Below are 144,179 nucleotides of genomic sequence, written 5' to 3' on the forward strand. Positions count from 1 at the left end.
ATCAATTCTCCACTCCTTATCACATGCCTCAGGTTGTTTTTGTTTTCCTATGTATTTTTGTTTATAGCAAGAACTCTTTATATAACAATATCTTGTACCAGGTTAATGATGCATACATATGAGCCAGACCTTCAAAAAAAGGTGGAATTTTTAGACCCTTCTATCTCCCACTTTCTCAGGACAGAGACAAATATTAGAGAGCTCACAAAGTGGTTGATTCATGTGGACTTGGAAATCTGTGAAATTTTCTTGATTCCTTATCATGAGAGGTAAGTTTCCTACCTACACCTTGTGAAGAGAATTTACTAATTCATGTTAGAAGGCTAACTGAGGCTTGTTTTTATAGCTCACATTGGAGTTTAATTGCAATTGATATTGTAAAAAGAAAATGCTACTTTGTCAATTCTCTTGCTGGAGTACATGGTCAAGCAAAATTGTAAGTATAGTAGCAGACACATTTTGTAAACCACAAGCAGAACCTCAAGCACATACTTTTAATAAAGAATTTTGGACAGTGTTGCTACAAGATTTATAGAGACACTGGAGAATTGTCCACCCATGCCAAAGATGCTGACTGAAATCCAATTTTCAGTTGTGAAGGTTGGAATTCTTTATGCTTTGTTCACTTCAATGGATTATCCTCAAATATTTTTTCCCATAAATACATGTAATGAGTTGCAGGTTCCAATCCAGCCTGAAAGCCATTCATGTGGATGGAGGGTAGTGACAAATGCCAAGCTCCTCTTGGACTTCATATACTGCAATGACAATCAGAATATAGAAGTATAGCATATTTCATATTTGCTAGCTGTATTTTTTCTCATTTTATTGTTCCTAAAACTTTCTTTCTATTGCCTTGTATAGATCAACAGAGAGTGCTATAGTGAGAACCATGTATGGTTGACAAGAGCAAAGATTATCAAGTATATGATTGAAGCAAATGGACGACTGCAAGAGGTATTTAAAGATGATGATGCTGAAGAGCTAGAAAAGGCAAAGGGGAAAGCAAAACTAGAAGAGGCAAAGGGGAAAGCAAAGCTAGAAGAGGCAAAGGGGAAAGCAAAGCTAGAAAAGGCAAAGGGGAAAGCAAAGCTAGAAAAGGCAAAGGGAAGTGAAGAGGAAGAAGAGAGTGGTGAGCAGAAAAAGGCAAGTGAAGAGATGGATGATAAGAGAAAGAGGAAGCAGCCCTCAAGCCCTCCTGCCAAAGAGCCCACAAGAAAATCTCCCAAGACAAAAGAGCCCACCGCAAAAGCACCAACCCCTAGGGACAGGAAAACTCCTGGCAGAAAACTATTCTAGCTTTTTGTAGCCCACTTGTATCAAGCTTCCCACTTGTATCCAATTGTCTATTCTATAGCCCTTTGTATCAAGCTTGTATCAAGCTTTTTGTATCAAGCTTGTATCAAGCTTTTTGCAGCCCACTTGTATCAAGCTTCCCACTTGTATCTAATTGTAGCCCACTTGTATCAAGCTTCCCACTTGTATCCAATTGTCTATTCTATAGCCCACTTGTATCCAATTGTCTATGTAATTGCAAATATTTGAAATTGAATACATTTTGATCACCTTGTTTCAAGACTCTGTTACAAAATCAAATCATTGAAGTAAAATCATTGATGTTTGGAAAAGTTGCATTTCAATAACAAAATAAAGATCCTTTTAGATCTTTATTTCAATAAGATCCTTGCAGGTCATGTGATACAAAACAAGATCCTTGCAGGTCATGTGATACAAAATAAGATCCTTGCAGGTCATGTGTTACAAAATTGCCTTAAAGGATGTTCAAGGCACCAAATGTACAATGCCATCCAAAATGTCCTTGCACTGTAGCCTCTTTTCATTCCTTTTTGATACCTACAAAAACAGCCCAAGTTAAATAAAGAACCAATAAGAGAACAAGAGACTTTTAGGGATAACAGTTATCTTTCCACCATTTATTTGAAAGCAGAATGTTGTGGGCAGTTCAATTTCATCATTTTGCAGGTCCAATCTCAATTGATGTAAGCTACACATGCCTCTTATCTTTACAATTGACAGATGCTCATTGTTTACCCATATATCAATGTCTTCTATTGGGCTGTCAATGAAGTCCTCCATGTCTTGATCAAGTGGAGTTAGCTGACCACCAACATAGTGCCATCTTCTGTAATAAAATGACATAATGAAGTTTTGTGTCCCTATCATGTATTTGCAAGCAATTGAGCCAGCTTGCACATTACAAGTGATTCCATTCACTGTTTTGGTGTTCCAACCCTCATCCACAAATTCAAGTACATTTGCTGAGTCTAAAGTCTTCACTGAAAACATTGTTCTAGATTTTCTGACTTCAGCATTAGAGAAGAAGTCTACAAAAACTGTAATGGGCATGAATATAGAAATTCTACTCTGTTTGCTTGCTATGTTTGCTTTCAAACACTTTTGAATCTCACAAAACAGTTTGCACCTGTAGCCTTCACTTGTATTTGAGCTAGGGAGTGACCATTCTCCACTTTTGAAATCAGGCAAGTCTAGCTTAGTTGTGGCTCCAAGTTCTCCAGTCCTTCTAGGTGGAACATAATAATGGTCAAAGAAGAATATTCCATTCTCTGCCAATGAACCCTTAGTCCTTCCCTTGTATATTTCTTCACCAATTGATCCATGACACACATCCAGAATATTTATAACACATTCTACTGGCTTCCATTCCATAATGTTTGAAGGATACAAATCTGTACAACAAATAACCTTATACAACATGCATTACAAATAAGAATTTAAGTTAAGAGACTTACAGTTTGGTCTATGTAATGGCAAAGCAGAACTCTCTGAGTTAATATGCAGATCTTTATGCATGTACACATGCTGCACCAGCACCTCTTTGATTGATTTTTTGTTGTCGCCAAAGCTGAAATCTTTAACAATGCCCTTCCATCCCGCCAAGAAAGAGTTTTTGGTGGAAGACTTTATTCTCTTGTTATGTTGCATCAGTATCCACGTTCCTTTGTGTATAGTTATTGGAATCCATTCTCCATTTTGATCAGTCGTGTTGTAAGTGACAATGGCTTCAATGGAAGTTCTTGGTCGTTTTGATCGTGATGAAGATTCCATGGTGAAAAAAGAAATGAGTAGAGAAGTCTAGTCTGAGTTCAAGAGAAGAATAAGCAGAATGTGCAAAAAACGGTTCAAATCTGGAAAAGATCATGAGATAGAATCCAAACGTTGTTTTATGATGATGACGTGCAAAATGAAAACAATATAATATGAGAAGTACGTCTTTCTAAAAGCGACAGCTATTGAATGCCTTTGCACTTTTACTTGTTTACATTGCTATTTACCAGCTCAAAGTTGCGGTAAAGATAGAATATTTGCTTTTTTGTGAGTTTTCAAAAATAGAGGTTCCGTAACGGAAGCTCTTCAACCATTGGTTGAGACCACTCTCTCTCTACACGCTAAAAGGCACAAAAATGACCTCAAAATTCCCCTAATGCCACGAGGACAGACATAGTAGTCCTCTACCTTTCCTTCGTCTACCTGGGCTGATATTATCTTAACAAGCCTGACTTTATGTTTATCATAATACTCTCCAGCACATCACACACATGAAATCTATCTGTAATAATTTTTTCACTTGGAGTTTTCTCACCGGCATTGCCCTTCCCTCCAACCTTCTGAAACATAAGCGATTCAGATTAGAGGATAGGATCCTTCTTACATACCTGACAATTTCTGACCGCATCTTTAATGAATGAAGTAGGTATGCCATGCCTTTTGATATCTGTGCACCATGCAGTTTTCATCTGATTCATAGTTTCTAACATGCTCAAATGAGCCCCTTGCTGGTCGACATGATATTGTTCTGTAATGGTTGTCCACTCCTCCTTTGGTGCAATGGCTCTGGGAGGGAGACCCTTCAAGAAGATCCTAACTAATCCATGCCGAGGGGATCCTCGGATCACAAGATTATCCTTCATCTTGTTCCACCGTTTTACATCATGCATGCCGACATTGTGCAGCATACCCAATGTTGGCTTACAAATCCCTTGAAGATCTAATAGCATAAGGTCATAGCTCTCCCGAGAAAAGCTAAAGAAATGGTGAGACGCATGCAACTCTGGGTCAAAAGATTGGGTCATGGGTTTCCTCCTATGGATTGAATCTGCAAGGAAGGTTGAAGGGAATTCGGTAAACTCCTTTACTTGGTCACCACCACTAAAATGGGATCCTGATTCCATGGAAGCACTACTTGAGCTTGTTGATGACGAGTTGCCTTCCTCCAACTCCTCATTCAAATCAAATATACGATATTGCTTTTGTTTCTCCCCATCCTTGAAAGCATCCAATCGTGCCTCCATCCTGCCCGGCATCCCTCGATCTCCCTCTGCCTTCCAGGTTACGTTTAAGTCAATGGACTGCATAACTTGTTTTGCCTCCCAAGGTACATTGAGATCCAGCATTTGTCTGCTCTCCATACCTGTTGTGGCTTCTTCCCTCTACCCTCCTGCCTCTCAGAGATAACGCGTGGCCTCTCTACCCAAACCCCAACAGCGTGGCCTCCCCGCCTGTCGACCCCCCTGAAAAGCGTCCCAAATTCAAATTTTCACCCTGATGACATGGCACTTCCCTCAGCCTTATCCCGCTTGAATTTGGCCAGCTTGCCCAACCCCCTCCGCTGTCCAAGTTTAGTTTTTACAGGTATGCACGGTCCAGATCCCCTCGATAAGCCCCATTCCAGTTCCCTGCCATTGATCCCTTTACCCCCCCTCTTTAAACGCTATGTGTTATATAGTCCTGAGGGTTTTCTAACGAGGATTCTGCGGCCGGCATGCACAAAATGAGGGTATGAACTTAATTATACCTAGGCTAAATGGAGGAATATATTATTTTCATGATGAGGAGACGACTAGGAATTCAGAGGACGTCATTTCAACATTCGCTGTCAACTCGTCGCGGCTGGGTATGGAACGCGCTAATGAGCGTGCGTGCCGCTTTAGGGGCCAGCTCAATCGTTTATAGCCAGCTGCCACAACACCCCACACTCTCTCTCTCTCTCTCTCTCTCTCTCTCTCTCTCACATCAGTCGTGCCTTCTCAGCCTCAAAGCTGTGCGCTTGAGGATCCATTATAAGGCCATTAGGGGTCGACCGGCTCTCTTGGGCCGGAGCAGGCCTAGCTAGAGAGAGAGAGAGAGAGAGAGAGAGAGAGTGTCACTAGGATATAGCCCGCACTCACACATTCGATATTGCCTCAACTTGAAGCGGTCCTTCTCATCTAATAACTTCATCTCCCTGCCAGCTTAATTCCCCATCAATCCTGCTTTCCTTCTGGGCGCCCATGATTAAGGTGTCATTCAATTAAGCGTCCACATTGTTACTCAATTATGGCCAGCCTCATATTGGGCTCACAAGTTTCCTCGATCACAACTATGGAGCGCCCCAAATGTGGGTAGTTGCAGTGCTCCTTTGCTAATTAGGCTGCTAATTACTATCCACATTGGCAAATTAGGATGCTTGGGCTCCTTTGATTAACACTCATTGAGCTCAATTGCACTAATCACCTTTAATCCCTTTCTCTGCAAAAGCTAGCAATATGGCTGATGCACCACTTCATCACAATGTTCCCCATAATGATGAGAAAGCAATACCATCAGATCAACCTCCACCTTCATCCCATCACATGGACATGCATCAGCCATCTTTGCCAGCCGCTAATCCAAGCGACACATCTTCAATGGGCTCGGCAGCAACAGCAACAGCAATGGCTACGAACAAAAGCAACCAAAAAGCAGAATCAGTTAAATCTTTCTCTTCTTCAACTTCCTCTTCCTCCTCCTATAGAACAATTCAAGTAGATGGTAAAAACCCTCCCGCTCCAGGAGCAAAAGCAAGCCAACAGGCACATGCTCTTCCTGTCAAAGACTTCATCTACAAGGTACCTGCCCCGCTCCCTGACAATCATCCAAGTAATATAGCCGCAAAACGGCAGCAGCGGCGCTGTAATCCATGCATGCGCCGATTCGCTTGCATCGCCTCTCTCATCTTCACGGTCGTCCTCCTCCTTGCCATTGCCATCCTCCTCTTCTATCTCATTGCGCGACCACAATTGCCAAAAATTGACATTGAAGCCCTGACAGTAGCCGAATTCAACATCACAGATAGCTCTGCGAGAAACGCAAATTATGCAGGCTATATCAAGGCAGATATGGTTATGAAGATTAGGATGCGGAATATGAACAAGAAGATGCGGGTAACGTATGCCGATGTGAAAGGGGAGGTGAGCTATGCGGGGCTGATGATAAGCCAAGCTTCCATTGAAGCTTCAGGTGTGCATCAGAATGCAAGAAACACAACAAGTGTGCAATTAGAAATGCATGCAGAGAGGGTGGATTTGAGCAAGAACATGGCAGAGAGCATGAAGAGGAGCTTGGCAGCCAATGCTAGCCAGCTCCCCGTCCAAGTCAGCACTTCTGCCAACGTGGCTCTCCAGCTTGGAGCTTGGAAATCCAGACACATCCCCTTGCACGCCACATGCTCGGCGCACATTGCAGTAGGCGTCGCCACCCCTGCCAAGTCAGCCCTAATCCCCAACAGCTGTGTTGCCTCCCATCCCAAGCTGCCATTTTTGCTTCTTCTTCCCTCCACATAGGTTTTCTATATGCAAATTCTTTGACTATTTATATTCATTTAAAGTCCTCTCTCATACAATAAACTTTGCCAATCTTGTTCCCAGGTTTTGTTGGCACTACCCAAAGGGCAGTCCCTTGTCTTGGCCCATTGCCATTGCAAAAAGTGCAAAATGTGGCAGATTATGAAGAGCTACCTTCATTATCTTCCTTGTTGTTGTTGCCATAGCCAAGGGGCAGTGCCACCGTCTTTGCATGCTTTGGAGGGTATGTGCGGTAAGAGTGGCCTTGTTCATCGCATTTTAAATATCTCTATCTTTATGAAATGCTCTATATTTTAAGAACATAATCAATTCTTACTTTGGTATCCAGATTTGTCTTTAGGCTTCCCACTTTTGGTAGAAACATTTTTTATTCTTGATTTTCCTGTTTCTCCCTCGGATAATTTTTTCTAGTTTTATCCTATTACATTTATGGTGGTGAAGGCCAATAAGGTCCACCCCTTCTGAAGGAGTACGAGCGGAAGTGCGACGCGAGAGAGAGTGCGAGAAGAAGAGCACGACGATATGGTGAACTCGCTCTACTGTAATGTGTAGAGCATAGTGAGTTCTTATTAGGTTTTTACAGAAGAATATGTGTACATACCTGGCGGCCCGCCCACTTACCTGGGCGACCACATTGGGCTTTATACCCCAACAACCTCCCACTTAAAGTCCAATGTGGTACTTTAAGTGTGAGAGAAGCTACTATACAAGCTAATATACAAGAGATGTAGAGAAGTGATGTACTACCCTACACCTAACTGCTTGCGAAAATGCGCAAAGCTCTCTGAGGGAAGTCCTTTCGTAAGTAGATCAGCAGGATTTTCTATGGTGTGAACTTTGACAAGCTGAAGTTGCTTATCCTCGAGCATTTCCCTGATGAAATGATACTTCACATCCACATGCTTTGTCTTTGAGTGATAAACTGGATTGCGAGCCAATTGTATAGCACTTTGACTATCACAATATAACACATGCATCTCTTCTTTGATTCCCAAATCTGTTACTAGTCGATTAAGCCAAATTGATTCTTTGCATACCTCTGATGCTGCAACATATTCAGCCTCTGTAGTAGACTGAGTAACACAATCTTGTAATCTAGAACGCCATGATACTGCTCCACCAGCCAATGTAAAGACATACCCTGACGTAGACCTTCGGTTGTCTAAGTCACCTGCATAATCTGAGTCTGTAAAACCCTTTACACTTAGCTCCTAACTCCCATAGCAGGGCCTAGACTTTAGTTTACTCTGGTCACCTTTTGTAAATAGTAGTCTCTTTTGGATTATCCGACATATGTAAATGGAGCTTTTTGTATATTCATGGACCATTGAGCTAAATTGTACCATTTTATAATGATGTGGTCATGGGGCAAAGCGATCAATACACAATGTGATGTATCGTGATATTTTTTGCTGAATTTGTGAATCTATATTCAAAAGTAAAGTCTTTTTGTAATAATGGAGCAAAGCGATCAATGCAGAATGTGGTGTGTTGTTATAGTTTTAGTTGAAATCTGGACATTATATTTGCAAATAAAGTCACGGTGCAGAATGATTAATACAAAGTGTGGTGTGCTGTGATAACTTAAACCAAGGTGTACAGTGGATTTGCAAACGTATCTATGATGCAAACTTAAGTTCTATCACACATTGAAATATTGTAAATGTGTTTAGGACAGGTATGGACAAGCGTGAAAAATCTAAAAAAGCATACGATCGCTTGCGTGCACTTGTAGATGCAACTGGCCCAAATGACCAAGCGAGAGTTGCTGCAAGGACCAGTGAGTGGGCACTAGAAAATAGCAAACAATGGAAAGACACCAATAGAGATGTCACCACAGAGATGGTCAAGGAAGCATGGCCAAATGTGTCTGACTTCTCTATCCGCAAGGGAAGATGGAAGCTGGATAAGTATGTTGTGCGAGTCATACGCACGCATGCCAAAGCTATATATACCTTGCATGCACAAGGAGTACACTAAGCCACACAGATTTTCCCTTGTGGTTTCCAAAGATGCTATACGTCAAATTTGTTCAGAATGAGCCAGTGGACTTCAGCAGCAGAGCCCCCATTAAGAGCATAGTGGATATCCTAAGTGAGACAGTCACAATATCATGAGAGGAGCTTAGATATGCATTGGCTGGCTCCGCTATGCAAACACATGACACTGTGGAGGAATTGAAAACACAGCTTCGTACCTCCACATAGACAACGGGGGAAGGGGACTCGAGCAATAACAAAGAGTTACAGAGAGATATCAAGTTGCTCAAGAATGAACTCTGTGAAATGGAGGAACAAGTTCAACAGCAATTGATCATGACAAGGTTTTGCACAAACTCCGAATTGAGAAGGCCGTCCTTTAACCTATACTTTGTCAGGTTGGTGAGTGCTTAGGCTTGATCATCTAGATTGATGTAGAAACTGCTTACCACATCATAGAATTCTTCAATCACCTCCTCATCTAAATCATCACAATCCATGTTCCAATACTATAGATCAAGCAAAAAAGCAACACTATGTAGTGGGCTATGTGCACTAATCCATCGAGCATGTACATACTTATTTAAGATATATCTTTTAGCCTTATTAAAAGGTGCTCTCCAGGGCTTGATCAAGTAATTTTTTGGCTCTGAAGGAGAGTTCAAGCTCTCCTGTACATTATGCTAGCCCATGTACACCTTCCCTATCTTGGATAACTTAAGATCAAACCGATGCGAAGATATCATCAGAGGCCTCATCACCAAGTATGTGTCCCAAACATTAGACCAAAAGTGTCTATCACATCAATAAGAACTTTCACAGATCGAACCTTTGTTTTTACTCGTACTGGTTGCTTTGCTTCCCACTCATAGAAGCCTGCACAAACAAATGTCTCCAATAGCCTTTTTATTTTGCAAAAGAGTCTCCACAATGTAGAAGTTAGTGCAAAATATGGAGAGTCAACTCTTCGGACCCCAACTCTCCAAACAATGTAGAAGTTAGTGCAAAATATGGTTGTCTCTTCAAAATAAACTTCACCACCTTCCTTGCATTATCTATAATGATTTTGAGCCAATCATTGTCCTCTTTCTTATACCAATCCTGCAACACAAGATTCAAGCTATGTGCATTGCAACCAAGCATGTACAAGCTAGGAAAGTGCTCCTCCAAGAGACGACCCAGAGCTCTACAATTTTTGACATTGTCCATTATCACATGTACTACATTTTGAACACCAACTTTATGAATTGTTTATGTGATTATATTGGCTATATATCTCCCTGACTTTATCTCACCTGAGTTGTCAACCGATTTAATAAAGCACTTCCCTTGAGGACTGAATATCATAACATTAATTTGCGGTCTATATTTTACATTTGACCATTCATCACTGAATATAATGCATCCTGTTTGATCAATTGATTTCAATATCAATCTATCAAGTTCTTTTTGGGTGTCACTGAAGCACTTATTCAAGAAGGTTGTCCGCATTTGATGATATGATGGAGGGGAAAAGCCAGCCCCATACTCACCAATCTTCTTCCATGCATGCTTCCATGACTCTCGTGTGACCATCAACATAGAACCGCCAATAAAATAGATAGCTTGTGCAAGAGCATATTGTGTCTATTCAAGATCAATTGATCAAAAGCTTTGCTCTAGACTTACTTCCTTGTTCAAAATGGTACTCGAGCGATCCATCTTGAGTGCTAGCTCTTTGTGTGTGTGTGTTGGTCGGCATGGAGGGTGCACCACTATTTTGTCCGCCTTGTGTTGAGGCACCACTGCCTTGGTGCTCTGAAGTATAACGTCTTGGTGTCGGTATTCTAGGTTACCTTGCATTGGCTACACCTCCTAACAACTCTCTCAAGCGTTTTGTAGTAGCACTCTCATGACCTACACCATTACATCTTCCTCCATCAGACTTGTTAGTTGTTTCATTCCCTAATCCAAGGAAGTGTTCCCTAATATGAGGTGCACCTCCTGATTTTTCTTTGCCACATAATTTGCAGCACCAATCTATAAATGATCTTACATTCTCAGCAAATTGCCACTCAGGCCCTGGCACCTTACCACTGACGGCCTTGTACTTCCCTTTATTGGAAGCTCTATTGTTTGATACTTCACCATCAGTTGATGGGCAACTAGAAGTAGCTGCATTGATGTTCTGAGAGCAAGCATTTGCGTCCATGACAAGTTCACAAGCCACATATACATTCATACAATGGTAAAAATAGTAAGTTTTTGAAAAACAAAATTTAATTGAACAATTGTACAATAAAGTAAAATAATATACATATAAACATAAAGCAAAAAATGAGCTCCAAGAACTTGCAACCACCTATACCCTTCGCAAGGATGCTCCCTACCCAAACCTGTTTCCAGGCGAATAGACACCCAAGGGAGGTAACTATACGTAACAAAAAATACATAGGTGTAGTGCTAAGGAGCACTCCATTCCAACCATAGAAATGAGCCCCAAGCACTAGCACCACCTACATCCTCCACAAGGATGCTCCCTACCCAACCCCGTTTCTAGACGGATAGACACCCAAGGGAAAGTCAATTGTAATAATTCGTGTTGTTAAAAAACATAGGGATCAAAGCTACCTGAATGAAAACCAAGACCTCAAATAAGCCAACAAGTGTGTCAAAATAGACAGAGGCAAGTATGAGACATTGTTTATATAACCACCCCCAGAAATGGGGGGCAAGAGGAGGATATAACCGAGCCCGTCCGGCATGACTGTTGGCCCGCTGGGCCCCGTCTTGAGGAAACTTAAAAGACCACCGAGCTAACAAGAAAAGGCTGGTTCTAGCAGGTGCTTGTGATTTGATGTTATTAACACTCTCATGGAGTGTTAATAACATCAAAATAGCAAGCACCTGCTAGAACCGGCCTTTTCTTGTTAGCTGGAGTGTTAATAACATGAGTTATTACCACTTCGCACTTCACGTGAATATGTGAATGAAATCCTTGGTCACAAAGTAAAGGTAACTACCCAAGGACGGAGTTTGCATGGGCCCACAAACATCACTATGCACAAGCTGCAACCTGGATGTGGCCCTAGCTGAACCATCCTTTGGAAAATTAGAACACTGCATCTTACCCAAAATATAGCCTTCACAGACATGTTTGACAGGTGCTTCAAGAGGCGGCAAAGAAGCAACCATATCAAATTTCTGCAAACGCAGCAAACTAGTAAAATTTAGATGACCAAAACGTGCATGCCAAAGTTTTGCATCTGAAATAGCCTTTGAATCCACAAGTGTATTTGCAAAATTCTACCGACACTTTTCATACAAAGTGAGCTTATACAGCCCACGATATAAAATACCATATGCAAAAATTTCATCACCAAAACTGAGATCATGTAATGTACATCTGTCATCCAAAAATTTGACTACAAGACCAAGTATAGCAACTGCAGATACAGACAAAAGATTCTTCTTGATCCCAGGTACATAAAGTGCATCAACAAGTGTGAAAGAACTTCCATTTGCAACAGTAAGCACAATCTTTCCAACTCCCTGAACTGGATAAGAGCCATTGTTGGCACAAGTAGCTGAATTCCCATAAGGGACAGATTCAAGAGAGGTAAACAAATCATTATGTGAGGTAATGTGCTTTACATAGCACCACTGTCAAAATACCACACATGTGAATCTGCAGCAACTGACATGCATGCATCATGGACATCAGGATTACACTCTACACTAAAAGCCTATTCAACATCACAATCTTCTTTCACAGAAGACTTAACCATAGCTGCATTTGTAGTGGAACCAGCATTACTAGTGAAACCAGTCTCTTTCTTCTTAGGCTCTTTGGCCTTCAACTTAGGACATTGCTTGATCAAGTGATCATTAGCTTTACAATAATGGCAATGCATCTTCTTTTTTCCCTTATCACCATCATTCCCAGACGAATTTTTGCCATCAGAAGAATTAGGAACAGGTTATTTCCCACTCGTAGAAGAACCATGAGAAGTGGCTGCATTACTGTTACTACCTTTTCTTTGAGCAGCAATAAAGGCATGTTCAACTGCACATTGTCTAGTCTTAATTTTTTTGGAAAGCGACTCTTGCAACAGCAATGTGCATAATGTATCAAACTTGAAAACTTCAGGATTTCCTTGGGTCATAAGTCTCCAAATACTAGCAAAAGTCTGGTAAGAATCTGGAAAGGCAATAAAGAACAGTCTGCACAAGGGATCAGTCTTAAATGACTTATTTTGCAAAAATAGGTTGCTCATTGATATCCTTGACACCAGCAAGAAACATGTCCATGTCATCTTCCTCATGCATAATCTTTGACTCCAGCTCTTTACGCAGCAATGCAATTTTTGTCTCATTGTGACTTGCATAAAGACCAATCAATATATCCCAAGCCTATATTTTGTTGAACAAATGTGAGGAGTAATAGTGCACTTCAAAAACAATGCAATCAATGCATTAGTCTGCGCATCTTTTACATCCCAACGAGCTCTTTCTATCGTAGGCAAAACAACTCTAACAGCAGCAAGACCTGCAACATCCTCAGCATCGCCTACATCCTCAGAACCAGGATGTAAATCAGTGCCCTGCAAAATATTCTAGACACCCTTTGACACAAGAACATATTGCATCATGGACGCCCACATAGGGTAATTGTCCCCATCCAATCTGCCCTCAGCAGCAGCAAACATCTTGAACACATCTGTGTATTTGTCGGCTATGGCAAATGCCTGCACCTTATGTGAAACCTGCCCGAAAAGAGGAGAAACAAAGCGAGAAGAGCACGTGCTATAAACCACAAACGACACTGACAATTTTTGCACAAAATGACGAAATAGCCTATGTAGTACTGCTTGCAGTGGAAACGAATTCCAAAATGAGCCCAAATAAAAATACTGAGCAAAAAGTGAGCAGGTGTGTGCTCGAGTTGCTGACGACTAAGCACGGGAGGATGCAACCTACTTTGATACCAATTGTTGGAATTAGGGTTGGAGGAAGACACACACAGCTTGGAGAAAATGAAGGAAGCTCAAGGCACACAACAAAGAGTGTATTACTTAGTGTGTAATGGAAAGATAAGTTAGCCCTAGAGTGATGGGCGTATATACAATTCACAGGGGAAAAAAACCTCCTAGTGAGGGAAAAATTCCCCAATGGTCCTAAGTGTGTTCACACACATCACTACCACATGTATATGGTAACAAGTGGAGATGACAGACAGTGAGGGTGACGAGGTAGATGGAACTTGATGTATTGTGACACATTCAAATTGTTGTGATGCCTAGGAGTTGCAACTACAATCGCTATTTTTAAATTTTTGAAAATTAAAATAATACGGAAGTTAAGTTCTGTAGATGCTCAGATTGTAGGTTTTCAAAATTTGTCAAATTTCAGATTATTAGATTTAGAAAATGCAAAAAATACAAGATTTCAGATTTTTAGAGTTTGTCAGATTTTTGAATTTTAGATTTTCAAATTTTTAGAAAATGCTAGTTTTCAGATTTTTAAGTTATCACATTTTCAAAAAAGCCAAAAAACACTGAATTTCAAATTTCTAGCGTTTCAAACTATGAAGCTTTCGCAATCGCAATTTTAAGATTTTCTATGTGTGAAGAGTGGTAGGGATGGTTCTTTTGCAATTTGAATTTGCACTTCTTCGCTCATTGATGGTTGTATTTTTTATAAGGACTATGAAACTCAAGCTTTTGCTACTCTTTTTCAAAGCAATGATTGGTGTCAAGAGATGGGGATGTTTTACATCATGCAAAGATTGAGTGGTGCATATTCAATATGTTTATGGCATAGTAGCTTGTTTGTGCTAAAGTACAATCCATTTTAAAAGCATTCCTTGTTCAGTGATCTTGTGATGGAGCTTGCTATTAAATTCCTTTTGCAAGAAGGCATTTGCTGGTTTTTATGGCATCAGATAGCTTCAGTTATGTCATCTGTGATGTGTAGAAAAAAATCATGGAGAAATCATTAAGACTCGTGAAGCTACCACTCTCGAAGCTCCCAATGATGTGGATTCAATATTCTCAGCCAAGGGAACTATGATCCATTTGTTGGGTGAAGGAAAGTTCTAGATGGATTCAATGCAACACTAAGATGTGGGCAATCTTAATTTTGAGTTGAGTTTTAACATACATCTGATTGAACTTGCAAGAAGGTAGTTGGGTTTTTCTGAACATTGTAAGTTTGGAGTAGGAACATAAATTAGGAGCTAGAGAACATTTTTAAAAATTTGGTGATAAAAAGCTCCAAATCAAAAAAATGACATAACACATTTCAAGACCAATGTCAGGATGACATTATAACAGCAATAAGCTTGTAAGTAATGGCAGCAGGAACATAATGTCAGTAGGATATCTTAAGTTCTGTATAATACTGGCAGCAAGAGCGTAGAATTGGGAGCTCAAGCACGTTTTCAGTATTGGTTGCGATCATAGAGTCTCTAACTTTTGAAAAGTGGAGCTTTAAAAGGATGTGGCCAGACTAGTGTGAGAGGAAGGTTGGCCACCTAAAAGTGAGCACCCTGTCCATGATGAGGCCATGCATTACCATGTTAGCTTGGGTGAGTGTCCTAGCCTGACAGGGGCCTAAGCTATTTATTCAAGTCCTATCAACGTTGGGCATATGGTGACGTGAAGATTTAGTCAAACACACTCGATGCACCACACAACTTGCTAGCTATGACTCAGAAGATCGATCTCTTCTCTATGCTTAGCACCAAACTCACATGACCCTTGAATCTACATAGTGAGTAGCATACTTTTGCTCATATATACAATTCTATTTTTATTGATCATGATGTACACATCTTTCTACTTTCAACATATAAGAAACATCACTTTACACACAATGAAGAGCTCTCTCTTTTAAAGGATCACCTCTTGGACAGAAGAAACACCGGTTTATCTCAGTTTAGCATCAGTTGGCCCCTCATCACCATGAAAAGGACCTCACCCTAGATAGACACAAAATATAGGTCATCCTTTCTCTAAATTAAAACTCGGTATTTTTATGTATAGTCGATATCTTGGTGGTGTTTCTTCTATATTGAGTAGGAGCTCCTATGATTTCTGTCAGGAATGAGGCCTCTTTATTAGAATCTCTTGTTAGGAAATATGACGTAGCTAAATAGATATTTGAGTAGATTACTTAATGGAGAGAGATAGATTTCACACACACGAGATTATAGAGTAGAGAGAGAGAGAGTACACACGATATACGTGGTTCACCCAATGTGGGCTACGTCCACGGGAAAGCAGCCACTCAATGGCTTTTGTACTTCAAAAGAAGAAGTAGTTTACAAAGGGATTATACCCTTAATAGAGCTCCCGCCTTGCTTCACTCTCACCACCTCACACTCACCTTGTTGCATCAACTTCACACTATGAAATGTGTGTAGAAATGGCCTCCTTTTATAGGCCAAAAGGGCTGCCCTCTCTCATGAGAGGCAGCCATGTGTAGCCGCCCTTGTGTAGATAAGTCCAAATCGGACCCTCCAATCCGCCCATGTGTGGCCGCCCTTGAGAAGACAAGTCCGCTTTTGAATTCGGCCACTGGCCACCACCGGCTGTTGACTTCCGACCACCGGCCACTGGCCATTGACTACCGGCCACCGGTCAATCGACCGATCATTTTTCGACCACTTTCTGGCCGCCGTCCGGCTATAATATTCCGGCGAAGGGAAAAAAAAGTCCCGGGGGCTTCTGCCCCCGAGGCCCCTAAAGTTGCCCCAAAGTTTTGGCCGTGAAATTTCCAGCGAGTGATTTTCATTCACGCACAATGGCTTCTCCTCATAATGGGGGCCTTACAAATGTGCGCTTTTACCACAAAAAATTACAAGGGGTAAATCAGACTCCATACTTAACATCTCTCACCTCGAAGTCCCACCTTTAGCTATTTTGAGAACCTCCCCTTCAACTAGCTCCCACTCAGTGCTCTCCCTTTGCATCGGTAGCTCGGGGGGTTCACTATGTGTAAAGCTACCATATCACGTGTGTTTAAGACATGTTTGTAAAACCCCTTATCTGTTAAGTTGCATTGTATGTTATACAGTGTATGTATAATACTCTTTAAACGAGCGTAATGTCATAATAATCAATATCTAATTCTCCTAAAAAAATTTCTCATGTTAAACTGATCATTTAATATGGGGAAGTGCCAGGGGAGAAAAAGCTAGAATATTGGTTATGCTAGCAGACTAGCCACACTAGGGATCCAAAGGAGGGAAAATAGGGATCCAAAGGGGGGCCATCTTCGAAAGAGCAATGTGAAACAATGGGCTTAAAAGACCCTAAGGTTCAACCCATTAAGACTTCCAAAATTCAAAGGTTGTGTCCAAAGGTCAAAAGCCTAGGAAAATTGGATGCTTTGTGTGTGTCCCAAAAGTCTTTCTCAAGCTCTACAAAGGAGGGGGCAAGCCCAAGAACTAGGAGATGAGAGAGAAACTCACACACACTGCTACAGCCGGAAGCTTGGCTGCCCTGCAAAATACTCGAAATAGCACATAACAAGACATAAAAAAATAAATATACGTACCTGCCGAATCGCACAAGTCCATAATCGAGCACAATACAAACAGATAGAGATATAGTGCGAGAGAGAGCCATAGGGCGCGTGCAGATGCACCTCCTAGAATGGAGTGCTACGCCGGCACGCGAGAGAGAAGAGAGGAGAGGTGAGAAGAAGAACGCAGACACTGGGTGCAATCTCCCCCCGTGCAAGAGTGACCATTTCCCTCTTGCACGTATTTGTTATATAGATTTCTTGAATGGTCAAATTGGTTACAAACTGGCCAGCCGATCATAAATGGCCAAAGCTCATAAAAGAGCACTTGAATAATAAAATGTACAATGTATATACTTTCATTCGCATAGGCCTAGCTCGGTCCCAGTCCTTTCCACCTGTCAGCTACAACAAATAATAAAATATCAATTCCATAACATACCTCTCCGTTGGAAAGCAACTGTCCTCAGTTGCGAAGATAGAAATCTGCAAACAATACTTGTGAAAAACAATGATTAGAAATCTGTATCAAATAGTAACAAAATTCATAAAATTAGACAATATTGCTTATGCCTGCCGTCATCCACATACTACCTATTCTAGTGTCCCATACCACTAGAATAAGCAATATATGTCATACCCTGATGAATCAGGATATCATTGGTCACACTCATCATCAATCTCATAATGTCAAGTCTCATCACATACACACTGTCATGATAAAATAACCATCAGATACCAAATCCCAATCCAATATCAATTCCACAAGTCCAAATCCAAATCACTTTCATTATGTACCCGGGTAACAAAATCATACTAGTTACAGTGGTGGCAGCCACTGTAGCATGATTTTGTGATTGGTGTTGCCTCATCCGGCAAGTCTACACCAATAAAGTGTGCTACCTAAATCGGCGAATCTGCACTAATGCTGTCTAAATCAACAAATCTGTATTGACCATTGCGAATCTGTAATTTTTCAATGTGCTGCCTAAATCGACGGATCTGCACAAATAACTGGTGTTGCCTAAATCGGCGAATCGACACCAAGATGAGCATTTACACACTGCCTAAATCGGCGAATCTGTGTGTTCGTGACCAATGGACTAGACAAGACATAAAGGAGAAAAAAATATATTGACTACGTTGTCGATATCAGAGTGCAGTAGATCATCAAAGGATTTACAGATGGTTGTGCACTATCCCTGAGCTCCTTAGCTCGCATGAGTAGCTTCATAGCTTACTGACAAATCATCAGCACGATCCGGAGTGGCTACCTAAGTATGCATGTCAAGGAAGTTGTGTTGTTTCTTTTGGGAATGGTATTAGTAAACACAGCAAGGATTTTGGCACTAGCTGGCATGACAAAGTTAGTATAGTCAAGCAAGAAATAATAAGGTTTGATAACAAGGTGGGGGGGGGGTTATCATAAAATCGGGTAAAATATGGTTAGGGTATGATTACTAGAGCTGGAAAGAAAAAAAATGAGTTTGCAAAGTAAAGAGATCACTTATCTGATGTCCTCGCATTATGGTCTGGATAGGTTTTTGTGAATCCTTAGATGAGTTGGAGAAATGTAACAAAAACAAATGAAGATCATGATAAAAATCCTTTGATTACGATCAAGCAAGACAGGTATGTTTATTTCCTTAAAATTGTGGTAAACGAACTAAACATAATGGTGTGGAGCAGTGCTAATGTACAACAACTAGTGGAATGTAACAATGAGCTATTCGAAAAGGAGAAAACCCAGAAAATCTTCACAGTTTGAGAAGTCTAACAAATTTTAAGTCCCTAATTAATAATGTAGGATATTTGCCAATGTGGATTGATACAAGGAATCTCAGAAAGAGCATGCAATAGAGCCGGGTTGTAATTAGATGAAGTTGCAAAAAGTGGTTACCGAGCAAGCTGGCAGTAGGAATATGAGCATAGAATATTTTGTACTAACTTGTGATAGCATTAACCAACTGAATATAAAATGCTAATAGCATTGCTAGGAATTGCAAAGGTGTTTAAAAATATTGTGCTACATACCGACAGAATACCATAAAAATCTTCAGTAGAATAAAGTCTCTACAAATAGTGTGATATAAGCCATTGTGTTCGAAAATAATTGTTGCGTAAATTTGTGTTGTTACCCATCGCAAAGTTGTATCATTCGTTAATGTTCCTCACAGTGCTTTAGTTAGATTTGTGGATGTAGTATTATCTGGCCAGATTGTAGTTGTATTGGCAATGTAATTAAGGGTGGGGGGGGGGGGGGGGGGGGGGGGGGGGGGGTAAAGGGACAGGGATACGAGTAGAGACCAAGATATAGGTACCAAGATAAAGCTATATCTAAGTATGGCATCGTCCAGTATACTATGAGATATGAAGCCACTTGGATTGTCTTTTTAGTGAGTGAGACCACTCATTAGAGTTATGAGAGTCCTCAGGTTGTTTATGCTAGCGTGGGCCAACACAAGGAGAGACATTCACAGGGGGAGATGTTTGATTGTGTGAGAGTAGAGACTAGACATTTAGAATAATGAGAGCAATTAGACAGAATCCAGGTGGATCTAATCCAATATATGGGTGAAAAATTAAAATGAAGTATAGCAAAAGATGTAAAAATGAAGAGCTTAAAAACATCAGACTAAAAGGGTCATCATCATGCTCAATGACTGATAATGCTCGACAATGGGAGTTGTCGCAAAAAGTATTGCATTAGTCATGGAAGAGCTTCATCAATGTCTATCGCTATAAGTAGTCATATTGGGAGGGGAAAGAGAGAGAGCGACATAAAATGCTATATTACTCGTCTTCCAAAGGTCTATGGACCAAGGTGATACAATCCTTATGGTTCTAATACAATGTCTGGGTACAAAAGGAAAAATTTTAAAAAATGAAGTAAAGTGACAGATTAAATTGCAAGCCTAAAAACGCATCATTATTGTCATCGTCAATGCCCGAGGATGTCTGACTACCAGACTACGCGGAGGAAATATTACAGCCGTCATTGATGAGCTTCGTCACTGTTTGCCTCTGTAATTAGCCTTACTCAAAGGGGGAAAAGGGGGCAAAAGATTAAATGGATTGAAATGTTATATTAAACATTCTCAAAAGGTCAATATATGAGGTTGAACTGATACACTCCGTGTGAATTTAATCCAATGCCTTGCCCGGGTACAATTTGAAATGAAAAAACCCGTCATCCACAACATTCTTGTTGGGGAGCATATTGCAGTGGGCAGTGCCTAGCTTCGTCAATTTAAAATGAAGAAACCCGTCATCCGCAGCATCGTCAATGCCTTGACTTGTCGAGGAACATATTGCAGCGGGTAGTGCCAAGCTTCGTCAATGTCCACCTCTGGAAGCAGTCGTCCAGTCTTATGTGCTCATGCAGACTCTACTCCAACAGCGTCCTTGTACCTTCATGCTACCGAGATCTCTGCTGCAACAAGTGTGTATCGTAGGCTTACAGGAATTCAAGGCTTAAGTCGTGGAAAGTGTAAAAGATTACATTGAAAGAGGTAATGCATCACGGAATACAAGATCTACTGGGGAAAATGAAGAATCATCAAGGTCGCATGCAGTCCTTCAATTGGTTGTGAAGAAATTATTGAAGAGAACGGAGGTAAGCTGGTGGGAAAGTTTGCATTTATGAGCGTGGGGCCGATACTATATAGACAATGATTGACAGACAAGATTTGAAGGTGCTGAGATAAATGAAAGAGAAAACTGGCATGCTACAAGTTAAGTCCCCCTACTCGAATCAAGAGGAAACACCACTAAAGGTTGGGTAACTGGCATGCAGTGGTGGCTGACTGTTGCCTAGAGCGAGCGAGAGAGAGAGAGATTTGCAGCTTGCGACATAGTGCATGTGGCGGCTGCATGGTTGTGGGTGTGTACCGAATGTTTGGTTCTGTTGAGGTGTGTACTAAGAGCACAAGCAACTGTGTGTGGTTGGCAGCCACCCCATGCAACCAAAAAGGGTGTGCGTGTAGTTGTTAGGCGAGGAAAGGGAGAGAGAGGCGGGCGCGGACTGCGGCTCGCTAAGTGACCACAGCCGCAAACGCCACAAGTGCGTTGCATGGAAGCTCTTCAGAGAGAGTTGGTTGGTGGTGGTCCTTCGTTATCTGGCAGAGCCACCCTCTGCATGGTGTGGCCGGCAAGAAACAAAAGAGAATTGCGAAAAGAGGCTGCATGGGATTGGGCTGGCGGTTGTAGCAAGAGTGTGTGTGTGTGGGGTGTGGGCACTCTGTGTTGCACTCATAGACCTGCGAAAATCAGATACCGCTCCAACTTTGGAGTTGCATGGCTGACGAGGGGACAAGAGTAGGTAGTGGTTGGTTGAGAAAGTGAGTGGTAGTACTATTGCATGGCAGTCTAAGAAATAGCCAGATGGTTGGTATGTGAGCGGTGCAACTGATGAAGCGCCATGGAGGTTGGGTGGTTGGGAAAGAATTCTGCGGAGCTAAGGTTGAAGATGAAAGTGTTCATGACCATACTACTGATCTTCCTCCCAAATTCTTCATTACTGCCTCCACTCAACTACCGTTATGCATTGACAGGTTCTCCTGGTGCCGCATCTTGAACTGCCGTCATCTCAAGGCACCCGTGCCGTGTGTGTGTGCGTGTGTGTGTGTGTGTGTGTGCAGTTGGTTGGTCGACGGGCTGCCACCGCTGTGTTTGGTCAGAGCCGCGTGTCGGTCATACAGCGCTCGAGCTTGTATTGTTCCCACAAGCCTGCATTGCTCACGACGATGAGCAGCTTTGCGTACACGGTGATGAGTGCCAGCGTTGGATGGCTCCCCATACCGTCGGCAGACAGTGACCCGCTATTGTATTGTAATTTTATTGTTTTTAATTAATTTGAATTTTTTGATAAAAGAAAACCTCTTGGAGGTGGTTATCACCGTCGTGCTAATGTGATCCCTTCCCTTCTTTTTCTTCTTCATGCTTTCGTCGAATTATGGTAAACAACTTTCGAGTGACATATCTATTCCTACCTTCTCCTTCTGCCTCTTCTTCTCCTATACTATCTTCTCATTCGTACCAAACTCTCCCTTTGTTCAGTCCGAGCATGACCATTCATGTATACGTTACTCGCAATGCAATCGATTGCACACAAATGGATCCTAATAATTAAGATATCATTCACTCTTTATAAGACGTTTAATCTCTCTATTAATTAGTTACATCTATCTTTGAATGGGTATTCAAACATATACAAATCAAGCATGAGCATTGAATTTCAAAGTTAAGACATAACATTAGAAAAGGAAAAAAATAAACGCTGCAACACTTAGCTTTAATGAATGATGTTCTCCACAGTGTGCAAAAGACCATCTCCTTGCGCTCTGATACCAATGCTACAGCCGGAAGCTTGGCTGCCCTGCAAAATACTCGAAATAGCACATAACAAGACATAAAAAAATAAATATACGTACCTGCCGAATCGCACAAGTCCATAATCGAGCACAATACAAACAGATAGAGATATAGTGCGAGAGAGCCATAGGGCGCGTGCAGACGCACCTCCTAGAATGGAGTGCTACGCCGGCACGCGAGAGAGAAGAGAGGAGAGGTGAGAAGAAGAACACAGACACTGGGTGAAATCTCCCCCCATGCAAGAGTGACCATTTCCCTCTTGCACGTATTTGTTATATAGATTTCTTGAATGGTCAAATTGGTTACAAACTGGCCAGCCGGTCATAAATGGCCAAAGCTCATAAAAGAGCACTTGAATAATAAAATGTACAATGTATATACTTTCATTCACATAGGCCTAGCTCGGTCCCAGTCCTTTCCACCTGTCAGCTACAACACATAATAAAATATCAATTCCATAACACACACACACACACACACACAAGCTTCCTTTCTATACAAGGGGAAAGAGGGACACATGTCAGCTCCCTAGCCCAGATGCCCAGAAGGTGTACTCAAATCCTATTGGATGGCCTTGGAGGTGGACCAATGAAAACTAGGCTAGAGTAAGTCTAGTTTAATTAATTCAAAAACACTTAATAAAAGAACCAATAAGAATTAAGCTCTCTAGAAGACTATTGGACAGTCTCCCTAGGGGTCCAATGAGCATTCAGCAGCCCAATGCCTTGCATGATTCCTATTGGCCAGGAGACAGAGGGATACAATGAGAGTTTAAATGCATTAATTAATTAGTAAAATCTCTCACAAAAGGGGAAAGGGGGACACGTGTTAGAAGGCTATCACTTACGCTGCTTAATTTCCATTGGTTGAGCCTGGGGAGGTCCAATAGGGTTGCAGCATGAGCAAATAGCAAGAGGGGTCGACCAAGAGAGAGAGGGGCCTGATTTTTCATAGGCATTATTCACTTACACACTCACACAATCTATGTGTGGACCAAGAAGACTCTCTCTCTCCTTCTCAATCTTTAATGGAAATCTTACCACCTACTCCAAGCTTGTGAGAAGGGAGGCCTACACCAACAACTCTTAGCTTTGTGATGCAAATCCAACCAAGATCCAAGCTTCAATGCAAGCTAAGCTATGCTAATCTCAGTGATTATGTGAGGAGATGTACATCTTTCTCGTAAGAATACACCTTCTTCTCTCAATCTACTCTCATACCCCACTAGCTCTCACCATCTTCGAAGGTGTGTGAGGTCTTGGGTCTACAACCATGAGGGAATTTATGTTGTGTTTGATAAGTGTTTTGCTAAGTGCATGAAGTTTCCATCTTCCTTGCACTAGCTAGTATTGAAGGAACACAAAGAATTGCATTGTAAAGTGTCTCTCTTGATGGGAGAAACCATAATACAAAGCCTTTTGGAGGGGGCCCCGGCTCCATGTAAATCCGGTCCTCAACTGTTGTCAATAGCTTAATTTCTCTCTCTTTTGAAGCATTGTGCATGCTATCTAGCTAGGTGTTATACTTTTAGTTGCTCTCTCCACCCAAGCACTCTTATTATTCTCATTAGGAATCTATTCTAATGAAATGCTCACTATGCTCATGCTAGTTTCCGCTACACACAAGTTACTAGGCCATTAAATGTTACATTGGTATCAGAGCACAAGGTTTCTCTTTTCTTGTTGAAGAAGGGAGGTCCTAAAGATAGCTATAAATGGTTGGTATTATTAATTGCATGTGAGTAAGTAAAATAGGGATTTTTCAGCCTTGCAGTGCGCTTGTCTTTGTGCAGATAATGGGGCATCACCATCGGGATCTATGGTCTCAATAGTGGAGTCCTAAGGGGCTTGCCTACGGCTTAACCACTATTGAGCTATTAGAAGCTTGACAGGAACCGTACTATTTTAGTGTTGAACGACCCTCTCTTCTATTCCTTGCAATAAATGGTATTCGAGCCACGGGTACCGTAGCTTGAGTGCTTTTCCTAAAGGGGTAAAGAGGAGTAGCAACTAGGGCTTGAAGTGCCAAAGTACACCTAAAAAGTTTACACCTAGAAGTTTTTAGAATGGCTGACAATAGTAAAGAGAGTGAAATTAATGTTGATAACTTTGATTTTGCTAATGAGTAGGCTACTAATGATGCCCCTATGCTTGTTAACTACCTTGTTTCTAGGCTTCAAGAAGCCATGGGCAATCCATCCCTCCAAAGTGAAGTGCAACGGCAGCTTCGTACTCATGGGATTCTCCAAGATCCCCACCAGGACGAGAGAGAACCTAGGAAGCCTCCTAGCGAGACTTCCAAAAGAGGCCTCTCTCCGATTCGGGAAGAAGAAGAGGATCCATACGAAGGGCTCAAAAATTTTCTTCTTGATGATGCATCTCCTTCCCAAAGGAGAATTCAAGAGCCTCCACTGAAGGAATGAGAAAGAAGTGAGTCTCCTACCACCTCGGTGGAGATGGCTCCACGAAGACGGCAGTCTAAACCATCACCCCCAAAACGGAGAAGACCATCGCATACTTCTCCACACCATAGTTCAAAGACGGATGATAAAAATCAAGAGAAGAAAAAGTCGAGAAAGAGGACACCCTCTTCTCCATCTTCTTCATCCTCTTCCTCTTATGAAAGTGATGGTGAAGACAAAGAAGATCAAGGCAAGAAAAAGGAGAGAAAGAGGTCACCCTCTTCTCCATCTTCCTCAAATTGTTCATCTTTTGAAGAAAGTGATGGTGCAACTTTTGAATCATCAAAAAGAAGAGGCCATCAAAAATCCTATGCCGCATGGAAGAGGTCGTCCAGGCTCAAGAAGTTCAAAGAGGGAGGGAAGAACATCTCTTTCCTTACCTACGATGGGACCTTTGGTGCTACAGACAAAGTCTTGGCCTTTATCCAACAATTCGATCCAGCGTTTGGAGATGAGGGCTTCACGGAGTCCTCTAAGCTACGCCATGTAGCTATGCACTTTCAAAAGTCTGCCAGGCAATGGTGGTCTAGTCTACGAGCCAACGGTGAAGCTCCACGGACATGGAAAGCTTTAAGAGCTTCCATTATGAAGCAATTTTTGGCCACCGATGCCAAAGACAAAGTACTCACCGAATGGCGAAGCTTAAAGCTCTCTCCTTACGAATCCATTCACAAATATGTAGACAAGTTTTGGGACTTACAACTCAAATTCATTGTCTTCAAAAAGTTAGATTTTGGAGAGCAAAAGAAACAATTTTGTGCTGGCTTAACCAAAGAAATGGCGGAGTATGTCAACTCCCAAAGGCCACGCACCATATCGGCGGTTATACACCATACTATGGTCGCTTCTTGAATCAATTTCCAAACATGGGCCAAAAGAAATTCTAAGCCCACGGAAAACAAGGTTCCCAATGAGCCTAAGGGGAAGGACAATGTCCAAAAGTCTCCTAAGGGGAATTCCAACAAAGCTAAAGAGAAGGGAGTTTACAAAGGCAAAAATAATCTCTCTGCTGAAGAGCTTGAGCATTATCGCAAGGATAACCGTTGTTTCAAGTGCAGCGAGCAAGGGCATGTGTACCGCGCTTGTCCCCAAAAGAACAACCGCCATGAGCCTCCTAGAGCTACCTTGGTCGAAATCCAAGAAGAGGAAACTCACCACAAAGGATCTCCTCTATGGCATGCTTGGGGAAAGGTAAGAGAACATGATGCTTTTATCCTCTTTGACCCTGGTTCTACTCATAATTTCATATCCACAGAGTTGGCCACCAAGCTAGGCATACAAGCCTATGAGATGGGAGATTTCCTACCCATAGACGATGCTTTCAAGGGGCAAGAATCTTCAGCCACTCCCTTAATCGGGAAATTGAGGCTCCATGTCCAAAGCTATGTGGACAAAGAGGACTTCTTTATCTCTCCTTTCAAGCATGAGGAGTAATCCTAGGGGCACCATGGTTTGATTGCATGGCTGCTAATGTTAAATTCCTTGAAAGGAGAATCTCCTTTAAGTTCAGGAAAAAAGATATGTACATAGATGCTAAGGAAATGGGTAACACCATACCCATTGTACATACGCAAGCTTTCAATAAGTCAATAAAGAGCTCTATTTTTGTGTACATGATTTTTGTTAAAGACTCTTTAAATGAACCTAATGTTTTAGCAAAAGAAAATATACACAATAAAAAGGAATTAGAGTTATCCAATTTTCTCAAGGGGTTTCAAGATGTCTTTATTGACGACATCCCTTGTGAACTACCTCCTAAACGAGGCAATGATGACCATGCAATTGAACTTCTTCCAGGCAGTTCACCACCTAATAACCTCCTTATAGAGTTTCTCAAGCTCAACAAGAGGAGATTATGCGGCAAGTGCATGAGTTAGTTGAGAAGGGCATGGTTAGGCCTAGATCATCTCCATTTTGCTCAATTGTGCTATTAGTGCAAAAGAACGATGACACATATCGAATGTGTGTTGACTATAGAGCACTAAATAGGATCACTATCAAGAATAGGTTTCCCGTTCCACGGGTAGAATACCTACTTGATAAGCTACAAGGATCGACCTACTTCAGTAGGATTGACCTAAAAAGTGGATATCACCGAATAAGGATAGTTGATCAAGACATTGTAAAGACCGTGTTTTGCATTATGTTTGGTCTTTACAAATATATTGTCATGCCTTTTGGCTTGACCAATGCACCAGCCACATTCAACCGCTTGATGGAGAATCTATTCAGGCCTCACCGAACCTTTATTGGAGTGTTCTTTGATGATATCATCATCTACTCTAATTCATTAGACGAACACAAGAAACACTTGCAGGTAATATTTCAAGTTCTAAGAGAGAATAAACTTTATGTTAATCAAAAGAAAAGTGAATTTTTCTTGCAAGAGATTTAGTATTTAGGTCACACTATCTCTCAAGATGGCATCCAAATGGATCCATCAAAGTTAAAGGTAATAAAAGGATAGCCTAAACCAAGGAATCTTCGTGAACTAAGAAGCTTTATAGGTATGTGTGCATACTATAGACGCTTCATAGAAAAGTTCTCACTAATAGCAGGACCATTACATGACCTAACAAAGAAAAACATTAGGTATACATGGTCTGCCAAGGAGAACAATGCATTTGAAAAGCTTAAAGAAAAGCTTATCTCTCAACCTGTGCTTACACTACCGGATCTCTCAAAGCCATTTAAGGTCCAATGTGATGCTTGTGGTGATTGCCTTGGAGTTGTTTTTCTTCAAGAAGGGCACGCCATATGCTATGAAAGTCGAAGGCTCAACCCTGTTGAGAAAGCTCTAGGCATACATGAAAAGGAACTCCTTGTAGTTCTACATGCCTTAGACTCATGGAAGCACTATTTATTGGGGACTCCTTTCATTTTGAGTACGGATCACCAAAGTCTTAAGTACTTCATGCCGTAGACCAAGCTCTCCGACAAACAAATGAGGTGCGCAAATTTTCTTTCGCCATTTCATTTTCATATTCCTCACATTGCTGGCAAGCATAATCAAGTAGCCGATGAACTCTCAAGACGGCCGAGAGTGAATGTGGTTTCCATAGCAACTCACGATGATCTATTTTCTATGATAGATGAGTATGCTATTGATCCCGATTTTAGAGATGTGATTTCAGCCCTTGCATTAGGGAATAAAGAGGAACCATTTACTTTACAAGATGGTTATCTTCTCTATGGCAATAGACTATGAGTTACTAACTCACTACGTGAGAAATTAATGTATGAATCTCATGCTCCTCCTTATGTGGGGCATAGAGGGATTCAGTCTACCTTAAAGGGGATTGAAACATATTTCTATTGGCCTACCATGAAATCAAACATACAAGAATATGTTTCTAAATGTGTGGTATGCCAAAAGACGAAGTTTGATAGAGGGAAGCAACCTGGATTGCTTCAACCTTTGCCAATCCTTAATTCACCATGGGAGAGCATATTCATGGATTTTATCTTTGGATTACCTAAGTCTATCCATGGGAATACGGGAATATGGACGATAGTAGACAGGTTCAGTAAACAAGCTCATTTTATACCTGTCAAAAAGACTATCAAAGCCATCAAATGCCAACCCTCTTCATTTCACAAATCTTCAAGTACCATGGCTTGCCAATGTCCATAGTGTCGGATAGAGATCCTAGAATGACCAGTAATTTCCGGAAGGGTCTCTTTGAGGATTTAGGGACAAGGCTAAATTTCTCTTCAGCCTATCACCCACAAACGGATGGCCAAAGTGAAATAGCTAACCTAACAATTCTTGATCTACTAAAAGACTATGTAATGGAAGTAGATCAAAGATCCCAATGGGAGAAATACTTACCCTAATGGAGTATGCCTACAATAACATTGTACATACTTCCATGGGAAAAGCACCTTTTGAGGTAATAGAGGGAAGATCAAAAAGTCCCTTGCTACTTAAGGTACAGAGGAAGATCTTCGCTATTGCAGATGAGTATAGCTGAGACCTACAAGAATCTTTTCAAAAGATTATTAAGGATGCTATCTCTATCTCACGGCAAAGGCAAAAGGCTACCGCTGATAAGAATAGAAGAGGCCAAGCCTTTAAAGAAAATTATTGGGTCTTACTCAAATTTCCCAAGGCTCGATTAAGGCACACGATGGGCAAGAATCCTACGGGACACCAAAAGTACTATGCTAAGTTAGCAAAAAGGTACTATCGTCCCTTCCAAACTCTTAGGCCAATCAATGACATGGCCTATCAATTCAAGTTGCCCAACCACTGGCTCATACACAATGCTTTCCATGTGAGCCTAAAGCCTTACAAAGGAGAGCCACCACAAAAACCAAAAATTGAAGACCCACCAGAGATGGAGGATCAAGAAGAGATGTTGCAGCCCGAGTCCATTCTCCGACATGAAGACAAGGTACTAAGAGGTGGTAAGACTATCTCAGGATATCTTATTAAGTTTAAGAATTATCCTTTTGAAGATGCTAGATGGATGCAAGGCATACAATTAAAGGATTACCTAAACCTTGTCAATGCTTACAATGCTTCCCTAGAGTAAGCAATTGTACAAATGTTAAAAATGAAAAAAAAAATTGTCTTATAAGACTCTCTTTTTCCTTATTGTGCACAAAAATGAAGTAGTATGCATGCTTAGATCAAGTTTGTGGAGACGACATCTCCAGAACACCAAGTACACCTTGTCACTCTACTATGGAAGATTGATAGGACTAATGTGCAGACATGCTTGCTGCAGCTTAGGCTCTCAAGCACCAAATGGACTAGTCGTCCATTCTGGAATGATGTCGCAGGGTAACATATAGGGATCCTCTACTTGCTAGGAAAAGGACTAATGAATATGCTTTATCTTCACTATCCAATAGTCGAGGACGACTATGAATTCAAGAGAGAGGTAATGTCATAATAATCAATATCTAATTCTCCTAAATGATTTTCTCATGTTAAACTGATCATTTAATATGGGGAAGTGCCAGGGGAGAAAAAGCTAGAATATTGGTTAAGCTAGCAGACCGGCCATAGTAGGGATCCAAAGGAGGGAAAATAGAGATCCAAAGGGTGGGCCATATGCAAAAGAGCAATGTGCAACAATGGGCGTAAAAGACCTTAAGGTTCAGCCCATTAAGACTTCCAAAATCCTAAGTTGCAAAATTCAAAGAAATTGTATCCAAAGGTCAAAAGCCTAGGAAAATTGGATGATTTGTGTGTGTCCCAAAAGTCTTTCTCAAGCCCTACAAAGGAGGGGGCGAGCCCAAGAAGTAGGGGATGAGAGAGAAACTCACTCACACACACACACATACACAAGCTTTCTTTGTACACAAGGGGAAAAAGGGACACATGTCAACTCCCTAGCCCAGATGCCCACAAGGTGTACTCAAATCCTATTGGATGGCCTTGGAGGTGGACTAATGAGAATTAGGCTAGAGTAAGTCTAATTTAATTAAAATTAAAAACACTTAATAAAAGAATCAATAAGAATTAAGCTCTCTAGAAGACTATTGGACAGTCTCCCTAGGGGTCCAATGAGCATTCAGCAGCCCAATGGCTTGCCTGATTCCTATTGGCCAGGAGACAAAGGGGTCCAATGAGATTTTAGTTGCATTAATTAATTAGCAAAATCTCTCACAAAAGGGAAAAGGGGGACACATGTCAGAAGGCTATCACTTGTGCTGCTTAATTTCCATTGGTTGAGCCTGGGGAGGTCCAATAGGGTTGCAGCATGAGCAAATAGCAAGAGGGATCGACCAAGAGAGAGAGAGAGAGAGGGGGCTCATCTTTCAAAGGCATTGTTCACTTACACACTCACACAATCTATGTGTGGAGCAAGAAGACTCTCTCTCTCTCCTTCTCAAGCTTTAATGGAAAGCTTACCACCTACTCCAAGCTTGTGAGAAGGGAGGCCTACACCAACAACTCTTGGCTTTGTGATGCAAATCCAACCAAGATCCAAGTGTCAATGTATGCTCATCTCCTCTACCATGCTAATTACTAAGCTAATCTATGCTAATATGAGTGATTATGTGAAAAGATGTACATCATCCTCGTAAGAATACTTCTTCTTCCTCTCAATCTACTCTCCTACCCCGCTAGCTCTCACCATCTTCGAAGGTGTGTGAGGTCTTGGGTCTGATACCGTGAGGGAATTGATGTTGTGTTTGATAAGTGTTTTTCTAAGTGCATGAAGTTTCCATCTTGATTGCACTAGCTAGTATTGAAGGAACACAAAGAATTGTATTGTAAAATGTCTCTATTGATGGGAGAAACCATAATACAAAGCCTTTTGGAGGGGGGACCGGCTCCATGTAAATCCGTTCCTCAACTGTTGTCAATAGCTTAATTTCTCTCTCTTTTGAAGCATTGTTCATGCTATCTAACTAGGTGGTATACTTTTAGTTGCTCTCTTCACCCAAGCACTCTTGTTATTCTCATTAGGAATCTATTCTAATGAAATGCTCACTATGTTCATGCTATTTTCCGCTACACACAAGTTACTAGGCCATTAAATGTTACACGTAATATATGACATCTATAATCATTTGATCGTATTATATGGTGCCACATCAGCAAAAACACTGTTTTGTATAATTTCTTAGAAATTTGATCAAAATATAGTCCTTTGTATGTATGTGAAACCCAATTTTTTTCCTCATTCTATTTGAGTTCTCTTCCCCCTTGTCTCATCTTTAGGTGAGCATTAAAACATCAAAAAAAATATCCAAAAAAATTATTTATAAATTTTGTAATCAATTATTTATTTAAGCAAGAAGTTAGAGCTTGGGATAAAAATTTAAACTAGTTGAATATAGTTTTTTTAGGTTATGGAGTTTTGAGTTTAAAATTTACCTGCTTTGTGTGAAGTACATCTCACACTCGTAGGTAAATTAAGTAGAGTAGTTAGTGATTGTTTGCATTGTGTTAGAGGAAACTCACACTTGCAACAAGTAGAAGTTACTTGCTTTGTGTTGAACTATGTTCACACTTAGAAGTAACTTAAGTTAGATTGTTAAAATTAGTAGTTACTTGCTTGTGTTCAATTATGTTCACACCTAGAAATAACTTAGGTTAGATTTATCTAATGGTTGTCTGTCATCTGTAGAGTAATACTCACTTTATAGGCAATTTAGGTAGATCAAATAATAATCCCTTGCTTTGTGTAGAGGTATTCTCACTAGAAGAGATTTAGATAAGTAGTGAATTATGATTGCCTTCCATGTGTAGAGTTACACTCACACTTGGAGGTAATTTAGATAGGATATTTAAAGATATCTTGCTTTGTGTAGAGTTGGCTCACACTTGGAAGTTATTGAGATAGATTAAGTGATTTTTTTATCATGATTCATGTATAGAGTGAAAACTCACACTTGAAAAAAAAAATAGTATTTAAAATTTAAAGAGGTTGAAAATCTATGTTTTTTTAAAAACAATAGAAAATATAGTAATGTAAATGGTATGAGAGTTTGATTTTAGATGTGTATCTAGTAAATAGTGTTGTTTGCGTTTGCAAATTTTAAGAAGATGGTGAAAGGATATGAGTGGAGCTACGTAGGTGAATTGGTCAGTGGAAAGACTACATCAAAATTGAGGTGTAAGACTTGTGGCCATCATTTTAGCAAAAATGCACACAAGATAAAAGAACACGTATTCAAAATTCCTGGAAACGTGGAAGCTTGCAACCCCCCCCCCCCCAGAGGGATTGAAGAAAAATTTCTTAAGTGTGCAAGAGAGTACATCTTCAGGGAAAAAAAAAAGGGGGTGGTCCCAAAATAATGGCTCCATCTATGGATAGGGACATGGAGATGACACTCGAGAATGATCAAAACCCTCCCTCAACCCCTGCTTTTATAATCAAGAACCGTTTCATTCATCATTTGTTAGGGCTTGTAGCTATAATTACACTACAAGCTCTGCTAACATAAGCCGAAGTGAAGCATGTATTGAAGGAGAACCTACCAAGTGGTTCTACTTTGCATCAGGCATTTGATAAACAATGGCTGCTTGAACTCCATCTTAAGTGAAGGCAAGCATTTTTGCATGTTGAATTTCTTTAAACGTCATTCAAAATCCTATCTTAAAGGATGCTTTAATGAGCACAACAAAGAAGGGTTTTTGTGATACTTGATTATAATAAGATGCATACAGAATATTTAGATAAGTGAAAGCTACATCAGAGAATATTTTAAAGCGCACAACACCTGATTATGTGCCACATTATGGATGCACAATCTCTCTAGATGGTTGGACAAATTATCAGAATAAACCATGATTGATTAATGTCATGTTGATTTGTCAAAGAGGATCCATCTTTCTTGAAGCAATCGACACATCCCATAAAGAGAAAACAAGTGGATATCTTGCTGGTGTATATGAGCATTCGATCGAAAGAGCATGGGGGCCTAAAAATGTGACAATCATTGTTAAAGATAATGCATCTAACTACAAAGCATCTGGAAAATCAATTGAAGAAAAGTATCCAGAGATTACATGGGTTCCATGTGCTTCCCACACTTTGAATCTACTCTTGAAGCACTTTGGAAAATTTCCTTCTATTAAGCAAACTCTTCTAGATGCAAACCACTTGGTGAAGTTTATAAGAGAGCATTCATTTTCTTAAGCTCTGCTAAGAACAAAGTCCCAAAACAAAAATTTACAGATTTTACATTACAGATTTTACATTCTCTCTGCAGCACTACATCAAGTTAAAGCAGCCCTTGTTGAAACAGTGGCAAATAGAAGATGGGACATTTGGCTTGATAAATAACTCAAGTATGAATCTCCTACTTCCAAATGCTACCAGCTTGTAAACTCTCATGTTTTTTAGAGAAATATAGACAAAATTGTTACTGTCACAAATCCCTTCACAGACTTGATACAATTAATGGACAAATAAGCCTCTCTATTTGGACGGGTGTACTAGTACATATATGAAGCCTCTCGCAAGTCAAAAGACTATACATATTATGTAGGAAAGGAGAAATCCATGATGATATCGAAAGCTTCAAAATTCTTTCAAACACACGAAGCAATTGGGAATGATCTCAACTCCGATGATGAAATGGAATGGAATCCAGAAGACATTGATTTGAAATGTTCAGATGTCAATGAAATTGATGACATGGTGCGTATGATTGAGGGGAAGGATGACCTATAAATTTTGTACTATATTCACAATTAATTTTTTAATGAAAAAGTTGTGTGGAGTTTAGCTTCACAATCTCTCTCTCTCTCTCTCTCTCTCTCTCTCTCTCTCTCTCATTGTCTCTCTTTCTTTCCATCTTCTTTCTATTGTTGTCAAAGAGAGAGCAGGAGAGAGAATAAGACTTACACAATTGCAACAACATCTGACATGTTCATTTGTTCCAACAAATAGAGGTTTACACAAGAGGTTTTAGTTACAAATATTGAGATTTAAGATACAAAAGAGCTCATTATTGTTTGGGAGATTTAATTTAGATCATGGGCTGGCTCCCCTAGAAGATTAGATACACAAAGTTTGGAATTTCCAAGGATCGCTTGGACTAGAATTTCGTACCTCTTCTTTGATTACATGCCCATATCTTGCCTCGTACCCACGGGGGATTCACTCTATATACAAAATGAGACGCCACCTGCGAGCGGAAAACTTTGGTAAAACCCCTATATACAACTCATATTAGGAAATATGACCCCCCTTTCTACGCTTATACGACAATCAATGCAAAAAACTATCATACCCCTATCTTACATATAAAATTCAAGTCTTACATGATCTAACTGAGTAAAACTTGTCAAAGAGCCAGTAGCATAGTGATTGGCAACGTACTAAGGAACCACTTCTTGATAACTAGTTGTACCCTCAGTGTGTCTTAGTTTGACTTTCAAACTATGTGCCAATTCAGCCTGCACTCTAGCTATTTGTCCAATTCTAACTCATCTAAATTACTCAAAAAACATGGTTATAAAATTTTGTTAAATTCTCCGTGTAAATTTGCATCTATAGGTACAATGCATGATTAAGCAAAGGATCATCAGGTTGCCGTGCATTCTGGTCGGGATCAGTATCTTCCATATCTGAATTGCAAAACAATAAACATTAATGAGTGAAATTTATATGTACGTAAAAAAGAGAGATAGTTTGAAGGATTTTATAGATCCAACTTCGAATACTTTAGAATCCTAACTTGAAGAACTTTAAAAACTTAATTGAAAATAAGTTTAAAGATCCACAAGATCCAATCTGAAATAACATCACATATTTAATAACATACCATCAACGATAAAAAATATTGTTACTTTTTTAATCATCAATAGGCCTCAAGCCAAAATCGATCACAACATGGTAGCCAACATTGTGGGCTCCATTCAAACAAAGGCTTACATCCCATATTTTAGGCCTATCTAAGGGTTTGGAGAATTTTCCACTAGCAAGATGTTTGTTTACATTTTGCAAAAAATTGTGCTTGGGGACCTCGGGGGGCTCTGGAATACACGCAACCAAGCGCTTAAGAATACATGATAGACTATATATATCGGATGCTTTGGTGAAAGGAGGAGGATTGGTGTTGTTACTTTCAGGGCCAGTCCATGGATAATCTCGCTCGAATTGAGCTCTAGTTTGAGGGTTGAGATTCAGGAGCTTGGGAAATTTTGCCAAAGTATTTGATAGTGTACTTTGTCCCCATTCCATGATCCCAGCATACACTCCTCACTCGCCAAAATGTGGTAGAATATTTCTAGTGTGTAGGTTGTTTTGAATGAAATCGTGACTATGAATGAATTTCATGGTCTGCAAAAGAGCGTTGCAAATCGGCAAAATGTTGTCTCTAAACTGTTGTACCGTTTTAGATGTGCATTGGAACTCTCTGATTGGAGGCTTACTTCCATCATGATGGTAGGCCTAGATCCACTGCTCAAGGTGACCTCCATTCCAAATCTTGAAGATCAACATGGACCTTTTGCTATAATGAACAAAAGCACGGGGCAATATCATGCCACGGTGCTAGACAGTAGTAGATGTTGCTTCCTCAAGCATTGTTTGTAAATTCAGCTTGCTTCCTATCTGTTCTATATAGACAGGGATAGATAGGTGGATTAAAATATTCCACCTAATCTACACCTATTCGACATCTCTTTGAACATCCTCTCTATCTACCTTGATTAGCAAGATAAGTAGAGGTGTGTAGATAAGGTGTAAAATAGGTGTAGAAAGAGAGGTAGATAGATGGATAAAAGCCTCTCTACCTCTCTCTCCACACCTAATCTTCACTATTATATCTCTTTTTCTACATCCTCTCTATCTACTTTGATTTGGTAGAGACGTAGAGGTGTGTGGATTAGGGCTTGTTAAGGTGTAGATAGCAATGTATAGATTATTGAAGAGGGGATGGGCCATTGAAACTTGTTTAACATTTGCAAAACGTCCTTCACCTAGCTGCGGTGCTTGTAAGTGAAAGATAGAATGGTCCCTGACTACGTGTAGGATAGAAGGATTGTAGTACCATCCAAGTGTACAGTTGAGCGCTCGAAACCTGAAGGAGGAGGCACATCCTCTTCGGTCCTAGGACATTGCTTTTTAATTATGAATGTAGTTGTGACACAAGCTACATTCGCTCTCTGATTCCATGTTTGGCTTTGATTTTTGGATGAACCATATTCTCAAAGCTTTTAGTGACTTGGCCCAATAATTTCTTTACTATGTTGTGCATAATTCCATTAGTGAACAGAGCTTGGTCAAATGAAACAGAGAATGCACTGCATAGTGTCAGTCAGCACTGGTTCACAAGTTCAATCATAAAATCATCGAACTTTGACTGAAGTGGATCAAATGCCTTGCGCAAATGATCGTCTAAAGCTCCATAGATAGATAAAATAAGAGCATCACAAACGATTTTGCGATGTTGACGTGATAAATTTGTCTCTACCATCACTAAAGCTTGAAAATGCACGAAGCAAATAAAATTAAGGTAGATCTAGAATAGATATAACTTTGACTTATGTGATTGCAAATAGAAAAATATAAAAGAATTTCATGACTTTAAATGCTTTTTTATAATCCTAAAATTATAATAGTCCTCTTTGCAGAGAAACACAATGACAGGTAACATTTGAAAATGAGCAACTATATGATATGATACATCTTTTTGCTTGTGATGCGATGGTCAACAACCACCGGTAACGAAAGATCTAAAAATACATAACCCCCCCACAGTGCGACGCGATGATCAACAATATCCATAGATGAAGAATCTATTAAAACCAATCTCTCTGCAAACACGATGTGGTAGTTAGCAGCAGCTAGGGATGAAGGATTTGAAATACCTAACCCCTCCTTACAGTGGGACATTGTGCTCAACAACAGCCAGAGATGGAGAATCTATTAAACCCAATCAACCTGCAGTGCGATGTAGTGATCAGCAGCAACCATGCACGAAGGACTTAAAATACCTAACCCCTTTCTGCAGTGACACACGGTGGTTAGCAACAGCCAAAGTCGAAGAATTTATTAAATCCAATCAAACTGCAGTGCGACGTAGTGGTTAGCAACAACCAAAAACGAAGGATTTAAAATACCCAACCTCTCCCTGCAGTGCGACGCGTGGGTCAACAACATCGAGAGACGGGAAATCTATTAAATCCAATCTTCTTGCAGTGCGATAAGATGGTTAGCAATAGCCAAGAACAAAGGATTTAAAATGCCAAACCCCTCCATGCAATGCGACACAGTGGTCAACAACAGTTAGAGACGAGGAATGTATTAAATCAAATCTTCCAGCAGTGCGACGCAATGGTCAGCAACAACCAGAGACGGGGGATCTAATTGTACATCCTAAGCTACTCCTTGTAGTGTGACATGGAGGTTAGCAGCAGCAGTTAAGGACAAAAGTGTGTCACAAGCATCAACACAGTCAAGGATGGGTGTCTAAACTCTCTCTCTCTTTGCACTGTGACACGGGGGTCAACATATCCAAAGAGAGGTCCCTAACCTGCAAACTAGCACTGAGATTGCTTGACGCATTTAATTATGTGTTTCCCGTTGATATGTCATCCACAAACTAGGACCACCCACAAACTACGCAACGTTTTGATATGCCAATGCAAGGTCGTCTGACTGTGATACCAATTGAAAGGATGACAACAGCTACGGAGGATGCCAACTTGGGAGCTTTGCCATATGAGATGCAGCATGCAGAGGAAATGAGAGGAAGAGTGAGAGAGAAGACCTCGACATCAAAAGCAAAGCACAAAATATACTGCTTTTGTATTAGTTGAGTAAAATCCTTTTACATATATGTAGAGTAAATGTTGCCATGCAAAACTCCATGCACAGTGAAGGTGCACTGCATGCTATAGGGGAATGTTCCCACGGGTCTATACTTTGATTGAACTAAGGCTTGGAAACCCAACAGTGGAGAGAACAAAAAATCTTGGAGGCTTTGTGATAGCGCAATGAGAGCTTGTGAGCTCAGTTGAGAGTGATGTATGCTCTTGTGGAAGCTCAAAAGAGAATGTGGAAGATAGTAACTGAAGTTGTATGCAGCAGCACTGTTTTTAAATTCATTTTTTTTCCTTGTAGAGAAAAGATCTAAAAATCTTGTTGGGCAAACCCCCTCCATTTGGATGTGGTCTACAACTTTGCAAAAGAAACTTTTTGCAAATTCCTCACGGTTTTGCTAATATTCAGCTCAGACTGATTGTATACATAGATTTCAGGTTTTTTGTTTTTTTGCAGTTTGCAAATTTCATGCATCTTTGGAAGCACGACAGGTGCTCAAAGTTGAGTGCATGAATTCTCAGCTAGACATGCAATTTCAGCTTGTGCAGATTTTGTGGTTTGAGGATGTTTTGGTAGATCTGGACAAAGAATCACGGGGGTGTTTACACACCATTGAAGTGATCTCTTGAGAGACACGGTTTTTGAAGCAAATGAACAAAGCTTCTTGAGGGTTTTTTGGTAGATTTGGGCAAAGAATCATAGAGGTGTTTACACACCATTGAAGCGATCCCTTGAGAGACATTATTTTTTAAGCAAACAGACAGAGCTTCTTTCATAGGTTTTCATAGGACACTTTTCACAGAGACTGGATGCATATTGAGTGCGGATATGATGTGCATTTATTGCTCGTATTTAAGCTTGACAACTTGCTGGTTATTTAAGTTTGATAGCCATTTTACTGTCAAAATGTTGGTAATTGTTTTCCAACAATCTTATGTGCATGATTTGATGCGATCCAAGTTGTGATTGCAGGTTGTACTCAGGGCTTTCGTGCGGTATTCTTTGTAGGTGGGAGATTAGTACATGTATGTCTTGATATTGCATTGGATGAGCTTGGCGATTAGCTCACAAGCTTGTAGTGTCTTGTGCAACAGGTACATCTCATGTATTGCCATTATGAGAGATTTACTCTCATTGATTTCGATCAAGGGATTTTCAGATCGTCTACCATTGTATTTGGCATTGTGCCATAGTGCTAGAGAGCTATTTTAGTCAAGTTTTGACTTGTGCCTATGCATATGGTCATTTCTCTTGCGCTCTCATTGCGTATGGTCACAATTTATGCATGGTTGGTTCTTGGTTTTCGCAGAGGTTTATGCGCTTTATGCGATATTTACCATAATTTTAGTGGCAGGTGTTTGATCAGTTGGTTTTCTTTTACATTGTGTTGTGTGGTTATGCTCTTGTGGACAGTGTATTTACACTTTGTGTGGGTCGATCTATAGACTCGTTTTGCACTCAGTTATGGCATATTGTAGTGACAATTTGTCATTGGATACACATGTGGTGTATCGGACAGATCTCAGAGGCGCAGACATGTGGTTTGTTGGTATTGTTGCAGACTAGGGCACATGAGGAGACGTTGTTTCAAGCATTGCAGAGAGTGGAGGATTCCATTAGTTGTTGCTAAGAGTACGAGTGTGGTAGACACTTCTACTTCCGCAAGTTCAACCAAACATGTGTGGACCTCAGGAGAGGTCACTTAAAAATCATGTGACTCTCACATAAGTGTAGCATAAAGGGTTATTAAATTTCTTTTTTTCTCACATTTTTACATACAAAAGGGTACCATAAAATGGATTTAGTAAATAAAATTACGGATTGAATAGGAAAAGGGTGTGGGTGTATTTAATAGAAAAATAGTAAATTACAAATTGAGTAGGAAAAGGGTGTGGGTGTATTTAATTTGTCAAAATTTCACAAATAAAGGGTTTTAAAAATAGTCTTTCAATGCACGCGATATATACAATTTATGCATAATGACCCCTCGAGGCGTGGACTTTGTCTCACAATTGGCAATTGGACGGCAATGCTTTAGGCCATGTTACTCCTCGCACGTTTTTTTCTCTAAGACAAGATGGTGTTCATGGTAGGGATGACATCTATTTGAGATTTTCCAGTGGGAGTATGCTTGTGCTCCATAATGTTCAGTATGTTCTTGATGCTCGTAGGAGTTTGATCTCCATCTCGTAGCTTGGAGATCATGGGTGTCATTTTCAGTTGATTGATGGGTCTTACTTGATGAAGAAAGGTTCCCTTGGGATAGTACAAGACCATCATGGTGCTCGTTTCATTCTTGTCTATGTTCTTGGTGTCATAGATACCATAGTCTTTGTAAGTCCGTCTTACTTAATGAGGAGATGTTTTCTTATGATAGCGTGAGGCCATTGTGGTGCTCATTCGACTCTTCTCTACGTTCTTGGTGTCAGAGATGCCATAGTCTCTGTGAGTTCATCGCCATGTAGATGAGCAGCATGACACTTCGCTCGTTGTGCATGCAGGGTCTAAGGACAGACATGTAGAGTAGGACAACACTTTGACTACACAACTAGAGCAATCATTGATGATATTGACGGATTTCGATGCTTTGCTAGTCAGGGAGCAAAGCACTAAGTCACATGTGTGAGACGACATAGTCTCAATTACGTTACAGTCATGGTCCGCGAGAAGATTCGACACATATCTTTTGCAAATGAGCTCTAGAGTGTTGGGCACAACATGTCTATAGATACAAAGTTAGAGTGGCCATGCTCTAGCGAGACAGAACGGATTGACCATCTTAGGATAGAGATATCTCCTACCATGGAGATGAGCGATATGAAATTCTTTGATATGCTCATGATAGAGGTTGATATGGTGATGCCATGACATGTGGATACAGACCCTATGGACAATGAGGGAGTGATGACTACCCTGGAGTCACGATTGATACGTCCATATGTGACTAGTTCTGGTGGTGATAGGGAGCATTGAGATACCACTTGCAGATAGATTGGCAAAGGTTACGCGTTTTTCATCAACCTTCGAAACTCATGTATGATCTCTTAAGTGTCGAGACGATCAGATATGGCAGCTACAGTGGGAGCATTTGCAGTTGGGGTTGTCAATCGTGCAATGAGACACTAGTATGATGTATCATGGAGCAGTAGGTCATTATAGGATACCTACAAAATATGCATGCTAATTCTAGCAACGATATACGCTTTTGCACATCGCTAGAACCTATACGATAGCATGTATCGACTTCAAGAAGGCCAATGGACATAGGTTGAGACGGGATTCCTCCCTATACCTCTTGTACATACTACTAGGTCTTATAGTAGTACCACTTATCAGCACATTAGCCACTAAGTGGGAGATTTTTGAAATAAAGACGATGTGTCTCTTACCTTGGTCGAACACGCCAGAGACGTCGGACTGCCCATCACTTGTACACATTTTATACTTTACTAGATAGCAGAATAAGGGGCTCTCTCACACATTGTGGTGAGCTGCTCCACCCACATCCTGTGCTCTCTCTCTCTCTCTCTCTCTCTCTCTCTCTCTCTCTCTCTCTCTCTCTCTCTCTCTCTCTCTCTCTCACACACACACACCACATTCGCACACTCACATTTAATGCTTTTTTATATTTAATTTTTGTTGTGACATACCCTATTTCCAACTTCTTCTAAGAGCCTCTCTATTTTGGTGAGGACCAATCTTGTATCATCTTGAATTCTTGATTGAGTGATTATTCTATAGATCCTATCTTCTTCTAATTGCTTACCTTGTCTTTTTTTATTTGATTCTGGCGTTGTTATTCATCTATCGCCAAAGCAATGATTCGAAGCTTTGCTTGTCATCAGTCCATTGTTGAACATGCATCTTGATCTTTAAGGATAACTAGTATAACATGTTTAATATTTAATTATTGAGGATGATTTAATTCATGATATCTAAGTCTTCATCGGTATTTGCATTGTTGGTATTATTGTAAAACCTTCTCTACTCGATACATTGTGATGCTCTTTGTATTGCAATAACAAGTGTCAATCCTTTGAACTTTATCAACATCAGAATGAACTCTCGAATGGTATTTCAAATTTGTCATTGTTTCATATTTTTTGTAGGAATACCATTGACACCGATAGATGGAGGTTTCTTGTCTCTCTACCTCATTTCTCTCTCTTAATTTTATCGAGACACGATCATTTGATTGAGACTCTTTACCTTTACTCTCTAAAGGAGTTGGATGTGATTCTCTTAATGGAGGAGATTTGCCAATTACTTCAACATCTACTGTTGGTAGTAGAATGTCAGTTTTGAACTCATTAGCCATGTATAACTCTATATATTCTTCACAGGGTGGTTGAAAACTTTGCGGCTTGAACAGAGTTATTAATTCCTTGAGGCGTTGAACCTATTATTGTCGTAGGAGTTATTAGTTCCTTGAGGCTTTGAACCTATTATTGTCGTAGGAGCTAGTTACCTATTGTAGGTGCAGTTATTGATGGAAGTATTTCTACGCCCGTAGAGAGTAAAGCGTTTCCTCTCTAATTTTTACATTTTCTTCCCATTGAAGTAGCGCTTCTTGTTCTATAAGAGGTTCTTCTCATTGCTTAAGCTCTTTCTCATTTTGAAAGAATTGGTCGTAGAAGGAAATAGATGGTTTTTGCAAAGTAGAGGGAAGATCTGCAAGATCTTCTCGTTCTTCATTATCCGAACTGAAGAAGAGGAAGAATGCTCTCTTTGTGGCGATAGTTCATACATTGATCTGGCCTTTGTTTTTTACTTACCAAGTTACGGATGAAATGGATATCAATGAGAGGTTTACTATCTTTGATTTTTTCACCTTCATTTTGTTGGGCACAACCGAAATGACCATTCTTTCCAAAGTAGGTGCTTTAGCGTTTCTTGCTTCTTTTGGAGCAGCTTATCAATAGATACTTCAGCTTATACCTTTTACCTAAATTTTCAGACCTCGAAGTAGAATAAGAATCACTTGCTTCAGACTCTTCATTCAGGTATTTTCATGGGGGATGCTCACCTTTGTAAGACGTTTCCACGTTTAAGGATTGAAAGGAGTTGGCAAAGAGTCTTCTAAGCTCATGACATTAGGGGCTATATGCAGTCTGTATCTTCTTCTAATAAAGACACTTCACCTTTGAATTAAGTGATGCTAAACTCAAAGTCAAAGATTACATCGAAAGATAGCTCATGATAGCTATCTCCAGCTTCAAGGATAATGTTTTTGCAAGCAACCTTTTTTTTCTTCTTGAAACATTTAGAGGCCATTGTCCTATTTCTCCACATGAAAAACATTTGTTATCATTTTTTAAGGAATAGACTTTGATTTTCAAAAGAACAGGTGTTTGGATTTTCTTTTGAATCTTTTCCTTAGAGCTCTTCCTTTTATATTTGCAAGAACATTCCTCTTTAGGATCAACACAACCAAAATCTTCGGTGTAGTAATTCTACTTACAAAACTTTTCTGAAAGTTTACTTTTTCAACTCTTTATATATCTAATTTTTAATGCAACGTTTTTGTAATACCACCTGTAAAGCTTGAATAATATCTCCCAATGTTGTGGATTGAAGATCCAATTTTTGTAAAGGCAGTTTGTTGATGGCTTTTCAAAGCTTATTAACAAACCTTGCTTTAATTTCCCCAAAAGTGATATTTACATGCTTTATAGATTAAGTTTCTACAATAAATACATAAATCCCAAATAGAAGAGAAGTTGCAAATTTCTACTTCGTAAAATGCTTGTAGTGCTAGTGTATGCGCATGCACAAGTGGTGTGTCTTCTTGACACATTTATGTATGTGTGTGATGCATATCTAAGTTTAGCACACACACACACACACAAAGGGAGGTGTGTGATTCACACATCTATGCATGTCTATGTTTGCATTCATGTATGATACACATGACTAGACTCCATATAGCTAGAGATTTTTTATTTTCTATGGGGTTGGGTTTCATAGGTTCGATGAAAAATTGTGCAAGTTTCAAGGTTTCGCGGTTTCATACCACGAAACAAGTTTTTATGTCACGCTTTCTCAATGTGTAATTGCCCTTAAGCCTTGTCATAATAACAATCTAACAGCATGTTTGTTCAAGATATAAATATTATAGATCAAGCATTCTATATGATTATTTTGATACAATGGAGGTTGTATACATACAAAAGTGTCTGTGAACCAGTGCCAAAATCTGAAATCAGTTCACGCTGTCTCATAAATGAATTTTATATTTTCCATGACAGGAGAATCAAAGCATGAAAATGACTCAAATGCTGGTAAACTCTCATGAACCCTTTTGCAGCTTTAGAAGCTCTGATAATGTAACGACAGAAAATCCACGCTCCCTCAGTTTGGGCAACAAAATCCTCAAGGCCTGAGCCAAATCCAAAAAAAAAAGACTATTGAGCTCCAATGCCATCATAGTTAATAAACTTGTAGCACATTATCCAAGAATTTCACATCCAAAGTGCAAATACCACTTGCCATAACAGATGCAGGTAAAAGTCAGGAGTATTTGGCCTTCTGTACTCTTTCCCTGTTGTTTTATTGTAATGTATGTATCCTTGGCAATACCAGTTGGAAGCATGTAAGGAATAAAAATAGAGACTATTTATAGCCCAATGGCTATTTTCAAGGGTCTTCAAGATCCTTTCACTATTTTACAAAAATCAATTGTCAAAAAATTAGCCCAAATTATGAAATTTTCCAAATTTTGGCAAGATGAATTTGCCAAGAATACACTGAAAGTATCATTTTTGTCGAAAAATTTCAAAAGATTTTCCCCAAATCCTATACTTGTAGCTTCGTGATTTGCCAACCCATCTACACTTTCGTAGGGGTCTTATTTTTAAACCTGGTAGCATCTTCATTAAGGACTCTGCTGTACAAGGAGCTGATGAAGGCAAACAACTTCACATAGACTGCTCCCTGAGTCTCCCTCTTTTTCTCAGTCGTACTCTTCCATCCCCGACACTACAAGCTCATACCTTCCATTCACAATGATGCAATTCTATTATGATCACATTTCCTCCTCCTCTCACAAGACGGCAAGCAGAATGACAGGACATATTCTAATTACCATAGAGGCTGTGTCAACAATGAGTTCAAATGACCTAGGTTTAGGGTTTAGGGATTAGAATTTAGAATTTCCTCGTTTACTTTTTTATTAGGAGAGTACATCCAGTGTACATCAGTGCCTTGATTGAGGGAGTTCATTCATTGAGGCGCTTCTGCACCCACATTGGCAATTGCTCACCTTGTGGATCTGTAAAAAATAAGCTTGAACTTGGTATATGTGTCATCATTGGCTAAAACCAGCTCCTCTTTAACAGCTTTCTCAAGCCTTGGGTGGGCACATGGTAGGTTAAATCTCCAGAGAATCATGAGGTAGACCCTCCACCGAGTCTGGCTTAAGCCCATTTCTCCAGAGACTTCCTTATTAGCTTCTAAAGCAAAAAGGCTTTAGCCTTTGGCATATTACCAGCCACAAAATCGATGAATCTTTACAGGTTGTAAGCAACCATACCTATTACTAATTAAGCGGTACAAAGGAGCCACTCGCCAACGAGAAAAAATCAACAAGTGAGCCTTGCTAAATTGCATCCACCTTGGACGGTGATCACAATTCCATGCCCCTATGCTGTTTTAAAGTTTAGGGTCTTCCATGCCCCTGTGCTGTTTTAAAGTTTAGGGTCCCTCCCTCGCCTCTCCATCCTGGGAAACAGTGGGCAAGACATCAGGCTGGGGCCAGTGCCATCCATCGGTTGCGCGGTGGGTTGTGGGGGAGGGACTCTTCCACCTCAATGCCACCCATCATTGCTTCCATCGCCATGGCATGGCACTCTAACAGCATCACTCTTGCCAAGGGCATTTTAACTTTTCCCTCTCGCAGCCTCCCCGCCGTTGATGGAAACTTTAGAAACTCAAGATTGGTGCTACATAGAACTTCCTTGGAACTGTGTAGGATGGTATAGGGGTGCTATAAAACTGGATTAAAAAAAATTTAAGGTATCGTAATTTTTCTTGAGGCTGCCAGTTCCAAATAAACCTAGAGCTACTACTGAAATTGGACAAGAAAAATTTGAAATGTAGTAAGGCTGCTCGGAATAGATGCAATCGAGGTAAACTTCACAATGATACCAGTTTTAGGCTTAGTTCACCATACAAATCAAGCATGTGATTGTTGGGACAGGACAGAATGATTGAGTTTAGGGGTCAGCATGCTGATGGGGCCAATGGGGCGGCCGAGGCATACATGCTGACAAACTTCCATCAAGTTTTCTGGAGACAATTTAGAATCATCTAGGCCTCCATGTGAAGACCATGCAAGTCACCTACAAAAATATATGTATCCAAATGCCAATTGGTTGTGGCTAAGTCTACCTAAGCCCTTTCCTAACTGTCCATGGTTACTAAACCTAGGCTTGGGTTTCATGATTGACTCTTCTCATTCAGGAGCCTTTCAAAAGGGTCCAGATGTTCAGATGTGGGCAGGGAGGGCATTCTCAAACTTGGTTGTGTGTAAAAAAGTGAATGAATAACTGAGATTCATATCCAGGAGATCTTTTGTTCGTTGAACCCAAATGGGATAATTACCTTTGGAATCTAAGATACCAAGGCCCGTTCCTTCGATCTCGGCCCTCGGTTTTCCATAATTGCAAGATTACACTGGTATCTGATGTCAGTTTACGCCATTTCACTCCTAAGTTTTTCAGCAAGCATCTCTAGAAAAAGGCATGCCGCATATTCACCTTTTAGAATGATAACCTTAGCTACCAATATACTACTGAGCACAAGAATTATCTTTTGTAGAAAGATGCGGCATTTTCTAGTTTTACAAAAGATTCACTGAACCTATTCATAGTCCTAATCACCGCATTTTTTGGTGAATATATAACTGCCTATCACTGTGAGTTTGGGTATGCAAACATGCAGCTTGCTTCATTGATAAATTATTATTCTTAACGTCATTACACAGGAGACTTGCAGATCAAGAACCTTAGCAGTTTGTAATCTTTGTGGCGCTCGATCATGCAATATTATGATGTCTCCATAGTGAACCTGAGAAAGGTTTCCAGTGCAAGTACAGGTTGGTCAGAGATGTGCATTAAAAAAAGGCGGGAAGCTTTTGTACATCTCATATTACATATTCATACTTACCCTCCACAAAAGATACTTGGCAATATTTTCCCCTTGACTGGTAAATAAAGTGTCCAGGGGGAACAAGGAACCAAGTGCCGTCCTGTATCCATGACGTTCTGCAACATGCAGCATTTTCTCCGTAAAAAATCCATGGCCCTGCAAATAACAAGGTGAAGGTCAGTTGCCATTTTTAAGCAAAACAAGAGAAAAGTACTCATATGAGGCTCTTAAATGAAATGACCCATTTACAAACTAAAATACTAAAGAAACTTTCAATCATTCAATGCTTCACATGCAAAAGTCAAATGTATGCCTAACTCCCTTCTTCACTAAGGCTTATTTTAGAAAGCTGAAAAAAACCTTTCTGTGAAATGGAGGGTAATTAATGACCTGGACTGCCACAAGAAGCTCAACAAATATTTGCCAACAAGAAAAACAAACTTTGATTGGATTGGTAAATTAAACATAGGCAATATTTAAGTCAAAACTTTGAAGACTTTACTGCTACAAGTAAGATCGAGCAGAAACAAAGAAAGAAACATCTCTTAAAGGCCAAATAGCCCATGAGACCAGAAGAAGGTACCGCCGATGATATCTCTCAGCATAAAATGGAACAAAATAAGAAGCATCACCCCACTTCAAGTCCTCACACTTTGTAAAAGAGATAGATCCATAGTCTGTTAATTATACAAAACTTGTAGAAAACACCTCCTTTGCATATACATCATGCGACTGCAATCCCGCTCTACAATGGTACACGGCCAAAGCCCCTCATATCCTTGTATTCCTCGAATTCTTTGGTGTCTTTGACAAGGGTTGCTCTCTAAGAGTCATGGTTCCTTTCATGGTCCACACAATCAGTAAGGAATCGAACCGCATGCTTTCCATCCCTGCACCTTATCCTAGTATAAGTTGATCCATCATCCATCACCTTTGTTTCCATATGAGTAGCAGTGATGTATGGCTTCCCAAGGATAAGAGGATATGTAGACATCTCATCCATCACCTTTGTTTCCATACGAGTAGCAGTAATGTATGGCCGCTCAGGATATGTAGACATCTCTAATACAAAGAAGTTTTGGTCATCTTTTACGTCCACTATAGTCACCTTCACATTTGGACAAGCTCCATATAGCTCCCTTGATGAGTTATTCGATGCACAAACATGATTTATATCTATTGGCCATTTTCTTTTTTGATATAGTCTTTGACATGAGGTTAATCTCTAGCCCATGATCTATTAGTACAATGTATAGCTCTTCTAAGTCTCCCACTTTTACCAGGGTCTCAATAGTTGCCCTTGCCCCCATGACTCTTAAGAGTAATAACTCGTTGTGAGTGGTCTCAACTTCATCTTCATCATCCAAGAAGTGAACTTCTTTTACTCCTCCTGTAAACTTGTAACATCTAACAATATTTTTATTACTTTGTTTACCATAAATCTGTACAACTTGTGCATTTAAAGTTTCTCCTTCACCCTGTATAATGTACATGGATAGCCTCAATAAGAGACTGCCTCTTTCTTTTCATAATGTCAATGGTTTCTTCATGAAATTCCCGCTTTGCTATGCGAAGGACCTCATCCAAGGTAAATTTAACCTTACTGTTCAAAATCCTCTCTTCCAAAACCTTTTTGGATCTTTTGCTACCTCTATATCAGATTCAAGATTGTAAGTTGGACCTTTGCTTTAGCTTTTGTCGTTTCCTTCTTCTTTTCTTTAGAATCTTCTTACATAGGTACCTCACGTGTAGGCATCTCTTGTGGAGAAGCTAATCTAGGAGGCATTGTGTCATTTCTTCCTCCACTAATTGTAGCCCTGTTTGAAGATCCTTCATCCCCATTCTCACGCCTAATTTCTCTTCAACAATGGCCTCATTGGTTTGACATTTGGCAATGTATGCATGCACTGACAAAGAATCCGTAGGATCATAACAACTTGTTTCTAGCCGAATGCAATCTCTAGCTTCATGCAAAACCTCTTTAGTAATTTTACCCTTCATAGCAGATTCTATTACACATGGCCATAATTCTCCAATATCATTAGATACTTCTTCTCCAACGGTCCAACCTTGACTCCTTTCTGCTCAATACGTTCTACCTTCAGCCCATAGGCGGATGCCTCAACCATTGAGATGGCATGGCTAGTAGCCATGTCCTCTACTAGCTTCTTCATCCCCCCCCCCCCCCCCCCCCCCCCCCAGCTTGAGCAACGAAGGCATTGTTGTTGATGTGGGATTTTGAGCCATTCTTAGCTATTGTTGGGTCATTTTTGACAATTTTATGGCCATTTTTAACCCAAAAAATGACCTTTCTTTTTTGCAAAAAGCCCAAATGAGCTAGGAAAAATCCCTAAATTTGTGGAAACATTCCCTTGGGCTCAAATTGCACGTTGAACCTCCACTTTCTACTTGTCAAGCACTTTGGATACATCTTTTACAGCTACACATCAAACCTGCTATTTTTGGACGAGATCGCCTGCATTGGACTTTCTAGGTAAGACGAGCGTCCCACTTCCGAACATTTAACATTTGTACATTGCTAAACCATGTTAATCATGTTTTAAGAAGAGAAAACATGCCATGATGCCACGCCCAGGGTTATGACACCCTAGTAAGGTATGTACACGACAACAACTATAGCATCCCTTTTTGCATATATCACACTATGCATTATAGCACTTGCTTCCACATATCACAAAGCATTAAGAGTGAGATAGATATTTTATTTTTACATTATGCATGTGCCACGGCACGACAGCGCTCTCTCATGATAGAAGAGGACATTGAATGCGCTACGGAGAGGAAAATCAATGAATCAGTGAAGCATTTGAGACACTCACAAAAGGGACAAAAGTCCCGAATCTTTTCCCGGCTATCTAGGACGACAATCTACTTTTGAAGAACTTGGAGAGAAGGGGTCTAGAAAGAAACACTTCAAAGACAACACTAGCCTTTGTTGTTCTTCTCCTCCTCCCTCCTCCAATAAGGACGACCAACAGGAGTTGAGGAAGTAGAAACATAAAAAGAGAAAATTCAAATACAACTAAAAGAATTATCGTCGTTCTATATCGACACTACCTGCCTTTGACAAAAAGAGGAATCACCTGATTCGGCAGGTACCAAAGTACAACTTTGTACACAAAGGGTAAGTAGAATTCAAGGGTGGGGGCAAAGTATAAAGTTCGACATTGTTTCCAGCCACAAGCATACCCACCAAGCATTGTCATTCATACAGCAGTTTCACACTGCTTTCTCTAGAGGCAACTTCACTAAAGCCTCCCAGGTGTTGCATCCCACCTAAAAGGGAAGCGACTTGGTGGTCTACACTTTTACTTCATGGAAAGCGTCTCGAAACCAGGTAAAATTCAAGAAGAAGTATTTGTCTATTTGGCTGACTTCCCAGTTTGAAGCCGATGTTTTACGGCTTGGAATCATTTGCGTATGAAGGAAGAAGACACTATCTCCACTTACAATCAGAGATATTGGGATACACTTTTACAAGTGACTTCTTTCAGAAAAGTCTCTTTGAAAGATAAAATGAAATGGTATTGTTGCAGTCTACGTAAAGAGATTTGAAGATACTATCTGAAGCAGAGGTCTTCAAGTATACACGCCTCATAGAACATGCTATATGGACAGTTTCTCATTGAGAATAGGAGCACTAACGTATACTACAAGTGAGCCAGTGACCAAAATTGTGGAGAAAGAAGCAAAAGGGACAAAATGAAATCCAAAAGGTTGATGCAAAAGAAGAAATCTACCACTCCTCAAATGTTTGCCGAGTAGATGGCGGAAGACTACAAGCAAGGAAAGTTCTTCAGATGTGGAGAAACAAGACATATCTTAGCCAAGTATTCTTAGCTAAGAAGCGGGAGAAGAATGAAGACAAATCATCGGAAACATCGAAAGTGGAAGAGGAGCGAGCCAAGAAAGAGAAAATCAAGGCCAGACTTGTTCCAAAATTCATGGGGACACCTAAGGATCACATTGAGCCCATTGCGAAGACAGGCCTTCACAAGATGGCCAGTGTGTTTGCATATGAAGCACTGGTTCGGGAGTCCCGAATACTCCACGCTCTAGTAGAGTGAGATGCCACTCACCCTAAGGAGGACTACCTTCGAGAGAATGAGGGTATCCCGAACCAAAACACGCATTGTAGGTATGTCTGTAGCCTTGGCAGCGACTGAAGCTACCGTGCGTGGGGTCTCCAAGACTGTCCCAACCTCGGAACCAATCCTAGATAAAAGCAAGAGGTACTCTCTCCTTAGGCCAGGGAAGCAGACCGAAAGCAAACTTTTTCATCGACAAGAACATTAGAAGTTGGGTCAAACCATGGCACCACTGTCGAAAATGAGCCTCGAGTACTCGTATGGCCAACGGGCTCATCAAAATGAACTTGGAAGCCATCTCGAGAGTCTCAAACTCGATCTAGTAGTAACCACGCCCAAGGAGCTATATGTCAATGATCTTCCCCACCTCTGCAAGAAGACAAGCTTGGAGGAGGTCATGCACCTCGCCTCTGTTGGGCCCGGTGCCGATAACCTTGCAGATGATAGAGGTGGCTTGAAGGTGCTCCACCTTTGTTGCAAGGCTTGCTTGCTCCGTCGGTTTGGTGGGGGTTGGGTTTTTTTTTTTTGGGGGGGGGGGGGGATATATAGCGTGAAGGGGGCACAGCAGCAGCAAGCGACCTCTCATTGTGTGTCTTTCTTGCTAGAACAGTGGGGTTACTGCACAGGACATTAAAAAGGCAACATGCAGGTTGCCAGGAATAGGATTACAATATAATCCATACCAATGTTTCCTTGTTGCTATCCTCAATGGCCACCGTACTTGTGGATTCGTAACACCATTGTGGTGCATCAATGCTTGTTTTCTTTGGTGTTTTGCATAAAGCTGCAGTTCTTTCAAAATAAACAAAACTCAACCTAACCTCCATGTTTGTGTCGCCTTCCATCCCATTTCCTCCCTCAAATAAAATACATCATGGCCAACAAAATCTGGGTTCCCCGTCTCAAAGACGTGCCAAGCCTAAACAAATAAACATTCCCCTTGTCTGGCAAGAGCTATGTTTTTCTAGTGTTGACAAAGTACAAAACCATAAAATACTTGCATACCAGCTTCCTAATTCACCCATGAGTTGATTAGGACAATTTCTGCAAAACCATTTATAACTTACAGGTCGAAACCATTTAATCTTGCGATCATGATTGTCCTCAAAATAAAGATCGTTTAACCTCCTGTCCACTGACAACAATTGCTCTTCAAACTCTTCCTGTAACAAGGTAATCAAGGGAACATACAACGGAAGGTAAGCATTATGAAAATTTCAAAGATGTAGTTAAAGAAACGTGTCGAGTAAAACCAGGCGAATAACAAAAGTTTATGGATTTGTGATTACAAGAGGAAGCCGCCAACTCGCAACATCATGCATAGTATGATTGCCAACCTCATGCCCTACAAAAGAAATGAACACAATCTTTTCATCAATTGATTCTTTCCTACTGTAACAAACCATTAAAACAACTCACCTCCTCCACATTCACTTCTTTTTTATCACACCTGCTACTAACAAGGCCTGACACTCATCAAAAACAAAAAAGCCCATGATAAATCATATAACCAAGCAAGGCCACTAACATGAAAGGATCTTGCCCAGCTAACTTGAATAATACCCTGTATGCCCTGTTTTGAATGCTCATTTGAGCACAATATAACCAGCCTTCAGCACCTTCAGGAGCAGTATGAGAGACTCTAGCCCTATAGCAGCCTTAAACTCAGCACAACCAGCAAATAACACCTGAACATCAGAAATTCAATTGGAGATTTGAGACGAAACTTGGACCCTGCTCCCCCTTCAAAGAGGAGGTCATCATGAGATGAGACAAGAGGTCAATGGTGCCCCTGAGCTGATTCTTACTGAAACAGCAATGAGCTGAAAAACTATTAAATAATACCTGCTATTCACTCCCACACACAACACCCAAGGCTTCAACATGAGAGGGAACAAAAGAAAGAAAGAAAGGAAGGAAAAAAGAAAAAAAGGTAAAATTGAGGTCTCATAGAGGCCCAAAAAATCTGGCTTGGAGACAAACCACATACAACTGTCTATTGAATCCACACTCAATGCAATAATGCATTCCTATATAATACACGGCCAATGTCTCCATCTAGTGGTAATGGATGCGTGTTGTATATCATACATCTGAGATCCCTCTGTAAAGACTTGTAGGATGGCTTCAAGATCAATGGGCTGCTGTTACAAGTATTTCAGTTCCTGAACTATGGGCCTCTCACCATTTCAGCAGAGATTAAAATAAATTACAGGCCTCAATGGCATTTCCCTTTTGGTGCACTATACAATTACAGGTGTTCTATTCCTTGGCAGAATTGTAAATATGCATAATAAGCGCTCATGCAGACTACCATCTTCAACGCAGAAGGCTATCAAGGGTCGTCCCATGGTGACCAGAAAAGCGTTCCATGAATCTTTTGCCTGATAAAATGACAGTAGGAATCATTTGTTGGAGTCTCCTGCCAAAATGAGGCGGTCTTGGTGATCTTTCCAGTAGAACAATCTTGATCTAATTTCTCGTCATATGCCCCTTTCCACCTTGTTTCCTACAGTAGCTTCTTTGAGCATCTGCAGGATTCTATGTAGATATGCCGGGTAACGCTTCCTAAGTACATTGTCATGGGAAATGGGACTCTCTTATACACCAGAAGTCATGCTAGCAATTAAACCTCAAAAGATCAAGTGCTAGTGGTCCAAGGTACATTGAAAATGCTTTTGGATCAAAAATTGTAAATAAATTGCTCCAAACAACTGATTTTGGCCTATTACCCTTTCATAATGTTTCTGTGCTTCAAAGCAAAACAAAGATTCATGGGTTGTGTCATCATCGTTAATGATCATTAGTTCTAGCTTAATAAAGCTCTCTTTCAGATTTTATAAACTTGAAGTATCTCTTCAAATCCGCACCTTCACTATATATCTGTCGCACAATCTCTGGACATCTATCCATGTTACTCCCAATGATGAACCATGTTGCTTTGCAGTCATTTTCCTTCAAAATTTCTAGAATCTGATTCAAACGACCGATCACAATGAGCCTAAGGTAACAGCCTGCATACATGGAAAAAATTCAGCTTTCATAAAACTAATACAGTTTGGACCTTGGTAAATTACAAACAAATGCCCTATTCACAATTGCACACAAATTCAAGATGTTTTACAGACAGCACTGGGCTCTGAACAATAAATGTCCTATTCACACGGGCAATTGACCATCGTGCAAACAAAAGACAACTTCTTAGATCTTGTAAAAAATGGTAATAAATTGTACTAGAATGTAAGAAGACAATATGTAATATCAATAACTGAGCCTCCAAATTTTGCATTTACACCCACAAGTGAGAAAAAGGTCATTGCAGCCCACTGTTTGATGATGGATGCATAAGCATGATCAAAATACATTAAGCCCCAAGTTAACATGCAACAGAAAACAACTGTGGTAAAAGAGTTCTTGACAGTCTCCTTGAGATGCGTTCATTGCAACCTGGTTATCAGCTGTTACCACAGCAACAATAGCACAACACCTTACCACTGACTGGACCTTCAATCTGCCCAAAATGATAAGTCTTTTCTTTGTGCAATATCTTGATCTTTGAGGTCAGCTTCTCCCTGCAAGACGGCAATCATGCCCTTGACAGTCTCCTCTACTTTTTGCTCCAAATCATCCTTGAGCAAAACCATGTAATGGCATATCCAACATTTATGTGCCACTTTAATGATTTGCAAAGCTTTTGATTATATGCCGGCCAATCACATGTACAAACAGTTGTAAACCGTTCATTTTTTAGTGGACCTTGGGCACTGTTCCAAGGGTGGGTTTGCATTCAAAACATTTAAAGCTACCAGGAAGTCTTGATTTCACAAATTTCCTTGCGCTTACATGGCCCTGTGCGGATTGAGGTCCCTCAAAGAGACACATAAAGTCATCAATCCACAAGAGATTGTAGTGGGAGAATCAACTACCCCCATACATGAGGAAAAGAGGGGTATACCATGCAAGTCAATCAAGCTTCTGAAGAAGTGGCTTAGTTTTCGGCAAACCAAACAAAGTGTTGCGTTTGATTTTTACCTCATAACTATTGCCATTAGTAAAGGCAAGAGTTTTACCAATGCACCACACTGAGAATGAAAAAACATCTTAGCATCAATGTCATTGATTTCATGGCAATGAAGAAGCTACTCTTCGGAGGGTTAATGCCCCTTTTATTTGTACCCCATATATCATATTTGTAGCTTTTCTATTTTCATTGACACTTTGCTATGAGTTAGTACTAGCTTGAAGTTACCTCAGGTGTAATATCGTCATGGGGTCCATCATCAATAGTCAGAGCAACAACCGGATCTGTGAATAGGAATCAAAAAAATTACAACAAATAATCATCTCCTGATGCAATTGAAGTAAAAAAGGGTAAAGAACACATCACCTCTTGTTGGTTGGAAAAACAACACATTTGGCCACCGCTTTTGGGCACATCTCACTGCCCATTTGGGTTGCATAGCTAAGCTGTGACACATTACACAACCGATTAGTTGCCACATATCCATTCCCAGCAACTAGCATACGAGAGAAAACAATGATCTATTTGTTTGCACGAAATTGAGTTTAGATGAAATTTGTATTCCTCTTAACAATCTCATATGCTCCTAGGTTGCCTTGGAACGAACCATCCCTGGGACAATGATTAGTGAAGTAGTCAAAGCTTTAATACCAATGTCAAATGCATGATTGTGAGCAGCTCTAGTTTTTTCACAACCAAAAATCCCTTCTTTACTTGGAAGTTGGTCCTCATTAGTTCTCCTTCGCTTTACAAAGTAGAAATGAAATGAAATGAAATGAAATGTTATATTAAACATCTTCAAAAGGCCAAAATGACCTATGAGACCAAACTGATACAATCTTGGTGGATCTAATACAATGTCTAGGTACACACTAAAAAGTGAAGTAATATAAAAAATAAAATCATCAGGATGCCCGGCATCGGGCGTTGTCCGAGAATGTATTGCATCGGTCGCTGAAGAGCATTGTCAATGTCCGCCTCTATAAATAGTAGTTTTGGACATCTCCCATGTCGTGCTAGAATAGCCATGCTCCTCTCGTGGAGCCTCCGTCGATGTCGTGGTCGGCCTCGTAGACGTGGGCACCAAGCTCTCCCGAGCTCAATGGCTCTTTCAACTAATATAACTCTGGTATAGGTGGGCTTTAAAGTCTGCTGTGAAGCTTGCTCATTTGACTACCGAGTCTCTGCTCTAAAGAAGGCAGTGATCTCCCTCTGTGAATGGAAGATGTCAGAAACCATATAACTTCGAGCAAAAATTTTCTTGAAAGCTTGCCAAGTCCTTGGAGTGTGCGACTTGGTAGCTGTAGACATCAACATCTGCATGGCACTACTTTTGAGAAAAACAATGACTTGAAACAAATCTTGGATCCTTCTCTTGCAAGTGATCTTAGCGGCTTATGCCTTATAAGACATGAGCGGTGAAGACGGGAGCGCACCCGATGTGTGATGAAGTAAGGGTGGGAGTGGCTAGTAAGTCCGGGGTTGGAGCGCGAAGCTAAAATTTCCAATAAGCTTTGGAAGTGCAATCTTGCTCTGTCTGCTCTTTGGTAGGACCGGTATGCTTTCAAAAAAGCACACCCCTGATGCTCTGATACCACTGTCACAAGATGGTCACCACATGCCAATAGAAAACAACAGACTGAACAGACTTTTAGCACTTCAATAACAACTAAACTGAAAGAGAGAAACGACACACGACACGGAGTGGCGGAATTCCACCCCAGAGAGTATTGGCCCCAAACCTTGGCGCCCCTTTCGGTATTTCTTTATATTGTATCAACTCAGTACAAGCCCATACTCCAGACTCTACACCTTCTCCAAAGAATGAGCCCTAGCCTCATTTTAAAGGCCCTAGGCCCAAAAGCAGTTTTACATGAAAAGCCTTCAAACTCAAAATCTTCTGGTCCAAAAGCAATGCCAAAAAGCTGCCAGAGTAAATGACGAAATTCCGTACAGCTGCCACGTTAGAAGTCAGCGTAAAACGCGGAAATCCGTACAGTCTGCCACGTTATCATGTGAGTGCAATTTCCCGAAACCCGTACAATCTGCCACGTCAGCAGGCCATCAAGAATTGCGGGTTCATCTTCTACTACTTCTACCTCTTCACTTAGGGTTTAGGCCCCTCGGCCATGATCAGCAAGTTGGCTCCATTCTTCAGGGCTTGACACGTCATCAGTTTGTGACACTCGCGGCTGCACAAGCGTTTGAACGCTTGTAGGGACCACGGCCAAGAGTCTCCTGTCACCAGCGTGTGACTACTATCTATCCTTTTTGTTGATTTCTTTCTTATTATTTATTCATTTTCACTTTTTGGAAACACCCCTCGGGAAATCTAACTGCCCTGCATTGCATAGCTAGTGTGGAACTGTTCAGAGGGAGTCCAGGCCTGAGGGCAAGAGAGCACTAAGGTTGGACAAGGACTATGGTTAGCCAAAGTGGGGTCATTGACTAGCCAAAGTGGAATCCTTTGCTATAGAGGCTACATTTCAGTTCTGGGTGTAGCTGCAGTGTACAAAGGGGGTCAGATGACCTAGAAAGATACAATGGCAGCATCTCCTAAAATTTAGGGAACTGCTATTTTGGGACCTAAAAATGTGTTCGCATCATTACCTCCGGTATGACTAGGGGAACATTTTACAACTCTCCCACGAAGTCAACTGGGCAACCGGTCAGGATGTTTTTAAGCGGCAAACCCGAAACGGGAAAATGCTTGTAAATGTGCCAAGTGGCACATTTCTGTGCACTTTCCTCATGCATGAAGAGGGGGCGCTGATTTTAGAGAGGAGAGGGCTCAGTTTCAGCCTGTCAAGCAGATTGAGAGCTTCAATGGAGTGCTTGCTTACCTCTTATGTACAGTGCGGTGCCAGGAGTGATGCCCTGCACGCTACGCATTGCCCTCTCTCTCCCCTATGGCAGTATGTTATGCCCCTCTAGTGGGCTTTTCATTTGACCAATGTACAGTTGTGTGGGTTCATGCGCGATTGCCGAGGCAAGAGCCTCTTGCACAAGTACTGGATTAGCTAGCGGCTAATCATCCGCAGGTACAAGTGATTCGGAGAGGTTTCACGTGCGAAATCTCGTCCGATTCAAAAGGGCAAGTAGCCCTACAGGTGCAAGAGCTCGAGGGCTTGCTACTGATGCGATTGGCACGCAAAACGAAGCCCGAAACAGTGAATTACAGCCTGCTGTGTATTTTTGCAGGTTTAGGGTTTTGGCTCTAAACGGACCCTAATACCCCCAGGAGGTTCGGGGACGCGAGGGGACCACTGTACAAGTGATGTGGCGCATTTTCAGGGCAGAAAACAGAGAATTCAGCGTGCTGCAGATTCTCGCCAGGTTTTGCAAAGTGTCCGTATGCGTCGGGAAAGTCATCCAATGCGTGGGAATACTGACTGTGAAGGGTCCTAGTACAGTTATGCTGCCGAAATCAAGCCAGAACAGTTGAAATTCAGCCAAGGTTGTGCGGGGTAGCTTGTAGGGAACCACAGCGTTTATTCCCTCTTTTAAAGAATTAAGAAATACCGAAAGGGGCGCCTATTTAGGGGCCAATCTGGTGTCGGTCTTCTCATACACGTGCAATCTAGCAGCCTGTATCCCTTTCCCCTTTGTTGTGTCTTGAAAGTACAAGTAAAGTGGGCGACAAATTAAATGGGTGAAAGCAAATAAAGTTTAAGTCTAAGGTCTACCGCCCTTTGAACAGGCCGGTTTCATCTCCCCATCAGCAAGATTAAATCACTTTTTCCCATAGAAGTGAGCCTTGGTCAGTTTGGGCTTGAAGACACAGGGGATCATAGACCAGACACGGGGAATTGCAATTATGGCTGACAGACCAGATGATGTGACTGAAGAGGTTTCCTCTTCGCAAGATCAACAGACACATGAAGTGGGTGAGTCTTCAAGACCACCACAGACGGATGATGATATATTCAAGTCCCAGTTGGCTACTGCTGTGGCTATGTTCACACAAGTAATGCAGAACCCGAGGTTTTTAGCCTTTCTGCAACCTCCTCTTCCGTCTCAGCAAGTTGGGTCATTGAATAATATTCAAAAGCCTGTTAAGGCTCAAGCACAGGTGATTCATACTGCAGAGTCAATGGAAACACCTGTACACTTGACGGAGAATATGCCCTCCATAACCTGTGCCTAAGGTGCAAGAACAGGTGGCTGAAATGCCAGTCTTTCAAGCTGTACCAGTTCAGCCAATCACCTTTCAACAGTCTATAGCTGGTTCTAATGGGCAGGGAAGCAACCTATAGGCTATGCAACAAGTCTTCCCACCACCTTCAGTACACCCTGGCTATTTTGGAGGTGGATCGGTATTCCAGAGCATGGCTGGTCATGCACCTGGAAATCAGTTTTATACGCCAGGAACAGTGTTCAGGGATGCTCAAACAATGATACCTAACCCCATGTATGGTGTCACGGGCATGTTACCAGGGTTTCAAAGCATTCAGGGCCAATTTGGGATGCCACAGGCAAATTTTGGTATGGCTGGAATTACAAATCAACAGCCAAATATGGCATTTCCAGGTCAACTTAATAGCGGTCAAGGAACACAGATGAACCCTAACAGTGTTCCCATGTTTCAGTCACTTCCATATGACAACTTAACGTCGCTGGAGAGGCCAACTCCGTACAAAGAAGGTGGCAAAGGTGTGACATTCACGACCTTTACAGGGTTTGATGACAGGAAGAAGGCTCTCTCATTCCTCCAGCAGTTTGACAAGGCCTATGCACGGGGAAACTTTACAGAGGCTTCAAAGGTCCGCAAGGCAGCCACTTTCTTGATAGGGAATGCGGGACAATGGTGGACAACTTTATTGCTTCAAGGGCAAGCTCCGTCCACATGGATTTACTTCAAGCAGATTTTTGCAGCAGCATGGTTATCTGATGACTTTGAAGCAGATGTCATGACAGAATGGCACCAGCTTAATGCTGCCACTTGCAAGAATCTGGATGACTACAATCAGAAGTTTTGGAAAGCTCTACTTCCAGTAACTTCCTATAGGTTTGTGCCATTGACAGAACAGATTGAAAAATACTGTTGTGGCCTACCCAAAGGATTGAGAAAGTACTGCACGAAGACCAAAGTCACTACTTTGACGCAGCTCATCGAGGTAGCAAACACTGGCAATGGTTTTCTCAAGGGAGAAGATTGTGAATTTAATACTGGCGTCAAAGAAGGATCAGCCAAGAAAAATTCAGCGAAGAAGTACGTTCCCAATGAGGTTCCTAAAGGGACTCAAGAGCCAGCCAACGCAGGGAAAGGCAAAGCTACGGCTGAATCAGAAGACCAGCAAAGAAAAGGAAAAGACGTTTTCCTCGCAAGTCGGAAGAGCAAAAGAAGGTCCTGAGGTCAGAGAACAAATTCTTTATCTGTGAGCAGCCTGGCCACATTGCTTACAATTGTCCTCAAAAGAAAAGGCCAACTGATTCTGAAGACAAGGAGGACAGGAAAGGAAAGAGGCCCATGGCTGGTCTAGTGCCAGATATGGTGGGCGACAAGCCAAATTCAGATGCAAGTGAGCTTTGCAGAGCATGGGGAAAGGTCAGGGATCAAACAGTGCTTATCTTCTTTGATCCAGGTGCCAAAGCCAACTTCATTTCCCCAGAATTGGCTTCAAAGTTGGGAATCAGACCTGAAGAGATGGGGTATACAGCAAAGGCAGGTTTGGCATGTCCTGGCCATACAGAGGCTGTGACACCCATCATCGGAAAGTTGTGCCTACATATCCAGTCCTATGTAGATGTTGAAGAATTTTACATCATGCCACTGGACGTATGTGATGTGTTGCTAGGTATTCCTTGGTTGTTTCGTGTACAGGGAATCATGGATGCCTACAACAAAAAGATCACTGTACAGAGCAGGGGAAAGACTCACATTCTGGATGTAAAGCTTAAAGGGGAGTCCATTCCCACTGTATCAGCTTCTGCTATTACTTCTGTAATGAAAAAGCATCTTTCTGCGTACTTGGTTTTTGCACGTGAAGTGTCAGATTGTGATGAATCAAATTTATCTGTGTTAGATAAAGAAAGGTCAATGTTTTTACAACAATATAGTGACTTTTTTCCGATTCATTACCGTCTCAATTACCGCCAGAGAGACCCGAGGACCATGCGATAGATTTGGTGCCATGCAGTAGCCCACCAAATAAGCCTCCATACAGGGTTAGTGCGGCTCAGTAGAAAGAGATAATGAGCCAAGTACAGGAGCTATTAGAAAAGGGGTTGATTCAGCCCAGTTCATCTCCATTCTGTTCTCCAGTGTTGTTGGTGCAGAAAAAGGATGGCTCATGGCGTATGTGCATCGACTACCGTGCACTGAACAAGAATACCATCAAGAATAGGTTCCCTATATCTAGAATTGATGATATTCTGGACAAATTAGAAGGAGCAGCTATGTTTAGCAGGATAGATCTAAAGAGTGGGTACCATCAGATCCGCATTAGATCAAAGGATGTGCACAAGACTGCTCTTAGAATTACGTTTGGCCTTTACGAATTTCTAGTGATGCCCTTTGGTCTCACAAATGCTCCTGCTACGTTCAATAGGATGATGGACATAATTTTCCATCCACACCAGCACTTTGTTGGTACATTCTTTGATGACATGATAGTCTACTCAAAGAATGAAGAGGAGCATAGGCATCACTTGGCCATTGTGTTCAAAGAGCTACGCAGGCATAGGTTGCTCATCAATGCAAAGAAAAGTGAATTTTTTCTGGAAGAGATTCACTTTCTGGGACACATTGTCTCAAAGGATGGTGTCAGAATGGATCCTGCAAAAGTTGAACGATCAAGTCATGGCCAGATTTGAAGACGGTGCACGATGTCCGAAGCTTCTTGGGACTATGCTCCTATTACAGAAGGTTTATCCGAAATTTCGCTGAGATTGATTCACCTTTACATGCTCTTCAAAAGAAGGCAGTCACCTTTAAATGGACACAGAAAGAGATTTCAGCTTTTAATCTTTTAAAGGGAAAGATGACTTCAGATCCAGTCATTGTGTTGCCAGATCTTAGGAAGTCATTTGTGGTCCAGTGTGACGCCTACGGTAGTGCATTGGTGCAGTGCTAATGCAAGATGGCAGGGTAGTAGCCTATGAGAGTAGAATCTTGCAAGGGCCAGAAAAGACTATGCAAGTCTATGAAAAAGAACTGCAGGTCGTGATTCATGCGCTCTTAAGTTGGAAACACTACCTGCTAGGTGTAGATTTCGTTGTCCAAACGGATCATCAGACCTTGCGATACTTCTTGACACAGGCAAAGTTATCTGAGAAGCATATGCGATGGGCAAATATCTTGTCCATGTTCCATTTTCAGATTGTGCATGTGGAAGGCAAGAAGAGCGTTGTGGCTGATGCCTTGTCAAGGAAGCCACAAATTTCAGCTGCGTCAATTCCTTATCATCATGAACTTGATGATATGAGGGAATAGTATGCAAATGATGAAGATTTTGCAAGGGTCTTCGAGCAGCTAATGGATGGACAATGTCATGAACACTATTTTCTCAAAGATGGGTTCATGATGATGCATGGCAGATTGTGTGTCACAAAGCCATTGCGACGCAAAGTTATGGAAGAGAGTCATGTCCCACCGTATGCACGGCATCGTGGTATCAATGCTACAGTTAAAGCAGTTGAGACATTCTTCTACTGGTCTACATTGAGAAGAGATGTGGATGCCTTTGTGCGAGAATGCCTAATATGCCAGAAGGTCAAGTTTGACAGGCAAAAGGCACCAGGGTTATTGCAACCACTGCCTATTCCAGATAAACCATGGGAAAGTATTGCTATGGATTTTATCTTTGATCTTCCGAGAATGCAAATAGGAAACGATGGTATTTGGACCATCATTTGCAGATTCAGCAAGCAGGCTCATTTTATTCCTGTCAGGAAGAAGATAAAACCAGATCAGATGGCACGCTTGTTTATGAGCAATATTTTCAAGTATCATGGCATGCCACAGTCGATCGTTAGCGACCGTGATCCACGCATGACAAGTTTGTTCTGGAGAGGCTTGTTTGAGAATATGACACCACGCTCAAATTCTCTTCGTCATTTCATCCTCAAACAGATGGGCAATCAAAAGAGGCAAATTCTACTGTCCTAGATCTGCTGAAGTGCTATGTATCTGAGCATAAAGGAAAGTGGGAGCAGTATTTGCCATTGGTGGAGTATGCATACAATAATACAGTGCATTCATCAACTGGCAAGGCACCTTTTGAGATAGTTGAAGGTGGCAAGAAAGTTCCTCCCATACTGCATACAAAGGACAAGATATTGGAAGCAGATAAGTATGTTCAGGACATGGATGAAATATACAAGAAGGTCAAAGTGGCCTTAGAAAAGACTCAGGCAAAGCAAAAGAAAGCAGCTGATCGTCACCGTCGTGAAGTGGTATTTTCACTTGGTGATTGGGTGCTTCTACCCTTTGAAAAGGCAAGGTTAAAGAAGATGAAGGGCAAGGAAAGACTGTTTCCAAAGCTCAGCATGCGTTACTATGGGCCTTTTCAAGTATGCGACATAATCAATGATGTTGCATATAGGCTGAAATTGCCTGAGAGTTGGAAGATTCACAATGCGTTTCATGTGAGTCTTCTCAGACCCTATGTGGGTGATGTGCCAGAAGATATGCCAGCTGAAGATCAGCCGGAAGTCGAGGAACTTGACGAGATCTTGGTCCCGGAACAGATTTTGGCACATAAAGAAAGAAAAGTGAAAGGCAAGGTTGCTAGGCGTTACTTGGTGAAGTTCAGAAACTATCCACCAATGGATGCTAAGTGGATGGAAGAAGGTGAACTTGCAGAGTCACCAATTGTCTTATCACTTTACCTTGAAGCCTTCGATTTGCAACCTACCTTGACCCCTTAAGTTTCAAAGCTACATGGATTGTCAGTGTGACAATGGCTTCTGAAAGAAATGATGTACATGGTATTTAAAGTGAGCTCAAATCAAGTACATGTTACATCAATGTTAGAGCTGTACAGATTGTCAGTTTGGCAATTGCTCTTATGGAAAGTCCAAAAGTTTGGTTAGTGCTATAGAAGTGAGTATTTCTTGTCAGTTTGTCGAGGATACAGTAATTGCTTCTATTAAAGGGTACATGTGTAACTGCATTCTTAAACTGTCGGTTTGGGTATGCTTGAAAGTGTTACTGGATCCAACGTGTACTAAAAGATAGTGGAAAAATGCCTAGCTACCATTTTGCAATTGGAAAGTTAATGACTCAAAGCAATCGCAGAGTGCGAAGCTACCACTATGTCATTGGGACAGCGTTCACACGCAGGCAATACATGTGTCGACGAGGTGTTGAATACACAAGGGTTGACAATGAGCATGTATGCGTCGTACATGTGTCGACAGGTGTTGAATACACCAGTGTTGACTGTGAGCATGTACGACATAGATGCAAACGAGGACGTTCGAGATTTCAAGAGGGGGGTATGTCACCAACGTGTGACTACTATCTATCCTTTTTGTTGATTTCTTTCTTATTATTTATTCATTTTCACTTTTTGGAAACACCCCTCGGAAAATCTAACTGCCCTACATTGCATAGCTAGTGTGGAACTGTTCAGAGGGAGTCCAAGCCTGAGGGCAAGAGAGCACTAAGGTTGGACAAGGACTATGGTTAGCCAAAGTGGGGTCATTGACTAGCCAAAGTGAAATCCTTTGCTACAGAGGCTACATTTCAATTCTGGATGTAGCTGCAGTGTACAAAGGGGGTCAGATTACCTAGAAAGATACAATGGCAGCATCTCCTAAGATTTCGGGAACTGCTATTTTGGGACCTGAAAATGTGTTCGCGTCATTACCTCCGGTATGTCTAGGGGAACATTTTACAACTCTGCCGCGAAGTCAATTGGGCAACCGGTCAGGATATTTTTAAGCGGAAAACCCGAAACGGGAAAATGCTTGTAAATGTGCCAAGTGGCACATTTCTGTGCACTTTCCTCATGCATGAAGAGGGGGCACTGATTTTAGAGAGGAGAGGGCTCATTTTTAGCCTGTCAACAGATTGAGAGCTTCAATGGAGTGCTTGCTTACCTCTTATGTACAGTGCGGTGCCAGGAGTGATGCCCTGCACGCTACGCATTGCCCTCTCTCTCCCCTATGGCAGTATGGTATGCCCCTCTAGTGGGCTTTTCATTTGACCAATGTACATTTGTGTGGGTTCATGCGCGATTGCCGAGGCAAGAGCCTCTTGCACAGGTACTGGATTAGCTAGCGGCTAATCCTCCGCAAGTACAGGTGATTCGGAGAGGTTTCATGTGCAAAATCTCGTCCGATTCAAAAGGGCAAGTAGAGCTCGAGGACTTGCTTCTGATGTGATTGGCACGCAAACGGAGCCTGAAACAGTGAATTACAGCCTGCTGTGTATTTTTGCAGGTTTAGGGTTTTGACCCTAAACGGACCCTAATATCCCAGGAGGTTCGAGGATGCGAGGGGACCGCTGTACATGTGATGTGGCGCATTTTCAGGGCAGAAAGCAGAGAATTCAGCGTGCTGCAGATTCTCGCCAGGTTTTGCAAAGTGTCCATATGCGTCGGGAAAATCATCCAATGCGTGGGAATACTGACTGTGAAGGGTCCTAGTACAGTTATGCTGCCGAAATCAGACCAGAACAATTGAAATTCAGCCAAGGTTGTGCGGGCAGCTTGTAGGGAACCACAGCGTTTATTCCCTCTTTTAAAGAATAAAGAAATACCGAACGGGGCGCCTATTTAGGGGCCAATCTGGTGTCTGTCTTCTCATACAGGTGCAATCTAGCAGCGTGTATCCCTTTCCCCTTTGTTGTGTCTTGAAAGTACAGGTAAAGTGGGCGACAAATTAAATGGGTGAAAGCAAATAAAGTTTAAGTCTAAGGTCTACCGCCTGAACAAGCCGGTTTCATCTCCCCATCCGTCGGGCCACCTCCAGATGCCACCAAGGTGTTGTCATAGTTCTTGGCGAACTTGTAGATGTCCTCTAGCAAAGTGACGGGATTCGGCAATACCTCGTCCTCGTAAGCCGGTGGTAATCCAAACAAATAAAGCATCTGCAGTATAACCTACAGATTTTCCAAGGCTTTCGTCTTGTGGACGAAGTCCTTGAATTCTTGTGTGTCAGCGTCCAGTGTTTTCTTACCCATCTCCAACTTGAACAGCTTCTTGAAGCACTCGATCTTATCGACTTGCACAAAGCAAGCGCAAAAGACCATCTGGAAGTCTGCCCAAGTGGTTGGCTTAGGTCGTAACCCAGCCCACCATGCATATGCCTCGCCTTGGAGCATGATTTGTATCTAACTAATGCACTAGGCATCAATAAAATGATACAAATCAAAGTAGGCCGTCCATTTCGCCAACCATGAGTCGATGGCGGTCTCCTCACATTCCTTCTTTTCCCCTTTGAAGGGGTCGCGATGGAACTGAAGAGGCAAAGTGCTCATGGCCGCAGGCGAAAACGGGACTTGCGTGGCATGTAAGTCCCCAAGTTGCCTCTGCATCTTTGCTAACTGCTGCTGCAGTATAGCGACGAGAGATGCATCGGAGGCAGAAGTCGGGGGGGACAAAGCCCGTGTGTGTGTGTGTGTGTGTGTGGAATCGAGAGGAGAAAGAGGCGCCTCCTCCATGGGTTGATGCGTGCTAGCGACGCCATTCTCGTGCGGAGAAGCATCGTGTGACACCATGGCACTAAGGAAAAGAGAGTATGCAGGAGTATGCAGCAGAGGGTGAGAAGAAGAGGAAGAGAGAGAGCTCGGCGTGTTGCTAAATGGACTATTTTCTTATTTTCTCGAGTAATTTCTTTTTATTGAAATTAGGAAATTTAAAGATGTGCACTTGAACCGTAAGGTTAGGAACTGTAGATCTACTGGAATTATTAAAAGCCATTAGAAACAGAAAACTCTGATGGGTGATATTAAGCATCGCGAAGGGGTTTTTCCGTTAGTTCGGTAGGAGAGACCGGGAAACGAATATTCCTGATGCGTCACGTGATGGGGTGACGGAAGCATTGGAAGGGAATATCTCGTTGGTCTGGCTGGAAACTTGAACTGGAAAGAGGAATACGCGTAAAGACACAAGCACAAGAATAAAGATGGGTTCTGAGAAGCTTTTCTTAAAAATCGGAATCTTTTAACGAGTTTTCCGGGAAGAGCAAACGCTTTCCCGCGAGGAATCTATGTCTGCATTGCATTTGTAATGTGGTTGCATCCTTGAACGCCTGGGAAATGCTGTGAAAGGCATTGTTTTTTACTTATAAGGTTTTATTGAGTTTTTGGGCAGGTTCATACCAATTTTAAAACATGCGGCCACCCACTTCATAAGTGGGCGGCAACTTAGAGAATTCAATACAGTATCTAAATCTTCTCCCAAGAAGAAAACTCCTACTACTTCCCTACATACTACTAAAGAGAAGCCCCAATTCAAGAGGGATAACCACAGACGTCACCGCAAGATACGGATTTTCAAATCCGGTGACAAGGATGTGAAGTTTGATAAGTACGAAAGACGGAGAGATATCTCCGAGGCACTGTCTTTCATCACGCAATTCGAAGTTGCTTTTGCCAACGGAAACTTCACTGAAAAATCCAAGTTGCGTCATGTTAGGATGCATCTCAGGGAGACTGCAAGCAACTGGTGGCTAGCCAAAATTCTAGAAGGTACTCAAGCCAAAACCTGGGCTCAATTCAAAGCTGAATTCTATGAACAAATTCTTCCACCTGATTTCGAGAAGGACATCCAGAAGGAATGAGACTAGCCCGCCCAGAAGGAACAAGAGAAAGTCGCGGCTTATGTTGACAAGTTTTGGTCGGTCCTTCTGAAAGTTACACCTTTCATGAAGATTTCCGACGAGGAAAAGATGCGAAAGTTTGAAGCAGGTCTTCAACCACCGGAAGAGCATGAAGGTGTACCCACACGACACCCTTCAACGGATGATGGAGTCGGCAATCATTGCCGAGGACTTACATTCCACTGGTACCCCCAGACAGATGGAACATAGCACATACCGTGCAAGGCAAAGAGCGGTCCATGATGACCATGGCAACCAAGGCCAAAAGCGTTTTCCAGAGGACCCCGATGAGCCTAAGAAGCCAAAGGGTACCGGAAAACGGTAAGTATCTCACGCCGAACCAAGTACAAACCTTCAAAGAACAAGAAAGATGCTGCTACTGTGGTGAAAAAGGACATATGAAGCCCGACTGGCCTGTTCGGTAGCAACGGCAAGACCAAGCATCTTCAAAGAAGGAACAATCGAAGAAGGAACCCGCTCCACCGAGCTTGAATTCCATTCCTGATGTGCAAGGGAATACTGAAACCGAGAAAGGAAAGCGCCATCTCCTTAGCTCCTTAAAGGCTAGGGATTTGTGAATAACCAGCGGCTGTTGATCCTCTACGACCCTGGATCGACGGACAACTTCATCTCACTGGAAACTGCAGAACGCTTGGGCCTTACACCGGCTCAGCTTGGAACTCCGATTACTTCCGGATTGGCATTCGAGGGGTTGACCACCAATGCAACTCCCGTGCAAGGACAACTCAATCTCCGGATTGGTGAATATAAGGACCGCGAATGCTTTTTGATGGCACCTATTGGGGGATGTGATATCATCTTGGGTATGCCATGGCACTACCATATGCAACCGGTCCCAAATTATGTAGAAAAGACCCTCTCTTTTAAGCATGAGGGCAAGAACATTAAATTTTTTGTTGATACAGGGGTTTGGCTATTCCCTATTGTAAGCCATATCTCCATTAAGAAGGAAATAAAGAAGTGCGTTTCTGCTTACTTGATTTTTGCACGTGAAAGAGATAAAACTAATGAGGGTTCGCTCTCTAGTTTGGAAATTAAACGTTTTCAATTTCTTAAAAAGTATAAAGATTGTTTCACGGATACTCTACCGGACAAGCTTCCTCTGGAACGTCTGGAAGATCATCGCATTGATCTCGTACCAGGTAGCTCTTCCCCAAACCTACCCCCTTATCGGGTTAGTCTTGCTCAGCAAGAGAAAATTTTGAAGCAAGTCAACGAGCTTTTGGAAAAAGGTCTAGTACGACCAAGTACTTCGCCTTACTGCTCTCCAGTTCTACTGGTGCAGAAGAAAGACGGCACGTTTCGAATGTGCATAGATTATCGATCTCTAAACAAGATCACTATCAAGAATCGATTTCCGATACCCCGGATTGATGATATTCTCGATAAGTTGCAAGAAGCAAGCATCTTTAGTCGCATTGACTTAAAAAGCGGGTATCATCAGATACGCATAGCCCCTGAAGATGTCCATAAGACTTCCTTTCGCACAACTTTTGGACTTTATGAATTTTTGGTAATGCCGTTTGGTTTGACCAATGCTCTTGCTACATTCAATCGAATGATGGATCGAATTTTCAGCCCACACCGAGCTTTCACAGGAGTGTTCTTTGATGACATACTCGTCTTTTCAAAGAGCGAGGAGGAACATCGGAAGCACTTGGATATAGTGTTTCACGAATTGCAAAAGCATGAGTTACATGTGAATGCAAAGAAGAGTGAGTTTTTCCTCACTGAGATACACTATCTTGGCCATATAGTCTCACACAACCAAGTGAAAATGGATCCCGCAAAGATCCAAGTCGTGCAAGATTGGCCAACTCCCACTACGGTGCATGATGTACGAAGTTTTTTGGGATTGTGTTCTTACTATCGGAGGTTTATCCGAGGCTTGCTCAAGTAGCAGGACCACTTCATGACCCAACAACAAAAAAGATCCCTTTCAAGTGGGGATCGAGACAACAAGGTGCCTTTGGTAGGCTAAAGTACTTATTAAGCCATGGACCTATTTTCATAGTACCAGACTTAAGGAAACCATTCGAGGTTCATTGCGATGCTTCAGGTGATTGCATCAGTGCAGTGCTTAACCAAGAAGCCCATACAATGGCTTATGAAAGTAGACGATAAGGATGCAGAATTGCATGCCTCAATCTATGAGAAGGAACTTATGGTTGTGATCCACGCCTTGTCTACCTGGAAGCATTATCGTTTAGGAGCAGATTTTGTGATCAAAATTGATCACCAGAGTTTGCGGTATTTTCTTACGCAACGAAAATTATCTGAGAAGTAAATGAAATGGGCCAACTTTTTGTCCATGTGTCACGAGGACTTGGCAGTTATTAACCATGTCACAGAGATGTGGCAACTGCTAACCTTGGTTGTTGGTTTCTTTCCAATGGGGTTTATTTTATTTGTTTGAGACCCTCATTTTGAAGTAGCAAACGGTCGGACATTGTATGGCCAATGTGAACGGTAGATTCATCCACAGACGGGAAGTGGTCGGCACTGGAATTCGTATGGTAAGAGGATGTCTAGGCTCAGAGCAAGATCATAAAGGTCCCCCCGTCGCACTTAGCAGCAAGTTGGTGGATACTAGAAAGTGAACTCAATTAAGGCGTAAAGTCAAGGTGTGACTACCAACTGAAAGTATCCAATACTTGGGTCACATTGCACTATTGGATGCGGTCCCAATGAGGATAGATGGTCAGAAGACCAGTGGGAGCCCAACGGAAGCATCTCCTAAAATTTAGGGAACTGCTATTTTGGGCCGTGAAATGTGTTCGCGTCATTACCTCCGGTATGACTAGGGGAACACTTTATCACTCTGCCGCGAAGTCAACTGACGCGTCGGTTGGGATATTTTTAAGCGGCGAACCCGAAACGGGAAAATGCTTGTAAATGCGCCAAGTGTCACATTTTCATGCACTTGCCTCTTCCAAAAAAATGGGAGCTGAATTTTTAAGCTGGGAAGGCCTCATTATGCAATCTGTCATAGGTTAAGAGCTATGGAGTGCTTCCTTTCCTGCTCATGTACAGTGTGGTGCTAGGAGTGATGCCCTGCACACTACACACTGCTCTCTCTCTCCCCTATGTGCAGTTATGTGATGCCCCACAAGAGGGCTCCTCATTTGACTAATGTACAGCTGTGTGGGTTCATGCTTTCATGCTGAGGCAAGAGCCTCCTTGAGCAGGAACAGGGGTAGCTAACTGCTACTCCAAAGCAGGCACTGGTGAGGGTCATAACCTCACGGTACAGGTGCAAAATCAGCGCTGTGTATGCGCTGTAATTTGACTGTTTTTCAGCCATACGGACGCCGGGACACTTGGGAATCGTGCCCCACTGGCAGAGGACAGTAAGGGGACTGTTTGGGGCTGAAAACAGGGCAAAAACCAGTAAATACAGCGTGCTGAATTTACTGTTTTTGGGCAGGAATCAGAGGGTATACGCCAATGCAAGTGAGTTCTAGCAGGGGAATTGGTTTCGCGCAAGTTTTGGGGCTGTTATGCTGCCGAAATTTGGCCAAATCAAATGGTATCTAGGTGGATACACGTGAAGGATTCCCAGGACCTTACCTTGTAATTTACCCTCCTAAAGAATAAAGAAATACCGAAAGGGGCACCAATTTTGGGGCCTACAGGTTGTCGGCGTCTACTCGGACAATTCTAGCTTCCGAGCCATGTGTGTTCAAGTGTTAATTCCCGTCGCAGGTTCTCTTTGCAAAATGCTCTGTGTGTGTGTGTGTGTCTAAAGTAAAGAATTTCGGGTGAAAGCCAACGCCTACCGCCCTATGGGCCAGTTTCATGGTTCCGTCGCCGGGACATCGATCACTTTTTCCTTAAAGAGTGAGCCTGGATTGTTTTGGGATAAAGACAGAGTGCAAGAACGCGGGGATTACACTATGGCCGACAAGGGGAAGGGAATTATGGAAGAGGGTTCCTCTTCAAAGGACAGACGGGAGATTCCTATGGTTTTTGAGATTGGCGAGAGCTCACGGCCACGTCAGTTTGTACCTCCTGTCAACATGAATGTCCCTCCAATAGTACAGGGCTTTATGACAGGGCAACTTGAGGATGCTGCATTCAAGACTCAGTTAGTTGCCGCGGTGAATGTCTTTTCGCAACTGGTGCAAAATCCGAGGTTTATGGAATTCTTGCAAGCGCCACCAGTGCAACAGCAAAATAGGCAACCTACACCGCGTACGGAGCTTGTTGATGCTCAAGCCCAGGTACTTCATGTGGCGCAGGAGGAAAGGGAACACTCGCATGTTGCGGAGTCGGGGGCTCCAAAGCAGGTTGCTCCCGTGCTTGAACAAGTGGCTAGAACGCCTATTCCACAGGTTATGCCAGTTCAGCCCGCCACCTTTCAGAGCCAGCATGCTGTTTTGAATGGACAGGGAGCTGGATACCAGGCTATGCACTCAGTTTTTCCACCACCCACGGTACATCCTGGGTATTTCGGGGGTGGATCAGTGTTCCAAAGTATGGCTGGTTATGCGCCTGGAAGTCAGCCGTACATGCCAGGAACAGTGTTCGGGGGTATGCAAGACATCATGCCAAACCCCATGGATGGTCGTATCGGCATGCAGCAGGGTTTTCAAAGCAACCACGGCCAGTTTGGGGTGCCACAGGGTCATTTTGGCATGGCTGGTTTTTCTGGACAGCAGTCAGATATTGCACCTCTGACGCAAAATGTGAATGGCCAACACGTGCCGATCATGCCTACTACAGTGCCCATGTTGCAGACCATTCCGTATGACAACTTGGGGGCACTAGAGAAGCCGAAGGCTTACAAAGAAGGTGGTGCAGCGGTAAAGTTCAGTACCTTCAGTGGTTTCGAGGACAAGACAAAGGCACTCACTTTCCTCCAGCAGTTTGATACAGCTTATGCGGGAGGGAATTTTACAGAGGCCTCGAAGGTCAGGAAAGCTGCCACTTTCCTAAAGGACAATGCGCTTACATGGTGGACGACATTGTTAATGCAAGGACACGCACCCGCCACTTGGGTTTACTTCAAGCAAATGTTTACATCTGCTTGGCTGTCAAATGAATTTGAAGCCGACGTCATGACAGATTGGCACCAACTTACTTCAGCTTCGTGCAAGAGCTTGCTGGAGTACAATAGGAGGTTTTGTAAAGCGTTACTCTCAGTGACCTCCTACAGATTTGTGCCACTGACAGAGCAGATAGAGAAGTACTGTTGTGGGCTGCCTAAAGGGCTTCACGATTACTGTACAAAGAACAGAGTGGCTACCCTTACTCAGCTTATGGAAGTTGCGAACACTGGTCTTGCCTTGTTGAAAGGAGAGGACAGTGGATTTCCGAGCAGTGACAAAGGAGGGCAGCAAAAGAAAAATTCAACGAAGAAGCCCTTTGTGAAAACGGCTCCTGACGCGTCACAGGGGTCAGAAAGGGCCACCAAAGACAAGGATTCAGCCGGGACTTCTGGAGCGCAGGCAAAGAAACACAAAAGGAAGCCTTTTGTGCGCAAGTCGCTCGAGGAAAAGAAGGTCCTAATGGCTAAGAACAAATGCTTTATATGCGAGCAGCCTGGTCACTTTTCTATCAATTGTCCACAAAGGAAAAGGCCAGCTGACTCAGAGGATAAAGAAGATCAGAAAGGCAAGAAGCCAAAACCCATGGCAGGTTTAGTGCCAAACATGGTGGGTGACAGGCCCAGCACAGATGCCAGTGAGTTATGCAGGGCATGGGGTAAAGTTAGGGATCAGACGGCACTCATCTTCTTTGATCCAGGTGCCAAAGCCAACTTTATCTCACCAGAGTTAGCTATGAAGCTGGGCATCAGAGCTGAAGAGATGGGGTACACAGCGGAGGCAGGGTTGGCATGTCCTGGCCACTCAGAGTGTGTTACTCCCATCATTGGAAAACTACGTCTGCATATTCAGTCGTATGTGGACACTGAAGAGTTTTACATCATGCCGCTGGAAGGTTGTGACGCCTTGTTGGGGATCCCGTGGATGTTCCGAGTGCATGGAGTCTTGGATGCCTACAACAAAAAGATCACTGTACAGCATAGGGGCAAAACTCACATCTTGGATGTAAAGCTTAAAGGAGAGTCAGTCCCTATTGTATTTGCTTCTGCTATCACTTCTGTAATAAAGAATCATCTTTCTGTGTACTTGATTTTTGCACGTGATGTCTCAGATAGTGATCAGTCAAATTTATCTGTGTTAGATAAAGAAAGGTCAGCATTTTTGCAAAAGTTTAGTGACTGTTTTTCTGATTCATTACCGTCGCAATTGCCGCCAGAGAGACCTGAGGACCATCGGATAGATTTGGTGCCAGGGTGTAGCCCACCAAATAGACCTCCCTACAGGGTTAGTGCGGCGCAGCAGAAAGAGATTATGGGCCAGGTTGAGGAGTTATTAGAGAAGGGGCTGATTCAACCTAGTTCTTCACCCTTTTGCTCCCCAGTGCTCCTAGTGCAGAAGAAGGATGGCTCATGGCGCATGTGTATTGATTACCGTGCGTTGAATAAGAATACCATCAAGAATAGGTTCCCTATTCCTAGAATTGATGATATTCTCGATCGTTTAGAGGGTGCTGCAATTTTCAGCAAGATAGACCTTAAGAGTGGGTACCATCAGATTCGTATAAGGCCAGAGGATGTGCACAAGACTGCGTTTAGAACGACATTTGGTCTTTATGAGTTTCTAGTGATGCTGTTTGGGCTAACAAATGATCCTGCCACGTTCAACAGAATGATGGACCGGATTTTCCGCTCGCATCAACAGTTTGTTGGAACGTTCTTCGATGACATGATAGTGTATTCGAAGAATAAAGAGGAGCATAGACATCACTTGACCATTGTGTTCGAAGAGCTGCGCAGTCACAGGTTACTTGTCAATCCTAAGAAAAGTGAATTCTTCCTCGAAGAGATCCACTTTCTGGGCCACATAGTCTCAAAGGACGGTGTTAGAATGGATCCCGCAAAGGTCGAAGCTATCAAGACATGGCCAGACTTGAAGACTGTGCACGATGTCAGAAGCTTCTTGGGATTGTGTTCCTACTATAGAAGGTTTATCAGAAATTTTGCAGAGATAGCATCGCCTCTTCACACATTGCAAAAGAAAGAGGTCACTTTCAGATGGACCCAAAAAGAGATTTCAGCTTTTAGTCTCTTAAAGGAAAAGTTGACTTCAGATCCAGTTATTGTTTTGCCAGATCTCAAGAAGTCATTTGTGGTCCAGTGTGACGCGTGTGGCAGTAGCATCGGAGCAGTGCTAATGCAAGATGGACGGGTAGTAGCTTATGAAAGCCGAATTTTTCACCAGAGAGGACTATGCAAGTCTATGAGAAAGAGCTCTTGGCCGTGATTCATGCGCTTTCTAGCTGGAAGCACTACCTCTTAGGTGCTGATTTTGTTGTCCAAACAGATCATCAGACCTTGCGATACTTCTTGACACAGTCAAAGTTATCCGAAAAGCATATGCGATGGGCAAACATTATTTCCATGTTCCACTTCCAGATTATGCATGTGGAAGGCAAGAAGAATGTTGTGGCTGATGCGTTATCAAGAAAGCCACAAATTTCAGTTGTGTCAATTCCTTATCATCATGAGTTAGATGACATGAAGGAACAGTATACTGCTGATGAAGATTTTGCAAGGATCTTTGAACAGTTACAAGAGGGGCAACATCACGAGCACTACCTCCTCAGAGATGGTTTTATGATGATGCATGGCAGACTTTGTGTCACTAGGCCACTGCGACATAAGGTCATGGAAGAGAGTCATGTCCCACCGTATGCAGGGCATCGTGGCATTGATGCAACAGTTAAAGCGGTAGAGACGTTCTTCTATTGGCCTACCTTGAGGAGAGATGTGGATGCCTTTGTGCGAGCATGCATAGTTTGCCAAAAGGTCAAGTTTGACAGGCAAAAGGCACCAGGGTTGTTACAACCACTGCCGATTCCGGATAAGCCATGGGAAAGCATTGCTATGGACTTTATCTTCGATCTTCCAAGAACGCCAACAGGGAGTGATGGTATATGGACCATTATCTACAGGTTCAGCAAGAAGGCCCATTTTATCCCTGTCAGGAAGAAGATAAAATCTGATCAGATGGCACGCTTGTTCATGTACAATGTGTTTAAGTACCATGGTATGCCACAATCGATTATCAGTGATCGTGATCCTCGCATGACCAGTTTGTTCTGGAGAGGATTGTTTGAGAACATGGATACTACGCTCAAGTTCTCGTCTTCGTTTCATCCACAAACTAATGGACAGTCAGAAGAGGCTAATTCTACTGTCTTAGATCTGCTGAAATGCTATGTGTCAGACAATAAGGGCAAGTGGGAACAGTATTTGCCTATGCTTGAGTATGCGTACAATAATACGGTGCATTCGTCTACTGGCAAAGCACCTTTTGAGATTGTTGAAGGCAGCAAAAAGGTTCCTCCCATTTTGCATACAAAGGACAAGATCTTTGAGGCAGATCGATATGTTGAGAACATGGATGAGATGTAGAAGAAAATTAAAGTTGCCTTGGAGAAGACTCAGGCAAAGCAGAAAAAGGCTGCTAATCGTCACCGTCGTGAATTGCTCCTATCACCTGGTGATTGGGTTCTGTTAAGGTTCGAAAAGGCAAGGTTAGAGAAGATGAAGGGCAAGGAACGGCTGTTTCCTAAGCTCAGCATGCGTTACTATGGGCCTTTTCAAGTGCTTGACAAGATCAGCGATGTGGCTTACAGGCTGAAATTGCCTGATACATGGAAGATTCATAATGCGTTTCACGTGAGTCTTCTAAGACCCTTCGTGGGTGATGTGCCAGAAGATATGCCAGATGAGGATCAGCCAGAAGTTGAGGAACTTGATGAGATCCTGGTACCTGAGCAAGTTTTGGCACATAAGGACAGAAAAGTTAAAGGACAAGTTGCAAGACGCTATTTGGTGAAGTTCAAGAACTATCCGCCTATGGATGCAAAAAGGATGGAAGAGCATGAACTGTCAGAGTCACCAAATGTATTGCAGCTTTACCTTGAAGCCTTTGGGTTACAGCCTACTTATGCCCCAACCCAACGTGTGCAAAGGAGGGGTAATGATAGAGCTAGTACATCAAATGTACATATGAATTCAGTGCCATAGATGGAAATGGCAAAAGTATGAAGGTCTCATTAAGTCATTTGTATCTATGTATGTTACGACCTTTCTTGCGGATACACGCGATGATAAAAGAGTGTTAATCGCACAAGATCATCAATGGCGTGTATTTATGGTATGCAATCGAGGATGTTTGTGATTTCAAGAGGGGGGTATGTCACGAGGACATGGCAGTTATTAACCATGTCACAGAGATGTGGCAACTGCTAACCTTGGTTGTTGGTTTCTTTCCAATGGGGTTTATTTTATTTGTTTGAGACCCTCATTTTGAAGTAGCAAACGGTCGGACATTGTATGGCCAATGTGAACGGTAGATTCACCCGCAGATGGGAAGTGGTCGGCACTGGAATTCGTATGGTAAGAGGATGTCTAGGCTCAGAGCAAGATCATAAAGGTCCCCCCGTCGCACTTAGCAAGTTGGTGGATACTAGAAAGTGAACTCAATTAAGGCGTAAAGTCAAGGTGTGACTACCAACTGAAAGTATCCAATACTTGGGCCACATTGCACTTTTGGATGCGGTCCCAATGAGGATAGATGGTCAGAAGACCAGTGGGAGCCCAACGGAAGCATCTCCTAAAATTTAGGAAACTGCTATTTTGGGCCGTGAAATATGTTCGCGTCATTACCTCCGGTATGACTAGGGGAACACTTTATAACTCTGCCGCGAAGTCAACTGACGCGTCGGTTGGGATATTTTTAAGCGACGAACCCGAAACGGGAAAATGCTTGTAAATGCGCCAAGTGTCACATTTTCATGCACTTGCCTCTTCCAAAAAAATGGGCGTTGAATTTTTAAGCTGGGAAGGCCTCATTATGCAATCTGTCACAGGTTAAGAGCTATGGAGTGCTTCCTTTCCCGCTCATGTACAGTGTGGTGCTAGGAGTGATGCCCTACACACTACACACTGCTCTCTCTCTCCCCTACGTGCAGTTATGTGATGCCCCACAAGAGGGCTCCTCATTTGACTAATGTACATTGGTTTCGCGCAAGTTTTGGGGCTGTTATGCTGCCGAAATTTGGCCAAATCAAATGGTATCTAGGTGGATACACGTGAAGGATTCCCAGGACCTTACCTTGTAATTTACCCTCCTAAAGAATAAAGAAATACCGAAAGGGGAGCCAATTTTGGGGCCTACAGGTTGTCGGCGTCTGCTCGGAGCATTCTAGCTTCCGAGCCGTGTGTGTGTTCGAGTGTTAATTCCCGTCGCAGGTTCTCTTTGCAAAATGCTCTGTGTGTGTGTGTCTAAAGTAAAGAATTTCGGGTGAAAGCCAACGCCTACCGCCCCACGGGCCGGTTTCACCCGGACTTCTCCTCCACTTGGAATAAGTTACAGAATGGAGAGGATGAATATCCCTATTCTATTCGGGATGGTTATCTCTATCACCACCAAGCAATTTGCGTGGCAAAATCATTGACAAAGAAAATCATGGAAGAAGCACATGCTTCACCATATGCCGGTCATCAGGGAATTCTCCCTACGACCTTAGCATTGGAAAGATATTTCTTTTGGCCAAGCCTTAAAGCAGACATTGATCAATATGTCATGGAATGTTTGGTTTGCCAAAAAGTAAAGTATGATCGGCATAAGACGCCTGGGTAACTCCAACCTTTACCTAAGCTTGATCAACCCTGGGAGAGTATTGCCATGGATTTTATTATGGATCTCCCAAAGACTCAAACTGGAAATGATGCGATCTGGACTATCGTGGACAGATTTAGCAAGCAAGCTCACTTTATTCCATTTAAGAAAACAATGAAAGCAAACCATATGGCTAGAATTTTTCTAGCACAGATCTTTAAGCATCATGGACTGCCCAAGTCTATTGTGAGTGATCGAGATCCTCGCATGACAGGCAACTTTTGGCGTGCCTTGTTTGATAACTGTTGCTAAATTGGCTTTATCTGACAGAAAAATAATTCTAAATGACTTATTGGATTTATAAGTGAGAGGGTTTTCTCGCTTGGAACACGAAGGAAAAAATAATTCTAAATGAATTATTGGAATTTTAAGTGAGAGGGTTTTTCTCACTGGAGACATCCGAGTACAGAGTATTCCTAGTGCGTCATTTAAAGTAATGACGGGAACACTGAGAACGGGAATATATGTAAGGCCACCAGGAACGGGTACTTCTGATGCGTCACATCGGATGGGTGACAGGGAGCATCGGAAAGAAGTATCCGACCATCCGGGAACGGACATCTCTGATGCGTCATAGGATGGGTGACATAGAGCATCGTGAAGGAGATTGTACCGTAAGTTCGGTAGGAAAGGACTAGGTGATGGGTATTCCTCATGCGTCACAAGGTGGGTGACGGGTGCATCTGAAAGGGAATATCCATAGTCGGGAGGAAATTCCGAACTGTGTTGGAATTGTGCACAAGGAAAAGCAAGCACTTGAATGAAGATGGGTTCAGAGGAAACTTTGAGGAAAAACAGATGCTTTTTGAGAAAGCGGGATTGCTTTTCGGGAAAGCAGATGCTTTCCCGCGAGGAAGTCGATGTCTGCATTGCAACTGTGCGTGTGATTGCATCCAAGGACGCCTGGGAAGTGTTGTGAAAGCATTGTTTTTAACTTATAAGGTTTTATTGAGTTTTGGGCAGGTTCATACTATTTTTAAAATACGCCGGCCGCACACTTAATAAGTGGGCAGCCAAGGATCCGTGTTGTGGGCATCTGTGGGAGGACTTGCGTCATAGACCCTGACCCAGCAGCTCTTGAGACAGGGCACTGGAGGCTATGGGCTTGGGAGTGTTGTCCATTGGCACGAGTGCAGTGGGATCCTGGTGAGTGGCTATGGAGGGACCCCTTCTCTTCTGCAGACCGCCCAGGAGTCCCTTTCTTTCAGTACACTGTTCGGCTAGGACATCATATACTTGCAGCGCAGAGAGAGGCCCGCCCCGCTGCAGCACGTCATTGGCAGGAGGAGGGCCTCACAGTTGAGTTCTTGGCAGCGTTTTGGCAGAGGCTGTGGGACTCCAGACAGCCGAGGCGCGTCACTTTGTTCCAGTGGTTGGTTGCACACAGAGCCACGGCAGTTGGGAGCTGGCTTGCGCATAGTGGTCTCTCGGCCGCATGTACAGCCTGTGACCAGTTGGTGGAGAGTCAGCGTCACTGTCTTTGGGACTGTCCCTCGGCCCAGCAGGTGTGGCTACGAGTTCTTCGGCTGATGCCTGCCCTCTCCACGACTCGACAGTACACTTGGGGGGCAGCAGCTTGGTCCACCCTCACGGGCCCGGCACTTCAGTTTGAGCTATCTTCCACCAGCAGGATGATAGTGATACAGGGGGGGCGACCTACACTCCAGCCTGTTACAGATCTTACTCCACAGGAGTGGAGCAGTGAGAGGGAGGAGTGTTGGGAGCTCATCAACGGCTTAGCTCTCTGGTTCATCTGGCGGGCCCGCTGTTTCCGCATCTTTGAGGCTCGCCCTGTGCCACCAGCAGAGACTGTTCGTGACTTTTGGCTAGAGCTGATCCATACTCTCAGAGGACAGCTTGAGGGACTACAGGGCAGCTCCGACCGCATGCAGGAGCGCCCAGAGGCTTTCCTTCGACTCTGGCGCCCTGGGCCTTTTTACACCATGGTCCAGGGGGTGCTCAGATGGCACTATTGTCCACCTGTGTGGCTTTTCCCTCCTCCCATCTCTTGATTTAGCCCCATTGTATATATGCTGTTTTTTCATTGGGAGAGTCTCCCCATCATGCTTGTTGTAGCCCTCTCCTGCAGAGGTGGATATAGCCCTATGGGCAGTTTTCATTAACTAATAGAAGGATCTTTTTCTTGGAAAAAAAAAAAAAATAAGTGGGCAGCCATCTGATAAATAAGGCAACAGATCAGCCAGCGTTTTCTCTCTCTTTTTCTGGCAGAATAGAAAAAAAAAAATTGAAAAAAAAAAAAGAAACGGCCACGATCTCGACTCGAGCAGCTATTCGTGCCTGTGGCTAGGAGCTATAAAAGCATCACATGCCCTCACTCAGAGAGGAGGACCAATCTTTGCAAGGAGGAGATGCTGCTGCAGATTTCAGCTGTAAAGAAGACGTTGCCGGTGATGCCCATGGCTGCCCCGAGTGTACCAAATGTCGCCAAGACCCAGTGCGCGAGTTCCCTCGCGAAGAAGTGCCTACGAAGCGTGTTTCCATCTCGACAAGTTGCTGTTTTTCTCTGTTTTCAGCCCATAAACGTCGTAGACGGGGCTGATTTACGAGAAGGAACCCGGGAACACACCTCTTTTGTGTGTAGGATTGGAAGAGAGGATTTTCTATGGAGAGATCTCTTCCGGGGAATTGCTTTTTCGAGAACGGAGTTGCGTTTCGAGCGTCGAGACTTTGAAGGTAACGATTTTCATATTCTGATCTTTGACTATTTGATTGAAGGTGTACTTCCTCTTCGTGAGGGAGTAGGAGCAGAGGAAGGCATGAGCCTCTGCAGGAGAAAAGCGCTCTGAGGAACTAGAGCCAGATCAGCCCAAGGGTTTCGTACCCGTGTTTGGGAAGTAGATCCACGGATCGGAGAGAGGTAGTCTCTCAAGTTGTGATACGGAAGTTGGGATTCCCAAGTAAGGACTTCGTGTCCGGGAAAGCAGAGTTGTTCTGCGGGAAAAGGACTCTGGAAAGAGAGTTGGAAAAGAGTTGCAGGGATGCCATGCCCTGAGTCTGGAAGGTGAGATCCAGAGGCGAGAACCTTGATTCTCGAGGAATTGGAATAAGGAACGGAAGTTCCTTGGAATAGGGTTTTGCCCTAGGAATCGGAAGCCTCAGCTTCCGGGAACCATCAAGTCTTATTCTAGAACGAACGTGGTAATACGTTCGGTTCAAGTGCTTGTATAGACTTTTCCTCAGTAATAAAGATACTATTACGGGGGGGGACCAGCCCATCTTCTGGTCCCCAGTACTGTGTCGATCTTCTCACTCTCTATCTCTCTCTCTATATCCTTTGGCTTCAGTACTAAGTGATAAAGTCTATTTATCAGAATGTATTTTATATTGTTATGCGCTCCCGTTTGTGACAATAACCTTGGCACAAAGTTGAATTTTTCTTCTGCATATCATCCTCAAAGAGATGGGCAGAGTGAGATCGCTAATTCCACAGTATTGGATATGTTGAAATCTTATGTGTCAGAAAGACAGTCTGACTGGGAGAAATATTTGCCCCTTGTTGAGTACGCATATAACAATATCGTGCACTCGTCTGCGGGGAAAGCACCTTTTGAGATTCTCTATGGTAAGCCTTGGCTTCCATCGATCCTTGTCACTAAGGATAAGATTTTCGCAGCAGATGAGTTTGTCCGGGATTTAGACACCGCCTACGGACAAGTTAAGAGAGCAATTTTGCGCTCTCAGGAAAAACATAAGAAAGCTGCAGACAAGCACAGAAGGAATCTGGACTTAACAATTGGTCAATTAGTCTTACTCAAGTTTGAGAAGGCAAGACTAAAGAAACAAGCGACTCATAAAGGGAAAGTGGTAAAACTTTCCAATCGCTATTATGGGCCGTTTAAGATAATTGACCAAGTGAACGATGTGATGTTCCGATTAGACTTACCATCTAATTGGAAGATCCACAATGCTTTCCATGTTAGTTTACTCCGGCCATATGTGGGACCGCCTCCAAGTCAACCTATTGCTGAGGAACCTCCTGAGGTTGAGAAAACGGAAGAAATACTCTAACCGGAGCAGATCATTCATCATCAAGAGCGGCCACTTATGTCTAGAAAGATTACAAGGAAGTATTTGGTAAAGTTTAAGGAGCGGCCACTTAAGTCCGGGAAAATTACAAGGAAGTATTTGGTAAATTTTAAGAATTATTCTACCTCTAGATGCTCAGTGGCGATGACCGAGCAGGAATTAGCATCCTATCCCGAGATTCTGGAAGGATATGTACAAGCACTACAGTTGAAGACAACTGTTTAGAAGCCAGAGGGCTGTTGCTAAATGGACTATTTTCTTATTTCTTATTTTCTCGAGTAATTTGTTTTTATTGAAATTAGGATATTTAAAGATGTGCACTTGAACCGTAAGGTTAGGAACTGTAGATCTGCTGGAATTATTAAAAGCCATTAGGAACGGAAAATTCTAATGCGTCATATGATGCGTGACATTAAGAATCGCGAAGGGTTTTTACGTTAGTTCAGTAGGAGAGACCGAGAAACATATATTCCTGATGCGTTACGTGATGGGGTGACGGGAGCATCGGAAGGGAATATCTCGTTGGTCTGGCAAGAAACCCGAACTGGAAAGAGGAATACACGTAAAGACGCAAGCACAAGAATAAAAATGGATTTTGAGAAGCTTTTCTTAAAAAGCGGAATCTTTTAATGAGTTTTCTGGGAAGAGCAAACGCTTTCCCGCGAGGAATCTATGTTTGCATTGCATTTGTACATGTGGTTGCATCCAGGGACGCCTGGGAAGTGCTCTGAAAGGCGTTGTTTTTAACTTATAAGGTTTTATTGTCACAAAAATACGAAAGCATAAACTGACGATTAATTGCACTTCAAATACTCAAAAGAATTAGAGGGAGAGAGAAAACTTGACACTTCATTGGGGACCAGAAGATGGGCTGGTCCCCCCCCATAAAGAGAATATCTTTATTACTAAGGGAGAATCTTTACAAGCACAGGAACGGGGCATACGCCCGTCCTCTATTCTTTCTTCTGTTCTGTTCTGACTACTGACTAAGAAAGTGTTTCCACTTTCTTTCTGCTTAGGGGATTTCCCCTCTTCTGCGAGACTGGGTGGAAGCTCTCGAAAAGAGAGTCTATCGTCCAAAACAGCTCATCGGAAGCTCTCACAGAGGAGAGTCCATCTTCCGTTATGTGTTGCCTTCATGCTCATTCATTCATGCATCGAACACAAAAAAGAAACAAGCAAAATGCACACGCACATGCTTGCTGTAATTTTCTGCACATAACCTGAAATTCTTACATGTGCACACCCCTACGCTGAAATAGAGGTCTTCTTCGCGATGGAATCGCACCAAACTTGATGTAGGCTTAGGATAAGGAGAGAGAGAGAGAAGAATTTCTATGGTTGATCTGCTGAAAACAGCCCTAATCGAGGTGGTTAGAGGCTGAAAACAGAGAATTACAGCCGCCGCACTCTGCTAAGAGAGCGTCTACGGCAGCTTCTCGCGATGAAACTTCACCAGAAGGTGTCTATGACTGTGAGATCCCTTGTTCTTGACAATGGGAGCACAAGGCTACCACATATGTCACAAGGGGCTGCTCTCAAGCTTCAATGGAGGGCTCCACCGCGTAGAGCACGCTCACATTAGGGGGGGTGGGGGGGTGCACTACCAACCCCTGTCAAGGGGGCGCTGATGCTCTTAAATAGGCTCTATGCATGAAGAGGGGGCGCTAGGAGATAAGGGAGAGTGAGAGTGAAAGCTTGCATTGGTAAGTGTGCCACTTGGCACACTTACTTTAAAAACTTAAAAACCATTCAACTTTTGACTTTAAAAACATCTAGCTCATTAATTAAAAATGTGCAACTAACTAACAAATGCTACCAATGATTCTTTTATGAGAACACCAAAGGTCTGCCGACGCAATGCCGCACTGGCACGGCACCGCCTTTACCTGTTCACACTTGTCCGGCCGCCCGCCCGGCCACGGACCGTTAAATTTAATTTAACGAAACTTTCCTAAGGCTTTATTAGCTTTATTAGCCTTAGTGTCACTGTTCTAAGGACCCCATCTCATTCATGTGCTTGTACTGACGCGCGTATTTTTCTGAGCCTAAAATCTGAGGCTACTGCTTACCCCTTTCTGAAGACCCGATTTCCCAATCACTAGGGCTTCAGGGTAATTTCTGCTAAGGTCCCTCTTAGGTGTTGTGGCCCGCAATTAGGCTTACTTGAGGCCTTAGAACTGCTAGGTCTATTCTGGTGTGCACACAACTAATTAGATAATTCTTTTCTCGTAAATAAATTAATTATTTACAAAGTCTGACTTAGTTACATCTGTCACAAAAATACGAAAGCGTAAACTGACGTTTAATTGCACTTCAAATACTCAAGAGAATTAGAGGGAGAGAGAAAACTTGACACTTCATTGGGGACCAGAAGATAGGTTGGTCCCCCCCCCATAAAGAGAATATCTTTATTACTAAGGGAGAATCTTTACAAGCACAGGAACGGGGCATACGCCCGTCCTCTATTCTTTCTTCTGTTCTGTTTTGACTACTGACTAAGAAAGTGTTTCCACTTCTGCTTAGGGGATTTCCCCTCTTCTGCGAGACTGGGTGGAAGCTCTCGAAAAAAGAGTCTATCTTCCAGAACAGCTCATCGGAAGCTCTCACAGAGGAGAGTCCATCTTCCGTTATGTGTTGCCTTCATGCTCATTCATTCATGCATCGAACACAAAAAAGAAACAAGCAAAATGCACACGCACATGCTTGCTGTAATTTTCTGCACATAACCTGAAATTCTTACCTGTGCACACCCCTACGCTGAAACAGAGGTCTTCTTCGCGATGGAATCGCACCAAACTTGTTGTAGGCTTAGGGTAAGGAGAGAGAGAGAAGAATTTCTATGGTTGATCTGCTGAAAACAGCCCTAATCGAGGTGGTTAGGGGCTAAAAACAGAGAATTACAGCCGCCGCACTCTGCTAAGAGAGCGTCTACGGCAGCTTCTCGCAATGAAACTTCACCAGAAGGTGTCTATGACTGTGAGATCCCTTGTTCTTGACAATGGGATCACAAGGCTACCACATATGTCACAAGGGGCTGCTCTCAAGCTTCAATGGAGGGCTCCACCGCATAGAGCACGCTCACATTAGGGGGGGGGGGGGTGCACTGCCAGCCCCTGTGAAGGGGGCGCTGATGCTCTTAAATAGGCTCCATGCATGAAGAAGGGGCGCTAGGAGATAAGGGAGAGTGAGAGTGAAAGCTTCCATTGGTAAGTGTGCCACTTGGCACACTTACTTTAAAAACTTAAAAACCATTCAACTTTTGACGTTAAAAACTTCTAGCTCATTAATTAAAAATGTGCAACTAACTAACAAATGCTACCAATGATTCTTTTATGAGAACACCAAAGGTCTGCCGGCGCAATGCCGCACTGGCACGGCACCGCCTTTACCTGTTCACACTTGTCCGGCCGCCTGCCCGGGCACGGACCGTTAAATTTAATTTAACGAAACTTACCATAAGGCTTTATTAGCTTTATTAGCCTTAGGGTCACTCTTCTAAGGACCCCATCTCATTCATGTGCTTGTACTGACGCGCGTATTTTTCCTGAGCCTAAAATCTGAGGCTACTGCTTAAGGCTACTGCTTACCCCTTTCTGAAGACCCGATTTGCTTAAGGCTACTGCTTACCCCTTTCTGAAGACCCAATTTCCCAATCACTAAGGCTTCAGGGTAATTTCTGCTAAGGTCCCTCTGAGGTGTTGTGGCCCGCATTTACGCTCACCTGAGGCCTTAGAACTGCTAGGTCTATTCTGGTGTGCACACAACTAATTAGATAATTCTTTTCTCGTAAATAAATTAATTATTTACAAAGTCTGACTTAGTTACATCCCTCTTGGTTCTAAACAGTTGACCTCAACTGTAGAGCGTCAACATAATTGTGCAAGATGTCGGGGTAGTCCTTAAGATCGGACTCAGTCATCCACTTTGCATCTAAAGGAGTGTAATTCTTGAACTTGACTAAATACTTTCGATGTAGACTCCCCGATTTGAGTTGTCTCTCCGAGTGGTGGATTATCTGTTCAGGTTGAAGGATTTCCTCAGTCTCTTCGACTTCTGGAGGATCTTCTTGTACGAGCGCCACTGGAGGAGGTCCAACATATGGTCGGAGGAGACTGACATGAAAAGCATTATGGATTCGCCAGTTAGAAGGCAAATCCAATCTGAAAGTCACATCATTGACTTTATCTGTAATTTTGAAAGGGCCGTAAAATCTATGGGAAAGTTTGACAACTTTCCCTTTGCCGATCCGCTTTTTCAATCTAGCTTTCTCAAACCGAAGCAGGACATATTGTCCTTTTTCAAGATTGAGATTCCTTTTGTGCTTGTCTGCTTTTCTCTTCTGTTGCTCTTGAGTACGAAGAATCACTTGCTTTACTTGTTGATGGGCAATATCAATATTGCGCACAAATTCATCTGCGGCGAAGATGTTTTCTTTGGTCACCATAATAGGAAGTAAGAGTGGCTTCCCATAAATAATTTCAAAGGGAGCTTTACCAATTGAGGAATGTATGGTATTATTATACGCAAACTCAACTATTGGTAAGTACTGTTCCCATTCGGATTGTCGTTCCGAAACATAGCACTTGAGGAGATCTAAAACAGTGGCATTAGCGATTTCGCTTTGACCATCTGTTTGAGGATGATAAGCTGATGAAAAATCAAGCTTAGTTCCCAAGTTTTCGAACAATGCCGGCCAAAATAGACTAGTCATGCGGGGATCTCTATCGCTGACAATAGTCTTTGGCAATCCATGGTGTTTAAAAATCTGAGCTAGAAATATTCTAGGCATGTGATCAGCTTTGATCGTCTTCTTTACTGGAAGAAAATGTGCTTGCTTACTGAATCTGTCTACTATAGTCCAGATTGCATCATCCCCATTCTTGGATCTAGAAAGATCCGTAATAAAATCCATGGCAATACTTTCCCATGGCGTGTTAGGCACAAGGAGCGGCTGAAGCTTGCCATAAACTTTATGTCTGCAGACTAAACACTCACGTACATGTTTGTCAATGTCCGCATGGAGTGTTGGCCAAAAGAAATACCTTTCGAGGGCACTAGTGGTGGAAACAATTCCCCGATGCCCAGCATAAGGAGAATTATGTGCTTCATCCATCACCTTCTGTCGTAAGGGCTGAGCTATGCATATTGCTTGTTGACGATAGACCAGCTTGAAGATCTGCCCAAATTGTGGCGAAGTCTGGATCTTGAGGATACATCTCGCTGAGAGATTCTAGTTCCTCATGATAAATTGTTGTTAGTACATTGATCTTTGGACGCCTGGAGAGAGCATCTACAACTGCATTATTCGTTCCAGAAGTGTGTAAAATTTGAAAATGGAACATTGAAAGAAAGTTAACCCATCTCATCTGCTTTTCTGATAACTTTCTCTGTGTGAGAAAGTAGCAAAGACTTTGATGATCTGTCTTGATAATAAAATCAGCTCCTAATAGATAGTGTTTCCAAATGGAAAGAGCATGAATTACTGCCATTAGCTCTTTCTCGTATATGGAAACATGCAACTCTGCATCTTTAAGGCGTCGACTTTCATAGGCTATCGCGTGACCCTCTTGGTTCAAAACTGCTCCTACACAATCTCCAGATGCATCGCAATATACCTCGAAAGGTTTGCGAAGATCATGGACGGTGAGAACAGGTCCGTGACTGAGTAGATACTTAAGCTTTTCGAAAGCTTGTTTTTGTCCAGACCCCCAATGGAATGGAATCCGCTTCTTTGTCAGGTCATGGAGGGGACCTGCTATCGCGGAAAAAGCTTGAATGAAACGCCGATAATAAGAACAGAGACCAAGGAAACTTCGTACATCATGTACTGTAGTTTGCGTAGGCCATTCTACAACTGCTTGAATCTTATCAGGGTCCATTCTCACCTGGTTGTGAGATACTATATAGCCCAAATAGTGGATTTCTTTTAGAAAGAACTCACTCTTCTTAGCATTCACAAATAATTTGTGTTTGCGTAATTCTTCAAACACTAAGGCGAGATGCTTATAGTGTTCGTCTTCCGACTCTGAGAAGATTAAGACGTCATCAAAGAAAACGCCTGTAAAACTTCTATATGAGTGGAAGATTCTATCCATCATTCTGTTGAATGTAGCTGGTGCATTAGTGAGCCCAAAAGGCATCACTAGAAATTCTTACAGCCTGAAGGTTGTTCTAAATGAAGTCTTATGTACATCCTGAGGAGCTATGCGGATTTGATGATAACCGCTCTTCAAGTCTATACGACTAAAGACACTTGCTCCTTGTATCTTGTAAAGAATGTCGTCAATCCGAGGGATTGGAAATCGATTCTTGATTGTGATCTTGTTTAGGGATCTATAGTCTATGCACATGCGGAATGTGCCATCCTTTTTCTGTACTAGCAAGACAGGTGAACAATATGGAGAAGTACTAGGCCTTATTAAGCCCTTCTCCAAAAGTTCGTTAACCTGCTTGAGAATTTCCTCTTGCTGCATTAGACTAACTCGATAAGGGGGCTGATTTGGAGGAGAACTTCCTAGGATCAAATCAATTGTATGATCCTCAAGTCGCGAAGGTGGGAGTTCATTTGGAAGTTCATCTGCAAAACAATCTTTATATCTTTCTATTAACGTAAGTCTTTTTTGCTCTAAAGAGGAAGAAAGTTGTGAAACAGACACATCTTTCTCTCTTGCAAAAATCAAGTACGCTGAAACACACTTTTTCATTTCTTTCTTGATGGCAATGTGATTGGCGATAGAAATACGCCAATCACCTGCATCTGCAAGTACAAGATACTCCTTTCCTTTATGAGCAAAAGATAAGGTTTTCTGAACATAGTCAGGAATGGGATGCATCTTGTAGTGCCAAGGCATTCCCAAGATAACATCGCATCCTTCAAGTGAAGCTAGTAAGAAAGACACTTGATCCTTGTAGTCGTCGACCTTTAGATTCAACTTCCCTATGATTGGAGTAGAGTTTGAGTTCTGCCCTTTGAAAGCAGATTGCGCTTGAATAGAGACTCCAAAACGATTGGGCTGCAAGTTCAGGTCGTCAGCTAGCTTGGTAGAGATGAAGTTGTCTGTACTACCAGGGTCAAACAAAATAAGAGCCCGCTGGTTTTTGATACTACCCCATGCTTTGAGAAGAGCTCTTCCTTGGTTGTATTTCCCTGTACATCTGGGACTGCATTGAAAGAGGGTGGTTGTGGAGGTTTGGTAGGACAGTCACCCTTCATATGACCAACTTGTCCACACTTGAAGCATCTTCCTTCACTAATGTAGGTTCATAACTCAGCAGGAGAGAGATATCTCCCTTTCTTGGGCTGATTTGGCTTTGCTTCTGCTTCGGAGGCGGTTCTTTTCTTCTTTTGAGAAGAAGTAGAAGAGGTAGGATGTTCATGGAGAGCCTTCTGCTTGGCATGGTAAGTGCTTTGCTCCATCTTCCTGGGAGTACCCTTGTCATGTATTCCATCAGCTATGCGGGCTGATTCTATAAGTATCTGCAAGTTACCTCGAGTATAAAGCTTCATAGCCTTTTGCAAGGCTTCATGCAAACCTGCTTCAAACTTGCGCATCTTCTCCGAATCGTCAATCTTCTTGAATGGAGTGACTTTCAAGAGAACGTCCCAAAACCTATCCACATAGCGTGGAACAGTTTCGTTCTCTGACTGTGAAAGTCGATCCCATTCTTTCTTTACCTCTTCCTCATAGTCTGGAGGAAGGAATTGTGCGTAGAACTCCTTCTTCAAAGCAGTCCAATCTTGGGGTTTGCGATCTTCCAGGATAAGGGTTAACCACCAATTGCTGGCGGTGCCTTTCAGGTACAAACTAACATGGCGAACCTTGGATCTTTCCTTGAAATTCCCTTCTGCAAATGCAACTTCAAATTGGCGGATGAAAGCCAAAGCTTTGTCATTATCACGCCGTCCATTGTAGGTGTCGAATTTCACATCTTTATCTCCCGACTTGAATGTTTTCTGCCTATGGTGTTTCTTCTTATGGTGCTCCTTCTTTCTTTGCTTAGACTCCTTGTGGACAGGAGTCCTTTCCCTTGAATGCACTTCTTGCTGCGACGGATCGTCGAGAAACATGTCTTCCGGACCAACTATGTCATCCAGATCCTTCATGAAAGAGAACTGAGGGGAATCAGGGGAATCCTGCTCTTGAACTTTTGGATTAAACCGCACATGACGTTCTGGAGGTTTCTTCTGCCTCTTGTGCATGCGGAAAGTTCCAATCAAAGGATCTTTTCTTGGTTGTGGCGCCTTTGGGTTCTGCGGGATTTCTCCCGACCCCATTGGCATTTTCTCCTTCCCTTTTTCAAGAGTATGGAGAATCTTTTGGACTTCTGGATGGGAGAGAGCTTTCTGCAACTCTTCCACCTGCTGTTGAAGGAGAGAGAACTCTATCTCGCGTCCTCCCATTTCTGCAGTCTACCAACAGTCGTCAATCCCTTCACGAAGAGAGAGAGGACCTTGCTCTGATACCACTGTCACAAAAATACGGAAGCGTAAACTGACGTTTAATTGCACTTCAAATACTCAAGAGAATTAGAGGGAGAGAGAAAACATGACACTTCATTGGGGACCAGAAGATGGGCTGGTCCCCCCCCCATAAAGAGAATATCTTTATTACTAAGGCAGAATCTTTACAAGCACAGGAACGGGGTATACGCCCGTCCTCTATTCTTTCTTCTGTTCTGTTTTGACTATTGACTGAGAAAGTGTTTCCACTTTCTTTCTGCTTAGGGGATTTCCCCTCTTCTGCGAGACTGGTTGGAAGCTCTCGAAAAGAGAGTATCTTCCAAAACAGCTCATCGGAAGCTCTCACAGAGGAGAGTCCATCTTCCGTTATGTGTTGCCTTCATGCTCATTCATTCATGCATCGAACACAAAAAAGAAACAAGCGAAATGCACACGCACATGCTTGCTGTAATTTTCTGCACATAACCTGAAATTCTTACCTGTGCACACCCCTACGCTGAAACAGAAGTCTTCTTCGCGATGGAATCGCACCAAACTTGATGTAGGCTTAGGATAAGGAGAGAGAGAAGAATTTCTATGGTTGATCTGCTGAAAACAGCCCTAATCGAGGTGGTTAGGGGCTGAAAACAGAGAATTACAGCCGCCGCACTCTGCTAAGAGAGCGTCTACAGCAGCTTCTCGCGATGAAACTTCACCAGAAGGTGTCTATGACTGTGAGATCCCTTGTTCTTGACAATGGGAGCACAAGGCTACCACATATGTCGCAAGGGGCTGCTCTCAAGCTTCAATGGAGGGCTCCACAGTGTAGAGCACGCTCACATTAGGGGGGGGGGGGGGGTGCACTGTCAACCCCTGTGAAGGGGGCGCTGATGCTCTTAAATAGGCTCCATGCATGAAGAGGGGGCGCTACGAGATAAGGGAGAGTGAGAGTGAAAGCTTCCATTGGTAAGTGTGCCACTTGGCACACTTACTTTAAAAACTTAAAAACCATTCAACTTTTGACTTTAAAAACTTCTAGCTCATTAATTAAAAATGTGCAACTAGCTAACAAATGCTACCAATGATTCTTTTATGAGAACACCAAAGGTCTGCCGGCGCAATGCCGCACTAGCACTGCACCGCCTTTACCTGTTCACACTTGTCCGGCCGCCTGCCCGGGCACGGACCGTTAAATTTAACTTAACGAAACTTACCCTAAGGCTTTATTAGCTTTATTAGCCTTAGGGCCACTGTTCTAAGGACCCCATCTCATTCATGTGCTTGTACTGACGCGCGTATTTTTCCTGAGCCTAAAATCTGAGGCTACTGCTTACCCCTTTCTGAAGACCCGATTTCCCAATCACTAAGGCTTCAAGGTAATTTCTGCTAAGGTCCCTTTGAGGTGTTGTGGCCCGCATTTAAGCTCACCTGAGGCCTTAGAACTGCTAGGTCTATTCTGGTGTGCACACAACTAATTAGATAATTCTTTTCTAGTAAATAAATTAATTATTTACAAAGTCTGACTTAGTTACATTTATTGAGTTTTTGGACAGGTTCATACCAATTTTGAAATATGCAGGCCGCCCACTTACTAAGTGGACAGCCACTTAGAGAATAAAGCAACAAAACCAGCCAGCAAATTCTCTCTCCCTATTTCGGGTAGAACAGCATCAAAAAAAACAAAAAAAAAACAAAAACAAAAAAAAAAAACCGCCGCGATCTCTACGCGACCAGCCTCTGCTCATCTATTCTTGTTGTGGCCATGGAGCTATAAAAGCACCACATGCCCTCACTCAGAGGAAGAGTGTTAGGTGCAGCGGAATGATTGTTTGCGCTTTGCTCAAGATGAGTGCTCCGAACTGTGCTCAAGGTTCCTTTTGTTCTTATGGAAGGTAGAGCCTTCCGTTCTTAATGAGAAAGTGCTATGATCACAAACAAAGTGAATGGACACTGTGCGTGCAAGTGTATCAGACTGGGAGATAGAGAGAGAAGAGAAATACGACACCAGAGACGTAAAACCCTCCTCCGAAGGCCCCACTCTCGTCCGCGAGAGTAGTCTACTTATGATTGCACAAAGTGGTACAATGCGTATGCAATGGACTGATGCAACTTGGTCTATGCCGATGACGACGACGGTGATGACGACAACGACTCTAGGGCTCAAATCTGTGGTCTTTTAACTGCTGAGTTTCGGGGCTGTTTCGGTGGCTGAAAATGACTGTTTTGGCTGCGTTTTTATCGTTGAAAATGGAGGTTCTTCTGCAACTAACCTGGGCTGATTCTACTACTGTTCCATAGGGCTGAAAACGCTGCCTCTCTGACGCGGCAATGGCTGAAAACCACTAACGCTGGCTGACTTAGGTCCTTAGCAAAAACGCTAGCTTGATGAAGTCCAAAAACGCTGATGGGCTGCAATGGAAAACGCTAGCCAAACTGGGATTTGATGCCGATCATGGGAATCTGCAAACGCTGGGATGCTGAGGGTGATGGCGATCATGCAAAGGATGGAAACGCCATGGATCTGGGTACTACTGCCGATGCCGAAACTGTCAAGAAAGAAAACGCTAAGTGCTTGAGGGTGTTGGAGGTGACGGCAAAGGAAAACGCCAAGGTTCTTGCTGGGTCCTGCTGAGAAGGTGCCTGTTGAGCATGTGCTCCTGTTGCCTCTTCTGCCAGAAAGTGCTAACTTGGGTTTGCTTATATATTAACTTAGCAAAATTGCTCTACCTACTTTTGTTGGAAAGTCACTTAAATTAATAAGTGAAAAATACCAAAAATAGGGAAAATAGGCTAAATGCATTGGAAAATTCCCTTAACTGATTCTAATGGATTCTTAAGGGAATACTAAAGATCATGCTGTGTGCAACCAGAGGATATGCATCTATGCTAAGTGACTGGGCATGCACGGTCTACGAATAGACTCACAAAAGTGCCAGATCACTTCTAATCTAGACTTGTTGGACTGACTGAACCCTGATCATGCTGTAGCTTGTCCACGGACACATAGGGTTGGATGTGTCACGTGACATCCCCTCCTTTTCAAAGTGAGGTACCGGTACCGAACTCTATGGCGTCGAGGGAGATCGCCAATAGCATCCGGAATCTTGGAAGGGACTCTTCGCCGGCCCACTCTGATGTGTGGTTCGTGCGATGCTTGAACTTCATAAAGGTCTGCAACGCTTGCTTCTTTGGGCCGCGCCGAAAGCGACACAAAGTCTTTTGTGGCTCCTTCGATGCTTCAACTTCGTCTAGAGTCATGCTTCATTTGTCTTCAAGAATCTCCATGACTGAAAATTCCTGAAACCACTTCCAACACAAAAACATGAACATACCTATTCCATGTAAAGTGAATGGAAAAAATCTCGTCTTCCTCAAAAACTGTGCATGCAATGTAGATGAACAAAGAGACGGAGTGACAACCCGTTCATCAAACACATGCAAACAATGAGATCGAATCTTTCGCTTATGATCTACAGCAATCAACTGTGGCAATTCACAACGGAAATCCCCATGCTTGGTGCTCACACTTTCATGTGCTCGTTCAGAAACTGTCATGCCAAGGAAGAGACATGGAATGTGACTTCCTGACATACATACTTTTCAGTTTCATGAAAAATCCACATACATTCGTGCTCATCCATGAGAGAAACGTGCTCAACATACAATATGTCATGCCTAGGAAAAGGGATCACATAACAATGTTGACTAAAATACAGGAAACGATCACGAATGAAACATTCGAACCATGTGTGCGTATCAATCATGCGAACACATAATACTTCCTGTGAGGGTTCTTTGGATCTAGGCTCGAGAGCCAAGATCGATTCTTCCTGAATGATCGAATCGTCCTATCACCTGTGGGGGTTCTTTCAACCTCGACTCGAAAGCCAAGATCGGTTCTTTGTGATTGATCGAATCTACAACAAGGTTAGCTTCGCTAGAAAAAGCATCCACTAACACGTCATCCTTGTGAACAATCACATCATCTTCATGCAACTCATCATACTTGTGAGAAATCACATCTTGATCATGCAAATCATCATGCTTGTGAGAAATCACATCTTGATCATGCAAATCATCATGCTTGTCATTGTCATGCAAATCATTATCATTCAATTCATCGTCATGCTTCACACAATCATGCAAATCCTGTGTGTCTTGCTTTGGAGAAGAAGAGACTGAGACAGTCTCCTTGCCCCAAATCTCCTGCATCTGTGCCTGAACTTGAGAATAAAGTCGCCAAAACTCTTTGTTTTGTCGGTCGCTCTGTTCTTTGAGGGCTTTGTTCTCACGATCAAATTCTGCTTGTCTTGCTTTGGCTTCCAAGCGTGCTTGATCGCTCTCACGCGATACAGCTGCCATTCTTTCTTGGTACCGGCGCTCTATGGCTGCCATGTCTTCTTTGTAGGCTTTTCTTTCTGCTTCTCTTTCTTGGTCCTACTCCTCCATAGGAGTTAGTGCAATCTTTGTCGTAGATGGAAAAGGGGGAGGGTCGGAAAAACCTCCTGGTGGGAAAAATTCTTCTTCGCCTCTCTCATGCTCATCACCTCCAAGCGAAGTATCCATTACGCTTCGAGTGATGACCATTCTGAAGTCGTGGGTTCTTGTGGTCTTAGATTCTTAAGTTCACGAGGAACTTGGGTTCTTGCGGGTCTTGGGTTCTTGAGGGTTCTTGAGTTCTTGAGGTTCTTGAGGTTTTCTTTCGCTTACAAATCTGTGTTTGAGAAGGATCTTCTCTTCACCCGAGTTCTGCTCTTTTCCGCGGGCGCACCCCTTGGCGGCCTTGCGCTCACACCAAGGTTTCTTTTTCCCACGTCACGTCGATTGGCCGGCCGCTGAGTGCACGGTCCGCTCTCAATGAGTGAAATGAAACACAAGGGGAGGCTGGACAAGCCCTTCTTTCTTGGGATTCCTGTCACTCTTCAACAAAACACGATTAGGAATAGACACGCTCAAGCGAACTTGGGTTCGTGCGACCTCAACAAGCAAAAAAAATTCTTGTAGTTCTTGTGGTTCTTTCCTTGAGTGATACAGAACACTGCCAAAGTTCTGATACCAATGTTAGGTGCAACGGAATGATTGTTTGCGCTTTGCTCAAGATGAGTGCTCCGAATTGTGCTCAAGGTTCCTTTTGTTCTTATGGAAGGTAGAGCCTTCCGTTCTTAATGAGAAAGTGCTATGATCACAAACAAAGTGAATGGACACTGTGTGTGCAAGTGTATGAGACTGAGAGATAGAGAGAGAAGAGAAATACGAAACCATAGACGTTGTAAAACCCTCCACCGAAGGCCCCACTCTGGTCTACTTATGATTGCACAAAGTGGTACAATGCGTATGCAATGGACTGATGCAACTTGGACTATGCCGATGACGACGACGGTGATGACAACGACGACTTTAGGGCTCAAATCTGTGGTCTTTTAACTGCTGAGTTTCGGGGCTGTTTCGGTGGCTGAAAATGACTGTTTTGGCTGCATTTTTATGGCTGAAAATGGAGGTTCTTCTGCAACCGACTTGGGCTGATTCTACTGCTGTTCCATAGGGCTGAAAATGCTGCCTCTCTGACGCGGCAATGGCTGAAAACCACAAACGCTGGCTGACTTAGGTCCTTAGCAAAAACGCTAGTTTGATGAAGTCCAAAAACGCTGAAGGGCTGAAATGGAAAACGCTAGCCAAACTGGGAATCTGCTAACGCTGGGATGCTGAGGGTGATGGCGATCATGCAAAGGATGGAAACGCCATGGATCTAGGTACTGCTGCCGATGCGGAAACTGTCAAGACAGAAAACGCTAGGTGCTTGAGGGTGTTGGCGGTGACGGCAAAGGAAAACGCCAAGGTTCTTGCTAGGTCCTGCTGAGAAGGTGCCTGTTGAGCATGTGCTCCTGCTGCCTCTTCTGCCAGAAAGTGCTAACTTGGGTTTGCTTATATATTAACTTAGCAAAATTGCTCTACCTACTTTTGTTGGAAAGTCACTTAAATTAATAAGTGAAAAATACCAAAAATAGGGAAAATAGGCTAAATGCACTGGAAAATTCCCCTAACTGATTCTAATGGATTCTGAAGGGAATACTGATGATCATGTTGTGTGCAACCAGAGCATATGCATCTATGCTAAGTGACTAGGCATGCACGGTCTACGAATAGACTCACAAAAGTGTCAAATCACTTCTAATCTAGACTTGCTGGACTGATCATGTTCTAGCTTGTCCACGGACACATAGGGTTGGATGTGTCACGTGATAAAGAGTTGCCAGCACCAGCAAGAGGAGACTCTACCGCCAGAAGACGCAAAAGATCGCGAGACTGCGAATCACGGAAGTCGCTTTTCCCGCGCAAGAGCGACAGGTATCTATTGTGGATTCGCCATACAAGTTGTTGTCCCGTTTTTGTGTGTGTGTTTGCAGGTACTTCATCACGAAGGAGAAGCGAGAAGGCTTCGACCTACGCTTGGGAATTCTGAGAACGGAATTCGGAAATTGTCTGCGGAGTCTTGACTCTGAGAACAGACGGAAAAAGGATTGAGAGCTCGTCTCTCAGAATTCCCTAATGGGAAGGAACGACCATCGAGTCAAAGAATTAGAATGGAGGGGTTTTCTCCAATTCTTGTGCTTCTAAAAAGATTCTCCCTAATAAAGGATTCTCTTTAAGGGGGGGGGGGGGGGGGGGGGGGACCAGCCCTTCTTCTGGTCCCAAATACTATGTCGAACTTCTCCCTCAACTCTATTTAGTTGAAAGATTATTTATTTTCACCTTGTTGATTATTTGTGTGCGCTCCCGTTTGTGACACGGCACACAAGAGAGAACACACGGTGACAAAAAAGTCACGTCCTCGCTCGTCGGTACGATGAAACAGAAGGCTGAGGTAAAGCAGGCGGTGCTAAGAGAGGAGTGGGGCGGCTTAAAATAATGCCGAGGGTTTGCAAGAGTGGCAAAAATGGGAGTGCTAGTGGGCTTTTATGAGTGCGTGAATCCCCTTTCTTTTTTAAAAAGCTTGGAGTAGGTGATAAGCTTTCCATTAAAGCTTGAGAAGGAGAGAGTCTTCTTGCTCCACACATGAGATTGTGTGAGTGTGTGTGTGATAATGACTTGTCGAATTCAACCCCCTCTCTCTCTTGGTCGACCCCTCTTGCATTTTACTCATGCTAACACCCCATTGGACCTCTCCCAGCTTAGCCAATGAAAATCAAGTAGCATAAGTGATAGCCTTCTGACATGTGTCCCCCTTTCCTCTTTTGTGAGACCTTTAGGTAATTAATTAATGCAACTAAACTCTCATTGGAGCCCTTTGTCTCCTGGCCAATAGAAATCAGGCAAGCCATTGGGCTGCCGAATGCTCATTGGACCCCTTGGGAGACTGTCCAATAGTCTTCTAGAGAGCTTAATTCTTATTGGTTCTTTTATTAGGTGTTTTTAAATTGATTAAAATGGATTTACTCTAGTCTAATTCTCATTGATCCACCTCCATGGCCATCCAATAGGATTTGAGTACACCTTGTGGGCATCTGGGCTAGGGAGATGACATGTGTCCCTCATTCCCTTTGTGTAAGGGAGGCTTGTGAGTATGTGTGTTTCTCTGTCATCCCCTACTTGTAAGACTCGCCCCCTCCTTTGTAGGATTCATGAAGACTTTTGGTACACACACAAAGAATCCAATTTTTACTAAGCTTTGATCATTGGACACAACCTTTGAATTTTGCAACCTTAGCATTTTGGAAGTCTTAATGAGTTGAACCTTAAGGTCTTTAAAGCCCATTGTTGCACATCGCTCTTTTGTAGATGGTTCCCCCCTTTGGATCCCTATTTTCCCTCCTTTGGATCCCTACTATGGCCGGTTTGCCAGCTTAACTAATATTCTAACTTTTTCTCCCCTGGCACTTCCCCATATTAAATGGTCAGTTTAACATGAGAAAATCATTTAGGAGAATTAGATATTAGTTATTATGACACCTTGTCCACGACCCACATTAGCATTAGGTTGAGCTTCATATGGTTGGGCCATTCCTCTACCACAACCACGACCACGACCACCTCCAAGAACATTGAGCCGTAAATCTTGCATCATGGTCATCATGTCTTGCATATTTCGTTGTAATTGTTTAGTGTTCGCAACCCTTTGAGCAGTTTGGGCTTCAGCCTCTGCCTGATTTCCCTCATTTTGACCACCATTACCTTGCACATGGACCGCTCTCTCATACTCATTTTGTCTTTGAGCTTTCCATTCTTTCTCCCTGGCGATGGTGACTGCTTCCTTGAAAGTAGTGGGCCTGTTCAGCTCCACTTTGAACTTCAGTCTTTCCTTTAAGTTTGCCACAAAAAATGATCCTTCTTTAACATGGCTGGAGGGATTTTATTTCCTAAAGCTCGGGCCCATTTATCCCATGAACGGGTAAACTACATAACAAAATCATCAACACTTTGATTAGCCTTCTGAGTGTACCCCAAAATTTCATGCCAAACTTCATCAGGTACTTCAATGGATCTGTATTGTGCCAAAAAATCTTGCTTCACACGATTGTAGTCCAAAACCACCCCTGGAGTTTGTGCATGTACCACCTCTTCATAATTTTGTAACCAAATTTTTGCCTCATCCTGTAAACTATATTGCAGCAACCGCAATAATATAGCTTGATCTAGTATATTTCGTAGTAAGCAATTAACTTCCAACTTCTCAATAAAAGTCCGTGCATTCTTATTAAGTAATCCATGAAACTGTGGAAACTCGTCCGCCATGTTCGATTGCCACAAAAACACTTACATGTGACATCGTAAGTTCAAGGGATATCGATGGATCGCTCTAGTACCTAATCCACCTCACACAGGGTAACCCGGCCCCCAGTGCTTGGCTTCACAAAACCTCACAATCCTCCAAAGGCTGCAATCCAATTACACGACCGTTTGAAGTGTTGTCCACAATTTGCGCATACATAGGCGGTTGTCAATAAAGACCCACATCCCCTTTACATTCTCTGCCTGCAGAATAGACATATTTCACAAAAATCGGAGCACATGAGCACTTGCTCCTCGGGTGGGGGCACCAAAATGATGTTAGCATGCAAACAAGGAAAATGAGTGCCTCTATAGCCTTACACGAGTCACACCGTTAGAAAGAAGAACTATTGCACTACCAAAACCACTTGTGATAAGCACCAGTAAAGTTTTATGAAGAACCCTTCTAATATAAAGCACACTTGGAATTAGGAGAAACCAAGGACATAAAGACATAGCTTGTCTCGAGTAGATGTCCGTAGAGCATCCATAGGCTAAAAACAGATAGAAGATCAGAGAGATATGGCCCTTCGAAGTTGGGGGTGTCCTCTCTTATGTTCAAAAATGAAAGTATACAGGTATTGTAGAGAATTGCACCTATAAAAATGGGGGGGGGGGAGGAAGGTTTCTCTTTTATCCAAGAGGTTTTTGCCTCTCTCCTCAGCCGACAAGGCTCTCTCTTAAGGCTCCTTTTAATTGGTTTATTTTTGGGCTTTATTTGGCTATGGAATGGGCAGTGGGTGACTTTTGGCCCAAGGGAAGGGGTGGGGCTAGTGTCCAGGGGACCAATAAGGTGGACAGGCGCATGGGCAGCTGGTGTGAAGCCAAAAATGTGCCATCCTCTCCCGAAGTGTCCACAAGCCCCCATAGCCAAGGCTTGAGAGAGCTCTTCTCTCCTTTGATACACCCCAAATGTTTACCCACTTCCCCTCTTATACCCCTTGCCTTGAGCCCAAGCTCCCCTATGTGGGATAATCCCATTGCCACATGGCACATTGTCCCACACTTCTCCAACTCCCTCCTTTCCCCACAGAAAATTCTCAGCTCAACCTCCTTTCAGGACCAACTTCCCAAGAGCATGGTGCACCGCTCTGGCCACCAAATGCCACACCGTAAAGCACGGCTCAAAGCCCATCACTTTGGCTATTTCCAAAAATTTAAATCTCAACATTTCTAATTTAAATCATCAAGTTGGCCTAGTTGCTTTTGTCGCATGCACCTGCAACCACTTTCTAAGTCAAGACCGCGCCCTTCGGACGCACATATCTCATGATTTACAACTCCGATTCACAAGCTATAAAGCACGGCTAAAATACTTATTGTAAACCATCTTTCGGCAACCATTACACAAATGGGATGATGAGCGCAAGGAGGCTTTCATTTTTGGATTGGATGACTGTATCAGGTTTAATGTCGAAGTCCTCGACCCAATCGATCTCAACAAGGCGGTAGCGATTGCTCTCGCACAGGAGATGAAGCACAACAAGGGAAAGCCTAGGGAAAACAAGACTTCCACAAGTACCTCTCAGACTCCTCAGAATGGTAAGAATGGTAAGAATAGTAACTCTTCTAACCAATCTTCCTCTAGTCTCTCAGAAAAGAACTCTCCAAATGAATCTAAGGGTAACGTTAACACAATTGCTAAACCTAAGCTCACTCCAGATGAAAAGGTAGAACAAGGAATTTTAGGAGGATACATCAGGTCGGAAGAGCAAAGCACTTATTTTAAGGAAGGTCGTTGTTTTCATTGTCACATCAAGGGTCACATAAAAAGAACATGTCCTAAGCTTGAATCTAATGACTAAAGAACCCACAAAACCTACTTCCTCTGTCGATGCAATAAATGAGAACACGAGAGTGACCCAAGTCTCTCAGGATCCTTCCATTGATGAGTCTCTCATTAAGTGTTATGGTCATGTGAAGGGTCAACGTTTTGTCATATTGTTTGACCCAAGTACTATGCATGATGTGATTAGTGACTCTCTTGTCGAAAGAGCCCGCTTGGAGGTTAGCAAGACATCTCCTTTCGAGGTGTCGGGCTTCGCTCCCGGTATGGACTCTCTCATCACGCAAGAGTGCCGTGATGTTTTGTTCACTGTTCAACAAGCGTCCTTCCACAAAAAATTTGTAGTCTCTCCTCTCTCAAGATGTGATATGCTTTTAGGCATTCGACGGTTTCGTGAACATAACCCTCTCATTGATTGGGCAGCTAATACGTTCACTTTTAGCATTACGTTCACTTTCAATGCTAAAAGCGACTCTCCAATTGCCATTCGTGGAGAGCAAGTTGTTCTGTCACGTGCACATCTAACCCTATGTGTACATGGACAAGCTACTTCATGGAAAGGGTTCAATTCAGTTCAGTTCAGTTAGATTAGAAAGTAATGTGGCACTTTTGTGAGTTTGTTCGCAGACCGTGCATGTCCAGACACTTAGAGGAGATGCATATCCTCTGGTTGCACAGCATGATCATCAGATTTCCATCAGAACCCATCAAGAGCTTTTTTACAATGCATAGACCTATTTTCCCTATTTAAGCCAATTTTCACTTATTATTTTTAAGTGACTTGTTGGGAACTAGGTAGGGCAATTTTAGCAAGCAACTATATAAGTAAAGCTAGCGCTAGCACTTTCTGGTAGAAGAGGTAGCAGGAACCACTTGTTCAACAGGCACCTTCTCAACAAGACCCCCCACCGGCGGTAAACCTAGCGTTTTCAGCCAAGGACCAAAGTTCAGCCAGCGTTTTATTTGCAAGCAAATCAACCAGCGTTTTGCTTTTGCAGATCCAAACCGGCAGTAGCAGAACCAGCAGAAGACAGATCAGCCCTACCGTTAGCAGATTGCACAGCAAGGGACTTACCGTTTTTGCAGGAGGATCCCAAATCAGCCTAGCGTTTTTGCATCTGCAAGAGACCTAGCGTTTTTGCAGATCTTCGCGATAGAACCACAGTAGACTCAGTGTTTTCAATTTTCAACGCGTCGTCGTCGCATCGTCGCCATCGACATCATCACCGACATAGAGTCAGAATTCAGTAGATAAAGATTTGCAGATTTCAGCCCTTAGCATTTTCAGATTTCAGCCCGTCTCGTCGTCCTCCTCATCGTCTTCGACATCATCGGCAAGTCCAAGCATTGTAGAGATTTGTGCAATCAATAGTAGGCTGCTCTCGCCATAGAGAGTGGGGCCTTCAGAGGAGGGTTTTGACAACATTCTAGTGTCGTATTCTTCTCTCTCTATCTCTCAGCCTCATGCACCTTCATTCACAGTGTTCACCACTTTGTTTGTGTCCATTGCACTCTCTCACTAAAGGAACGGAAGGCTCTCCCTTCCGTAAGTAAAAGGAACCTTGAGCATGGTTTATGGGACCTCCCCAGAGACAGATATGCTCCGCTAGCCCTTGAGTCCTCCCGACACCTAGCTACACCTAGCTACAGGGGGATACAACATGTTGGTATGGGCAGATGACATCAAGGTTTCAGTCACATGGTTTCACCATGGATAGACTGCCTCCGTTCCAGTACTCCTTGGATGCACCCTCCCTATCACTCACACGGACAGAGATCACTAGACTCATACATCGGATTCTGATTAGCTAGATAACAGGAGCATATGGATATAACCGACACAGGAGTTGGGCTCGAAGATGGCTTTCTATAGAGAGCATCTTCTGTTAGGAAATAAGACGTAGCTAAATAGATAATTGAGTAGATTGCTTAATGGAGAGAGACAGATTTACATACACGAGATTATAGAGTAGAGAGAGAGAGAGAGAGAGAGAGAGAGAGCACACACGATATACGTGGTTCACCCAATGTGGGCTACGTCCACGGGAAAGCAGTCACTCAATGGCTTTAGTACTTCAAAACAAGAAGTAGTTTACAAAGGGATTATACCCTTAATGGAGCTCCCGCCTTGCTTCACTCTCACCACCTCACACTCACCTTGTTGCATCAACTTCACACTCTGAAATGTGTGTAGAAATGGCTTCCTTTTATAGGCCAAAAGGGCTGCCCTCTCTCATGAGAGGCAGCTATGTGTAGCCGCCCTTGTGTAGATAAGTCCAAATCGGACCCTCCAATCTACCCATGTGTGGCCGCCCTTGAGAAGACAAGTCCGCTTTTGAATTCGGCCACTGGCCATTGAATTCGGCCACCGGCCACCGGCCATTGACTTCCGACCATCGGCCACCGGCCATTGACTACCGGCCAACCGACCGGTTGTTTTCCGATCGCTTTCCGGCCGCCGGCCGGACATAATATTCCGGCGAAAAGGAATATTCTGGCAAGGGGAAAAAAAAGGTCTCGGGGACGGTCCCTAAAGTTGCCCCTAATTTTTTGCCGTGAAAATTTTGGATTCCGGCGAGTGATTTTCCTTCATGCACGATGGCTTCTCCTCATAATGGAGGCCTTACAAATGTACGCTTTTACCACAGAAAATTACAAGGGTAAATCAGGCTCCATACTTAACAATCTCCCACTTGGAGACTGATCTCCAAACCAAACCTGTGACTGCTTTCCATTTTGGCTTCTTATCCTTGAATGCCGATTGAAGATGAGCAAAAGCTCAACTTCTCTTGGTTGACCACCTTTGTAAACATGTCTGCAGGATTTTCACTTGTATGCACCTTTCCTAGCTTTAGTTGTCCCTCTTCCAAAAGAGTGCGTATGAAGTGATATCTCACCTCAATGTTCTTTGTCCTTGAGTGAAAGGCTGAGTTCTTCGCAAGATGGATAGCGCTTTGGCTATCACTGTACAAGACACAATTGTCTTGTTTGAATCCAAGCTCTTCTAAGAATCTGTGAAGCCACAGAATTTCTTTGCTTGCCTCCGTCATTGCAACATACTCTACTTCCGTGGTAGAAAGTGAAACCACTTTCTGCAGCTTCGAAGCCCAACTTACTGCTGTGCCTCCAACCGTGAACACATAGCCAGTAGTGCTCCTTCGAGTATCTTTGTCACCTGCCATATCTCCATCAGCATACCCTTCTAGAAAAATATCAGTTCCTCCAAAACACAAAGCATTTGTTGTTATCCCTTTTAGATACCTAAGTATCCACTTCACAGCTTGCCAATGCTCTTTACCTGGGTTGTCCATGAACCTACTCACAACTCCCACTTCATGTGCAATGTATGGCCTTGTCCAGACCATAGCATACATTAGAGAACCTACCACTGCAGCATATGGAACTTTAGACATATAGGCTATCTCCTCTTGTGTCTTTGGACACATATCCTTCGTTAGTTTAAAATGACCAGCCAAAGGTGTAGAAACTGGTTTTGCATTTTGCATAGAAAACCTTTCTAGTACCTTCGTGATGTAATCTGCTTGAGATAGCTTTATTGTCTTCTTCGCAAGGTGGAACCAAACGTAAAATACTGTACGTATTCGGTACGTAAGATACGCAGTCCTGTATGGATTGAGGTTTAAGGTACGTAAAAATACGCACTATTGGTAAAAAAACCCTTAAAAATTAGGAAAAACATTTGAAATTTCACAAAAGAAGCCCACAAATATATAAACTATCAATCTATATGGCTAAATGAAAAGGCCTACCTGCATTAAACATCGATCAAGTGACCTACCATGGTCCATATATGAACATGGGACACAATACCCGATTTCAGTAATAGTATGACAGACTCGATACCATAATCTCAAAAGCAACATAGCATTGTAAGGTAAGAGACAATGTACATCAATGATCATACAAGGGTGAAGATCCAAAGATTGACTAATGATGATTAAAATACTGCAAATACAAAACTCAACACTACAATCATCCCGGCATGAAAATGGCATATCAATCATGACCAATGAGAATGACATAGCAATCATGACCAATGTCTGATGCCAACTACAAAAGCTCATAAACTAGCAAGGTGCAAATGCCAAAAGTTAAAACTAATACATAGCATGAATAATACTAGAAAAAACCCAATGGAGTCCTCGGTCAAGAGACTCAAGTCTCTCTCTCCCAAGACAACTAGCTTAGAACTCATCATCGGATGAAGATAAGCTCTCTGCAGAGGAGAGAATGTCTCCATGTGACAAGACATTGCCCTCGTCGTCGTACTCTGGCTCCACAACCATAGACACTTGTGGCTGCTCTGCAACATCCTCAAGATCCTCCTCCTCTGTGGCGTGAATGAGACAAACCGCCTCATTTGCACGTACTTGTGCTTTGCGGACAGGAAGCTTTCCTTTGCGAATGCTCTCACGTCGTGCAATATCTGGATCTGGAGCTCGCTCTTGGAGTGGAATGTTGTATGCCCGTGCTCGCGATCTGGTCACTCGTCGATCCACACTCTCCAACTCTCTATGAAGTAGTCGAAGAATCTCCTCCTGCTCATCTCTCGTCTGCTGCTCAATGTTCTCTATAGTGGAATCAGGCACCATCTTAACCTGCGTGGGATCTACATGCTCATAGAAAAAACCGAACGTACGTTACAAAGAGTTCGATCATATCATCATAAGTAAAATCGACGAGTTAACAAAACCACATATTTAATATTACCTGCTTTGTTGGTATCCCCAAAGCATGGTAGGCTCGCACAAGCTTCATGTTGGCTCTACAGTAAACCAACCTCTCTAGTTGCGCAGTGCTTAGCCTATTGCGTATTTTGGTGTGGATCAATGAGTAGGCACTCCAGTTGCGCTCACAAGCACCCGTAGAGCAATCCTTCAATTGGGAAATTACAATGATTTAGGGTTTAGTATTTACCTGCAAAAGTGGCAATGGTTTAGGTTTCGTATTTACCTGCGAAAGTAGGCGTAATGCAAGATCCGTAAGCTTGGGAAGACCCTGTCTCCCATAGCTCTGCCACCAAGTCAAAGGAAACTTGGTGGCCTCCTGTCTCAGTGCCACAGGCCGCACAAAGGAAGGACCTAAGCTGGTGATGAAGCTCGTCATCTCAGCATCAATCTCCAGTTGTGTGTCCTCGTCATACCTCAACGAGATGTATGAATCGCGTAGTGCAAGCAAATCTCTATCATGGAATAGTTCTGGCTTTTTGTAGAGAGGATGGAGACATGCAGCCATTCCATGTATAGGACGGCTCATGAACGTCCACCGACTCTCCACAATAGCCAGTATGTCATCTCGTCTGCACACATCCATCAAAAAAGAAGCATCTCAGTGTAGCAGGTCCGAGCTATCTAAAAAAAAACAATTGCCAACAATTGTCAATGATGCAATCAAGGAAACATACCGCTGTTGAGACAAAGAAGGACACTCTCTAATGTGGCTCTTCATCTGCAAGAATAGATGGTAAACCAGCCCTAGTGTGGACCCCTCCATATCCGTGACACGCAGCAACACGTGAACAGGCTGCAAAGCCACTGTGAGAGATTGCACCTCTGTCCAAAAGCTCTCATCAAGAACACGCCTCTGGATGTACTTAGTGTTCTCCTGCTGGGAATTGTGCATGTCTCTCCATTTGGGATCCACCACTGTTTGCATCAGGGAATCCCTTAGCTTGAAGAGCCTATGGAGCACCAAATACATATAGGAAAACCTGGTTTTTGAAGGCCGTACCATATCCAACTGGTTGTGGCTCCTAAAGATGGCAAGTGCTTGGTGCTTCTTGCGGAAGAAAGTGGTGATCTTTGTTGCATCAGACACAATAGGCAGCACCCAAGGGAGTTTCCCTATCCCCTCCATGAGTAAATCAAGGCAATGTGCAGCACAGGGGGTCCAAACTATGGATGGAAACTCTGCTGAAATCAAGTCACCCATTGCTTTGCAATTTGATGCATTATCAGTGACAACCTGTACCACATTCTCTGCGCCAACGTCTCTAATGGCCTGCCGAATGTGCGTGTAAATGAACTGACCTGTGATATGTTCCCCTGCCTTCCCTGCATCCACGGCTCGCAAAAAATATGTGCCAAGGCAAGATGACACAAGAATGTTGATGATGTGTCGTCGACGTATGTCACTCCAACCATCTGAAATGATTGTGCACCCAAATTGTTTCCATCCTGCCTTCACTGGAACCAAAGCCCTGTCAATCAAAGCCTTTTGCTCATCAAGCATTGTCGTGCGCATTTTCTTGTACTCTAAGCCAGTTCATGTATCTGTGGGACCAACCTGAGCAATAGCCTTCACCATCCTTTTCCATTGGTCGGTCCTCAATACATTGAAGGAGATGTTGCACTCAATAAGAGTGCGAGCAATCTCCATCTCCGCCACCTTTTGTCGCTCCTTGATCCAAGATTGAGTATGCACACGCGAGGGCAAGGTGGTCTGCCTAGGCCCTGTGACATCCTCCGTATCATTAACATCCTCAGAAAACACATCCTCAACATCTTGCATGACACGAGCCCTCTTCCTGTTAGACTGAACCTGTGCACTAGGTTCACTACTTCCCACCGTTTGATCTTGAGTGTCCGTCTCCCCAAGGTCTCCGAGAAGGGCATCATGAAGAGCATCTTGTGTAGATTGTTTTCCCCTACCTTTGTTTACTCCTGCCATTGCTGGAAATTTTTCTGCAATCAGTTCATCTTTTACAGCAGGCGGCACCTTCTTGCATGCTCCACAATTGGCTGTACATCCTATTGCCGTCAAGTGTCTGACGACACGAGTGACCGTACTGGTCTTCTGCATCCCACAATACTTGCATTGCCAACGTCGTGTACCTGATCCGGATTGCCCTGGAGTCTTCACAATCTCAATGACATTAGTGTGAATGTTCCAGAGGGGGTTGGCTTCGCGAGGCATGGTGTTTTCTTTACAAGAAAGGCGCTCACAGACCTGCTCTGCACTTGCTCTGCACCTGCTCTGCAACTTTTACAGAAGCGCACACTCTCTGTAAAGAGCTTTACTGAAAAAATAAAACGCTACCCTATCGCTGCAACGGACGCCACACGCGCTGGCCAAATTTTTTTAAAAAAAATACTGCACCGTACGGATGCAATCCGTACGGTACGGATCCGTACTGTACGGATCCGTACTGTACGGACGTGCCGTACGGATCGCATCAGTACGTACGTACGGTACTACCTTGCTTCTTCGTCCTGTCCCTTGATATTTTCATACCAAGTATCCTCTTTGCAGCACCTAAATCTTTCATTGAAAAAGATTTAAACAGCTTCTCTTTTAGGTCTTTGATGTCCTGCATATTAGCACTTGCAATCAACATGTCATCAACATACAACATTACGATGATGAATTTCCCATCTCCCAAATTCTTCGTGTAGACGCAGTGATCCGAGTTGCATCTTGTGAATCCATGATCCAACATCCATCGATCAAACTTCAAGTACCATTGTCTTGATGCTTGCTTTAAACCATACAAGCTCTTCTTTAATCTGCAAACCATTTTCTCCTTACCTTTTACTTCATACCCCTTTGGTTGAAGCATGTAGATTTCCTCCTCTTAAGTCACCATGAGGGAATGCCATATTTACATCCATTTGCTCAGGATTTACATCATTAGCAGCCACAAGGCTTAAGACAACCCTAATTGAGTTCATTTTTACAACAGGAGAAAATATTTCATTGAAGTCAATACCTTTCTTTTGAGAAAACCCTTTTACCACAAGCCTAAACTTGTACCTTTTCTTCCAACCTTCTTCTTCCTTCAGCTTGTACACCCATTTGTTTTGAAGTGCCCGCTTACCTTTAAGCAACTCAACCAACTCCCATGTTTGGTTGCGATGTAGTGAGTCCATCTCCACTTGCATGCTCTTCGTCCATTCTTCTTTGGATTCATGTTGCATAGCTTCTTCGTATGATTCTGGCTCTCCAGAATCTGAGATCAAGAGATGGTTGAAAGAAGGAACAAACCTTTCTGGAGGTCTACTTGCTCTTGTAGATCTTCGGGGAATAGGTTGAGGCTCCTCATTTGGTTGACGTTGTTGCACATTTTCACCGTTTGCAGTCCTTGAGTCTTCACCGTCCTCAAGCTCCATGTACTCATTACCTGTTTCTTTTGTTTGTTTTCTTTCCAAGTAATCTTTGTACATATTTTGTTCGTTAAAAATTACATCCCTACTCCTTAAGATTTTACCATCTTCAGGATTCCAGAGGCGATACCCAAATTAACCTTCTCCATAGCCAATGAAGAAACACTTTTTGGACTTTGCATCTAGCTTTGATCTTAGGCTTCTATCTATGTGCATGAAAGCTTCACACCCAAACACTTTGAGAAATGCATAATTCACCGGTTTACCTGTCCATGCCTCTTCTGGAACTCCCCCATCCAATGCCGTTGAGGGTGACCGATTGATTAAGTGCACAGACGTACTTACAGCTTCCGCCCAAAGCTCAAGCGGTAGGCCTGCATGTAGCCGCATGCTTCGTGCTCGCTCCATGATTGTCCTGTTCATCCTTTCCGAAATCCCATTTTGTTGAGGTGTCCTTGGGGTTGTCCTTTGCCTCCGAATGCCATTGCTAGCACAAAAGCTTTCAAAAGCTTGGCTGCAATATTCACCTCCATTGTCGGATCTGAGGCATTTAACCTTGGTACCTGTTTCATTCTCCACAAAGGCTTTCCACCTTTGAAATATGAAAAATACATCGGATTTATTCTTCATGACATAAACCCATGTTTTTCTAGTCGCATCGTCTATGAATGTTACATAGTACAATAAGCCACCAAGTGATGGTGTACTTGCAGAACCACAAACATGAGAATGAACCAACTCAAGTTTTTTATTTTTTCTTTTATTTCCTGATTTTTGAAATTTTACCCTGTTTTGTTTACCATAAACACAATCTTCACAGAACTCTAAGTCCACTTCTTTCAAACTTGGTACAAGCTTCTTTGTTTGAAGGATTTGCATTCTTTTGGCACTCATATGCCCAAGTCAGTAGTGCCACACCGCACTGTCAACTTCTGTAGTTGCTCCACAAGCTGAAGGTTGCGTGCTAACAGTACACAAGTAAAGTGTACCGCCTTTTCTCCCTTGGCAACCACCAAAGATCCCTTTGAGATCTTCCACCGTTTGTTTCCGAATGCAATGTTGTGACCTTCATCATCCAATTGTCCTGTAGAGATTAAATTTTTGCGAAGAGAAGGAACATACCTAACATCTTTGAGCTTCCATTCATTTCCGTTAGCAGTTTTGACAGAAACTGTACCTTTGCCGACAATCTCACAAGCTTCATCATCTCCCAAGTATACATACCCAAAATTACCTTTGGTGTAGTCTTGGAAATGTTGCTTGTGTGGTGTCGCATGGAATGAAGCCCCGGAATCTACTATCCAAGAATTACACACATTGTCTAATGAGAGAATTAGAGCATCTTGCTCCACTTTACCTGCCACATTGGCCTCCGATGTTGGCTTGTTGTCTTGAGACTCTGACTCCTTCTTCTTGGACCAGCAATCCTTCTTGACGTGGCCCTTCTTGCCGCAGTTCCAACATTCAAGAACTGACTTTGTGCGTGACTTGCTCCGCCTTGAGCGATCACGACCCTTTTGGTTTTTGAACCTCTCCTTAGGCCTTCCTCTTGTTTCCACGGATAGTGCAGCACTTGATGATTCTCCTGTACTTCTGCTTCGCATTTCCTCGCTTAGGAGAACACCCACAACATCATCAAACTTAAGAGTATTTGTGCCAGAAATAGAATTACTTACAGCCATCACAAGGCTGTCCCAACTATCCGGTAGAGATGATAGTATAAGGAGAGCTCGCACTTCGTCATCGAAATTGATTTTCACCGATCGAAGTTGACTTATGTTTGTGTTAAATTTATTTAGGTGTTCTGCAACTGAACCATTCTCTGTCATCTTTAGATTGAACAAGCGCTTCATAAGAAATACCTTATTGGATGCCGATGGTTTCTCGTAGAAGTCGTCAAGTGACTTCATCACGTCCTCCGTGGTCTTCATCTCCGAAACATTGAAGGCCACCATTGACGCTAAGCTTAACCGGATTGTTCCCAGTGCCTTTCGATCAAGGACAATCCATGCTTCATCTGCCATCGTTGTGGGCTTCTTTGCAAGACCGCCTAGTGGCAAATAGAGGTCCTTCTGGTAGAGATAGTCTTCAATCTGTATCTTCCAATGTTGGTAGTTTTTGCCGTTGAACTTCTCAATCTTGAGCTTCCCTTCCTCCGCCATAACTCCCACTCAATTCAAGGAATCCTTTCCTTGAGATAATTTAGCTACGAGCAAACCTTGCTTTGATACCAGTTGTTAGGAAATAAGACGTAGCTAAATAGATAATTGAGTAGATTACTTAATGGAGAGAGACAGATTTACATACACGAGATTATAGAGTAGAGAGAGAGAGAGAGAGTACACACGATATACGTGGTTCACCCAATGTGGGCTACGTCCACGGGAAAGCAGTCACTCAATGGCTTTAGTACTTCAAAACAAGAAGTAGTTTACAAAGGGATTATACCCTTAATGGAGCTCCCGCCTTGCTTCACTCTCACCACCTCACACTAACCTTGTTGCATCAACTTCACACTCTAAAATGTGTGTAGAAATGGCTTCCTTTTATAGGCCAAAAGGGCTGCCCTCTCTCATGAGAGGCAACCATGTGTAGCCGCCCTTGTGTAGATAAGTCCAAATCGGACCCTCCAATCCGCCCATGTGTTGCCGCCCTTGAGAAGACAAGTCCGCTTTTGAATTCAGCCACTGGCCATTGACTTCGACCACCGGCCACCCGCCATTGACTACCGGCCACTGGCCAACCGACCGGTTGTTTTCCGATCGCTTTCCGGCCGCCGTCCGGCCATAATATTCCGGCAAAAAAGAATATTCCGATGAGGGGGGGGAAAAAAAGTCCCGAGGTCCCTAAAGTTGCCCCTGATTTTTTGCCGTGAAAATTTTGGTTTCCGGCGAGTGATTTTCCTTCATGCACGATGGCTTCTCCTCATAATAGGGGCCTTACAAATGTGTGCTTTTACCACAGAAAATTACAAGGGTAAATCAAGCTCCATACTTCACATCTTCTCCAACTCACAGAGAATGGATAAGTAATCAGACATGCCGATATGGACACTCATTTATCCCATGGAATACGATGTGCTATTGGTCAGATGCGCACATCATCCCATCACTTAGAGATTGAGACTCGCAGATTTAGGAGAGTATCAGCTTGTATATTTCTTATATGCTCATAGTACCTCTTCTGACCTTGATGGTGAGCCAACTGACCCTCGTTCACTTGGATGCTCTATCAAGCAAGATTGCCCCCTCAGTGTCTTATTGTATGCCATTGCCACTCACCCCTTGTTGCATTTGGATCATTTGACTTCGCTTGCTCGTCTTCACGGGTTGCAATTACCCTCTGAAAATGACTTTCTTGGGCAGGCTTATGCCAATGACTCGTTATTCATACCTCGCAATAACCAAGATGACATGCGAGAGATTATGCAGACATTGGTGGATATGTTTGGGCTCGTGATCAACCTTACGGTCAATTTTCCAAAATCCAAACTCCTGCCTCTTAATGCATGTGACTGGCACATCTTTTGTGACTCAGGGATATTCTTGATCTGCATGTGATTGACAGACACTTGGGGTATCCTATTGGCTAGAACGTAACCAATACTTAGCAAGTGGATTGGGTTATGCAATGCCTGCATGTCAGTTTGCAAAATTGGAAACTATCCACATAGCCAATGTTCAACTCCATATTGTCCAAAACATCATGATGACCTATGCTCAGTTCTACTCGTCGTTGTTGCATTGGCCTCGTCCTCGCCTCACATTGCTTATATATGATATTTTATCTCATTTATGACGCACTAATTCCCACAAGAAAGGGCTCCGTTTGTTATCAATGGAGAAACTTTGCACTTCGAAGCGTTTTGGGGAGCTAAATATTTTGGAACTTTGTCGCCATGCTCTTGCAAGGAAGGCCATATTATTACCTACTCTTGCGCAGCAGTCTCAGCCATGGAGAGTCATGATTGCCACACTGTCTCAACATGTTACAACTTCCGCCTTTGGTCACTGGCAGACGTTCCTTTGGGTGATTGTGTTTGGCAAGATGGTTGATCATATTCTTGGTTGCTCGATTAACTCTAGTTTACTCTTTGCTTGGAAAGCCATTACGCATCATCTTTCATGGCATGGCAAACAAGGGAATTCGCTACGCTTGGAAAACATTCACCGGAGTACGATCTTCTCTCTTACTCTTGTTGATCGATTGCCACACCAAGCATACTTTCTTTTTTGTCGTGGCATACGTACGATGCATGATGTGGTTGACATGTCTAGGAAAAATGCTTCGTTTTCCTCAGGCAGCTGCATGATTTGATTTGGGCGTGATTTTCGTCAGATTTGGAGTGCACTTGAGCACATGCTAGCTGCCTTCCTGCTCATTCCGCCTCTAGTCGATGGGTGTCGTATGTCAGATTGGACTTTACAAGACACACCTTTTGTTGTCATTTCTGCCAGCAACGTTTATGCTTCTCATTTCTGCCTGAGTCTTGGCGAGCTAACCATTGTAATGCGCTATGGTCTATACATAAATTTGATCGATGGTGAAGAAAGACTCTTATTGCAATTTGAAAGAGCCATTTGTCTCTGAAGGAACGTTTGTTTCTATGGCACTACTTGCTAGGAGTTCTCCTTGTTGGAATTCTCCTGGCCAGGCCTTCCATATCACCTTGTATGCACCTCCGCTTTCCCTTGGCAGTTTTCCACAAATAGTTTTGGGTTTTTGGCACTCTCCCAACTTCCCTTCAACCATTCGCAATGGGTCATATTTTGGTCTCTATGGTCTTTGTCGCGCCAACGCAATTTTCCTATGTTCCATCAACATGATGGGATCCCTTTCCTTCGTTCATGATTTCACTTATGCAATCCTTACATTTTGCCCTTGGTGTTGGAGACGTCTAACCGGATATCCTTCCGCTCTCCTATGTATGCTTTTAGAGCCTCGCATCACCAACACTTGTATATTCTTCCTTTTCTATCTGATCTTTCTCATGGTTTTTAAAAAAAGTGTGTGTGTGTGTGTGTGTGTGTGTGAGAGAGAGAGAGAGAGAGAGAGAGAGAGGTTAATCTGTCTTAGGAACAATGCCGAGAGAGAGAGAGACTTACGAAAATCCCGAAACGACAGCTGCAACGACAGGGAGGGCAACAATAGCAGTAGCAGTGGCGAGGCCAGCAACCGCGAAGTTATTCATAAAGTTCGCTAACTACAATAGCATAAAACCTGTGAAATGGTGGTCTCCAAATTCCACGGAGCTTCTTTGGTAAGCCTAATGGTTAGACAGGGATGGAGTGATGGATGTGATGGCTTTTCTCTCTCACGCACTACGCAGGAAGGGGGGGGGGGCCCTCGTCACTATATGGCACGGATCTATCTAGGGGGATCTAAGGCTCAAATTTGGCGGCGCGAGGCGGCTTTAATCTCGATCGTCGGATCACGTAGTGAACTGAGGGTGAACTGTGGATCTAAGGCCCAAATTTGGCGGCGCGAGGCGGCTTTAATCTCGATCGTCGAATCACGTAGTGAATTGGGGGTGAACTCGGGGCAAAAATGGCGCCCCGAGTTCACTCCTAGTTCACCCACCTCGCGGGGTGTGGGTCGAACCTGGGATGTCTCGATTGCCACACTAATGCCCTACCACCACGCTAGCGCGCGTCATTGTCCATGTTGGCATGGCACATGATCATATCCTAGTTTAGGCGCCCCTAGTTCACCCCCAGTTCACCCACCCCTAGCCTACCTGCCCTTAGTTCATCGTTAGTTCACCCTCAGTTCACCCCTAGTTCACTGTGTGATCCAACGGTGGAGATTAAAGCCGCCTTGCCCCCCAAATTTGGGCCCTAGATCCCCTCTGACACGGAACCGTGCCATATAGTGACGAGGGGGGGGGGGGGGGGGGGGGGGGGGGGGGGCTCGTTTATAAGTGACACGAGGTGTGAGTGGAGGGATCGATGACGGCAGGGGCGCACGATTGGTGTCGCGTGGTTTTTAAGCCACCGGATCTCCACGGGGGGGGGGGGGGGGGGATTTTTTATAGTTATGGAGTCGCTTCCTTGCAATGGCGCGCGATAGGCGGGTTGGACAAGATTGTGGTGTGCGAATTTTTTGGCTCGTTGATGATAAATCAACGATGGATTAAAGCGGAGCCGTCGATCCCTTCACTCGACCCTATGTCCTTTATAGACGAGGGGACGGGGGGGAACCATCAACTTTACTTCTTCAAGGTAAAGTTATTACTTGGTGAAGCAAAAGACTCTTATGCCTCTCTCTCATCCCAGAAGCCACCATGTGGCACAACTTGAAATTTTTATTAATTTAATTTCAAGCTCACCAGGTAAAAAACAGCGCTTGAAAAGTTGTTAATGAAAAGTTGTGAATATAAAAAAGGCCGCGCCGCCGCAAGTTCGTAAGTAATCAAAAGCAGGTTCGCAGACGTGCAACGGTTCGGAGACGGAAAGCCAGCAGCACGCAGGTTTCTCTGAAGGTTTCTCTTTGCCAGAGAGAGAGAGAGAGAGAAAGAGAGAGAGAGAGAGAGAGAGAGAGAGAGAGAGGCTTCTCTCCTGCGTTTCAAAGCCACATCCTTGAGAGTATCCTCCCTTGTCAACCCCTGTTGTCATCGATCTCATCGTCTGTTTTTCCTTAACCCCTGATGTCATCGATCTCATTCTGCAACAGTACGCCCTTGAGCTTTTGCGAAGCCTCACGCATGTATGCACCTTCTTGGCTCCTTGGCTCAAAGCAAACGTGAGCTGGGGATTGACGCACAGAGAGAGAGAGAGAGAGAGAGAGAGAGAGAGAGAGAGAGAGAGAGAGAGAGAGAGAGAGAGAGAGAGAGAGAGAGAGATTCGTATTTTGTTGGCTTGCCTCTCTATACTGGTTTTGATACTTCACCTTGTTTTTGAAAAGACAAACTTTAAAGCTGCTCGTCCCTAGCTCTACGGTATTCTCAAGCTCGCCCTCTCCCTCAACTCCTCTCTGAACTACTTGTTAGACCCTCAACAGCTTGTGCGCGTGCCCTATCCTTTGCAAAAGTTGAAGCAGCATGCAAATAGTTTGAGACGACGAGATGTAGCATTAAACAAAATGGGGGGAAGTAGTTATGTTGCTTAGCATTGCCTAGACATCACAAGCTTGCTAATATGTCACACCTCTAATTATTTTAACACCCTCAACAGCACAAGCTTGGCCGAGAAGGCAAGAAGGCAGGCTATGAGTGATTGTCAACACTACCGACATTGTGGGTTTTACTGGAAAAATGTAGGCTAGTATAGGGTCTAGGCTTCCCAATCTCTGAAATTTGAACATGGGATTTAGTTCATTGATGGGCTCAATTCTTCAATCGCTAGGGCCTTGATAGAGTATGAGAAGAAGCAAGAAGCACAAGTTGCAATCAATCACAATAATGGGGCAAAGCTTCTAACACACACTGTTGTTGTGGATTGGGCTTTTAGCACTGGGCCTCTTTGACGTCACAATGTAAGAAAAAGGTCTCCTCCAGGATATCGCCCGTGAAGCCCATATAAATGACGATATTAAACGGACGCTGCATTGAGCAACATGCAAGTTTGTATGTTGCAATGGATGGGAACCCCTAGGTATTTATTTGAATGGTTCCTGGAATACTAAAGATGGTTTGGAGGAAGATTAATTGTGTTGTCTGTTTAGACGACAATGATGTTTGATGAGTTACCAACAATGTACTTCAAGCCACCTGGCTTTTGGTTTTTGGAAGAACTCTCCTGTTACTTTCACCCTATGTACACCAGGTTGCTGCAGATTTTTTGTTCATTTGCTTCTTTATAGTGGAAAACAATATACAGTAACTTACTAATGATAAACACTTACCCTAATGTAATTTTGTCTATCTTGTGTGCCAGAGAGAGAGAGAGAGAGAGAGAGAGAGAGAGAGAGAGAGAGAGAGAGAGAGAGAGAGAGAGAGAGAGAGAGAGAGAGAGAGAGAGACTGTTCTTGTCGATCAGCAAAGAGGTGATGAAAGGGAACGATGCCTGCTCAGAAAATGACATCGCCATGCTAAATCACCTCTAGTTATATAATTCAGAAACCAGCTATGGCGACTCTGCGTGTGGAGAGGAGAGCATATCGCGAGCCCTCGTTTGTGAAGGAGTACGAGCAGAAGTGTGACGCGAGAGAGTTTGAGAAGAAGAACACGACGATATGGTGAACTCGCTCTACTGTAATGTGTAGAGCATAGTGAGTTCTTATTAGGTTTCTACAAAAGAATATGTGTACATACCTGGCGGCCCACCCACTTACCTGGGCGACCACATTGGGCTTTATACCCCAACAACCTCCCACTTAAAGTCCAATGTGGTACTTTAAGTGTGAGAGAAGCTACTATACAAGCTAATTTACAAGAGATGTAGAGAAATGATGTACTACCCTACACCTAACTGCTTGCGAAAATGCGCAAAGCTCTTTGAGGGAAGTCCTTTTGTAAGTAGATCAGCAGGATTTTCTGTGGTGTGAACTTTGACAAGCTGAAGTTTCTTATCCTCGAGCATTTGCCTGATGAAATGATACTTCACATCCACATGCTTTGTCTTTGAGTGATAAACTGGATTGCGAGCCAATTGTATAGCACTTTGACTATCACAATCTAACACAGGCATCTCTTCTTTGATTCCCAAATCTGTTACTAGTCGATTAAGCCAAATTGATTCTTTGCATGCCTCTGATGCTGCAACATATTCAGCCTCTGTAGTAGATTGAGTAACACAATCTTGTAATCTAGAACGCCATGATACTGCTCCACCAACCAATGTAAAGACATACCCTGACGTAGACCTTCGGTTGTCTAAGTCACCTGCATAATCTGAGTCTGTAAAACCCTTTACACTTAGCTCCTGACTCCCATAGCATATACGCATACTCTTTGTAGCTTTCAGGTATCTCAATATTCCTTTCACTGCCTCCCAATGTTTCTTGCCTGGGTTTGACATGTATCGACTTACTGCTCCCAGTGCAAATGCAATGTCTGGGCGAGTAGCAATCATTGCATACATTAAACTACCCACTGCAGACGCATATGGAATCTTATCCATTTCAGCCTGTTCTTCCTCAGACACAGGACAATCTTGTTTGCTAAGTTTCACATATGGTGGCAATGGAACACTCAATGCCTTTCCCTTCTCCATATTGAAACGTTGCAAAACCTTGTCAATATACTCTGTTTGAGATAACCAAATCAACTTCTTTGATCTGTCTCTCTCAATGCGCATACCAAGTATATGACTTGCCTCACCCATGTCTTTCATGTCAAACGATTTTGCCATCTTTGACTTCAAAGCTGAAATTTCTTCCAAGTGCTTGCCAGCCATCAACATGTCATCCACATACAAAATAAGGATCATCCAACTGCCATCCTTAGCCTTCTTTGTATATAGACAGTGATCGAACTCACTACGTTTGTAGCCTTGAGAAAGCATAAACTTGTGGAATTTATGGTACCATGCCCTCGGTGATTGTTTTAAGCCATAAAGACTCTTTAACAACTGGCATACCCAATCTTCCTTGCCTTTCTCAACAAACCCTTCTGGCTGCTGCATGTAAATTTCCACATCTAAATCACCATGCAAGAACGTTGTCTTGACATCCATTTGGTGCAACACCAAATCTAATATGGCAACCAATGCAAGAAAGCATCTCAATGTAGTCATCTTGACCACTGGAGAGAAGAATTCATCAAAGTCAATGCCTTGTTCTTGCTTAAAGCCCTTGGCAACAAGCCTTGCTTTGTACTTTGGCTGACTATCATGAGCGGTGATCTTATACCTGTAAACCCATTTACAAGGTAGAGCCTTTTTGCCCTGTGGTAATTTAACTAGCTTCCATGTCTGGTTTTTATGCGGAGCTGTCATCTTTGACTGCATGGCCAATTGCCAATTCCCGGAGTCCTTCATTTGCACTGCTTCCTTGTAACATGAAGGCTCATTGCAATCAGTCAACATGACATAGTTCATAGATGGAACAAACCTATCAGGAGGTCGCGTGATACGTCCAGATCTACACACAATAGGTGGCTCAAGCTCAGCCACAACCTGTGGTTCCAATCTATCCTGTCCTTGCTCCTCTTGAGCCCTGACATTTTGTCTTGCACGTGCAGGTCCATCTTCTTGGAAGACAACTCTTCTAATCTCCTCAACCCTCTCTGGTTTAGAATGATATTTGGATTCATTAAAGTGAACATCATTGCTGCGGACAACCTTTCTGGATTCGGGATCCCAAAGTCTGTACCCCATCTCACCAGAATTACCATAGCCTAGAAAGATGCACTTTCTACTCTTTGGCTCAAGTTTGTTCCTAAATTCCTTTGGAACGTGACTATATGCCTCACAACCAAAGACCCTGAGATGCTTGTATGAGGGCATTTTGCCTTACCATACCATCTCTGGCACTAAATCCTTCTGCAAAACCTTGCTAGGAGATCTATTTACAAGATGAACAGCTGTTGATACAGCTTCATCCCAAAACCCATTTGGCAGCTGTGCATTAGACAACATACTTCTGACCTTCTCTTGTATGGTCCTATCCATCCTCTCAGCAACACCATTTTGAGGAGGATTGTAAGGAGAAGTAAGTTCACGTTTTATACCTTTTGACTCACAAAAGTCCTGAAAGGCCTTTGAAACATACTCTCCACCATTGTCAGTGCGTAAGCATTTAAGCTTCTTGCCACTCTGATTCTCCACAAGTGTCACAAACGTTTTGAAAACACTAAACGCTTCATCCTTGTGCTTGAGAAAGTAAACCCATACTTTCCTCGAGTAATCATCTATAAATGTCATAAAGTAAGAAGCTCCCCCTAGAGATAGGTTAGGCATAGGTCCACACAAATCACTATGAACAAGTGCCAACTGTGTATCTCTTCTACTGCTTCTATGCTTATGTGGTTGTTGTGTTTGCTTACCATACAGACAATGTTCACAGAATTCAAAATCATTAAATGAAAAGCAAGGCAAATAACCAGAACGAGACAAGATTTCCATTCCCTTCTTGGACATATGTCCTGAAAGGCCTTTGAAACATACTCTCCACCATTGTCAGTGCGTAAGCATTTAAGCTTCTTGCCACTCTGATTCTCCACAAGTGTCACAAACGTTTTGAAAACACTAAACGCTTCATCCTTGTGCTTGAGAACCCATACTTTCCTCGAGTAATCATCTATAAATGTCATAAAGTAAGAAGCTCCCCCTAGAGATAGGTTAGGCATAGGTCCACACAAATCACTATGAACAAGTGCCAACTGTGTATCTCTTCTACTGCTTCTATGCTTATGTGGTTGTTGTGTTTGCTTACCATACAGACAATGTTCACAGAATTCAAAATCATTAAATGAAAAGCAAGGCAAATAACCAGAACGAGACAAGATTTCCATTCCCTTCTTGGACATATGTCCTAACCGGCTATGCCACAAAGAAACGTTCGGCTGCTCGGTTACATTGATTACATTTTTAGAGACATTTGATACATAAATCATGTAAAGTCCTCTAGACTTTACTCCATGTGCTACTGTCATAGAACCCTTGGATATCTTCCACATGTTCTGTCCAAAAGTGGTGACGTAGCCAGCATCATCAAGTAAACCTGTGGTGATCAAGCTCTTTGTAATTGCTGGAACATGTCTCACATTCTTCAGCGTGAAAGAAGAGCCATTCTGAAACTTCAATTGAACATCTCCAACACCTAAGATCTCACATGTCTGCCCATTGCCTAGCCGAACATGATCTTTAGTGGTCACATAAGAGGTAAACCACTCCTTGTTTGGAGACACATGAAGTGATGCCCCTGAGTTTATAATCCAATCACTCAGTGCATTTCCATCAGATGCTGTGAGAAGAGCTGAGTCCATTGTATTCTTCAAGAAGTAGATGTCTCCTGACACTAGACTGTCATCCTCTGCAACATTGTTTGTCACATTTATTTCTTGAATATTCACTGAGGACTTGTTCTTCTCACCATGGTCTTCAACTTTCTCTTTGCCTTTTTCTGCTTTCCATTCTCTGCAGTCTCTTTTCATGTGACCCTTCTTGCCACAATGGTAGCATTCTATGTCACTCTTGCCTTTAGCACTGCGGGACTTGCTACGAGACTGATTCCTCTTTCCACCTTTGTACTTTTCTTTGGTCCTTCCCCTAACAACTAAGGCTGTTCCTTTGCCTTTGTCCATTGTCTTTCTATTGGTTTCTTCAGTAAGCAGACTTCCTTCTACACCTGCTATGTTCAAACAATCTAGAGGTGCAAAATTACTCAAAGCTGTGCGAAAAGTGTCCCAACTTTCCGGCAATGTGATCAACAGGAACATAGCTCTAACAAGTTCATCAAACTTGACACCTTGAGTTGACAATTGACTGTAGATTGTGTTGAATTCATTCACATGATTGGACATAGGTGTCCCTTCTTTCATCTTCAAGTCAACAAGCTTCTTAAGCCAGTATACCTGTGAAGCTGCACTCTGCTTCTCATAAAGATCACTCAGCTTTAACCATGCTTGATAAGCCGACATCTCGTCTGCTACATTGAAGTAAACGCTTTCTGCCAAAGTCAGCATAATGGTAGAAAGTGCCAATTCATCCATTTCGCTCCATTCATCGTCGTCCATATCTTCTGGTTTTATCTCCTTGAGCTTTATAGGTTTTATCTGCTTCTTTTGTACCAACACGTGCCAAATCTGCTTCTTCCACAATGGGAAATTGGTTCCATCGAGCTTCTTGATATTGTAAAGAGCAGTGTCTTGTGATCCAGCCATAGCTACGCTTCACAGTAGTTTACTTTCCTGGGAAAAATTCGGCAGAGTTTCCCCTGTAAACTGACCTCTGAACCAATATCAACCTGTCAAATGAACCAAGAAAGCTTCAAATTCTGCATAAATTTTGGTAGAGTCTCCTTTGTAAAATGGCTCTGGTGTACTCAAAAAACAGACCAAAAAACAGCTCAAAAAACCACTGTCTCTCTAACACTGTAAGTTGTGGGTAAACCTGTCCTGCACCTGTACTGTCTCTCACTGTCCTATCACTGTCCTGTAAGCATAGACTGCGACAATGCCTCAACGGTAGTAAAGCAAAGATGTAATCCCAACTGTCTAACTCACATTCAATACATCCTAGCTGCCTATGTAAGGGTGCTCGAGGGATCGCTCCAAGACCTGTATCACCGAAAGGATCTCAACATTCAAGAATCCCCCAGCTCAATAAAACCTCACTCGACCCTCAACAAAGGCTGCAATAAATTTGACAATACATAGACTTCCCATAAAATCATGCATCCACAAATTTCCCACTATATGTTGTAATCGCTGCGGCGGTTGTTTGCTGCGTGACTCACAGCCAGCAAATCCTCAACAGACATACATCATCTCTGACAATACATCCCATGTGGAAGTACCTGCAATGTCAGGATGAAATCTGGAATATCAAGCATCAAACACAAGCTACCTGATGAACTAGTGGATGTCGCCTACTACAGTCTGTGTGTAGATGCGCCCGTGTCGTATGTGACACGCCTCCAAGAACTGTGAGCCATCGTTCGATGTGTAGACAACCACAAATCAACACTCTGGGAGTGCCGATATCCTCAACACCTGCAATCGTAGGCCGAAACCCCAAATTTGCAGAGTCGGATCTGCACCCGCTGAGACCACGTAGTCGAAAATGGCCTGCGCAGAACTTTGTCGAAGCCGAACGGTGGCCGAGATGACCTCACAACGAAATTCTGAGAACACCGAGCTCTTCGGGCTGTCCCACAAGATTTGGGGCCGTGTCTTCGCCTGTCGAATCTCACTCCAGTCTGAGCAGGTGACTCTGGCTACCTGCAAATGCTGCCCCGAGCCTTGATCTGAGCTCTGATACCAGTTGAAGGAGTACGAGCGGAAGTGTGACGCGAGAGAGAGTGCGAGAAGAAGAGCACGACGATATGGTGAACTCGCTCTACTGTAATGTGTAGAGCATAGTGAGTTCTTATTAGGTTTCTACAAAAGAATATGTGTGCATACCTGGCGGCCCGCCCACTTACCTGGGCGACCACATTGGGCTTTATACCCCAACAGTTTGTTGCCTTGCCTCTCATGCATGCCTTGCTCTTTCGGCATTTCTGGATGTGTGTGTGTGTGTGTGTGTGTGTGTGTGTGTGTGGGTGTGTGTCTATGTTCATGTTCTCGAGCTAACCAACACCTACTTGCCTCGGCATCATCATCCAACTTTACTCACTCGCCATCCATCAAGCTTGTCCAACTACACTTGATTGAGAATAAGATGGGTGTCTCAAAGATGGTTCCACGGTTTAGAGACTAAATGGTCGATATTACTAGGTTGAATGGTACAATCTGCAAACAACTACCAAAGTAGGTTAAGTTGTAACCCTTTCGCTAGATTCAATTACCCTCTTTAGTAGCCCTTTGCCATATATGGAGCACTATGGGACACAACTAAACGCCAGTATAGATGGTGTCGTTATAGTTGTTGGAAAATATCGACGCCTATTTTGATGTATATTTATTCGATCATATCGACGCCTATATAGACACATATACAGATGTCAAAACCTATTAAAAGAGGCTTGGCAGTTGGTGTGGCATGTATCGCAGCATCAAAAACCAACCCTCTCTGCTCAAAGGGAAGAGTGCAAAAACAACCGCACTCCACCTTCATTTTTCCTGAGAATTGAGTAGATGTGTGAGTACATATTGACAATGTAACCATTACCGTAACAAAATTTTAAAACTATAACCATGACAAGATTCACAAACCATAACCATCACAAAAATCACAAACCATAACCATATTAGGATTCCAAAATCATAGCCAGATTCTCTAACCATAACCATGACCATAACATGATTCCAGAACCATAACCACAATCCTCTCACAAGATTTCGAAGCCATAACCATAACCATAGTATGATTCCAAGACCATCACCAAAGAGAAATTCCATATCCATGACCATAACATGATTCCAATGCCTCTGCAAACTCATCTACAATTGGCCCTATACCCACATTCATAATACTTAGCTTATTAATAGGTTGCATATGCTGGATAAAGTGTAAATAACCATTGTTTCCAAAACTATGAACCACTTGTGTGAACATGTAGTACAAGAAGACTCCACAATAACCATCTCGATATTTTCATTAATTAACTCAACGAGTTTTTGCAAATGTGAGGCTTTGGAATTGGAATAGTCCGCAAGTGCCAAGGCACATGTGGGATAGTAAAGATTACCATAGGAACAACAATGGAAGGATCAACACACCATATCTCATGCAACTCAAATGCAAAATGCTTTCCATGATTGGCAAGAATTTCTTTAAACCATATTTTTTCAACTTCTGTCAAATTGTCCTTGCAACCAACCTTTAACTCCTTCAAAGAATCTTTCATAAAGTTATGCCAATCTTGCTTGGGTCATGAAGACTAAGCTACATCAACATTTTGAGCATTTTTGAAATCATAAATGAGTTTGTACATTTCTATGGAGCATACTTTCACAATCTTAATTCTTGTATACAAATTGAAATTTTCTAAAGACTTCAAGTCTTGCATGGTATCCACAAATGAAAACTTGTCGAACACACCTATAATGCATTCATCATCTTCTAACAATCCATTGTTCCTCAAACCTTTCTGTACACTATTTACATGTTGTCTTTTATCCCACTTCAAGTCCTCACACTTTGTAAAATAGATTGAACCATAGTATTTTGATCCTACAAAACCAAGAGAAAACACCTCCCTTGCATATATATTATGCAATAACTTTTGTCTTCTTATACCATTGCAATCCCGCTCTACACAGCCAAAACTCCTCATATCCGTGTTTTTTGTTTGTCTTTGGAAAGGGTTTCTCTCGAAGAGTGTCACAAAGAGTAAAGAATTGAACCATATGCTTCCATTTGTACTCCTTATCCTAGCATAAGAGGATCCATCATCCATCACCTTTGTTTCCATACAAGTTGCAGTAATGTATGGTTGCCTAAGGATAAGAGGATATATAGATATCTCTTGTACAAGGAATTTTTGGTCATCTTTCGCATCCCCTATAGTCACATTTACGTTTGGACAAGCTCCATATAGCTCCCTTGATTAGTAATTTGCTTCACAAATCATCCATCCATGGTTTATATTGATTGGCCATTTTCCTTCTTGATATAGACTCTTTGACATGGGGTGAATCTATAACCCATGATTTATATGTGCAATGTATGGATCTTCTAAATTTTCCACTTTTACTAGGTCTTTGTAGTTTCTCTTGTGCCTAATGATTAAAGTATTGACACTTTTGAGTGGTCTCATCTTCATCTCCATCATCCAAGAACAGAACCTATTAATGCTCTGGTAGACTTGTAGCATCCATAATGTTTTCATCACCTTGCTTACCATGAACGTGTATATCTTCTGCATTGTAAGTTTCTCCTTCACCTTGTACATGGATAGCCTCAATAAGATACTGACACTTTCTCTTGATAATATCGATGATTTCTACATGAAAATCCTACTTTGCTATGACAAGGACCTCTCCCCAGGTAGATTTACACGTAATGTTCAAAATATTCTCTTCCAAAGCCCTTTTGAGATCTGTCATTACCTTGTATTAGATTGGATCTTGTAATCTAGACTCTTTGCTTTACCTTTTGCTTTCCTTTCCTTTTCTTTAGAAGCTTCCTACATAGGCACTTCAAAGAAGCTAGACTCTTTGCTTTACCTTTTGTTGTTTTCTTCTTCTTCTCTTTAGAAGCTTCCTGCATAGGCACTTCAAGTATATCCATATCTTGGTGAGAAGCTATATTAGGAGGCATTGTGTCATTTCTTCCTCCACTCCTTGTGGCCCTTTCTGAAGGCCCTTCATCCCCATGAGTCACGCCTACGTTTTCTCTTCAACAACAACCTCATTGGCTTGACATTTGGCAATGTATGCATGTACTAGCAAAGAGTTTATAGGGTCATCCCGGCCTGTTTCTAGCCTAATGCAAACTCCAACTTCAGGAGAAAACTCTTTAGTCATTTTACTCTTCATAGCATATTTTATTGTCCACGGCCCATCTCATTGGATATTATGAAATTGAGCTTGTGGCTTCAAAACAATATGAATAGTGAATTGGGCCCAAAAACAGTCGGAGCCTCTGTTAGCTACCAATTGTAAGAACAGGGAAACTAGGGTCTTAGAGTCCACCACCCAACCACCCATTATATAGGCAAGCCCCTGGCTCTTTGCCCTAGTTGGACTCCCTGTTCCACATCTCCTAGCACGGCCCTACCCTTGTCTTGTCCGGCCTTGCTGGTGTCCTGACATTACTCCCCCCTTAAGAAGAGTTTTCATCCTCGAAAACAAAAGTGGGAAGGTTCTTCTTAAGAACACTAATGTTTTCTCAAGTGGCATCCTTCATGGATCCAGCTGTTGGGTTGACTGGAACACGGTTCTGCAGGAGGTTCAATGAAACCAAGAGTAACATCTTGGTTTTCCACATTGTTGTCCATTTTCAACCATCTAGTGTGTAGACTCCATTTAGAACGCACATGAGCATGATAAATGAGCTATCACGACAAAGATATATCTGAAAGAGTACCGCTTTTCACTTTCTGTGAAAGTAACTTGCTGACCTAAATCATCAACCAAGTGTAAGTCCTTGACTTGTTCTTGAATTTCATTAGTAAACAACCCCACCCTAACGAGTGTCAAGGTTGAGAACCTGACTTATACATGAAGAGACTACCGAGTTGCAACATGCATTAATTGATAGTAAGTAAACTCCAAGAAGAGCAATAAATGCTTACTAATTGGATCCGCGGTGCTAACGTACGTACTTGCATATCCTTTAGCACAAGATTACACTTTGTAGTCTGCATATCCCCTTGGATAAGTGACAGTACTGAGGTGTGTTTTCCCCACGGTTTACAGCCAGACTTTCCAGATGGTTGGTGCTAAAGAATCAACAATGGAATGAATAACCCTCGTGGTTAACTTGAAAAAATCTACAAGCATCCAAACCGAGACATGACCTCTATTGGTGATTGGTAGACCTAAAAAGTAATCTCATAGAGATACTGCCCTTAGAATGCAAAATGCTTCATAAGCAACAACTTGAGGAATATGCATGCCGTTCCAAATCACCCTTTGCTAAACACTAGGGCCCATAACACCTAGTGTGCATGCATTTAGCAAAAAAAACAGACCCGACCTGTATATCCCTGATTATCCTTGCCAATACTTATGGCAAATGTGATGTGCGTAGCACACAGTAAAGAGAAATGTAAATAGTTCCAAACAGAAACTAAATACTTTTAGTGGTAATCAATTTCAAGCCTTGTTGAAATGTTTGAACCATAATAGAAGGTGAAACAATTATCACTTCTAGGTACAAACAATGAAACTTTTTCATTAAAAACTTAGAGCCTTGCTATATGTATAAACAACCATTTGTAATGTTGTTTAGCAATACTTGTAGCTGAACAAGTCATTCTAAGTATCCAACAATTTTTGGCCACTGAAATTGCTCCTGATATGTCGTGCTAAAAATGGTCTAGAAAACAAATGTGACCAGCACCTAGGGACTTTGTCGTGACACATTTTTCAAATAGTGGGCGCCAGTGTCAATCCTAGAGACTCATATCCTCCACATGTGGAATATGTCTCATGTAAGAATGTCTAAAAAAGAACATTCTTTAAGTATAAAATGTACTTGTGCGTGGAGATAATTGCAAACACTCTATGACGGGAGTGAGAAGGACCCTCATTATCCTTGCTCCACACTGGCTAAACCGAACTCCTTGAGTCTCTAGACCATGTTGTATCCCATGTGATAACATGTGCCAAATCGAATCCTATAAGTGGATTCATAACAGCATAATGTATATTGGACACTACGGTCCTAGATACTTGTTTTGACATGCCCTTAGCATGGCCTTGAAATATTCAAGCGTATTTAAATGACTTGCAAAAAACCAAGCAATGCATACTAAAAATTGGAATAACACCAAATCAATAGATGTGTACCTGGAGATTGAGCTGAATGTTCACTTACCCGTATTCAAATACAGAGGAACACGTCGTCTACGTGTGAAAAATCAAGCTACATTGCACTAGAAACCCTACGTGTTGCCTTCGCCATCCAGACCCGTTGGGTAGAAGCTACGTAGTCAAACGCCTCGGTAAGAACCTTTGTAGAACTATGCAACTAGCAGGTAACGGTAACCAACCTAGTTAAACATGTACAGAAGGATGAGAATCAACTTAAAAAGTTGAATTTTTCTGCTACCGCGTGGTAGATTGCTGAATTATTTCCTTGAAAGTATAAAAGATCAAATTGTGATCCTCAATGCGTATGGGGTGATTTAGTAAGCACCCGTTGGGTCGTGCCCCAAAACTGTGATGCCATAGACACTCGTAGTGCTATAGAGAGAGCAAGAAATCCACATAAGTGAGATGCCTAGCTTGTATCAATAGCCATGCTGTCTCAACTGTTTGTTGTCTCTAGACTCCATGGTATAGATCAGCTGATGTAAGTGTAAGAGTATCAAAAACTCAACTTGAGCGTCGCACTAGAAACATATAGTGCAAAAATGACACCCTAATCCTCCGAAATGATAAGACTCTTGCTCGTCCATTAACGTTGATATATACTTCCCGAGGTGGATCGTGTTCGATCTTGAGAACACTCACCCAGAGAATGCCAATAGTTAGTCTTACCTTTGCCCTAACAATGGCTCTTAGCCAGTGTGGCTCATAGCCATTATGCAAATTAGTGTTCAATGGACGAATGAAGACTAGTTTGAGTAGCATCTTAGGGACGTGTTAGCTAAGAGTTAGAGCACCTTGGCTCAGGCTAAGTTACGAGCAAAATATGTATCGAATGCTTCTTAGAAGATTTTCATTATCTCGTGAAGACAGAGAGAACATGCTGGGCTGAGGAACTTTCCTTAAGTGACGAGTTTGTATATGTTGTGCCCAATCTCTGTCCTCTAGCGCATCTTATGCCGGACTTGCAGCTTATCCTATAAGCATGCAAAAATCTGCTTGTATACCACTCTCATCGAATGCTTCTTAGAAGATTTTCATTATCTCGTGAAGACAGAGAGAACATGCTGGGCTGAGGAACTTTCCTTAAGTGACGAGTTTGTATATGCTGTGCCCAATCTTTGTCCTCTGACGCATCTTATGCCGGACTTGCAGCTTATCCTATAAGCATGAAACAATCTGCTTGTATACCACTCTCATCGAGAGAGGGACCAGAAACATAAGCCACAGCTTGATCCTCTTACCATGTATGGGGTCGTGACTTTAGAAAAATGACTTAAAATGGCACTTTGCCTGTGAAATAAGCCGAAATATTAGGTTCTTTTTAGTGTTGTTGTGTGTTGATAGCAACCAACAATCATAGTAATAATCCATCCTTAGTCTTTCCTTGACAGAGTTGTGAGTGTGATAGCGGAAGCGTAATGCATGAAGCTGTAGAATTGAATCCATCGCCCTAGCATGCCTTCCATGCAGAATTGTAAGCCCTTGCGGAGAGTGATGGCCTCAACTGTGAGAACCAAAACTATAAGTGCCTTGCACAGTTTAGACTGTTAGGGACGCTGTGAGCTGAGATTCCCTATTGTGCCAGTTCCCTGAATCCCTCTTTCCTAGAAAATTGCCAAAGCACTTTGCTTTGCACAATGACAGTAATTGCCAAGTAAAGTGTAAACATAAAAAAACAAGAAAAACTTAAACTTGGCTAACCTGGTCGTTGTTGTAACCAGTTGGCCCGATATTCTGTGGAAGAAAACTCGCTTAATTAATGGTGCATAACCCTAGCCATATCTGCTGCACCGGTGGGAGCTGTCGTATGTACAGATACGTCCTTTGTACCATATACGCCCGCCTTTCACGTAATGAAATAGCCCGCAAGCATTTTGTCAAGTCCATCCCAAGTTGGATGCTCATAGCATAGACCAAATGTGGCGAGGCGCCGTACAAGATGCATTAATTGAAGCCGTTTGTTTCAAGCAACCTTTGCTTGACGAGTTGGCATTGTGAAAATTCATATGGTGGTCAACAGTGCATTCAGCTTCTAGCTCTGGATGTCAATGTTTTTTCCACGATGATTCATGTACCTATATTGCCTGTTCCCTAGCAGGGTGCAATAGCGTGGAAATGAGTATGCCTCCAATGCATGGAGCCGTGCTCCCAAAAATCATGCTTTACTCCGTCTCGAGATAGCACAGCGATAAGAGAGCAAAAATTAAAAAATCGGTTTATTGGAGTGTTGAAATTGACTGAGAGAGAAAGAATTCGTGCTTCACGGATAATGGACATGCCATGCATGTCAAAAATTGTGGCAAGAATCGGCGAAGAAGCAACTTGGGGTGCATCATCATTCACGATACCTTGATTGGACAAGAATAATTCTTGAAGCAAGAATTAACTTGTGCAAATTTCTGGAATATCTCCTGCAATTTAAATCATACATAAAACGAGGAAACTTACAAGCATGAAACCTCAAACCTTGTAATTAGTCTGAATCCTTGTGCTCTGGTTGAACCTTGGTCTAGTCAAACCACGAGCACATCCCTTGGAGCATCTTGAGAACATGCTATTTGTCGAGTTTTTTTCTTGAAAGTTGGCTAACACTTTGTGTTGCCAAGTGCATGTGTTAATAGGCTAGTTACGGCTTTCAGCACAACCGCCCAAAACACACCTTGATTTGCAGATCTCTGTGACATTCAGATATTGTTGAAGGTTTGTATGCTATAAACCGGATGCTTTCCAGTGTCGTTCTTGCGTTTTGCATGCCTAATATGCTCGAAAGCTTATGTTCGGGCCCACCATGGCAAAACCCTCCACCATGGATGCCTTTCCATGAAGTTGACTGGCCATGGCGTTGCACAGAGCCCCTACCTGCTGAATTCTGCCAATTGAAACCGTGGGCCAAAGCCCTTAAGTGGGGGGGGGGGGGGGGGGGGGGGGGTGCCCAAAATTAGGGCACTTAAAAAAAAACAATAAAAAAAAATACACGATCTTTGTAGCGATGGTGGCAGCAAAGCTGCGCGATGAAGAATCGCCATCGCCAGGGTTCTCTGCCATGAACGGGGGCTCGGCCCTGTGTCAAAAAAGATGTACCTCCGTCTTGCGATCCTAAAGAGACAAACTCCGCCCATTTTTGTGCAGGTCAGCCCATGGCATCCTCCCGCTCAAGCAGTCATTTCCACGGCTCTACCAATTCTCGGCTTTGTGTAGGAAAGCCTTCCCACGCAGTCCTTCTGTCAAGGCCGCCTTGGCTCCTCGGTTACGGGCTTGGAATCAACGGTTCCATGCTTGTCCTGCTTAGGACTTGCCCACGGCCTTGCAGCTTCTCCCTTGCAAGAGGGCTTGCCCCCGACCCGAGAGAGAGAGAGAGAGAGAGAGAGAGAGAGAGAGAGAGAGAGAGAGAGAGAGAGAGAGAGAGAGAGAGAATAAGACATGCTCTGCCCAACGCCATGCATGAGCTATTGCTTTCATACCCTCCACCCTCGTCCTTGGCGAGAGCTATGCTTCACCATGCCAAGTCCACGAACGAGAGAGGGAGAGAAAATCCGAGAGAGAGGGAGAGAGAGAAGAAAACCATGCTTTCTCCCCGCCATGGCTCCACCCTCCTTCCTCTCCACCTTGCTCCAATACCAGTGTAAGACAAGGGAAACTAGGATCTGAGAGTCTACCACCCAACCACCCATTATATAGGCAAGCCCCTGGCCCTTTGCCCTAGTTGGACTCCCCGTTCCACACCGCCTAGCCCGGCCCTGCCCTTGTCTTGTCCGGCCTTGCCGGTGTCCTGACACCAATAATGATCTAATGGATAGAGAGTTCACTTTGCAACTATAAAGGGGGTTTCTAGCTTTCACTTGTGTTTTTCAGAACTTTATAACCATGCCATTGCACTAACAATATCAAAAAGTCGGAAGCATTCAACAAATGATCCAAAAATTATCCATTAAAATCTTTTGTACTTAAAGTTGTATATGTAAACTATAGCAAGAGAGAGTAGGAAGGGATAGTGGTTTTATTTAAAACTTTAGAAGCTATTAAGGTCTAGCAAAACACTAGTTTCATGCTCACACTAGTTCCCTCAAAAGCCTCTGCCATAAGTAGTTGGTCCGGTCCTTCTCTTGGAAACCATTATGGGGGAAGAGATTATTTCTATTTCCAAGAAACAACCTCTTGTGATTTCTTGATTGTAGCCTCCATGGCTTGAGCCTCAAAGGAATATAGACTTGTTTTCTATGAGTACATTTTATGATCTCATACTAATCTTGATCATCCAACTGAGAATGATGAAGACATCATCTATATTAAGACTTTTTCTACAACATCATCGATTTATGGGTGAACTTTCCTCATAAGAATACCCCTTACCAAAGTGAGCCTATGCCCATAATCAATAACTCTTTTGTAACTCTTGAGGAGAGAATAGAGAAAAGGTTAGCACCATCAACTCCAACATGGGTCCCTAATGCATCTGAAATTATGAAGACAAGGGTCCTACTAATGGAGAACCCACTAGAAAATTGGATATTGTCCCCAACCTACCACCCTTACCAAAACCTATCTTGATGGGTGATGTTTGAGTCCATTATGTGTCTCTAGATAAACCATGTGTAATCTTTTCTGAGGAATGGCCAAAATGAGTATATAAATTTCCTTTTGCAAAAAAATTCATCCTCTTTAGTGCAAACATAATGTCTACATTAATGGTCCTCTTCAACCCCTTGATTCTTTGATGCATGGGGAGCTAAATATTACAAACTATCCCGCTACAAACTTCAAAACCACACTTGGGGATGGTTCCAATTACCCATATGGATGATATGGGAGGAAGAGAAATTGGTTTTCAATTTGTTAAGCAAGCACACCTACAACAATGCCGAACGAGTCACATTGAGTAGGATTGGGGGAGATCACTTCTACATCACCACTAAAATCAAATCAAATAAGTGAGGATAAAACATTGAAATCTCTACACTTTAATGGTGATAAAACGATAAGTCTTCACTCTTTTTCAAAGGCCATTCCACATAGAGACTCCATAAGCTCTCCCATATATAAAATAATTTGACCAAAACAGATTTAATTCATGCACTAGTTCAAATAACTATCATGTTAGCAACAAGAATTTTTTTAAAAAATGACCAAAAAGATGAGAAAACCTCTCCCATTCATAAGCATGGCATAGGGTTTTTACTATGAAACCAAGGGTGTAGAAGAGAGCTCTATTCCTTCAGCTTTCGTCACAAAACCGCATGTGAACAATTGTGAAACTAAGCATCCATTTCCATCACCTTCTTGATGAGAGAAACACTCTTCAAATTGTTAGGAAATAAGACGTAGCTAAATAGATTTTTGAGTAGATTACTTAACGGAGAGAGATAGATTTCACACACAAGAGATTATAGAGTAGAGAGAGAGAGAGAGAGAGAGAGAGAGAGAGAGAGAGAGAGAGAGAGAGAGTACACACGATATACGTGGTTCATCCAATGTGGGCTACATCCACGGGAAAGCAGCAACTCAATGGCTTTAGCACTTCAAAAGAAGAAGTAGTTTACAAAGGGATTAAACCCTTGATAGAGCTCCCGCCTTGCTTCACTCTCACCACCTTACACTCACCTTGTTGCATCAACTTCACACTATGAAATGCTTGTAGAAATGGCCTCCTTTTATAGGCCAAAAGGGCTGCCCTCTCTTATGAGAGACAGCCATGTGTAGCCGCCCTTGTGCGAATAAGTCCAAATCGGACCCTCCAATCCGCCATGTGTGGCCGCCCTTGAGAAGACAAGTCCGCTTTTGAATTCGGCCACCGGCCATTGAATTCAGCCACCGGCCACCGGCCATTGACTTCCGACTACCGGCCATCGGTCATTGACTACCGGCCACCGGCCAACCGACCGGTTGTTTTCCGACCACTTTCCGACCGCCGTCCGGCCATAATATTCCGGCGAAAAAAAAAGTCTCGGGCGCCTCCGTCCCCGAGGCCTCTAAAGTTGCCCCTAATTCTTGTCCGTGAAAATTTTGGTTTCTAGTGAGTGATTTTCCTTCATGCACGATGGCTTCTCCTCATAATGGGGGCCTTACAAATGTGCGCTTTTACCACAGAAAACTACAAGGGTAAATCAGGCTCCATACTTAACAATCTCCCACTTGGACACTGATCTCCAAACCAAACCTGTGACTGCTTTCCATTCTGGCTTCTTATCCTTGAATGCCGATTGAAGATGAGCAAAAGCTCAACTTCTCCTTGTTGACCACCTTTGTAAACATGTCTGCAGGATTTTCACTTGTATGCACCTTTCCTAGCTTTAGCTTTCCCTCTTCCAAAAGAGTGCGTATGAAGTGATATCTCACTTCAATGTGCTTTTTCCTTGAATGAAAGGCCGAGTTCTTCGCAAGATGGATAGCGCTTTGGCTATCACTGTACAAGACACAATTGTCTTGTTTGAATCCAAGCTCTTCTAAGAATCTGTGAAGCCACAGAATTTCTTTGCTTGCCTCCGTCATTGCAATATACTCTGCTTCCGTGGTAGAAAGTGAAACCACTTTCTGCAGCTTTGAAGCCCAGCTTACTCCTGTACCTCCAACCGTGAACACATAGCCAGTAGTGCTCCTTCGAGTATCTTTGTCACCTGCCATATCTGCATCAGCATACCCTTCTAGAAAAATATCAGTTCCTCCAAAATACAAAGCATTTGTTGTTGTCCCTTTTAGATACCTAAGTATCCACTTCACAGCTTGCCAATGCTCTTTACCTGGGTTGTCCATGAACCTACTCACAACTCCCACTGCATGTGCAATGTGTGGCCTTGTCCAGACCATAGCATACATTAGAGAACCTACCGCTGCAGCATATGGAACTTTAGACATATAGGCTATCTCCTCTTGTGTCTTTGAACACATATCCTTCGTTAGTTTAAAATGACCAGCCAAAGGTGTAGAAACTCGTTTTGCATTTTGCATTGCAAACCTTTCTAGTACCTTATTGATGTAATCTTCTTGAGATAGATTTATTGTCTTCTTCGTTCTGTCCCTTGATATTTTCATACCAAGTATCCTCTTTGCAACACCTAAATCTTTCATTGAAAAAGATTCAGATAGCTTTTCTTTTAGGTCTTTGATGTCCTGCATGTTAGCACTTGCAATCAACATGTCATCAACATACAACATTAGGATGATGAATTTCCCATCTCCCAAATTCTTCGTGTAGACGCAGTGATCCGAGTTGCATCTTGTGAATCCATGATCCAACATCCATCGATCAAACTTCAAGTACCATTGTCTTGATGCTTGCTTTAAACCATACAAGCTCTTCTTTAATCTGCAAACCATTTTCTCCTTACCTTTTACTTCATACCCCTTTGGTTGAAGCATGTAGATTTCCTCCTCTAAGTCACCGTGAGGGAATGCCGTATTTACATCCATTCGCTCGAGATTTAGATCATGAGCAGCCACAAGGCTTAAGATAAGCCTAATTGAGTTCATTTTTACAACAGGAGAAAATATTTCATTGAAGTCAATACCTTTCTTTTGAGAAAAACCTTTTACCACAAGCCTAGACTTGTACCTTTTCTTCCCACCTTCTTCTTCCTTCAGCTTGTACACCCATTTGTTTTGAAGTGCCCGCTTACCTTTAGGCAACTCAACCAACTCCCATGTTTGGTTGCGATGTAGTGAGTCCATCTCCACTTGCATGCTCTTCGTCCATTCTTCTTTGGATTCATGTTGCATAGCTTCTTCGTATGATTCCGACTCTCCAGAATTTGAGATCAAGAGATGGTTGAAAGAAGGAACAAACCTTTCTGGAGGTCTACTTGCTCTTGTAGATCTTCGGGGAATAGGTTGAGGCTCCTCATTTGGTTGACGTTGTTGCACATTGTCACAATTTGTAGTTCTTGAGTCTTCACCACCCTCAAGCTCCATGTACTCATCACCTGTTTCTTTTGTTTGTTTTCTTTCCAAGTAATCTTTTTACATATTTTTTTCGTTAAAAATTACATCCCTTCTCCTTAAGATTTTACCATCTTCAGGATTCCATAGGCGATACCCAAAGTCTCCTTCTCCATAGCCAATGAAGAAACACTTTTTGGACTTTGCATCTAGCTTTGATCTTAGGCTTCTATCTATGTGCATGAAAGCCTCACACCCAAACACTTTGAGAAATGCATAATTCACCGGTTTACCTATCCATGCTTCTTCTGGAACTCCCCCATCCAATGCCGTTGAGGGTGACCGATTGATTAAGTACACAGACGTACTTACAGCTTCCGCCCAAAGCTCAAGCGGTAGGCCTGCATGTAGCCGCATGCTTCGTGCTCGTTCCATGATTGTCCTGTTCACACTACAAGAGGCTATTCACATTAGCGACGCTCACACAACGACGCTCAAAAAGAAAATTCCCGGCGTCGCTATGAGTGTCGCAAATTTACAAAGAAATTTGCGACGCTCATAGCGACGCCGGCTGGGCTAAAAAAATAACCGAGCGCGCCCAAAAACTCAGATCTCAGATCTGAGTTTTTCGATGCCCTCAAGCAAGGAGCAGGTAACGCTCTCCCTCACTCTCTCTCTCTCTCTCTCTCTCTCTCTCTTTTTCTTCTCCACACACACACACACACACACACACGAGGAGAGGAAGGAGAGCCAGGTATGCTCCTTCCCTCTCCTCATTCTCATGTTCCCTTCCTCTCTTTCTCTCTCCCTCTCTCTCTCTCTCTCTTTTTCTTCTCCACACACACACACACACACACACACACACACACACACACACGAGGAGAGGAAGGAGAGCCAGGTATGCTCCTTCCCTCTCCTCATTCTCATGTTCCCTTCCCCTCTTTCTCTCTCCCTCTCTCTCTCTCTCACACACACACACACATACACACACACACATAGTGTTTTTGAGAGAGAGAGAGAGAGAGAGAGAGAGAGAGAGAGAGAGAGAGAGAGAGTACAAACAAAAACAAAAACGCACACACACATACATAAACAAAGAATGCACACACACATTGAGAGAGAAAAAGAGAGAGAGAGAGCATGCATAAACAAAAAACGCACGCATTGAGAGAGGAAAAGAGAGAGAGAGAACATGCATAAACAAAAAACGCACACATTGAGAGAGGAAAAGAGAGAGAAAACATGCATACGATCCAAAAAAACGCACACATTGAGAGAGAAAGAGAGAGAAACTAATTTAACGTCGTAGGAAACTAATTAAAATTAAAAGAACTAAAGATCTAGCCGACGAGGAGTTGAACTCAAGACCTATTATTCAAGAGGGAAATGGCATAATCAATCTATCATACTTGGCATGGGTGATAGAAAGGTTATACCATTTATCTCTTTTTATTGGCACACACATCCACACACGCGCACACACACAAGAAGAAGAGAGTTATAACGTCGTAGAAAACTATCTTAAAAGACGTTAAAGATTAGGTTATATGTAGACTTACATTAAATTAGATTTAGGTTTATTTTAAACTAGATTTACGTTTATTTACGCTAGATTTAGATTTACGTTATATTAGATTAGATTTAGGTCTCCATAGACTGCGATGCCTGCATGAAGCGGGTGAAGAAAGCCCTCAATGGAATATAGGGTATTGCTGCCTTCACTCATGGTGGGCTCCGTCGATCCAAAAGTACTGGTGAAATGTCTTCAGAAGATAGGGAAGAAGGTGGATCTTCAGGGCGGCAAGAGTCACTACATCCCCGACACAATGACCATCTAGACAACCTCTAGTCATTCAACAGCAACTTCAAAGTTAGTAACAAGAGCAAGAACGGTCTAAAGGGCCAATTGCTGTCGTCAGATGTGGATGGAGATGAGGCAGCGTCACCGTCGGAAGTTAACTCTCACATCTTTAGTGATGAGAATGCCAACTCTTGCCGAGTTATGTGAAAAATTATGTGTTAAATCAGTTTTAAGGTTCTTATAATCCCTGTTAGTTTAGTTCTTTGTTTTTAATATAACATAATTTACGTTAGATTTAGATTTATGTTATATTAGATTAGACTTAGGTTTATTTAGGTTTACCCACACACACACACACACACACAAGAAGAAGAGAGTTTTAACGTCGTAGGAAACTATCCCAAAAGACGTTAAAGATTAGGTTAGATGTAGACTTACGTTAAATTAGATTTAGGTTTATTTTTAGTTAGATTTACGTTTATTTAGATTTACGCTTATTTACGTTAGATCGAGTCCACGCAAGAATTACTTACGGTTTAGGGTTTAGAGTTAGACGAACAGTGAAAAGATCTACTGTGAAAAGATGTTAAGATGCTGTGAAGTGCTACAGCTACAGAAGAGGCAAAGGGGTTTTGTCCACTACATGCAGTATCATGTAGACGTGGGTGTGTAGATTTCTTGTACCCACAAATATAGGTATTGACCAATAAAGACGAGATTATAACCCGGTGGTTCTGATCTCCGTGCACCTCTAGACCAAGGTGTGCGGGGATTGGACATGACTAGAGAATGTGAGGTAAAGAGAGAGAGAGAGAGAGAGAGAGAGAGAGAGAGAGAGAGAGAGAGAGAGAGAGAGAGATAAGACGAAGAATGCCAATAGAATATTAAATTTTTTGTCCAAGTTATAAGTTTTTTATCCTCATTATGAGTAGCGACGAGGATGTGGGACCGTCCAACCGAAACACCTATCTCTCAACAAGGGTCTTATGTCCTTGTAATCAATGCAAGCATGCTGTGCGACGGACAAGACGTGTTTCTTTGCAGCACGTTCGTGAATTTGGCGAGTTCGATCCATCTATTATAGATCGAGTTGTTGCCAATTATAACTCGTCGGACTCTGACGCTGGCCAACAAGCAGCAATCTTGCAACCCAATAGACGTGTTCGCAGGCGCTTTGGTCAAGCAGCATATGTGAGGCCACAAGATGTAGCCTCTGACAGCTTGGGGGATGATCATGCAGAGAACATTCCCAACGAGGCAATGTTTGAGCCCGAGATTGATGAAATGATCGAGACGATCATGGATTCAGAAAGGCTTATCTATGATGATATGAAAAGTGAAGCCGATACGCCATTGTATAATGGAGCACGTATGTCTAGATTGAAAGCACTCCTGGTTCTTCTCAACATGCAGGCAAAGTTTGGATGGAGTGACACTAGCGTCACAGCGCTTTTCAGGTGATCTATTACAATTAGTTTACTTTAATAAAACTCTAAATGTATAATGATCTGATAGATTTTTACACGACTGTATCATATTTTTATGTTGTGTAGATTGCTGAAAGAGCACATACTACCAGCTGACAATGTGATGCCAGATTCCCGAGATGAAGCAAGAAAGATTTTGCGAAACTTGGGGATGGATTACAATTCTATCCACGCTTGTCCTAATGACTACATTCTTTTCAGAGGGGAATACATAGACATGGAGAAGTGTCCGACATGTGATTCCGAAAGATATCGAGTAGATCTCCACGGGACAAAAATTCCACAAAAGGTTTTGCGACATTTCCCTCTGCTTCCTCGCATCAAGCATTTCTTCGAATGTAAGTCCATGGCCGCCCTAGCATCATGGCATGAGGAGAATAAATCTTCGGATGGTGTGCTAGGGAAGCTCGAAATTTGCGCTTAGGCTTGGCTATGGATGGCGTAAATCCATTTGGTCAAAGATCAACATCTTACAGTGTATGGCCTGTGGTCATCGTCAACTACAACATTCTCCCGTGGTTGACTACGAAGAAGGGGCACCTATGGCTAAGCTTGATTGTGCCAGGGCGATATAAAGTGGGGAATATGGATGTGTATCTTCGTCCACTATTGGAAGAGCTACAACAATTGTGGATTGGCATAGAGGTGGTGGATATGAGCCGACACACAGGACGACGGAATGCTTTGATTAGAGGCATTCTAATGTGGACCATGCATGACTATCCCGGGCTAACAGAATGCTCAGGTGATCTATTGACACTCCTCACTCAGACACTGTAAATCTTGTTTTTTTCCATAGTTTATCTATTATCATGTGTATACATGCAGGGCTTCAAACAAGCGGATACAGAGCATGTGTCACATGTGGACCTAGACTGAATGCACGTAGGGCACCCTCACTGAAGAAGCAAATCTACGAAGGTCATCAAGCGTATCTTCCAGAGAATCATGTGTTACGCGACGGCTTTTTGGGAAGAGAGCCACCAAGGATGTCTGCACAAGCATGGTTAGAGCAGAAGGAGATGTGCGATGACGGATTGCCTCCAGGGATGAAGAGACTATCTCTATGGTACGAGTTACCATACTGGCCCCGACTCATGATCAATCACTTGCTCGATCCAATGCACATATTCAAGAATGTGGGTAATCTACTATGGGACCATCTGACCGGCAAGAAAGATACTTTGGGAGCCAGAGTTGACCTTAGAAATGTGGATCGTATGGAGCAATATTGGCCGCAAACAGCGTCTGATGGATCGATAAAACTCCCTAAAGCACCATGGATTTTCACAGGAGCCCAAGAACGCAAAGTAAAAGAGACCATTCGATCTTTGCGGACCCCCACTAGCGTAATGCACTCGCTCCGAACGTGTTTTACTAAAGAAGGAAAGCTTACCGGTTTGAAGTCACACGATTGGCATAAAATATGTCAGGTACGTTCATAGTGGACTTTAATATCATTGCATAAAATGTGGACTTTAATATCATTGCTGCACATACTTTACAGTTTATTTTACCGGTTGCCATTGAGGGATGTTTGTCTCTCGACATCCGTAACACAATCTACAAACTTGCAAAGCTGGTGCAATGGATCTCACAAAAGGAGATCAACGTAGACTCCATACCATTCGCCAAACTAAATGCTGCGGAGCTTGTGTGCATGTTTGAGAAACATTTTCCTACTACAATGCTAACCATTCAGGTGCATCTTCTTGTTCACATAGTTGATGAGGTGGAAATAGCTGGCACAGTTCATTCTAGATGGATGTTCTTCTTAGAGCGTTTCATGAAAACGCTTAAGGGATATGTGCGTCAAAAGGCACGTCTGGAGGGTAGCATGGCAGAAGGTTGGTTGGTATCAGAGTCCCTAGTGTACATTGGAGAGTGGCTAGACGGATTTGATAAATCCCGGGACACGCTATGGCGAACCATAGATGATGAGCGCATATCTGGGATTGTCATGTGCAATCTCAGTGTTGAGAAGAAGATGACGGAAGATCTAGAGGCTAAAATCAACCGATTTTGCATGCTTCACAATCCAGTGATGCAAAAGTGGATTTCACAATATGAGGATGCAAAGCAAGAGCGACAAAGGGCAGGAATCGAGTGGAGACGGGGAAGACGACCACCGATGCACTATCCAGCGGTTCTGGAGAGCCTACCAACCTTCATGAGCTTAAGATGGTTGCACAACCAATTGAAAAGTGCACAACAATGCGGTGACAAAGTGACTGAAGAAGAGTGGGAGTACTCTCGGGGTTGCGCTTCCAAGGTAAGTTTGCAATGTACGACTAGCAAGTGACTTTATTTATAAACGTTTGAACGGCCACTCATAATCTTTGTTCGTTGTAGTATAAGTCATACACAACAGCATGGTGTAAAGGTCGACATTTTAGGGTGGAACGAATCGACAAAAAGCGTTTTACTCAAGATTGTGGAATCATGGCAAAATTTGAACAGTCTAGTCGACGACGTTCCTCTGATGCAGATCCTGTGGTGGCGGAACTCACTTACTTCGGCACGCTGCAAGAGATTTTGAGGATCGATTACAGAGGATTTTTTGTCGACTTGTTCGACGTGCAATGGTTCAAGATAATCATGGAGGGTCGCAACGCTACTGTGCGTAGAGGAGAGTCTGGTTTTCTTGAGGTGGATTCTACTAAGAAATGGACTGACCTAAGAGACACTTTCGTACTACCCGAGCATTGTGAACAAGTAAGTATGTAAATAGTTAACATCCCCCTTTTACAAGTTATGTGCTTGAAAGCTCTCATGTAAGTTATGTGGCTCTGGCAGGTAATATTTCATCCTACAAAGTCTACATCAAACTGGTGGTACGTCATAGAGGTAGCCCCTCGTAGTGCAAGGACGTATGAAGGCTACCATGTGCCAATCACAACGACATCAATGGAGGAGATCAGAGAAGATGCTCAATCAGAAGCCGCTGCGGTGGTGCCAGACGAGCATCAAGATGCTACTACTCTATATGGGGTGCATGCAGAGGAGCTACAAAATGAAACAGAGGATATGTGTTTAAACAGAGAGCTCTATATAGATATAGGAAGTTATGCTGAGTTATGCGAGGATGAGAGAGAGATCTCTTAAAGCCACAAATATTGTATTTGAACAATTTTGCTCCGTGTTGTAAAAGCTCTGGCTCTCTAAGTACCTTCCATGGTGTATAACGCTCTTTTCTACTCACGCTCACATCTTTTGATTGAAAATTGTGAGTTTTCGACTTGCCTCTTCTATCACTCAATTCATTGCGTCATTGTATTTATATGCGTCATTACGTCATTGTATTTAATGGTCTTTGCGTCATTGTCTTCTCTATTCATTCAATATTAAGTTTAAATATTCGTGTGTTTAATGCAGGTATGGATGATGAGGAGTTTCTTTCTTCTTTGTCATCGCAGTAGAGACAGTGGTACGTGGAGCGTCATCGCTCTGGCGCATCATCGCGCATTCCTACTCCATCCGCATCTCCCTCTCTTTCGGAGCATTTGGCGCACTCCGAAGCTTCGGCGTCGACGAGACGAGCTTCACACTCGTCTAGACACCGGCGCTCTAGTGGTGGCGGTGGCGGTTGTTGTGGGGATTCCGCCACCGATGCCTCCACACCGCCTCGTGTTCGACGAGGCTCTTTACCCTCCCCTTCTTTGCCCGCCCCCACACCAGCCACAACATCGCCATCTACGCCAGGTTTTGCATGGCTGACTGTTCCTAGAAGCTACACACCTCTACCTACTCCGCCAGGAGCCACCCCACTCGACACTCCTCGCTTCGGGGCCCAGA

General features: G+C 42.8%; 4 protein-coding genes and 1 pseudogene across 4 annotated transcripts; 1 reads left to right on the forward strand and 4 right to left on the reverse strand.

The window, feature by feature from the left end:
- Positions 1 to 4,027: 4,027 nt before the first annotated feature.
- Positions 4,028 to 4,448, reverse strand: LOC147427784 (uncharacterized; annotated as a pseudogene).
- Positions 4,449 to 5,131: 683 nt separating this feature from the next.
- Positions 5,132 to 7,945, forward strand: LOC147427785 (NDR1/HIN1-like protein 13). The gene is made up of 2 exons (XM_086496988.1): positions 5,132 to 6,620; positions 6,705 to 7,945. The coding sequence occupies exon 1, from the start codon at positions 5,565 to 5,567 to the stop codon at positions 6,618 to 6,620; it is 1,056 nt and encodes a 351-aa protein (XP_086353114.1). The 5' UTR covers positions 5,132 to 5,564; the 3' UTR covers positions 6,705 to 7,945.
- Positions 7,946 to 44,299: 36,354 nt separating this feature from the next.
- Positions 44,300 to 115,559, reverse strand: LOC147427786 (uncharacterized). The gene is made up of 9 exons (XM_086497324.1): positions 115,306 to 115,559; positions 55,850 to 55,929; positions 55,712 to 55,767; positions 54,333 to 54,435; positions 52,752 to 52,807; positions 52,530 to 52,625; positions 47,372 to 47,509; positions 47,210 to 47,272; positions 44,300 to 44,585 (listed from the first exon to the last, which is right to left on the reverse strand). Exons 1-9 carry the CDS (start codon positions 115,389 to 115,391, stop codon positions 44,496 to 44,498), a joined length of 768 nt encoding a protein of 255 aa, XP_086353450.1. The 5' UTR covers positions 115,392 to 115,559; the 3' UTR covers positions 44,300 to 44,495.
- Positions 106,283 to 106,856, reverse strand: LOC147427787 (uncharacterized). Its single transcript, XM_086496354.1, has 2 exons — positions 106,809 to 106,856; positions 106,283 to 106,714 (listed from the first exon to the last, which is right to left on the reverse strand). Exons 1-2 carry the CDS (start codon positions 106,854 to 106,856, stop codon positions 106,283 to 106,285), a joined length of 480 nt encoding a protein of 159 aa, XP_086352480.1.
- Positions 107,621 to 109,013, reverse strand: LOC147427788 (uncharacterized). The gene has a single exon (XM_086497760.1). It carries the CDS (start codon positions 109,011 to 109,013, stop codon positions 108,363 to 108,365), a length of 651 nt encoding a protein of 216 aa, XP_086353886.1. The 3' UTR covers positions 107,621 to 108,362.
- Positions 115,560 to 144,179: the final 28,620 nt, after the last annotated feature.

The sequence above is a fragment of the Adiantum capillus-veneris genome, chromosome 23 (assembly GCF_014529385.1).
Source record: "Adiantum capillus-veneris isolate H3 chromosome 23, ASM1452938v2, whole genome shotgun sequence".
NCBI lineage: Eukaryota > Viridiplantae > Streptophyta > Polypodiopsida > Polypodiales > Pteridaceae > Adiantum > Adiantum capillus-veneris.

Excerpts from the sequence above, each read along its gene's own strand:
- LOC147427787 (XM_086496354.1), bottom strand. The coding sequence starts at position 106,856 with ATGAAGCTTGTGCGAGCCTACCATGCTTTGGGGATACCAACAAAGCAG. Across the intron at positions 106,715-106,808 it reads TGGGGATACCAACAAAGCAG|CATGTAGATCCCACGCAGGT; the intron begins GTAATATTAAAT and ends TTTTTCTATGAG.
- LOC147427786 (XM_086497324.1), bottom strand. The coding sequence starts at position 115,391 with ATGAATAACTTCGCGGTTGCTGGCCTCGCCACTGCTACTGCTATTGTT. Across the intron at positions 52,808-54,332 it reads GCGACAGATATATAGTGAAG|GGCATGAGGTTGGCAATCAT; the intron begins GTGCGGATTTGA and ends TTTCTTTTGTAG. Across the intron at positions 52,626-52,751 it reads CGAGTTGGCGGCTTCCTCTT|GAAGAGTTTGAAGAGCAATT; the intron begins GTAATCACAAAT and ends ACCTTGTTACAG.
- LOC147427785 (XM_086496988.1), top strand. The coding sequence starts at position 5,565 with ATGGCTGATGCACCACTTCATCACAATGTTCCCCATAATGATGAGAAA.
- LOC147427788 (XM_086497760.1), bottom strand. The coding sequence starts at position 109,013 with ATGCCTCGCGAAGCCAACCCCCTCTGGAACATTCACACTAATGTCATT.